This window comes from Papio anubis, chromosome 11 (assembly GCF_008728515.1).
Source record: "Papio anubis isolate 15944 chromosome 11, Panubis1.0, whole genome shotgun sequence".
Taxonomy (NCBI): domain Eukaryota; kingdom Metazoa; phylum Chordata; class Mammalia; order Primates; family Cercopithecidae; genus Papio; species Papio anubis.
Window position 1 is genome coordinate 22,142,451 of NC_044986.1, and position 121,896 is coordinate 22,264,346.

Genomic DNA, 121,896 nt, shown 5'->3' on the forward strand with positions numbered 1-121,896 from the left:
AGGGAGAGTCCATCTCAAAAAAAAAAAAAAAAGTACCAAAACAATTTGACATTCATGTCCCAAAATTAAACCTTTTCCTATCCCTTACAATTGACACAAGAATTAGCTGCATAGGTTACAAATGAAACGTATGTAGCTGTAATACTTCTAAAAGAAAATCTAGGTGGCCTTGGGTTAGGCAATGATCCTACACCCAAAGCACAATCCAAAAAAATACTGGACGTTATTAAAATTTAAAACCTTTGTTCTGTAAAAGACTGCTAGAAAGGTAAGAAGAATAGACTGAGAGAAATTATTTGCAAATAATGTTTCTGACAAAGGACTTTTATCCAGCATATAGTAAAGAACCCTCAAAACTCAACCAGAAAACAAACAACCAAATAGAAAAATGGGCCAAAGATATGAATAGACACTTCATTTAAAAAGACTGATGGATAACAAATAAGTATATGGAAGGATTTTCAGCATTATTACAGAAATATAGAAAACATAATGAGATACTACTAACTTATTAGAAGGTCTAAAATCAGAAAACACTAACAATATCATTTGCTCATGAGAATACAGAGCAACTGGAATGCTTACAAAAAACTGTTGGTTGGAATTCAAACAGCCACTTTGGGAATAGTTTGGTAGATCCTTACACAAATATAAGCACACCCCTACCATATGATCCATCAATGCTACCCCTAGTTATCTACCCAAGAAAAATGAAAACTTATGTTCACATCAACCCCCACATATGAATGTTTATTACAGTTTTATTTATAATCTCCTCAAACTAAAACAAATGTCCTTCAGCTGACGAACAGATCAACAAACTGTGGTACGTTCATACCATGGAATGTATTTTTGTTTTTTTGTTTTGTTTTGTTTTTTACTATTACCATGGAATGTTACTCAGCAATAAAGGAACGGACAACTGATGCATGGGACATGTATTAATCTTAAATGCACCTTATTATATAAAAGAACCCATGCCCCAAAAGCTACATATTAAACAATCTCATTTATATGAATCTCTGGAAAAGGCAGAACTATAGGAAAGCAAAATAAATTAATGGCTGCTGGAGAGAGGGTTGAATGTAAAAGGACAGCAGGGAATTTCAGGGATGATACACCTGTTCTGTAGGGGACTATGGTGATAAGTACATGTCTGGACATTTGTTAAAATCCATAGTACTGCACATAGTTTTAATCAACCAGCATGTGGGGGATGAAGAGTTGGAAGGCAGACTGATAAATGACTAACTACATTTCAAATTAATCTCATAGCCACCCTGAGGAAAAAGGTAACTGAACTAAGTAACTGTGGAATGCAATATATGTTTGTAGTACACTAAAGTTAAACAAGTAGGTAAATACATTATAGACAGTGAGAGCCAGTTTCTTACTATGTAGGAGAAAGAAATTACAAATAAGTAAAGGAAAAGCAGGCCAGAGTGAATCTTATGGTGCTGGATTAGAGTGGGATGTATCAACATGAACCCAGCATTTTTGTATTTTGGAGTGGGGGATGGGAGAGAGCTGTGCGTGTATATGAGTTAGTACACACATACATTTTTCCTATCTCTGTCTGCTGAGACAATGATACCCAGGTTGCAGTGAGCACACCTAGCACCCAGAACTTGGTTTCTAAATACCATTTCTCCATAAAAGAAATAAGAGCTCCTTAGAGAACAGATTAATTCCACGGTTGAGGCAGTATAAAAGAAAGATGAGTCTGGATCTTCTTCTGATGTCAGAAAGTAAAGAAGTGCTTTTCTAAAAGATGGTGCTGTGTTGAAAGAGCACAGACGCCAACCTGAAAGAATTCCTAGTAGCCAAAATTAGAATAACTTGAGCAACAAAACAAGTAAGGGTAGAACTGAATTATACCCCCAGTTAATAAAATAAATCTCCATGGGTCCATGTTAAGATAGATTTAAAAAGAGAGAAAGAGAAACAAGACAATTTCTCTTTACAGAAGAAATTTCAATTCGTAAATGTGGAAGAATGAGGGAAATACAAAATCACTATTAAAATACCACAAAAATAATCAATGCAAACAAGATCCATAAAAAGATGCTAAAATGAGTGGGGAGAAATTTAAGCAGAAACCAAATATTTATACAGTCTCAAAGTATCTCCAAAATTCTTAGTAATTAAAAAGGGGGCTATAATAGCTTTACAGTGAAGGATCCTGACAGATGCCACTTTAACCAAGGAATTGAGGTCAACATCATCAGTAGTATTTATCAATATCATGTGCTCCCTGGTGCGAGGCACTGAGAAAGGCACACCACCTCTGCAGCATCTCCTCAATAATACATAAGCTCAGTATAATCAGGAGAAAATGTTAAACCAACCTGAACTGAGGGACCATCGACAAAATAACTGACCAGTGCTCTTCGAAAGTGTTGAGGTCACCAAAGACAAGAAAAGAAAGAGAAATTGTCACAGATTGAAGGAGATTGAGGAAATAGGGAAATAAATGCCACATGGGATCTGATTGGATCTTAGAATAGAGAAAGGACATTAGTGGAGAAACGGCTGAAGTCTGAATAAATTCTGTAGTTTAATGATATTGTACCAAGGTTAATTTCTGAGATTATTCTTCTATGGTTATATAAAACATTAATATACAGGAAGGCAGGGTAAAGGGTTTACAGGCCTTCTCAGTAATATTTTTAGAACTTTCCTGTAAGCCAAAAATTTTCCAAAAAATAAAAAGTTAAAATAGATTAAGTGGAACATTTTTAACACAGTTGTTGTAAAATATTTTTCAAAAAGATAAATGTAACTATAGAAGCTCTGAGTCAAGAAAATAATTTAGAAAAAAATACGTTTTAGACATATTTAAACAGAATTTTATGAAATAAAAATATAATCACTGAAATTTAAAGAAAAAGAGAAAACATAGGTAAATGACTGGTTAAACCGTAGACATAACCAACCAAAGAGGGAATTAGTAAGTGAACATTCAATATCAAAACTTACTCAAAGTAATGCATAGAGATAGCAGATGGGGAATGTGGAAGAGAAGTAAAGAGTATGGAAGAAAGAGCAAGAAGTAAGGAAAATAGATGATGAAGGGAAGGAAAGGATACATCCAAAAACATGATAGTAGGAAATTTTCAGGGTAAAAGAGAGATTCCTCAGATTCAAAAATCATTAGTCATGATCAGGATAAACTTCAGCACCTTCAGAATTGTTAACCCAAACCCTTGTGAGAAACAAATTTACCAACTGGAGTATTATGTTTCTGTGCAATTCTTTTGTCTGTTTTACTAGATACTTTAAACATACACTGCATTCCAAGGTTCCTTCAGTTAACTCCTTTCTTCCTTTCAGTGGGATTACATGATTTGTTTTAAAATGCAGTTACATTCTTTTGCCCTAAGTCTGCATTCTAACTCTCCCGCACACACATATATACTGGTTGATTTTTCTGTATTTACATACAGTAAGATATATTTTTTGTGGTTTGTCATTTTATGCATTTTAAGAAATACACAATCACATACCCACCACCACACTTTCATACAGAAGAGATCTACGTATGATTTAGAAACTATAATTATCTCCATTTTACATATGAGTAAATGGGAGGAAGAAGAGGTAAGTAACTTTACCTGAGGTCATCCAACTAGTAAGCAGAGAGCTAGACTCACATTTGGGCAGTCTTGGCCCCAGAACGCCTGCTGAAAAACTCTATGCTACCCTTGAGTTTCCACACCCAGCCCAAGTCTACGTGAACATTTGATTGCCAGAAACCCTACCACCAAGGGATCCCAAAGGTGCAGGTGCTGAAGTCCACCACTAGGGAATGTTGAGAGCCTGACCCAACCTTCTGGGAAAAGAGTCATGAGGACAAAAACAGCACCTCTTTCAAACTATCAAATAGCTTGAGATTGGAAAACAAAGGAGACACATCTTGACTTCTAGTTTCATATTTCCTGAAGATTAATCATCTGTGACCCTTTGAAGGCACAGATGACATTGTATTCATCTCTATATTCCTATTACTTAGCACATGGCTGGAGTCTAATCTACATTTCTTGAATGAATGCATGCAGCTATCAATGAAAGATTATAAATTTAAATATCAAGAGATACCAGAGAAAAGTTATGGACCATAAGATTTTCTCCCCCTTTCAAATGACATTCTACATCCTTCTCATCACATGGGAAACCTTATACCCCAATCCGCCAGTCCTACTAACAAGGTCTCAGGCACCATGGTCCCCTCACTCTGCATAGGCTGTAGATTTACTTGACCTGTTAGCTAAATTATTGATAATGGCATGGGGCTTAGTGTTTCTCTGAAGCTCTTTCAGCCACATGGAATTATGTGGCAATGCAAGTCAATGTGAAACAAACATGAATAGATGATGGGAGATGGATCGATGTACCAAAAGATTCCACTACATTTTAAATAAAAAGCTACATTTACACAGGAGTTTTTGGTCCTCTTTTATAGCCATATCCCCAGTGCCTACCACATGCCTTAAACACAATCATTTCTCAATAAATATTTATTGAGTAAAAGAGGAATGAAAAGGAAATAGCTGACAAGTTGTCGCCTCTACCAAATACTAAAAGGTAGAGGCATTCTTAGCTTGTACATATATATATGTGAGACAGGGTCTCACTCTGTTGCCCAAGTGGCACAATCATTACTCACTGCAACCTTGACCTCCCAGGCTAAAGTGATCCACTCACTTCAGCCTCTGGAGTAGCTGAGAAATACAGGCATGGGCCACCATACTCAGCTAATTTTTTTTGTATTTTTAGAAGAGATGGGGTTTTGTCATGCTGCCCAGGCTGATCTCAAACTCCCAGGCTCAAGTTATCCACCCACCTCAACCTCCCAAAGTTCTGGGATTACAGGCATGAGCCACCATGCCCAGGCATGAGCCACCATGCCCAGCTTGTCCATATAATTATATAAGCTATGTAATTATATCAGCTTCTCTAACAATTTCTGTGAAGACCTGTAAGAAATTTCAAAAACTAGCTCCTTCTAGACTGACTTTTGCATATCCAGCCTATATAATGTGGGGATGCCTCGAAGTTAAACAGATTTTCTAAAGCCCTAGTAAAAGAATGCAAAGTAGAGAAAGAAACTTCCCAAGGGTAAGATCTACTGAGATACCATCAACTTTCTTCACTACACGCACCAGAATCTGCAGGCAATAATGTTCAGAGGCACAACACTCCTCACATTATCAGAAGATAAAGCATTGCTAATGACATCCACGGAGACCCTCACTAGAGCAAATTGGGCTGGATGGAAAGCAAATTTGCGTGGCAAGGCAAGCAGCCAACAGACTGTAGTGGCAGATGCTCTAGGCCTGACCGTGTAAAACAGAATCATAATTTTAATGTGCATCACTTCCTTTGGTCATGTTGAGTTCTGGAAATGTGAGGGCAGATTTTCTATTCCACCTTCCAGCATAGCCTTCTACTCAATAATTCCTTATGCAGGATCATGTTTATTGAATCAACAAGTGTATACACTGTCCTTGAAATCAGTGTGAATATGCTCAACTTAAAAATAACGAGTGTTGCTTGGTCCCCTGGGCATTCCCTGAAGAATTTCTGCCAAGGAGAGGGTCTGCTCCTCAGGGGAAAGAATTTATAAGGGAGACAGCATTTCATAAATCATAAAATTATTTCTGTAGAAGCAAGCTGTCTCTTTAGGACGTGCAAGACCACAATCAATAGCAAGCTTTGAATAAAGTCTTCATAGAGACAGCATGCAAATGCTGTCCCTCAGAATCTGAAAATTAGGATTCAAGGCACCCTGCCTGTCATGGTGGAGTAGGGTTTTGTTAGCGAAACCCAATTTCAATGTTTGTCCAAACTCACCAAGCACACTCCCGTGAATCATTCATGCCAACTCTGCAGAGCCCATCTACCGTGGAACCTGGTACATTTCTGGTAGAGAGTTGACCAGGGAATTCTCTGTCCTGTCACTCATTCTCTTATTCTCACAAGAGGAGCATTTTCCTCCACCATGGTCCTCAGGAAGACAAGCCCCTCTCAGAACAGTAGATGGCTCTGAGGCTGAGAGAACATGAGGCACATTCACAAATACTAAATACACTACAAAGTACACAGAGGGGTCAGGAAACCTGCCCTACAATGTGCTGGAGTCTTGCCCTGTCACTGTCCACTACCCTAGAGGAGGGAATGGCTACATCATGAAGTCATGGTGGTCATTCTGTTTGCCTCCTTGGCATCAATCTCCATCCTTCTCTGCCCTGGGGGTTTGTCTCCAGGAAATGCATCTTCAGGGCTCCTTTGCTGCTTGCCTACCAGCAGGTGAGAGGACTCGAGGGTCAGGTAGGGGTCAGAGGGCCATCTTTGGGCCACTGTGCTGGCAGGGGCTTCTCCCCTCTGCATATCAGCCCCTACTGGGCAGCCACTTCTCCCCCTCATTTCTCACTGGGTTCCAATAACACTGTTTTCTGACCTTGATGCTTCAAGCCAAGAGGTAGCAAAGACCCCTGCTCTTGCTTTTTCTGTGGGTGCCTCAATATCCCTTGTTGATCCTCATAACCCTACCCACTGCTCTGCAAGACTTCCTTTCACCAAATCATCCATCGGCCTTGTGTTTCCTGGCAGGGCTCTGGCTGGTGGAGAGGTGCCATTGAAAGGGTATTCATCTTGGATTAAGGGAAGCTGAGTTCTGGACGCTGCTCTGCTTCTGACTAGCTGTGTGATCTTGAGGAAATCACTTCACTTCTCTGGGCCTCAGCTGCCTCATCATCAAAATGTGGAGGGTGAATGGTCCAGGGAAGCCCTCACCACCCTGTGGGCTCCGTTTTTCACACACGCACACACACACACCAGCAGTCCCAGGGGCATCCCTCCAGATCCCCAGGGCTCTGAAGGCTGTGTTTGAAAGCTAGATGTAGTAGCTCTTGTTCTCTTATTGACTTTGATATTTATGATTAGATGACCTTCTCTGGAGAATTTACAGAATGACTATGACAGCAACGCACTTAAGAGACACTGTTTAGGGATTTACAGGCCACCCTGGAGGAGCCTGCCGGGGCGCCAATTTCACCACACATTGCTCCCTTCCTATGGCAAGGAGGCCAGTCTTCTTCCACATCATAAGCAATACCCAGGGGCTGTTGGAGGTAGGGAGAGTGGAGGGGACCCTCTGTGAGGAGACACCTGTTGCTCTGAGGGCAGGTCTCAGAAGGTCACAGCTATGTACCCTCAAGGCCAAGACTCTCAGCACCTGGGGTGCAGGGGGTCTCCCATAGCAGCCACTCCTGCAACCCCTCTGTTTCTAAGCACCCCATGGCTTCCCAAGTGCTTTCCTGTAAATCACCTGCCATGATGCTCGCAGCATCCTTGTGAGGGCAGCTACATTTGATAAATAATGGACAAGCATGTTTGAGGTACCTGAGAGTCAGAGAGGCCTTCCCCAAAGTCATCCAGCCCAGCCAACAGGGGACACTGGAACCAAACTCCAGGCCCTGTGCATCCTTTCCGGAACTATACATTCAATTCATGTAGATGATTAAATTACTGGTTTTGAGGGCTTCATATTTGGAATGAGTCCGACCTTTGTGTGTTTCCTTTCGTGATGAAAAGCTTGTCCCCTGGCTCTTCTCCATATCGGTCACAGGCCTATCCTGAAATGAAGGCAACTCTCTGTAACCTTGACCTCTTACCTGTACTTCCCCACGTGCTCTTGTGAAGGGAATCTCACACAGGTGGGGCTGCTTTGGCCAAGGTCACACGGTTATTTGCCCCCCACCCAAGTTTGGTCTAAAGTTCATGTCCCTTGATTCTCAGTCTGGTACTGTTTCTGTACCCCTCATGGTCCTTTAGTCATTGAACAAACATGTGTAGAGTCCTACCATGGACCAGGCCAGTGCTAGGAGCTGGGTGAAGAAACAGTGGTGAGCAGGGTCCAGTCCCCACGCTTAAAGGAGTTTAGAGGCTGGTGGGAAAAATCGATGCAAAGGAATTGCTGTGATGAAGGTGTGTGTAGAGTGTGCTGGGACACAAAGGAGGAGCACTTCAGCCTTCTTTGGGAAGACTATACAGAGGTACAGGGGAAGGGCTGAGGCTGAAAGCTTCTGAGGATGAGTAGGTGTCCTCCAGGTGGAGCACGGTGGGAGGAAGCAGCGTTCTGAGGAACAGAAGGAGCTACCTGGGCAAAAGCATGAGTCCGCATGGCCCACATGATAGCTCAGCATGGCAGAAGTATCCAGTTCAAGGGGCATGGCCGTGATGACCTGGGACAGGTCATCAGGAGCCCAGGAACACAGTATCTTCTCTCAGTTCATCAGCAATTTCCTGGGGAGGGGCCCACAATGAAATTTGGGCTTCAGAGTCATCAAAGGATTTTCAAGTGAGTCACAGCAGTATACCTGTGCAATGACTGCCTCACCTAGGCATGGTATCTGAGCCTTTGACAGAAAATGTTGGAAAACCACAACAGCAAAAATAATAACACTTACTAGAGCAGCTCACAGACATACAGCACTTAGCATGGCAAGCACCAGAATGAGCCCGCCCTAGTGTTATGAACAGAGTTTTATTGCAACATGTTTGACTTATCTCACTCTGTGCAAAGATGTGAACATGCTTTAAAAAATAGTCACACCCCCGCCCTGTCATGGCCATCAGGATCAGCTCTCTCAGGAAGCTGCTCTGAGCCTAGTAGGATGAACTGAACTCTGGGTCTCCTGCACCTTGGCTGAGAACCCAATATCCCCAAGATGAGTTGCCAAGAGTTTCCTGAGTTCTATGCTTTGCCTCCTTGGTGAGTCTGGGGCTCCTGGGGCCAGAGATCACATATGTATCTTTCATATTACCGAGAGCTATACTGCACACATTGAGGATGTTGGATAAACAAAGATGAAAGGAGGTGGCACCCTCCTCCACCCCAAACACAGCTACAAGGTACAAGCTCTGCATGTCCTTCTTGACAGCTTGTCTGTCCAATGTGTCTTCCCAGGAGGGAGAGCAATTGATTCCCTGCCATCTTACCTTCCTGTGATCAATTTCTCTTGACATTTGTCAGACTCTAACACCTCTTCTGCCACCCTTCAAGGGGTGGGTTCTTTCCATGGAAACTGTGAACACAGCCCATTTGAAGGGAGATGGCTGTTCTCTTCTGTTTTTCCTCCACTTTTTAGTGGAGAAAAATCAAGGCAAAGGAAACCAGAGAGAAGAGGGGCTAAACAACTGCAGACAAACAAAAATGCAAGGTGCAGGGGTTCAAGTACTAGATGTTCTCAAAGAGTCAGAAGGTAGCCTAGCAGGGGCTTAGAGTTAGCCACTTCCTCCATGGTGACCTTCTCCCCAACCTCTGGCAGAGCCTGGAATTCCATGTTACAGAGTCATCCCTGTGGATTCTGAGTGTTTTCCCATCTCTTTCCTCTTCCAGCAGCCGAGGAAGGTGTGTATTAAACCAGAAACACTTAGTAGCCAAGATCTCAGAAATTAATTTAGCATATGCTGCTAACTTGTCCTCATGAAAGTGGGACCACAATATGGACTACAGAGAAAGCAAGACTCCAGGAAGTTGAAAAAATCAGAAGAAGGAAGGGATATCCAACACACCCTGACCAGTCACCCATCCTATGCCAAATGCTTAACAGCCGCGATCCATTGTCACTGCAATCCTTATAAGAGCAGGTATCATTTTCCTGACTTACAAATAAGACATCTGAGGCTCTCCAAGGGGAATTTACTTGGCCAAGGTCATTGTCTTAGTCTGTTTGTGTTGTTATGAAATAATACCTGAGGCTGGGTAATTTATAAAGAAAAAAAGATTTAATATTTGGCTTGCAATTATGCTGGCTGTACAATTGGGTATCTGGTAAAGGCCTCTGGCTGCTTCCACTCATGATGGAAGGGGAAGGAGAGCCAGCATGGTGAGAGAGGAAGCAAGAGAGGAGAGGAGAGGCACCAAGCTCCTTTTACAAACCAGCTCTGGCAGGAAATCATACAGAGAGAACGTGCTGGTTACCATGAGGATGGCACCAAGACACTCATTAGACGCCCACCTTCATGACCCAAACACCTCCCATTAGGCCCCACCTCCGACATTGGGGATCGAATTTCAACATGGTATTCGAGGGGCTAAACATTCAAACCATAGCAGTCACATAGCTAGGACAGGGCAGGTCTGGATTTGCTCCCTACTAATGAGCGTAGCGTCACATGGGGCCCCCCTTCCTTAGAGATTCTGATGCAGTTGATGTGGGTAGAAAGGTCAAACAGGCTGTCTTCTTTTCTCCCTGGACTCTCTAACCATAAACTACACACATACACACACAAGTACCACTGGTCTCTCCCTGTGGCTCTTAAAACAGCTCAATGCACTTTCTCACATTCACTTTTATCCTTTCAACCGCCCTGTGAGGAGGATGGCAGGGTGGCCATACCTGTTTTTTGGATAAGAAACTGAGAAATAAAAGAATTATCACTATTGTGGTACTGATCACTTTTTACATTATCAGGCCTGGAGCTCAATGGATCTGGCTTCAAATCCTTGCTCTAGTCCTAGGAGCTAGAGCAAGCTATTCTCTTCCACCACCCTTTGCTTTCTCGTCTCTAAGATGGGAAAAATACATGCTTTGAGTATTATAAAAATTAAAGACAATCATATATGAAAACTAGTTAACACAGTCTAACAAATAGTAAGAATTCAACAAATGTCATTATTATTTCCCTTGTAATGTTGGGAACATAGCTTACCCCTCTGACCAATCTGCAAGATCCTTGCCAAGGCCACAACCCACATTCAATTTCAGATCCCTCTTCCCTGCAGCACTGAGCACAGCATCTGGGATATAGCAAATATTTTATATATGCTTGAAGAATAAGTAAAATAATTTAAAGTAAATGAGAAGGATAGAAGAAAAATTTATTCACAAAATTCACACTACCCTGATCTAAGCCATGCCCAATCAGCCAGGAAGCCAGGTGAAAGGGCAACAGCAGCAAACCCTAATTCCTACCAGGACATACTCTCATGTGTCAGCTTTGATTCAGGCTCTAGCCAGGCTGGAGAGGGACTGGGAGAAGGAGGTTTGAGAATGATCTGGGAAAACAGTTGACATTAAATGACTCATTTTCAAAAGCCAAAAAACTAAATTCAAACTGTATAGAAGATTGCATGAATAAAACTTATAATTTTTATATATGTTTTATATTTTATATATAATGCATATATATTTACATATATGTAATGCACATATTAAAAATGTACATATATATAGTTTCCTTGGACAGTTTGGCAACTCCCTTGGGGCCCACTTTATGACAGGGAAGCTATTTTCAGACAGACATTAAGAAACAGTCTCTGCTGAGGACCTTGGCGTGCGCCTCTATTGCTCAAAAGACTGGGGAGGGGGGCCTCCCATTGGCTCCTCCAAAGTGATCTGGGGACAGCCTCCCCTCTTCCTCATTCAGAGCAGGGCTGGGATTCTAAGCCAGGAAAATAGTTCCCAGAAAAGAGATGGGTCATGAAGGACCAGGGCCAGAAAACTAGAGGAAAGATCAAGTATTTAAAGGAATCCAGGGAATTGAAGTGACTTTGTTTTCACAACAAATTAATTTGGGGAGAACATACATTCATTCTCCTTTGAGCCTGCTTTAGAAAAATATCCATATTAGCCGTGGCAAATAATCAGAATGACACTCAAGTGATTCTAATGTGATCCATATTCCCAGTGCATTCTGCGGATTTGGAGCCAGCTAAGCAATGATGAGAAGGAAATTAGAACTGAAATTTTAAAAGGAGCAGGAGAGTCCTATCCAATCAGAAGGAGACTTGTCCCAAACCAACTCTCCCAAGCACCCTTCGGCGTAAGCCTGTTGGGTCACAGATGGACTCCAGGGCTCCTGAAGTGGCCCTCCCCACTCTGAACACCTGCTGCAGTCACCCACAGTCAGTCATCTGAAGCCTCTGATCATGACCCATGACTGGCGTGTAGTATCTTCCAGTAGGCTCCTGACTCTGTTGACAAGAAGTGGGGTGCACAGCCAGGCCTTCTGCCCTTGGTAGGCTGCAGGTCCCCAAATCCTGATCTAACCTTCCCCACCTAGACAATCCTGTCTGCTGGGCCCTCCCATGCCCATAGTGTTCTCCCAGCCAGCCCCATCCGTGGGCTCTGTCTGTGCTCCTCCAGCTGAGCTTTTGGATCTTTCCCAAAAAATATACCAAGATTTGGTATGGGAAATACAGAACCTGAGGGAAGGATGGAGGAAAAAGAGAGGAGGAAGGAATTCAGAAAAGAAGGGCGGTGGTTGGGGAGGGAAGAGAACATTGCTCAGGCATCCTGACCACTCCATGAAGTAGGTCATGTAATGCTTTATTTTACAGACAAGGAAATTCACCCCAGAGAGATTCAGTAACTATCAAGTTCACACAGCTGACCAGTGCAAGAGCTGACAGTTTAACCCAAGACTCCCTGGCTCCCAGTTCACATCCTACACATTTTCCCGATGAGTCAAGAGTGAATTCATTTCTGGAATTGTTAGAAGTTAGCAAGTTGCCTAGGAATAAAAAAATAAATCATGAAACTCAACAGATTCCAAACTCGCTGTGCTTACTGTCACATTTGCACCCAGCTGGACCCAAATTGAGGGTATTTGTTTGACCAGTGTCACAAGACAGGCACCTCTCCCATACTGTGAATGGCAGGGAAGTCCTGAGCTGCTTGTCACACCACTCAGAGATGTCTAGCACATCTGGAAAAGGCCAAGCTTCCCCCCAGAAAGATTTATTTTCCCCTCCTTATTCAGTAATTCTGGGGAAAAGAATGCTGCAGGTGGCCATGGTGCCCATCCCAGGGTTTACAGTAGTCAAGGAACCTGTCTCCTCAGGGACACATGAAAGCTCTGAGGCCCCAACTGCTACCCCACATCATTCCAGTATATATATGTATGTAGATATAGATGTAGATACAGGAAAAGATTTATATTCATGTGCAATTAGTCTCATTTTAAGATCTATGTATATAATATATATGGTACCTACATCTGCATCGTATATATGTGTGTATGAATATAGATATTGACATTAAAATAAAAGAAAATGAATTCCTCATTGGGATGTCTGTCTTGCTGACACCTTAAGTGTGCATGTTTTTTCCCCGTGGGCGAAGTTAGCACTATACTAACTGAAATGCTCTTCTCAGAAACATTACAAGAGGGGTTAGAGGGGTTGGAGGTGTGTAGAAGAAAGCTGCTCCCTCGCATAAAAGAGTGTGCAGCTTGGAAAAGCCCCTGTCTCTCTCCCTTTCCATTTCTGGGTGCCCAGGAGGCGCCATCGTTTTTTTTTTTTTTTTTTTTGGTTTTTTTTTTTTGGAGACGAAGTCTCACTCTGTTGCCCAAGCCAGAGTGCGATGGTACAATCTCAGCTCACTGCAACCTTGACCTCCCGTGTTCAAGTAATTCCCCTGCCTCAGCCTCTCATGTAGCTGGGATTACAAGTGTGCACTACCACATCTGGCTAATTTTTGTGTTTTTAGTAGAGATGAAGTTTCACCATGTTGGCCAGGCTGGTCTCAAACTCCTGACCTCAAGTGATCCACCCGCCTCGGCCTCCCAAAGTGTCCGTTGATATTAGATCAAGACAAAGTACTCCTGGGTCCTCTCTCAGAAACCGGTTTATCATCACTCAGGCCTCAATGGAAAAAGCCCAGGTAAAGGAGCCATCATGAACGAGGAACATGAGGGCATCAACGATGCCACTGCGGCCACCCCCAAAGGAGCTATGGAGCTCACACATTGTGCCTCTGACTTTACCATGACTTGGTTTTTACAACTGAAAAAAAAAAAATGTACTTGGAATATTTCAGGGCCCCTTAGAGAGGCATATACTGTGTTCATCTACAAATGTGGCTTTCCTAAAATAAGACTAGTACATTTTGATTTTGACACAAACTGAAGAGAATCATTAAGGCAGGTAGATCAAAGTGGCTTTCTGGACCATTCATGAGCTTGTGATTTCTTTGAATAGGATGCTTATTTTTCACTGCATGTATTGCTTGAGCATATTACTCTGTCGATAATAAGAACCCTCCCTCCCATCACTCTTTTTCCTCGGATGAATTCAAAGCCTGTAGATTCAGCCTTTTAGATAAAGGACACACCTCCTCCAAAGCTCTCCTTCCCTGATCTCTCAGTCTCTTTCTGCACCCACACCACCTGGCTCTTAAGGAAATAAACATGTGGAAGCTGCAGGGGAGAAGCCCATGAGAAAAGCCAGGTGTACGACAGGTGCACTTGGTCTAGGAGGAAAGGAACACTTTAAATTGTCCTGATAAGGAGGAATCTGAGAGAGGACAGAGGTGAAAAGCCGGCTTTCAAATCACACCAGGTGGTGGGTGGGGATAAAAGACTTGAAAAATCAATAGGATTTGAGATAAGAGAGGAACCGTGGAGGAATTGGAGGAATTGGTGATCTGAGGCCACTAAATTTCAGAGGATGTACGTCAAAGTCTTTGCTGTGGTCTCTGTGGCTCTCCAGGCACGGCAACAGGGCAGGAGAGAGTGACCATGGGGGAAACCCAAATTAATGGCTATACATTTAATAATCAGGAGTGAACTCACAGCATCTATAAATTTAAATATGGCCTACCCTCGGCCAGGCACGGTGGCTCACGCCTATAATGCTAGCACTTTGGAAGACTCAGGCGGGTGAATTACCTGAGCTCAGGAGTTTGAGACCAGCCTGGGCAACATTGTGAAACCCCACCTCTACTAAAAATACGAAAAAATTAGCTGGGCATGGGGGTGGGTGCCTGAAATCCCAGCTACTCAGGAGGCTGAGGCACGAGAACTGCTTGAACCCAGGAGGCAGAGGTTTTAGTGAGCCAAGATCATGCTACTGCTCTCCAGCCTACATGACAGAACAAGACTCTGTCTCCAAAAAATAAATATTAGGTTGGTGCAAAAGTTATTGCACTTTTTTCATTACTTTTTTTCTTTTTTGAGACAGAGTCTTGCTCTTTCACCAGGCTGGAGTGCAGTGGCTCAATCTCTGCTCACTGCAACCTCCGCCTCCTGGGTTCAAGCGATTCTCCTGCCTCAGCCTCCTGAATAGCTGGGACTATAGGCATGCACCACCACACCCAGCTAATTTTTGTATTTTTAGTAAAGACAGGGTTTCACCATGATGGCCAGGATAGTCTCGATCTCTTGACCTCATGAGCCACCCTCCTCAGCCTTGTCATTACTTTTAATGGCCACAATTATTTTTGCACCAACTTAATAAATAAGTATTGCCTACCCTAAATATTGTCAACTTAGAACCAAGTGAGTTGCACATCCAATGGATGAGCTCAATATTACTGCTATATGATCAATGCCTGTGGGCCAAGGCCATGCTCAGAGGGAACATCAGGCAAGGCCCTCAGCTTACTGTGACCTCCTGCCAAACATCTGACTCCCTTAGACTTGGCAGCTTTCCTGTCTGAATATAGCTGGCAGAATTCTCCTGCAAAACTCGATTCTTTTGCCTAACTTGAAACCATGTATTTGTGTGTACATATGCGCGTGTTTTCTCTAATCTAGACAACAGTGAAATAATACTATGGACTGCATTGTGTCCCCCAGAATTCATATCCCTAACCCATGATATGATTGTATTTGGAGATAGGACCTTTAATGAGGTAATTAAGGTTAAAGTCATAAGAGTAGGGTCTTAATTCAATATGACTGCTGTCCTTATAAGGAGAGACAGAGGTCAAGAATGGGGCACACAGAGAAAAGGTCTTGTGAGGACACAGCAAGAAGGTGGCCATCCACAAACCAGAGAGTTCTCAGAAGAAAACAGACCTGCCTACACCTTGATCTTGGACTCCTGGTCTCCAAAACTGTAAGAAGGTAAGTTTCTGTCGTTTGAGCCATGCCATCTTTGGTATTTGGTTATGGCAGCCCTAGCAAATAAATACACAGAGTGAGATGGCTAGGAGAGCAAGCACCTGAGAGGAGATGGAAGGGGAGGGAATAAACAGGTCTCGTGGTGGAAGCAGTCATTGAAGGCTGGGACTATTGAAAAAGGAAAGCCTGTCTTCCCTAAGTTTTACCCTCAGGCAATGGCATCTGCTTAAGAAACAAGATCCCTCAGGCAGCGGACACTGAGGCCTGCTTCTCTCACTAGCTGGAAAACTTCTAAACAGTTCCAAACCAATCTCTCCCAGATAACATGCACTTCCAGCTGAGCCAAATAAGGAGAGAGCTGCAGAACAGGCACCCCACGGCCCACAACAGGATGCTTTCCTTCTTGAGGGGATCCCAAGCAGAAGCAGCTGACATGAAAATTAGATTTGCAATTTTTTCAGAACCACTGAGATGGTTGATGGGTGTGAGTCATGAGCCATTAGGAGTAAGTAGGAATGGCCAGGACAGTTCACCCAAAAGAGGAACAGACAAAATGAACGTATCTCTTTCAAAGGAATAAAACAAGCAATGAATGTCTTCTGGTCCCCCATGAGAATCAGAGGTAGAGGGTGATATCTTTCTCCACTCTGCTGTGAGTCCAAGATATATGCTTGGATATGCAGCAAGACCCATGTCAAGGTTCATTCTCTTTACCCAGAATACCATTTCAAGGATTTTTTCTAAAGGAAACAGTAAACAGAAGCAAAAAGCATACTATATGAAAAACAAAACAAAACATAATAGCATTATCTTGAATGGCCCAAAACTGGAACTAGCCTGTCAAACAAAATGTAAATGAGTCATAGTGATCTGTATTTGCACTATAGACTACTGTCCAGACACAAAAAGGACAATTATAAACATTACATAGAAATGTGAAAAAACACTTATGTAATTTTAAGTGAAAAAGAGTTTCAATATATTGAGCACTTACTATGAGCTCAGCATTATGCTACTAATTTACATATATTATCTCTTTTAATCCTCACAGAACCCCATGGATGGGGAGGGTACCATTACTATCCTCATTGTATAGATGGAAAAATGGAGACAAAGTTGCTTAGTAATTTTCCCTAGTTCACACAGTTAGTAGAGCCAAGATTCAAACTAAGCAAAGTAATATCAAAGCTGTTTCTCTTTATCCGACATGCTATAAAAACTCTAGATTCCAGAGGATAATAAGCAAAGGTAAAAAATATGTGTGTGTAAAGGTTGGTGTGGTGGCTCACGCCTGTAGTCCCAGCATTTTGGGAGGCTAAGGTGGGTGTATCACTTGAGGTCAGGAGTTTGAGACCAGACTGCTCAACATGGTGAAACCCCATTGCTACTAAAAATACAAAAATTAGCTAGGCATGATGGCGTGTGCCTGTAATCCCAGCTACTCACGAGGTTGAGGTACAAGCATCACTTGAACCTGGGAGGCGGAGGTTGCAGTGAGCCAAGATAGCACCACTGCACTCCAGCCTGGGTGACAGGGCAAGGCCCTGTCTCATTCTCATTCTCTCTCTCTCTCTCTCTCTCTATATATATATATATATATAAATATGTGTATGCATATGTGCATATATATATGCATACGCACACACACACTTGTGTGTGTGTTATCAGAATAGAGGCATTCTGTGAGTGGTCGTATAATTGTTGCCTTAGTATCCTTTCAATTACAATGATAAGGCTAAATAATAAATTATATATGCTTGCTTTGACCCAATTCTTGTCTCCTGTATGCTTGAAGATTCTGCTCCCTCAATGTCCCCATTTTACAGAGAATAAACCTGAAGAATAGCAAGATTAAGAGCTTTACCACAAGGCAAACAATTAGCTGGTGAAAGACCCAAGATTAAACCCAAGTTTTCCTGTTTCCAAGCTCAAGGACACTTTCCAGTACATTCTGCTGTACTCTACTGTTTCAAGGCCTTTTCAGCCCTCTTAACAAAGTAACCAGGAATCATGGTAACAGAAAATAAGTGAACCAGGAAGAAAAAAGAAAAAAGCATCTAATATTTGAATGAATCAGCCAGCATGACCACAGTAGGCTCTTTCCTTTTTTATATTTACCAAGACCCATCTTCTTGAAATTGAATCACTTTAAGCTATATTAAAAATTGTGTCTGTATGAACAAATATCCATTTTTCTGGAGTGGATTTTCCATATCATTCTTTATATTACCAAAGTGATTGATTAAAAAAAAATTTAAGCAACTGGTATACAATTAGTTGAACCAGTGAGTAAATCTTAAGGAAGCACTCATTTTTTTTTTCCTTTTAGAATTCAAGGAAGATTTGAGACGTGTACATACACAGTTTAATATGGATAGGGCATTTCACTTCCACTTAAGATGTGTGAAGTCACAAAGGAATATCATTCCCATTCTAACAACAAAACCAGTGGGATAATCTAAAAACAAGAACTTTTTTAAGCCCAGCAGAGGGTTGCAATTGAAAGGCAATCAGGTGAACTGAGTTCCAAAGAGTAGCGATCCCCTCTGAGAGCAGAGATGGGAACACAGAAGCTATTTGCCTTCTGCAGAACATGACAGAAAAGGCAGCAACTATAAAATCTGGTAATAAAGAAACAATGGAAAGTTTAACAAATTCTTAAAGGTTAACTGTAAGTTTACATGACAGTTTAATATCCCTGGGAGTCCCAAACACAAGGAAAGCCCACATCCACTAACTACCTCTTTTGTGTAGGCCTCTAATAGGTGCCCAGGAGAAAGACTGAGTGAAGGACAAGACATCTGAGAAGCTCTCCCTCACTGGCATTCCTCTGACCTCGCAGTCTCAGACAAATGCCAGTTGCCACTGGCTGTAGGATAGAAAAGCTGTTCTTTCAAGGCTGGGCGTGGTGGCTCAAACCTGTAATACCAGCACTTTGGGAAGCCGAGGCAGGCAGATCATGAGGTCAGGAGATCGAGACCATCCTGGCTCATACAATGAAACCCCATCTCTACTAAAAATACAAAAAAATTAGCCGGGCGTGGTGGCAGGTGCCTGTAGTCCCAGCTACTCGGGAGGCTAAGACAGGAGAATGACGTGAACCTGGGAGGCGAAGCTTGCAGTGAGCAGAGATCGCGCCATCATACTTCAGCCTGGGCAACAGAGCGAGACTCCATCTCAAAAAAAAGAAAGAAAAGCAAAGCTGTTTCTTCAAGCTACACTGACAGTAGATGGAAACCACTGACTGCAGGGAAGGGCCAAGAAACACACAAGCCAAGATTCCTACATTGATAAAGCAGAGGTCTATTCCCACTGGGGGAAGGGCAGAGTTGCTAAGAAAACTCTACCCCTGAGGTTCTAAAATACAGGACCTGATAAGACTGAGGCTATCACAGGAGAACCAAGATTCCCCCTCCTCCCACCATGAAACTTGCACTGAGCTGTAAACAACAGCAATCTACCTATGGTAAGGAAAGGAGCACAGAGAGAGGAATCGTCTATGGTATAGTATGTTGAACCTGTTGAAAGCTGGGTGGAGCAGGAACAGTGATACTGCAGGTACTGTAGGCCTTACATTAAGGCCTATACTAACATTAGGTACTGTAGGCCTTACATTAAGCACAAGGTGGCAGCAATGCAGGACTGGAGTAATTTAAAGTGTGTGTTGCACTAGGGGTAACAATAACAGCAGCAAAACTCAGACCCAGTTGAACTCCTGATTACATTGACTTAACACTAATTAGCTGAAAACAGAAGCAGTATGCCCATTTCTAGGCATAAATACTGTCTGCCTCAGCTCTACTATTCTTTCATACAAAATGCCTGGAAAATTTTACAAGATTCACTTAAAAAAGCAAGAAAAAATACTGTCTGAAATGATCCATTGTCAAATCTTAAAGAAGTTAACAGAGTCAGACCAGGAGATGGCTTAGACATTAGAAGAGACTTTAGAATAGTTATTACTAAGTGATCTAGTGGAAAAGGTGTACAATATGGATAAGCATGTGGAGATTTCAAAAGAAAGATGGAAACACCAAAAGAGTCTAACTGCAATACTAGAAATGAAAAACATGATATCAAATGTGAATCCTTTAAATGGGCTGATCAGAAGGCCGGAAAAGAGTAAAAGAAAGAATTAGTTAAATTGAAGATCGGTCAATAGAAAATAACAAAAAAAAAAGAAGGAAAAACACCCACATGACAGAGCATCTAAAGGCTGTAGAACATAAAATGACATAAAAAACATAGCATTGGAATTCCAACCCCAATGCTTCTCCTTCCAAGGAGAAGAGAAAGAAAACAAGGCAAAAGAAGTATTTGAAGAGATAATCATCAAGAATCCTCAAATATTAATGAAAGACAACCAACTACAGGTACAATAAACTCTGAAAAATTCAAGCATAAAAATATGTTAAAAATGCACCTAGGTACATAATAACCATACTAATAAAATTAATAATAAAGAGAAAATCTTAAAAGCAAATAGAAAAAAAAAATTCGAAGGAACAAAAGAAGAATGATAGCTGACTTCTTGTCTAAAACTACGCAAGTCAGAAAAAAAGGATGGCATCTTTAAAGTACTGCAAGAGGGAGGAAGAAAAACAGAATTCTACACATGGTAAAAATGACCTTCAAAAATAAAGACAAAACAACTGTTTTCTCAGATAAGCAAAATCTGAAAGAATTCAATGCCAGCAGAACTCACACTTGAGAAATGTTAAGTAAAGTGACTTAAATAAATGAAAAATGATACTATACACACGTGTGGCTATACAATTTAACACAAGGGAAAAAAAGAAAAGGAGTAGGGAAGGAAAATGCCACAAAAACAGAAGCAAATGGGTAAATGTAAAAGATATTATTTTGAATGTCTCTAAGATACTGTATAATGTAATAATCAGTTTATTATATCAACATTGTATGCATATATCAAATATGCATGCAATGTTTGATAAACAGGTAAAATAGATGATAATGGTAACACAAAGAATAGGAAAAATTAAATGGAATTATATTTTAAGGTTTTTATACTATATATGAAGTGATATTATTTTAAAGTAAACTATTAAAAAGTTTAGTGTATATTGTGAATCCTAAAGTACGCAGTAAAAGGTAAAACAAAAAAAAACCTAATATCCGACAACACAGATAAAATAGAATCATAAAATGCTCAATTCAATGAAAGGCAAACAAAGATTAAAATGGGAGAAATAACAAATGGGTCAAATAGAAAACGAACAGCAAAATAGTAGGTCTAAACTCAATCGCATCAATAACATCATTAAATATAGTTTAAACAGCCTAACTGAAAGGCAGAGATTGTCAAATTGGATTTTAAATATATCTAATTTTACATAAAGACACTCATTTTAATAAAAACATATATTTAAAAAGGATTGACAAAAAGATAAACTATGCAAATACGAATCAAAATAAAACTGGAGTGGTTATACTAGTATGAGAAAAAAATTGACTTCAAAATGGGGAATATTACCAGGGATAAAGAGGATTATCACACAGTAATAAGGGGGTCATTTAATCAAAACAAAATAACAATCCTAAATTTATATCTTTAATAATAGAGCTTCAAACTATGTGAAGCAAGGACAAAGAGGGAAAACAGACTAACCTACAATTATGGTTGAAGATATCAACACTCCTCTACTGATAATTTTTAAAACAAGTAACAGAACATCAATAAGATATGTGACTTAAACAGTTTCAAGCAACTCGAGCAAATTGACATCTACAGAGCTCTAACAGCAGCAGAATACATATTCTTTAAAGTGCAATGGAACATTCACCAAGATATCCAGGATCGTAAATCTCAACAAATATGAAAGTATTTAGATTATAAAAAATATGTTTCAGAGCACAATGGAGTTACTAAAAATTAAAAACAAGATGCTTAAAAAATTCCCAAATATTTAAAAATTAAGCAACACATTTCTAAATAACCTATGGGCCAAAAACGCAATTACAAGAATAGTAATTAGAAAATATTTTGGTGCAAATTAAAATGAAAACACAGCACATAAAAATGTATGAGATGCAGTTAAATCAGTGCTTAGAAGGAAAATTATAATATTAACTGCATAAATTAAAAAAGAAAAATATCTAAGCTTGCATTTTAGGAAACTAGAACATTAACATGAAATTAAACCCAAAGCAAGTAGAAGGAAATAATGAACAAAAATCAGTGAAAGAGACATCAAGAAATACAAGTCAGAACATAAATGGAAGAGAGAAAAAAAAAAGTTGTTTCTTTGAAAAAGTCAATTAAACAGAAAAAAAAAGATACAAATTTTTGATATCAAGAATTAAAAAGGGAACATCATCACAGATAGTATAAACTTTTACAACAAGGAAACATAATTTATAACTTTATGCCAACAAATTCAATAGCTTAGATGAAATGGCAAATTTATAAAAGACATGAACTCTCAAAGCTCACTCAAGATAAAATATAACAATCATAATATAATATACATTTAAGAATTGAATTTGTAGTTTAAAACTTTCCAACAAGGAAAGTTCGAAGTCCATCCAGATGGCTTTAATGGTGAATGCTACTTTTTTTTTTTTTTTTTCCTTTTTCAGACTCTCACTCTGTCACCCAGGCTGGAGTGCTGGAGTGTAGTGGCTCAATCTCAGCTCACTGCAACCTCTACCTCCCAGGCTCAAACAACACTCCTGTCTCAGCCTCCCAAGTAGCTAGGACTACAGGTGCTCACCACCAAGCTTGGCTAATTTTTTGTGGTTTTTTTTTTTTTTTTTGTAGAGACAGGGTTTCACCATGTTGCCTAGGCTGGTTTTATACTGCTGAGCTCAAGCAATCCACCCACCTTGGCCTCCCAAAGTGCTGTAGTTACAGGCGTGACCCACTGGAACTGGCCCTACCTTTTAAGAAATAAATATAAGCAATTCTACACAAATACTTCCAGAAAATAGAATGGAAGGTAATACTTTCCAAGTCATTCCATGAACCAAAATTATCCCGATACCAAAATATGACAAAGATGGTACAAGAAAAAAATATTGCAGATCAATATCTCTGCAATATTAGCAAATTTTATCAAATAATATTGATTAGCAAAAAAATCAATATTAGCAAATCTAATACAGTAAAATATAAAAATGATAATATATCATGACCAAGTTGGTACTGTCACAGAAATACAAGATTTGGTTCAAAGTTTGGAAATAACTATGTAATAATTCACTACATTAACAGATTAAAAGAGAAAGATCAACTCAAAAGATGAAGAAAAAAAGTGTTTAACAAATTCAACACTTATTCATGATGAAAGTACTCAGTAAACTAGGGAAAAATGGGATTTACTCAACCTGACAAAAAGGATCTATGAAAAACCTACAGTTTACGTTATACTTAGTGATTTTTTTAAAAAAAAAGTTTTCCACCTAAGACTAGCAACAAGCAAGGATGCCTGCTCTCACTACTTCTGCTAGAACATTATACTAATGGTACTATCCAGTGCAGTAAGGTGGAAAGAAGGGAAAGAAGACAAGAAGGGAGAGGAGGAGGGAGTGAGGGAGGGAAACACAGGCTAATGTATTGGAAGGGAATAAACAAAAGTGTTTTATTTGTAGATGGCGTGATTGAATATGTAGGAAATCCCAATGAATCTACCAAACAAAATACCTACCAGAATTAATAAGTGAATTTAGGAGGACTGCAGGATACAAGGTCAATATACAAGTATCAATATTTCTATATACTAAGAGCAAACAATTGGAAATAGAAACTTTAAAATACCATTACAATAGCCTCAAAGAAAAAGTATTTATGAATAAATTTAATAAAAATTTTACTGTATTTGTACACCAAGAAGTACAAATTTTACTGAGAAATTAAAGACTTAAATAAATCAGAGATCCACAATGCAAGTAGAAGACTCATAACTAAGATGTCAATTCTCCACAAATTAACCTATAGATTAAAAGTTATGCCAATTAAAATCTTAGGTTTTTTTGTAGAAATTGGCAAGCTGATTCTAGAATGTATATGAAAATTCCAATGACTTAGAATAGCAAAGTAATTTTGAAAAAGAACATCAAAATTGGAGGACACATGTTAACAGACTTCAAAACTTAGTATAGAGCCACAGAAATAAAAAAAACAGTGTGGTAATGGCATAAGAATAAACATAGAAAAATAAAATGGAGAGTCCAATTGATTTTCAACAAAAATTCATGGCAACGTTGTAGAGAAAGGAGAGTCTTTTCAAAAACTGGTTCTGAAACAGTTGGATATTAATAGACAGATGGACGGATGAACAGGAGGGAGGGAGGGAGGGGAAAGGAGGGTCTCTAATATTTATCTCAGACCATATATAGAGACCTAAATGCAAGAGCTAAAACTATGTAATTTCTTAAAGAAAACAAGAGAAAATTTTATGACTTTGGATTACTCCAGATATCCTAGATAGGACACAAAAAGCATAAACCATAAAAGAAAAAGAATAAGATAAATCTGACTTCATAACAACTTTAGACTTTTGTTCTTCAAAAGTCTAAAAGACTGCTGTAAAAATTAAAAGAAAAGCAACAATATTGGGTGAAAATGTTTGAAGATCACATATCTGACTAAAAGCATGAAAATGCAGAATACATAAAGAAATCTTACAATTTAATAAGAAAAAAGCAATTAGAAATTTTATAAAAACTTTGAATAGACACTTTACCAAAAAATGTAAACAATTAGCTAATCCATGAAAAGATGTCCACATTACTTACCTTTTATGTAACTAAAATTAAAAGAACTGACAACATCAAGTATTGATGATGTGTGGAGCAGAAAAGAAAGATGGAACATCCACTTTAAACAACTTGACAATTTCTTATGAAATTAAATATATACTTACCATACAACCCAACAATCTACTAGTTTATTATCTAAGAGAAATGAAAATCTATGCCTACACAAAAATCTGTATGCAAATGTTTATAGCAGTTCATTGAGAATAGCTGAGAACTGCAAGTAACTCAAATCTCTTTCATTAAGTGAATGGATAAACAAAATTACATCAGTACAATAGGACATTACTTGGCAATTTTTTTAAAATTACTAATACATGCAACAACATGGATGAATCTCAAAGGCATTATGTTAAGTGACAGAAGCCAAACACAAAAGCCTTCACTATACTCTATGATTCCATTTATATTACGTTCCACAAAAGTTAAAACTATAGGGACAGAAAACAGATCCATGGGTTTGGGGGTAGAGTTCGCAGGGAGGAATCCGACTGCAAAGGAACACAGGGAATTTCTGGAGGGTAATGAAAATGTATGTTTATTGTAGTGGCTACATGACTATATACATTTGTCAAATCTCACCAAATTATAAACTTTAAAATGGTAAATTTTATGAAAATTATGCCTCAATAAACCTGACATTTTAAAATGTGATGGAGTTTCTCAGGTGTATTAAATATAAAGTTACTTAACAGAAATAAAGCAATGATGGGAAACCCTCCCTCCAATCTTGGAACTCTTGAACTTTGTGAATTATGAACCTCTAGGCCAACATTCACCTTTGGGGTCCCAGATTCATTTAACTGGGCAAAGCAATTTGCTGCCTGCAGAAACTTCTGTGTTCTGCCTTTCTTAAAGAGGCTCAGAAGATCCATATTTCTTTAAGTGACACTTACTAGTTCACTGAGTGATGTGTTAACTGAAAACACAAGCACATAGACTGAAATGCTCCTTGAAAGAGAGACTGACATTTATTATACAAAGGAGAAGGAAAATATTGAAAAGAAACTTATACAGCAACTGAACCTGGAATAATAGTACCAGAAGACAACTAGACTCTTCCACATACCCCATCACTCTGTCTTTCCCAATTCATTCTGGCTAAGAGACCAGAGAGAAGAATTTGCTGTTGTGGATGAGGAGGACAACAATACCAACACCAGCAGCAACACAGCACCAGGTATACAGAGCACCCTGAGCACTCAATAGATTGTAGTTACAAGTTTATTATGTATTCCCATTATGATCAAAGACAACCCTAGGAATAAGCACTTTAATCATCTCACTTTATAAAGGAGAAAAATGAGACACAAAGACGTTAGGTAACTTGTTCAAGTTCACACAGCTTATATGTAGCAGAGCCGTGCTCTGAATTCATGTGCCACCTTCCCCATGCTACCATCTTTAAGACTCAACATGGCAATGAAAAAATCAACTTGTTTTCCTAAAAGTTGAATGTCTCCTCCAAGCATTAGGATGTCTAGAGTTGAGGTCTTTTTGTTTCTGTTTTGGGAGGGGTGTATGTGAGAGAGTGAGTTTTGCTTCCATGCCTTACTCTTCACTGCTACTGAAATACGAACATAGAATGCTTTGATCCTATTTGGCTCTCCTAAATCCCATGTGGGGACACACAGTTTTGCATCTCTTGGTAATAACCTCAAAGTCCTTCCTGAATTCCAAGACAGAACGAGGGCCTCCAGTTTCATTTGAATTTTTGTCCAAAGTAAGCAAATAGAGTATCAAATACTGAGATGAGGAGACAAGGCAGCCAGGGAATAAAAGTTTAAAGAGCTAGGTGACAACATAAAATTGTAGGAGAACTAAAAATCCAATTCCCATGCTGCCCCCCTTCCAGACTCTAAGATCTCTAATCATTTCCACCAAGCTCCAACCTCAACATCAAGATTTACAAGGAGGTAGGGATAGAAGACTAAGAATTAGAAAAATTCCCAGAAAATGGACCAAGAAGAAGCCCAGTTTACCACCTGGGTCTGTGATACAATGTACTATATTAAAACATTTTCATCTCAGCCAGAGCCTCCAAAGTGGCTCCTACAGCTAAGGAGTGCTTCTCAGTTTTCACTGACAGGAATCTATTATTCATACATAGATCTAGTCCTTCTAAAAGGGCCTATTTCTGGATTTTCCCACTCCTCAGATTGTATGTTTACTGGGCAATGCTGTACCATCTTTAAGATATCTCAAAAAAAAGTCAATGAACTTGTGGAGTGCTTTACAGCTTACAAATCATTTTAGCATGATCCTGTTTCTCCTGTCTATGACCCATGTAACCAGTTCTTGCCAACGAGTTGTGAGCAGAAGTCATGCGTCATTTGTAGGCCAGAGCATTACAAGCTGTGCAGGATGCTCCAAACTTATCTCTCCCTCTGCTAGAAAAACTACGGTATTTTGGGATGGGCTGCTTCATCAACCAACAATCTCAGGAAGAGAAAAAATAGAACCAAGTTTCCAGTAGATGTGCAATGGACATGTGATGTGAGTTGTTAAAGCCACTAAAACTGGGAGGGGGGTTGTTTATTATAGACACAAAACAGTCTTGTAGTGGTAAAAGTACTACTTATTTTATGCCTCAAAATATATATTCACATATTCGATGAGCTAAGCCATGCTGACTTTTCTGAACCATTCATGAGTTTTCGGCTTTGATCCAATCCCTCAACAGGTTTGGTATTTCCAGTCTGAAGTACCCTAGCACTTAGAGTCCATCATGATATATTTCATCCACCATTATCTCTGCCTAGCCCATTCATACATAGACACACCCACACATGCACACACTCAGACATCCTGCTTCACTGGATGGTGCCAGCTTATCAAGGACCTGACAATCCAGTACCTTCCTTCTTCCATTGGTTGAAAGCTACACAGAGCTACAGACGGATTTCATATAAAAGGAGTAACCAGCCAGAGTGGTCTCTTCCATTTTATAACCTTGGGCTGAGGAGGGGAAAGCACAGCAGATGGGACGTGGACTGCTGAATCAGATAAAGCCAAGACAGAGCGGAGAAAGTGAGATGAGCACTGGACTCAGGGACAGAGAAGGAAACAAGACTATAGAGCCTCAAACAAATTCCTAATCTTGGAAAAATCACCAGGCATTCCCCAGCCAGGCTGTTCACCAGAATCCCCAGCTGTTTGTTAAAGTGTAGATTCCTGGGCTTCATCCCAGATCTTCTGAATCTGAATCTCTAGGGGTATGAACAGGAAATACAATTATTTCATAAGCCCCCATGATAGTCCGATAACCAGCCAGGTCGGTTTCCCACTGGACTGGGTAAACAATGAAGCCCCTTCTAGTTTTGAAATCTCATGGTTTATAAACAAAGCCAGGAATATCAGAAATCAGTGTCCCAAGATAACAGAACAGGTGCTAGTCTTTGCTCAGGTGAGCCTGTGCTTATTAGGTGAACTTTGATAAATCAATTGAGGGGCTATGCATATTAATATAAATAGTAAAATCTTTGAAGAAAGGATAAACTTGAGACCAGGGTTAGATATGAGGGTGAACTTCCTGGCAATGGAGACGCTCTACCAAAACTAAGGTAGGCTGCAAGTGGTGAGTAACTTGTATCCCTTCTACTTGCCATATTCTGTATCTCAAGATGGGACCGACTTCATGAGTACATGGCCTCCGCATGTGAGTCACAGCCAGAAATGTTCTCAGAAGGGGCCCTGTACTTGGTTTAATGATCTACTGGTACTGTCTTGAAATTCTTAATAATTTTATCTTTGGACAAGAGTTTTGCAAATGAAGTCTGATGAGACAACAGAGCACGTGTGTGAGCAGAGCAGGATATACCAGGCAGCAACCCATGCAAGCACAGGCCTTGGGGCGCTGCATGCAAGGGGCTGTGTGCATGCCAAGCAACTGAACTGGCATACCAGAGGCAGTCCAGCCTGCCATGGGGTCTTCAGGGGACAACTAGGGATGGGACTTGAGCCCAGATGAGTAATGACAGTGGCAGCAATAGCAGTAAAGCAGCAGCAATGATCACAGCGGTGGGAAGACAGCTTGCCCATCAGTCCTTGGAGCCCATCCCTATGATATCCCCATAAACATTAACTCTCCATCTTCAGTGTCAGGACAGAACTTGCTGGTGCTCAGGCAATGTAATTTGTTAGTAAATCATTACAAAATAAAAATGTACACATGAACATTGCAATAAAATATATCCAAGAGTTATTAGAATGTTTTAGTTCAGAATCTCCAGTTTTGATAACTCCTGCAACATTACAAATATTCACAGGCTTTGAATTAGAAATTAAATTTTGAAATTGTCACAACAGAAAAGAACGCCATTTTCATATAAAACTTCAATGAACCAATTATTAAGAAGAAATAATTTTTGGATTAAGTTTTCCTCGTACTGAAGAAACACATTAGGCTATATAAACAGGCATTTTGATCACAGTTGACCCTTGAACAATGTCGGGGATAGGAATGCCACCCCACCACATACAGTCAAAAATCTGCAGGTAACTTTAGAATCCTCCAAAACTTTACATAGCCTGCGGTTGACTGGAAGCCTTACTAATAACATGCATAGTCCATTAACACGTATTTTGTATGTTATATGTATTACACACTGTATTCTTACAATACAACTAGAGAAGAGAAAATGTTATTTTAAAAATCATAGGAAGAGGGGGGTGCCAGGCGCTGTACCTCAAGCCTGTAATCCCAGCACTTTCGGAGGCGGGCCGATCACAAATTCAGCAATTCAAGACCAGTTTGGCCAACATGGTGAAACCCCATCTCTACTAAAAATATATGGTAGAGCATGGTGGCACGTGCCTGTAATCCCAGCTACTCGGGAGGCAGAGACAGGAGAATTGCTTGAACAGGGACCCCGGAGGCAGAGGTTGCAGTGAGCCGAGATTACACCACTGCACTCCAGCCTGGGCTAGAGAGCCAGACTCCATCTCAAAAGAAGTAAATAAATAAAAATTTTAAAAAATAAAAATCATAGGGAAGAGGAAATATATTTACAATTCATTAAGTAGAAATGGATCATCATGAAGGTCTTCATCCTCATTGTCTTCTCACTGAGGAAGAGGAGGGGTTGCTTTTGCTGTCTCAGGGGTGGCAGAGGTGGAGAAGGCGGACATGAAGGCAGAAGAGGCAGGCACATTCAGTGTACTTTTATTGAAAAAAAAGTGTGTAAGTGGACTCACAGTTCAAACCTGTGTTGTTCAAGTGTTAACTGTATATGCAAATTGTAAAGCTACTTTCAGTTGCTTATAGGCTCTCTATAAGTTACACACACACACACACACACACACATATTTACATTGATAATTAAATCCAAACTTACACAAAACAGATTTGTACAAAGAGTTAAATCTTTTTAGAAAAATGGTTTGACAAGAATCATCAGTTCTAGGTATATACTGAAGAAATTTTTTTTTTTTTTTTTTTTTGAAACGTCTCACTCCATCACCCAGGCTGAAGAACAGGGCGCAATCTCCACTCACTGCCAACTTCCACCTCCTGGATTCACACAACGCTCGTGCCTCAGCTCTCCCCCACCCCCACGCCCAGTACCTAAATCACAGGTGTATGCCACCACGCCCAGCTAATTTTTGTATTTTTAGTAGAGATAGGGTTTCGCCATGTTGGCCAGGCAGGTTTCAAACTCCTGGCCTCAAGTTATCCACCTGCCTCTGCCTCCCAAAATGCTAGGATTACAGGTGTGAGCCACCATGCCCAGATCCTAAAGTCTTTTTTCAAAATAATTTCTCAAAAATGTATCCAAATCCTGCTACAGCCAATAAGATTCTCCCACACAATTCCAGTAACCATTGCGTTAGCAGAAATATGCTTCTGAAAATTAAAAATTGTCAAAAATTATTTGTAATCTTGGCAAAGAGCAACAAATGTCCTTTTCATTTTTGTATCAATTGAAGATAAAATTGATAAAAGTTTGATAAATTTTGATAACCTAGTAATTTGCAGAAAAAGAGAGGAAGAAAAACCTTATTGTCAATAAGATGCCAAATTAATAAATTACTTTTTATTGTATGACACCAAAAATATTTTTGTTACTCATGTATCACTATTACATAACTATAAATAGTATAAAAAATTATAAGTACATTATATAGTAAAATATTTTAGAAGAAAAACATATTTTAATAACTTCGTACTTTTTTCCCTGCTCTTTGAACAAGGGGCTCCAAATTTTCATTTTTCACTGGGCCATATTTATGATGTCACCACCCTGCTCAGAGGGTAACTATTCTGAGGTTTTGCAGGAAACTTCAGAATGAGTCTAAGATTCCCATCTTGCCAAAGGTTTTCAGTGATTTCATTCAGTACAAGAGAGTCTATGTATCCTGTAATCCAGAGACAAGGAGCATTATAGCAGCTCTATTCTCAGTATCAACATTCTTAGGAGTTTTGGGGTGTCCTTGACTTTGGGTTCCTCCTTTGGACCAAGGCCCTCATCTTCTGAAACATAAGAAGCTGTATTCCAAGACTTCATCTAATGATTCATGAAGCTAGTGTCTTTAAATAAAAACAGGGCAGGAAGGAGAGAGAGCGCATCAGGCTTCTTTGAATTTGGGCCAGTGTTTCCAAATGCAAAATACTCAACAGCTCAGGCTCCCCTGGCTTTGTAGATAAACAACAAGATGACCTTTTTATGTCAGAAAGGAGCAGTGAAAATTCCATTTCCTTGTGGAATGTTAAGTTTGGAACCAAGTTTCTCTGTGTTTCTTCTCAAGATCACAACCCACAAAATGTCTTAATAAATGCAAATTATAGGATTTCTGTGGCTAATCCAGATATTCCAACAAGTGATCTTGCCTTTTCTCCAAATACATCCTAGGAACCTCTCCCCATAAGAATGGAAATCCCCCTTTCCCTATAATGTTGCATCCTGGGCTCCTGGAAATGACATTCTGTCCAATGATTAGGTACTGTAAGAGCAGGGCATGTCCCCATTCTCCTTCAGCCATTTCAGAATGAACTGAGGCCATTTCATCAAATCCCTTCCAGAGGGGAATCCATTTCCCACAATGGAGAGAAATGCAGCCATTGTCCACTCTCTACAGAACTTTCAATTCACTTTCTCTTCTTTCACTATTCCCAAACTTCCTTCGGAAAAAAAAAAAATACTTTCCCAGGCCCCACCAGCCTGGGGATAAAACCAGGGTGGCCATAAGAGTCATGTTCCCATCCTCCTTAAAAAAAAATAAAATAAAATAAAATCCACTGCCCCCGCCAACCCTAATATTCAGCGGGGGGCTGGTAATTATTCCCTTTACTGGATTGCTTTAAATAACAACTCTTCAGGGTGAATTTAAAATAGAACTTGAGTTACAAAATTCAGTTAACAAGCAACCCTCCAAGAATAGGTCAAGTACATGCAATGAGGTCTACTCAATGATCATTTTACTTTTAACCTCTCACAAGATATTTAATTCAACAATAACATTCTGAAGAAAAAACCTTTTAAATATCTGTGTTGTGTTCTGTTTAATTTACTTTTTAAATAACTCTAATATAAAAACTCTTTATTAGAGTTGAAAACATGAGGAAGATCTTTGCCCAGCTATCCAATAGGAAAGGAGGAGACAGAGAGAAATCTTGACCTTTACCTCGAGGATATGAGAAGAAATGGATAAAAGTGAATTAAGTGACTGTGTCTTTCGCTGACTCCACAATGGAATCATGATCCTTGCCATTCATTCCATCTGTATCATTAACATAAACATTCTTTGCAGGCAACTGGACCAAAGAAGCAGTGGTCAGAGTCAATGCTCCCATCAGCACTAACATCTTGGCAGTGATTCAGGGCCTGTTGGAGGTGCAATGTCCACATATAAGATTGCCAGGGGTAAGTGGACTCTAGAGTGGTAACAAGCACTGCCATGGCCATGTGAGTCCTACGCAGCCAGACCCAGGAACTGTGCCTGACCCAGAGCAGCCGTAAAGTATCTATCTATAGGGAGAATGCCTGAGTGGCATCTCTAAAGAGCTTACCATCCAGCTAAAGACAGACAAACTCCACTCAAAATTTGAATGTGAAGAGCAACAAATGAGTGGGTCAAATCAGAGCCATATCAGCTCAAGGCAAAAAGAACTCAGAAGGTGTTTGAGGATGGAAAGGCTAACAACTTCAGCCATTGGTTTTCCATACATATCTTCATTTGTCCGCCATCAGACTGAGGATGGAGATGAAGATGATAGCTACAACATTATGGTGATGATGATCTCATAGGGTGATAGTAGTTTACCGATACCAAATAAATGGCCCTTGCTGATGGGAGTTACTCTCAGGGTTGTAACTCTCTGTACATCTTTACTGCCTAAATGTGGAACTGCCTGAGCCTCCCAAGTTCCAGAAGACACAACAAAATCATGATAAAACAATTACCTCTCTATACGGCTGGGAAACAAACACAGCATAGAAAATCATCTTCAGCCATCACATTCCTGTTGCCTCACCACTGGTAAAAACAAGTGGCCAAAAGAGCCTTCCTGCCCCATCAACTATTGAGCAAAGCAGACTTGCAAACAGGGTCCAGACTACGTCTGTGATTCTGTTTAGTGATGATGGCCTGAAAGGATCCATGAATGGCTGATGCCCTCTGAATTAGCTTTTTTGAGGGCTGGCTCTGTGTTCTGGCTAGAATATTACTCTATCCTTGGATATTACTTTATTGTTCTCTGCCTTTCTTCTCTTTGCTTTAGTAGCTAAAAAAAATTTTAATGAATGGTTTAAACAGCTTATGAAGTTGTCATGTTACACACTAGCTAGGCACCAAAACAAACAATCCATTCACAAGAAATATCTCAAGGAGGAGCCATGTTGTCAACACCATCCCTGTGCTGTGCTCTTAAAAGGACTCACCGTGTTTGTTAGTCTGTTCTTGTGCTGCTGTGAAGAAATACCCAAGACTGGGTAATTTATAAAGGAAAGAGGTTTAATTGACTCACAGTTCCACATGGCTGGGAAGGCCTCGGGAAACTTACAGTCATGGCAGAAATGGAAGCAAACACGTCCTTCTTCACAAGGCAGCAGGAGAGAGAAGTTCTGAGGAAAGGAGGAAAAGCCCTTTATAAAACTGTCATGTCTCATGAGAACTTACTCACTATCATGAGAACAGCATGAGGGTAACCACCCCCATGATTAAATTACCTCCCACCAGGCCCCTCTCACGACATGTGGGGATTGCAGGAACTACAATTCAAGATGATATTTGGGTGGAGACACAGCAAAACCATATCACTATGCCAAAACCAAGACTTTTCGTGAGAATACTCTCAGGTGAAATCCCACATGAAATTGGCATGATTCATTTTATGCCTTATTTGTTTATAATAACCAAGATAATAATATCAGGAAAGTGGAAGAAGGCTCAGAACTGAACCATCCTTACCTGTTCTTATCACTACACAGTAAATGTGAACTGAAATTTAAAAGGCAGGGCCAGTCAGTGGCTCACGCCTGTAATCCCAGCACTTTGGGAGGCCGAGGTAGGCAGATCATGAGGTCAAGAGATCAAGACCATCCTAGCCAACATGGTGAAACCTCATCTGTACTAAAAATACAAAAATTAGCCGGGTGTGGTGGTGCATGCCTGTAGTCCTAAGCTACTCGGGAGGCTGAGGCAGGACAATCGCTTGAACATGGGAGGCAGAGGTTGCAGTAAGCTGAGATCATGCCACTACACTCCAGCCTGGTGACAGGGCAAGATTCTGTCAAAAGAAAAGAAAAGAAAAGAGGAAGGGAAGGGAAGACAGAAAGGAAGAAAGGAAAGGAAGGGAGGGAGGAAGGGAAGGAAGGAAAGGAAAGGAAGGAAGAGAAGAAGGGAAGGAAGGAAGGAAAGGAAGAAAGGAAGGAAGGGAGGGGAGGAAAGGAGAGGAGAGGAGAGGAAAGGAGAGGAGAGGAAAGGAAAGAAAAAGGAAAGGCAGAGAGTTACTGACATTAAGAGAAGAAATGTTGCCTTATTCTTTTAAACAGAGATTTAGGAAACAGCTGCTTGGTGGTCTTGTCTTTCCTAGTCAACAGACATTTCTGTTTTCTTTATGCCAAGATTTGTCATCTTTGCATAACATTAATACAGGCTGGGAAGGAAGGTAGAAGATTGATAAGCCTTACATTTCAGGAAAGAATAGAAAAAATCTTTTCTGATGAAACTTCACCTGACTGCTGGCTGCCATTTACATGTATATAGTTCTATGTTATCTCCACCTTCATGAAAATATATGAAAGTTCAGCCTCTCTAGGGACATAAAACCATAAGGTTTTAGAAAGAGAAGACCCTGAAGCATCCTCTAAGGCTGGTTATTCTCCCCATAAAAGGATTAACCATGGGGGCTCTTAAAACGGCAATCTCCTTGTATGTCTTGAAATAAGATTCAATTACAAAAATTAAATTCATATGGACAAGTCCACAGTTCCAGGAATATGCCTACTATCTATAATCAGGTGGATTTGTAACATTATTTGGCTTATCTTACAAGAGTTATGATGCAAAAGGACAAAATACAAAATGAAAGGTCTGCAGTCATCTTGTGATTAGGGAAAATATAGTGGTTATTTTTCTCAAGCCTGCTTCTACCCCAGAGCCTTTGACCTCACTCTTCTTTCTGCCTAGAACATTTTTTTAAAACCAGGAGGATGTATGAATAGCTGGTTCCTTACTTCATTCAGGTATCTATTCAAATGCGGCTTCTCCAAGAAAGTTTCACTGATCGTTCCAGGTAATGTAGTTCCCCCTACCCCACCTGTCCCTAATGCTATCTATTTCTCTTCATAGTGCTAATCCCCATGTGGCTTATCAGATCTCTTTATTTATTGAAGAAATTATTAATTTATTATTATTTATTAGTAGTAGCTATTCCTGACTTTACTTATTATTATATTGTCTCTGACTAGAATATAAGCTCCAAGACATGGATTTTTGTTTTGTTCACTAGTCATATTTCTAGCACGTACAATATGGCACATGAGGTCAATAAATATTGAATAAATTAGGAAATAAAGGAACAACCAAGCAAACAAGTAGTTGGCCATGTCTCAAGTAGATTCTGGAAACACCTTTAGAATCTTCCCATGCTGCCACTCATCTGTGACTATCTCAAGACATTCTTGCAACATGAAACCGTGCCCTCTTTTAACAACTCTCTCCTAGCTGGCAGTGGGTGCTGAGAACATTGTGTAATCTCTCTGACCTCTATTGTTTTATTTATCAAATTAAATGATTAACTATCTTCCCTTCTCATTTCCTCAGCTATTCAATAAAATACCTGCTCTGTGTCAGGCCATGTGTAGGAACAAACAGGAAATGACTAACTGGTACAATAAGAACTAGAATCAGAGTAAGTGGCAAGAAAGAAGCTGTGACCCAACAAGGGGGTGAGTTTTACGGGATGAATCAGGGTGGGCAAACAAGATGGAGAAATAGGCTTTCAAGAAGGAAGTAGTAAAAGACACAGAGACACTAGAACAGCAGAAATGATGAACAGATCAGGAAATAACTGGCCAGATGAAGTAAAGAAGTGGGAGAACAAGAAAATGAAACTTGGGTTTCTTTTACTAGCAAGAAACAAAAGAGATGAAGTGAACATGCATTGTTTACCCTTCACCACTAACACCTGCTCGCACCTCCTGCAATGGAAATAATGGTTGCAATGGTGTACAGGAGCTGAGACTCATATGGAGGATGCCTAGAACACATGAATTCCACACACACACTCTCTCACAAGAAAGATTAAGCTTTAAAATACTCATGTGGGTCATAGATATCGGACACCTCCCTTCTTGAAGAAAACAGGAATCAGAAATTTTAACAAGAAGAATGTGGTAAATTAGATATTCTAACAAGCAGAATACAATAAAACCAAGACTGAAATCCAGATTTTCATAGTATGTGCAGTGATTTTTCTTTTTCTCACTGCTGAAGTGCTTTGAACAGGAGGCTGAACAGCTCCTCAATCTAAAGATCTCCCAGCAACCACTATGGTACCTGAAATTTCCACCATTTCAGAAATCATTGAGAATAATATATGCTCTCTGTCTAGATGAAAATGCATAGCCAGACTCAAAGGGGTAGTCTTAACCCACTAGCACCTACCCACTGTGCTTGCATCAATTAATTAACCAGGCTAGAGACTACCAAACAGTGTCCCAAAAGAATGAAACAAAGAACAAGGGGAAGAAAAGAACAATGGGACAGAAATGGCTGTCCACAGAGCTGGGCCTGAACACATCAAGTACATTTTGATGGAACTAGAATCTGTAAAATCCAGAGTGTGGAAGATCAGGAGCAATTAATATAAACAGGAGGAGGCTGAAGCTGAGCCTTGTCTAACAATCAGGAGTATGAGAGTGGCGCTGGGAGAAGGCATGGACAGGGATAGACTAGAGAAGCACAGAGCATGGTGGCTCACCCTCAACCACTCATCAACTCTCTAAACTCAAGCAGCCCCTGAACTCGCAGTCTGTAAAATGGTGAGAGAGTATCACTTACATCACAGGATGCCTGTGAGGATCAAATGAAATAATGCATACAAAGTATTTAGCACAGGGATAAGTACAAGATACACACTTTACATATTGGCTATTTAAAAAGAAAAGGAGAGGAAAATAAAAGAGAAAGGAATTGAAATGAAAGCCTGATAAAGACCAACTTCACAACTTCTCGAACATCCCAAGGGCCAGTCTTGACAAAGGAGTTCCTGCTATGCACAGTTGAACAGGTTGTGCAGTGCACAAATGTGCAGTGTGCATGGCAGCACTGACAAGATTGCCCTTCTAAACAGACAGGAGCACCATTGAGACTTCCCTTAACACTACTTCGTTCTGCCTGGATGAGGAACCTATCCAAACAAAGATGATTAGAATAAATTATTGCCATAGCGCTTTTTAACATTTTGCTCTTGAAGCCTCTCTGGGCTTTTAATTTTTGCTAATTCATAAAAAATATTAGCCCAGCCTTTCTGTTCACATTGAGTGAAAAAAAATTCTTTGGTAAAGGTCCAGCACCTAAGTGGCTAAAACTTGAATGCAGATTATTCAGTGGTGATCCTCATTAGTGTAACAGCCTGTCCTGGTAGCAGCTGCTGGCAGCCCTCCTGGGAAGGCTGGATGGCTGACCAGTCATGCTATGTGTGAGGGACTAAAACAGCTGCCCATACAGCCAGGCCTGACCACTGTCAGATAAAGGTAAGCCTTATCTGGCAGACTCACCAGACTTTCACAACCATGAATTTGATGATAACCTTGGTGGAGATCATCTGCCTGGTTTCCTTTTCTGGTCTGTAAGCAGAGAGAGACAAGGAAATGACACAGAGAGTCAACTGGGGTATCAGGTGGTACCATGCTCTGTGCCTCTCTACTCTATCCCTATCCATGCGTTCTCCCCGTGCCACTCTCACATTCCTGCATGCTACATGGGGCCAAGCTTTGTCCTCCTCCTATTTACATTAATTGCTCCTGATCTTCCACACTCCAGATTTTCCAGAGTCTAGCTCCACCAAAATGTACTTGTTTTTGTTCCATTCTTTCCGGACCCTGTTTGGTAATCTCTAGCCTAGTTAATTAATTGATCAGGTTAGGGGACTCCTGGGGGCCTGGAGGCCCCAGCATTTTACACCTGATTTTATAAATAAACCCTACAGCCAACTAGAGAGAACCTACCATGACTCAGACACTATACCCAGTGCACTTGAAGATATTATCTCAGTTCAACTTGCAGACCACCCTATGAGCAAATTATGCTCATTCCCTACCTTACACTTGAGCAAAAAGAAGCTGTGAAGGTGTAGCACAACCTTCCTAACACCATATAACTATTGAGTGAAAAAGCTCAACCTCAAGCTAAATATGTCTGACCTCCAACAGTCACACTTTTCCCACTTACATCCAGCAGCTTGGACAGCAGGATACCTATTCACAAGTATAAGTAATTATTTGACAAAATGCAAAGTCAGGACATGATTTGAGAGAATGAATGAAAGTGCTCTTATCCTAGAGGACACCTGCTTTGTCCTTATGGAGCTCCAGAGTTCATGTCCTACTTACCCCAGCTCAGTGTCTCCTTCTCCCCCTTCCATCTGCCAATGCCCCATGAGGACCCAAGCCAAGTTCCAGCACACACCTGAACCTATTCCTGGCCTTCCTTGCTCTTCAGTCAAAATATACAGGCTTATACAATAGAATAAGAGGCGACCATTTAAAATGATGTTCCTAAATAGTTTTTAATGATGAGGAAAATACTTTTGAAAGAAGGTTTATTTTTTAAAGCAGATCAAAAGTCTAGACGGTACAGGTCTTAATATGCAACAATAATGGATATGATTTCTCACTGTAAGCAACTAGAAAATGGGACATACAACCAATGGTTTCCAGATATTCAATATAGGACTATGACTTCTGAAAAAAATGGATATTAGGTGAGCCCTGTTATTGCCCTAGCAATTTGATGGAGGCACTTTATAGACCATAGACAGGGAGGAGAATGCCAAGGAGGGCTTGGAAATCTTGCTGGACTGAGGATACAGCAACCTGAATTTGAGTAGGCTAAGACAGCTGGACTTTGGCGGGAAGGCGGGGGGTGGGGGGTGGTGCGGGCAGAATTCCAGACAGGTGAGAGACTTATGCAGAGAAAGAGCTTCAGATAACTCAAGGGTCCCCTTTAGTCTGTTGCCAAGTTCTAAGCTGTATATTAGTATGGTGAAATTCCACAAAGCCAGGAAAATTAAAATCTATGAGCTGAACACTTCCCAGAACTAAAAGCACTAAGAGAAATTTAAGCTCTGACCAGCCAGAGTAGAGACTCATTATTGATCATTGCAATATTCAGTAGAGAGTCTAGAAGGGCCTTGCCACAACAATAGGGCTAAACCAGATTTAGAGTAAAGGCTACTGTAAAATTGCCCTAACGAAATTAAAAACAATCCTCAAAAGATTAAGCTGATCCCCAAGCAACAAAACTACCTTTCAGAACAAAGCCTGGCACTCATTAAATGAAACTAAAACAATAATATTATGGACTGAATTGTTTTTTCCAAAAAAATTATATGTTGAATTTCTAAACCCCAATGTGACTGTATTTGGAAACAGGGCCTTTAAAGAGGTAATTACAATTAAATGAGGTCATAAGGGCAGGACTCTAATCCATTATAACTAGTGTACTTATAAGAAAAAGATGCCAGGGAAACGAACACACAGAGAAGAGGCCATGTAAGAACTCAGTAAGAAGGAGGTGGCTGTCTGCAAGCCAAGAAGAGAAGCTTCAGGAAAAACCAAACCTGCCAACAACTTGATTTAAGACTTCCAGCCTCCAGAACTGTGAAAAAATTAATTACCACTGTTTAAGGTATCCAGTCTGTAGTACTTTTTAATGGCAATTCTAGCCAACTAATACCAATAGTAACAATAAAAATCCATCATTAAATAATGTAAAATTCAAAATGTCTAGCATGCAATCAAAAACTAATAGACAGCATGATGACAGGAACAAATTCACACATATCAATACTAATTTTGGTAAATGGGCTAAATGCCTCCAATTAAAAGGCACAGAGTGAGAAGTTGGATAAAGAAGCAAGACCCAAACGTACACTGTCTTCAAAAGACCCATCTCATGAGAAATAACCCACAAGCTGAAGGAGTGAAGAAAAATTTACCAAGCAAACAGACAACAGAAAAAAGCAGGGATTACTATTCTAATTTCAGACTTGAAACAAAGATTTTAAAGAAAAAAAAGTGGGGGACATTACATAATGGTAAATGGCTTGATTCAACAAGACCTAACTATCCTAAATACATATGCACCCAACACAGAAGCACCCAGATTCATCAAGCAAGTTCTTTGAGACCTATGAAGAGACTTAGAAAACCCCACAAAAATAGTGAGAGACTTCTACACCCCACTGACAGTATTAGACATATCATCAAGGCAGAAAATTAACGAAGATATTCAGGACCTGAACTAGACACTTGACCAAATTAACTTTATATCTACAGAATGCCTCACCTAAGAACAACAGAGTACACATTCTTCTTATTTGCACATGGTACATACTCTAAAATCAACCACACAATCAGACATAAAAAAAAAATCCTCAGCAAATTCAAAAGAACAAAACATACCAACCACCCTCATACCACAGTGCAATAAAAACAGAAATCAATACTAAGAAAGTTGCTTAACATTATATAATTACACAGATATTAAACAACCTGCTCCTAAATGACTTTTGGGTAAATAATAAAATTAAGGCAGAAATCAATAAATTATTTAAACTTATGAGAACAAAAATACAACATATCAGAATATCTGGGACAAAGCTAAGGTAGTATTAAGAGGGAATAGTACTGAACACCCACATCATAAAGAACTCAAATTAACAACCTAATATTACAACAAGAGGAACTGGAGAAACAAGAGCAAACCAACCCCAAAGCTAGCAGAAGACAAGAGAAAACCAAAATCAGAGCTGAACTGAATGAAATTGAAATGCAAACAAACAAAAAGAACATATAAAACATCAACGAATTCAGGAGTTTTAAATTCATAAGACGTATAGACCACTAGACTAATAAAGAAAAAATGAAAAGATTCAAATACGCACAATCAGAAATGGCAAAGAGGACATTAACACTGACCCTACAGAAATACAAAAACCCTCAGAAACTATTATGAACATCTCTATACACACAAGCTAGAAAACTTAGAAGAAATGAATAAATTCCTAAACACATACAACCCCCCAAGACTGAACCAGGAAGAAATTGAATCCCTAAACATACCAGTAATGTGTTCCAAAATTAAATCAGCAATAAGAAGCCTGCCAATAAAAAAAAAAACTTCATGAACAGCCTAATTCTACCAGATGTTTAAGAAGAGCTGGTATCACTCCCACTGAAACTATTCCAAGAAATTGAGGAGGAGGGACACCTCCCTAACTCATTCTGTGAGGCCAGGATCATCCTGATACCAAAACCTAGCAGAGACACAACAAAAAGAAAGGAAGCTTCAGGTCAATATCCTTAATGAACATCTGCAAAAATACTCAACAAAATACTGGCAAACTGAATCCACTAGCAAATCAAAAAGCTAATCCACCACGATCACATAGGCTTCATCCCTGGGATGCAAGGTTGGCTCAAGATACACAAATCAGTAAATGTGACTGATCACACAAACTGAACTAAAAACAAAAACCACATGATCATCTCCACAGATGCAGAAAAGGCTTTCAACGAAATTCAATATCACTTCATGTTAAAAAAAAAAAAAAAAACCCTCAACAAACGAGTCACTAAAGAAATATACTTCAAAATAATAAGAGCCATTTATGACAAACCCATAGCCAACATCATACTGGATGGGCAAAAGCTGGAAGCATTTCCCTTGAAAACCACAGAAGACAAGAATGCCTTCTCTTGTCTACTATGCTGAATCACTCTTATTCAGCATAGTACTAGAAGCCCTGGTCAGAGCAACTGGGCAAGAGTAAGAAATGAAAGCTTCCAAATAAGAAGACAGGAAGTAAATGATCCTTGTTTGCAGACAATATGATTCTATGCTTAGAAACTCCAAGTCTCTGCCCAAAAGCTCCTTGATCTGGTAAACAACTTCAGCTAAGTTTCAGGATACAATACAAAATCATTGTGCAAAAGTCAATAGCATTCCTATATACAAATAATGTTCAAGCTGAGAGCCAAATCAAAAAATACAATCTCAGCTGGCCGCAGTGGCTCACGCCTGTAATCCCAACACTCTGGGAAGCCGAGGTGGGCGGATCACGAGGTCAGGAGATTGAGACCATCCTGGCTAACACGGTGAAACCTCATCTCTACTAAAAATACAAAAAAATCAGCCGGCCGTGGTGGCAGGCGCCTGTAGTCCCAGCTACTTGGGAGGCTGAGGCAGGAGAATGGCATGAACCTGGGAGGTGCAGCTTGCAGTGAACTGAGATCAGCCACTGCACTCCAGCCTGGGCGACACAGCAAGACTCTGTCTAAAAAGAAACAAACAAAAAATACAATCTCATTAACAATAGCCACAAAAAAAATGAAATACTCAGGAATACAGTTCACCAAGGAGGTGAAAGAACACTACAACAAGAATTACTAAACACTGCTCAAAGAAATCAGAGATGACACAAATAAATGGAAGAACATTCCATGCTCATGGATAGGAAAAATCAATATTGTTAAAATGGTCATACTGCACAAAGCAATTTATAGATTCAATGCTATTCCTATCAAACTACCAATGACATTCTTCGCAGAATTAGAAAAAAAAAAAAAAAAACTATTGTAGAAGGCATATGGAACCCAAACAACCCAAATAGCCAAGGCAATCCTAAGCGAGAGAAAAAAAAAAAGCTAGAGGCATCACACTACACAACTTCAAACTATACTACAAGGTTACGGTAACCAAAACAGCATGGTACTATTACCAAAACATACACATAGACCAATGGAACAGAATAGAGAGCCCAGAAATAATGCCACACGCATACAACCATCCAACCTTTGACAAAGTCAGCAAAAACAAGCAAGAGAGAAAGGGCTGTCTATTCAATAAATGGTGCTGGGATAACTGGCTAGTCATATGCAGAAGATTGAAACTGGACCTTTTCCTTACACTATATGCAAAAATCAACTCAAGATGGATTAAAGAATTAAATGTAAAACCTAAAATTATGAAAAAAAAAAAAAAAAAAAACCCTGGTATATAATCTAGAAAATATCATTCTGGACATAGGCCCTGGCAAAGATTTCATGTGAAGATGTGAAAAACAATTTCAACAAGAATAAAAATTGACAAATGGGACCAAATAAACTAAAGAGTTTCTGCACAGTAAAAGAAACTACCAACAGAGTAAACAGAAAACCTAGGGAATGGTAAAAAATATATATATTTGCACACTATGCATCTAACAAAAGTCTAATATATAGCATCTATAAAGAAGTTGAACAAATTTATAAGCAAAAAACAAACAACTCTATTAAAAGATAAACAAAGGGCATAAACAGACACTTTTCAAAAGAAGACATACATGTGGCCAACAAGCATATGAAAAAAAATCTCGACATCACTAATCATTAGAAAAATGCAACTCAAAACTACAATGAGATACCATCTCACACCAGTCAGAATGGCTAGTAGTAAAAAGTCAAAAAATAACAGATGCTGACTAGGTTGTGGAGGAAAGGGAACTCTCACACAGTGCTGGTAAAAATGCAAATTAGTCTGGCATTGTGGAAAGCAGATTGGCAATTTCTGAAAGAACTTAAAACAGAATTACCATTTGACCCAGCAATCTCATTATTGGGTATATACTCAAAATAATATAAACCATTCTACCATATATACAATGCATGCATATGTTCATTGCAGCACTAGTCACAATAGCAACATATAGAATCAACCTAAATACCCATCAACAGTAGACTAAAGAAAGTGTGGTACATATACAACATGGAATACTATGCAGCCATAAAAATGAATGAACTCATGTTCTTTGAAGAAACATAGATGGAGCTGGAGGCCATTATCCTAAGTGAACTAACACAGGAACAGAAAACCAAATAGCACATATTCTCACTTATAAGTGGGAGCTAAACATCAAGTACATAAGAACATAAAGAAGAAATCAAAACACTGGGGCCTACTTGAAAGTGGAAGAGAGAAGGGTAAGGATCGCAAAACTACCTATCAAGTACTATGCTTATTACCTGGGTGACAAAATAATCTGTTCACCAAACCCCTGTGACACAAAATATATAATAAACTTGCATATTTACTCCAGAACTTTAAATAAAAGTTTTTAAAAACTAATAGACATACAGAGAAGCAGAACAATGTGACCCATAACTGAAGAAAGAACAGTCAAATGAAACAGATCCAGAAATGATGGAAATAGCAGACAAGGGTTTTAAAACATCTATTATAAACATGTTCAGGAATAAAACATAACATGAGCATAGAAGGTACTGATATAAAAGTCATGAAAAAAGAACCAAATGGAATTTGAGAGGTATAAAACAAGCAAAAATGAAAAATTTACTGAATATAATTATACTAGTCAGTGATCTTCAGAGAAACAGTATCAATATGATGTGAATATACATAGAGAGATTTATTTCCAGGACTTGCTTCATGCAATTGTGGAGGCTGTCAAGTTCAAAATCTACAGGGTGGGCCAGCAGACTGAAGACCCAGGGAAGAGATGATGTTTCAGTTCAAGCTCTCTGCTGGCAGAATTTCTTCCCAGGAATTCTGGGTCAAGGGAAGTCAGCCTTTTTTCTACTGAGGCCTTCAACTGATTGGATAAGGCCCACTTACATTATGGAGGTCAATCTGCTTTCCTAAATCCACCAATTTAAGCATTAATCTTATCCACAAAAACAAAATTTAAAAAAAAAAAAAAAAAACCCCTCAAAGAACATCCAGAATAATGTTTGACCAATTATGTAGGCACCATGGATGGCCCAGTCAAGTTGACACATAAAATTAACCATCCACTATTAAAAGTACATCAGGCACTATATTTAAAAGACCAAAGAACTGGAAGGTTCAGCAATACAAACTACCTAAACTGAAGCAGAGAGAGAGAAGGAAATAAAGGATTTTTTTTTTTTTTAACAAAATTACCAGAGTCCCAGTGATTTGTGGGACAACATTGAACAGTATATAGTGTTGGAGGTAGGAGGATAAGAGCAAAAAATACATATTTGAAGAATAATGGTCAAAATTTTTCTAAATTTGACAAAAACTGTAAACCTTACAGATTCCAAAAGCTCAATACATCCCAAGCAATGTAAACATAAAGAAAACCACACCAAGTTATACAATAAAATTGCTGAGAAGACACTAATAATATTAAAAGCAATGGAGGATGGGGAGGGAAATATTACATACAGACAAGATAAGAATGACTGCCAACTTCCAGTCATAAGTGATACAAGTCAGAATGACAGCTTTAAGGTGATTTCTTTTAAATCAAAAAAAAAAACCTGTAAACTTAAAATTGTATTTGAATCTATTCAAAAATGAAGGCAAAATAAGACTTTTTCAGACAAACATAAGCTGTGTTATTTTGTCTACAGTAGACCTGAAGTGCAAGAAAAATTGTAGGAAGTTCTTCAGACAGAAAATATATGAAATACGGAAATTGGAGAACTAATTTTCATATGCAAATTTTAACCTAACCCAAAGGAATGAAGAGTTCCAGAAAGGGTAAATTAAATATATGGGTAAGTATAAAGTCATTTCTCCCATTTTAAAAAAAAGTATTTAAAAATTATTTGACTTTTTAAAGCAAAAATAATATAATGCTTTGTGGGGTTTATAAGACATACAGAAGTAAAATGCACAAGCACAATAGAAAAAGGGAGGGAATTGAAGTATACAGAGCAAGTTTCTTATATCATACACAAATTTGTAAATCTAAGAGCAACCACTAAAATATAAAATAAAACAAACATTTAGCTAATAGGCCATTGGTGGTAAAATCAGAATATGAAAAATAATCCACAAGAAAGCAGGAAATAAGGAAAAAAAGAGAATAGATCAGACAACTAAAAAATAACTAGTAAAATGGCAGATTTAAACATAACCATATTGATAATCATATTACATGTAAGTAGTCTAAACATTTCAGTTAAAACTCAGACTGCCATGCAGGGGAAAGTGCAAGATCAACGATTTGCTGTCTACAAGAAATCTGATTTTAATATAGAAACACGGGTAAATTAAAAGTACAAAAAAAGATTAACTATGCAAACATTAACTAAAGGAAAGCTGAAATGATTATCTTAATCTCAGACCAAAGAAACTTTAGAAGAAGGAACATTACCAGGAATATAAAGGGGTGTTTTATAAAGATAAAGGAGGCATTCTGAGAAGATCTCTCTTAAATGCATATGTACCCAATAAGAAATCTTGAAAATACATGAAGCAAAACCTAACAGACCAAAGGAAAAACAGATAAAACTAGAACTATCATTCGTGGTATCAACACTCTTCTCTCATTAATTAAAATAGAAAAGAAGTCTAAGGATATAGAAGATTTAAACAGCACTTTGAATCAATTTGACCTAATTGATATTTATGGACACATCACCTAACAACAACAAAATACACAATGTTTCCAAGCATTCATGGATCCAGAAAGATCACCTGGACCATAAAATAAATTTCAATAAGTTTAAAGGAATTTAAAGCATGCAAAGTATGTTTTTCTGACCACAATGAAATTAGGTTAAAAAGAAATCGGAGAAAATATCTGAAAAATCCTCAAATATTTGGAAATTAAACAAATATGAGTCAAAAAAGAAATACCAAATATACAATCATGTCATCTGAAAACAGAGACAATTTGACTTCCTCTCTTCCTATTTGAATATCCTTTATTTCTTTCTCTTGCCTGATTGCCCTGGCCAGAACTTCCAATACTATGTTGAATAGGAGGGCATCCTTGTTTTGTGCTGGTTTTCAAAGGGAACGCTTTCCAGCCCATTAAGTATGATATTGGCTGTGGGTTTGTCATAAATAGCTATTATTTTAAGATACGTTCAATTGATACCTAGTTTATTGAGAGTTTTTAGCATGAAGGGGTGTTGAATTTTATTGAAGGCCTTTTCTGCATCTATTGAGATAATCATGTGGTTTTTGTCACTGGTTCTGTTTATGTGATGGATTACATTTATTGATTTGCATATGTTGAACCAGCCTTGCATCCCAGGGATAAAGCTAACTTGATTTTGGAGGATAAGCATTTGAAGTGCTGCTGGATTGGAACCCCATTGTCTCAGCCCAAAATCTCCTTAAGCTGAGAAACAACTTCAGCAAAGTCTCAGGATACAAAATCAACAATGTGCAAAGGTCATTCCTTTACACCAAAAATAGAGAGCCAAATCGTGAGTGAACTCCCATTCACAATTGCTGCAAAGAGAATAAAATACCTAGGAATACAACTTACAAGGGAGGTGAAGGACTCCTTCAAGGAAAACTACAAACCAACAAACCACTGCTCAAGGAAATAAGAGAGAACACAAACAAATGGAAAAACATTCCATGCTTATGGATTGAAAGAATCCATAGCATGAAAATAGCCATACTGCCCAAATTAATTTATAGATTCAATGATATCCCCATGAAGCTATCACTGACTCTTTTCACAAAATTAGAAAAAACTACTTTAAATTTCATATGGAACCAAAAACGAGCCTGTATATCCAAGACAATCCTAAGCAAAAAGAACAAAGCTGGAGGCATCACGCTACCTGACTTCAAACTCTACTACAAGGCTACAATAACCACAACAGCATGGTACTGGTACCAAAACAAATATACAGACCAACGGAACAGAACAGAGGCCTCAGAAATAACGCTACACATCTACAAACCTGACAAAAACAAACAATGGGGAAAGGATTCCCTATTTAATAAATTGTGTTGGGAAAACTGGCTGGCCATATGCAGAAGACAGAAACTGGACCCCGTCCTTACAACTTATACAAAAATTAACTCAAGATGGATTAAATACTTAAATGTAAGACCTAAAACCATAAAAACCCTAGAAGAAAACCTAGGCAATACCATTTAGGGCATAGGCATGGACAAAGACTTCATAACTAAAACACCAAAAGCAATAGCAACAAAAGCCAAAATTGACAAACAGGATCTAATCAAACTAAAGAACTTCTGCACAGCAAAAGAAACTATCATCAGAGTGAACAGGCAACCTACAGAATGGGAGAAAATGTTTGCAATCTATCATCTGACGAAGGGCTAATATCCAGAATCTACAAGAACTTGAACAAATTTACTAGAAAAGTGGGCGAAGGATATGAACAGAAACTTGTCAAAAGAAGCCATTTATGTGGTCAACAAACATGAAAAAAGCTAATGATCTCTGGTCATTAGAGAAGTGCAAATCAAAACCACAATGAGATACCATCATCTCACACCAGTTAGAATGGTGATCATTAAAGTCAGGAAACAACAGGGGCTGGAGAGGATGTGAAGACATAGGAACGCTTTTACACTGTTGGTGGGAGTGCAAATTAGTTCAACCATTCTAGAAGACAATGTGGCGATTCCTCAAGGATCTAGAACCAGAAATACCATTTGACCCAGCAATCCCATTACTGGGTATATACCCAAAGGATTAAAAATCATTCTACTAAAAAGACACATGCACATTTATGTTTATTGCAGCACTATTCACAATAGCAAAAACTTGGAACCAACCCAAATGTCTATCAATGATAGACTGGATAAAGAAAATGTGGCACATATACACCATGGAATACTATGCAATCACAAAAAAAAAGATGAGTTTATGTCCTTTGCAGGAACATGAATGAAGCTGCTGTCTATCTCTGCCTCAGAAAAGTTCCGCTTGAGAGGAGCATGCCCTGATGTATTCTGCAATTCATCTTCATCAATAACAGGGTTAATACTATGATCTGATTCCCACTTGGCATCATGTGCTTATTCCAAATGGTTAGAATCTTGAGAAAAGGAGAGGGGAGTTCTGACCTGGCCTAACTCCCTTTTAAGTATATTATTGGATTCATAATCTGCTCCTCTCAGATAATGGAAGATTTATCCTGATTAAAGTTTACATGAGTGACAAATGAATTAACCAAATTACAAATGTATGGCATAACTTCCCTGAAGGGGAGAGGGAAAAACGGAGCTGATCTAAGTCCCTCTGGAAAACAATGTTTTGTCTAGATACTGAAAGGCTAAAGACATAAAGAACTGTACAATAGGCCAGGCGTGGTGGCTCATGCCTGTAATCCCAGTACTTTGGGAGATCGAGATGGGCAGGTCATGAGGTCAGGAGATCAAGACCACAGTGAAACCCCATCTCTACTAAAAACACAAAAAATTAGCCTGGCATGGTGGCAGGCACCTGTAGTCCCAGCTACTCAGGAGGCTGAGGCAGGAGAATGGTGTGAACCAAGGAGGCAGAGCTTGCAGTGAGCCAAGATCGCACCACTGCACTCCAACCTGGGCAACAGAGGAGATTCCGTCTCAGGAAAAAAAAAAAAAAAGGACTGTACAATAACATAGCACTCTAGTTGATAAATTTGCTTCTCACAGTAGCACAGGTTAGCAAGCCTAAAACTACATATGTAACTAAGATTGAACAATAAATATGTGGTACATAATGAGAACCAGGTTTTTTACTATCAGAGAAAAAAGAAACAAGCAAAAGCAGAAGGGGTTAAAATGAGCCCTGTGGTGCTAGATTTGAGTCAGAGATATCAATAGAAATTCATGTTTTATCCAAGATTATATAAATGATTCAGAAATAAATTTAGATGTGGAATAGTACATATAGCTGTGTATATGTGTGTGCTTTTATATATTTTATAATTCTATATAACATTTAATTATATTTTTATAATAAATATAAACATTCACTAGCTTTGTCCACTGAGTAGAACCAGTGGACATCCCAGTAGCAATGAGCACAACTAACAGCAGATCTTGGCTTCTAAATACCATTTCCCTATAAAAGGAAACGGTTGGTTCTTAGTCTGAGGTCTGAAGCACCCAATAGTACCAGAAAATAAGGGAGTACAGAAAGAGAGACTTATCAGTCAAAAAGGCACAGGAGCCAACCTGAAAGAGTCCCCAGTGGCCACAGCTCAAAAAACTTGAGCAACAAAATAATTAGTAGTATGAGATTATAACCTAAACAGTAAATATTCATGAGTCCATATTGATTTAAATGAGTGAATAAATGAGGGAAAAGAGACAATTTTTTTTTTTTTTTTTGAGACACAGTCTCACTCTGTCACCCAGGCTAGAGTACAGTGGTGTAACCTCGGCTCACTGCAATCTCCACCTCCTGAGTTCAAGCCTCCCAAGTAGCTGGGACCACAAACACGTGCCACCATGCCCAGCTAATTTTTTTGTATTTTTAGTAGAGATGGGGTTTCACTGTGTTAGCCAGGATGGTCTCCATCTCCTGACCTCATGATCCGCCCGCCTTGGCCTCCCAAAGTGCTGGGATTACAGGCATCAGTCACCACGCCTGGATAGAAGAGACAATTTTTTAATAGAAAAAATCCAGCTTTTTTAAAAGTGGAAGGAATAAGAGAAGTAGAAAATGACTATCAGAGTACCACAGCAATAGCTGCTGCAGGCAGTCTTCACTGATCTATACTAAGATTAGTGGGTGAACTTTGAGAAACAGGATATTTGCAGAGCTTAAAGTATCTTCCACCAATATTAATTGATTACAGTGAAAGTTTTAAAATGTTCACAAAATTTTTGCTACTCCTCTGTCTCGGGAGCAGGGCTTTCTTTCCCTCACTTGAGTGAGGGCTGGACTTAGCAGCTATCTTCTGATGAACAGAATATAGAAAGGGAAAAATGGTCACTTTCTAAGGGAGAAACCTGACAGACAGCACCTTAACTAAGTGATAAAAGTTAATATCACCAGTACTACGTCATATTGATATCATATAGCCCTTGATATGAGGTAATGAGAAGGAGTCATCATCTCTGAGGCACCCTTCCCCAGTCCATAACCTCAATCTAATCATGAGAATATAACAGACAAAACCAAACTGAGGGACACTACAAAACACTGAACCAACAAAATGACAAGGCCATGAAGAAAAAAAAGAAATATTGAGAAACTATCACAGACTGGAGGAGACAAAGGACACATCACAACTAAATGTAGTGTGGTGTATTGGATTGGCTCCAGAATGAGGAGGGAAAAAAAAAAAAAACATTAGTGGAAACACTTGTGGGGATGCAAATAAAGCCTGCAATTTAGTTAATAATACTTATTGTACCAATGCTAGCTTTTTAGTTTACAGAAATGTACCACAGTTGTGTAAGATGTTAACATTAGGGGAAGCCTAGTGAAAAATATATGTGAAACTCTGCACTATCTTCACAATTCTTCTTGTAACTCTAAAATTACTTCAGAAGAAAACTTCTGAAGAAAAAAAATGTTTCCAAAAAGAAAAAGAAAACACACGGCTTCAATCAACAAAGTTTTCAAAGTTGAGACATTGAAAGATTAATAAAATGGAGAAATTCCTAGGACAACTGATCGATAAAATACAATTAATAATAAACAATAAAAAGATGTCTACACTGAAAACTACAACACATTATTGAAATAAATGAAAGAAGGTGCAAATAATGGAGGAATAGACCATGTTTATGAATTAGAAGACTCAATGCTGGAAAGATGTCAAATTCCAAATTTATCTACAGTTGTGTGTAATATTCAAAATTTCAGCAGGTTTTCCTTTGGAAGGTGACAAGTGATTCTAAAATATATAGAGATGCATGTAAAGCAAAAAGTAGTCTTGAAGAAAAAGCAACGAAGAACTTACACTACCTGATATCAAATTTTCAGTGAGGTATTGGATGAACACAAAATGACCAACAACACAGAAGATTATCCAGAAACATAGAAAGATGGCAGTCATCTGGTCTACGACAAAAGTGGACACACAGTGCAGCGGAAAACAGATGACCTTTTCAAGAATGGATGCTGATTCGCTTAGATATCTATATGGGGAAAAAATTGGCCCTGACCTCTACTACACACCATACACAAAGAAGAGTTTCAGATGAATTGTGGATCTAAATGCTAAAGGCAATACCATAAAACTTTCAGAAGAAAATGAGACTATTTTTAGTACATTAGGGTAGAGAAAGATCTCTTAAATCACAAAATACACTAGCCATAAAGGAAAAAATTGATAAATTAAAGTTAAGAACTTCTGTACATTAAAAGATATCAGGAAGAGGATTTTTTTAAAAAAAGAACTTGCCCAAAAATATATAAAGAACTATAACCAATAAGTAAAAGGCAGACAATCCAATAAAACAATGGGCAAAAGACTTGAACAGGTGCTTCACAAAAGAGGATATCCAAGTTAGTTAATAAGTAGACGAAAAGGTGCTTCACTTCATTAGTCATCGGGAAAATACAAAATTAAAACACCACAATCAGATACCACCATACCCCCCACGAAAATGGTTAAAATGAAAAAGGCAAACACTGGCAAGTGTCAGGAACAATGTGAAGCAACCAGAGCTCTCATACGCTGCCACTGGTGGGAATGTGTATTAGTACAAGCACATTGAAAACTGTTTAGCAATTTCTACTAAAATTGAGCATATGCATTCCCTATTATCCAGAAATTTTATTTCTGGCAATATAACCAGCAGATATGTGTATATATGTTAACCTACAGACATGTACAAAAACGTTTATAGCAGCATTACTCATAACATCCTAAAATTCAAATAACCAAACATCCAGCAATAGTAGGATGAGTATTCATAAAAATGCTACACAATTAAAATGTTCAAACTACAAATAAATGCAACAGAGATAAATCTCAAACAAACTTGAACCAAAGAACTAGAGATGCACAAAAGTATGAGTCTATTTGCAGTTTAAAAACAGACAATCTGTACTATGGCATTAGAAGTTAGGATATCAGGTCTCTTATGGGGTAGTAGGGGACAAGTACTGACTGGAAGAAATCTCAAGGGAAGCTTCTTGCGTACTGGCAATACTCTGTCTTCATCTGGGTATTGAATAGAAATGTGTGTTCTGTTTCTGACTATTCATCAAGCGATATATTTATGACTCATGTAGTTTTCAAAATGTATATTATGTGCAATAAGATTGCTAGGGGGTGGGGAGAAAACCATATACATTGCTCTAAAAGATCCTCAGGAGCGTTGCAAGAGAGGATGGTATTAGGAGAGAGATGTGAGCACCCCAAATCCTGCTTCACAGATTAAAGGGGAGTCCAGAGGCTATGTATGGGGCCAGGCAGTAGGGAAAATATCCATAGGAAATAGACTCCCACTCAGCATGGATTAAAATCTCTGATCATATATAGTTCCTTTCAGACAAGCAGTCCTTGCCCTAACTCTCCCATCTTTCCCACCAAATTGCCTATTTCTCTCTGTTTCCTTCTTCCTAACCCTTTAGCAGAAGAATAGGGTTGGAGAGAGACTGCTCACTTTCTCCTCCCTAAACTACCTGCCCTAACAACCTCACCAAGTCAGGATGCCAAGGTCAAGCAAGGAGCTTTCCAGGTAGTTGTGACACCAGAGTCCAATTCTAAAGGCCAGAGAAAATGGAAGCAGGTCTCTGAAGTGTCCACGAGACCCCTTCATGGGATAAAAGGATGTGAGGACACTGTGAAAAATGCAGAGTTCTTTTTGTCAGCAAGAAACCTGAAGCTCTGTTCTTCACCCTGCTATCAATCAAAGTATCTCAGTGATTTCATCTCTAGATAAATATTCACTCTGATGACATGCATGTCTTGCCTCTGGACCATCAAGTCAAGATTTAAGAACAATGTGCTACAGGAAGCTTGGGGGTTAATTAGAATTGTCTGGAATTTGTCCTTAGATCAACAACCAAGCTCTGATTTAATGCCAAGTTCCTCCAAGAGAGGGAGAAGCAGTATCATGTGGCTGGTCTGTAGAAAATTTGAGTTGACCCTCTGTTCCTCCCTTGGACCATCTGTCTCTAAATGTCCCCTGCACTGTCTGGCCTCCCATGGCATTTCATGAGTCAGAATGTCCCGGGGACTGAGCTACTTTCTGAAGTTACCAACATGCTCGTGACCGTTTTGAATCTTTACTTGGCATAGAGCTGCCTTGTCATGGTCACTCTATGTGTCCTTCCAGAACACACTCAGATAACCTTCTCTGCTACACTCTTCTAGCCTCTACCCCATGCCCTGCCCCACAGCTCCTGTGCCCCTTGTACACGGTTCTGTCATTGCAGGCTCAGATGGTGGTACAACTTATTTATGTGGCTTTCTCCCCTACTAGACTTTAACCTTTACAAGGGTGGGGTCTATAACCTACGCATTATGCTCTCCCCAGCTCCCCACACAGTATATTTATTGCTTTCTCTGATAGCAAATGTAATACTAGGCAATAGAAAATTCAAATCTTATGGAAATACAAAGTGCAGGCTCTGAAATGTCCCGAGATTCTCACTGTCACAAGATAACCACTGTCAATTGGGTGCATATTCTGCCAACAAGTAGTACATTAAAAATACATAAGTTGGCCGGGCGTGGTGGCTCATGCCTGTAATCTCAGCACTTTGGGAGGCCGAGGAGGGTGAATCATATGAGGTCAGGAGTTTGAGACCAGTCTGACAAACATGGTGAAACCCCATCTCTACTAAAAATACAAAAAGTAGCCAGGCATGGTGGCAGGTGCCTGTAATCCCAGCTACTCAGGAGGCTGAGACAGGAGAATCACTTGAACCTGGAGGCAGAGGTTGCAGTGAGCTGAGATTGCACCACTGCACTCCAGCCTGGGACAGAGAGAGACTCCATCTCAAAAAAAATAATAACAATAATAAGTTATCAATGTTGAGATTTTTTCCTAAGGATGAAATCATTGTCTACAGGCTGTTTTGCAACTTATTTTTATCACTAAGCAATGTAAAATAGGAGTACGATTCCTTGATGAAGCACATGGCTCTATCTTGTTCTTTTTAATAGCTGCATAGTATTCCATTTTAGGGAGAATTGTGGTTTATATAACTACTTCCATATTGATGAGCTTTGTGTTATATACATTACTTTTGCTATACAAACTATACCACCATGAGTCTTTTGTGCACATCTCTTTGTGCCCATGAAGGAGTGTTTTACTGAGATAAATTCTAGAAGTTGAAACATACAGCCTTCCTTCACCTCCGCACAGAACTGGTACAGTATCCATAACCAATGGTGACGCAAAAGCAATTAACTGACTAAATGGTGGGATTCAATAAAAGAAATGATCCTAAAAAGACAATTCCTGGTTTGGGGTAATAGCTTTTGGAGACAGGCCCCTTCCTGTGTACTTGTTTCCTTACACAATGGTTCACATAATAAACTCTTCCCCCACTAGGCAGAAAGCAAGGATCATGTCTCATTTATGTTTCTTCAGTTCACCAAATAGCTTCTGAGCCTACCCTAAGTTAGAAACTTGGGTGAAATTACCAACAGTAATTGCTGGTAAAACATCTATGGTTTCTGATGAAATGCTGAGCATCTTTTAGCCGCTAATTTCCCTTTATTCCCTGTCTGCCAGGAAGCTCCATACTCAGCGTTGTGTATGCACTTCCTTTGGCCTAGGGCTTCTGCTATATGAAGGTGCTCTTCTGCACTCCATTGCATTGCTTTGTTACCTTTTTTAACTCATATTTCTATAGCTCTATTGTATATGAGTTTTATTGCAAACTACCTCAAACTCCTAGTAAGGGTAATAACAATAACTAATTTCTTTTTAAGGAAATTACACGTTATTTTATTTAATCCTTATTTTTTAAGTTGTCATGAAGGTAGGAGAGGGATTATCACTGTCATCTGAAATTTGTGGTAAAATCAATGAAGAGCAGGAAGATTAAGTGGTCCACCCAACATGGTAACAGCTAGGGGAAAACATTCACAAATCTAACTGGGTCTCACAACTTTATAACTTAAAGAAAAAAAAAAACAAATGAGAATGAACTGATTGCACTGAGTCAAATGAACACCTATCTCCTCTCTTCTCCCTTACAGATAAGTAAACTCACTTCCTCTCACCTGAGGTCCCACATTCTCAAAGTAAACAAATAAGACATTCCTAGAGGAGGGATAGGGAAAACAGAACCTGTCTTAGCATCAGCCCTGTAGCAAGATTCAAGTTGCTGCTGCATCACCAGCACCAAACACCTGGCATGGTCCTCCACCCAGACTTCATAAGTTTCTCCAATGTTTCTTATGTTTCCTGCCTAATTCTTCTGGAAATGTGAAACCATAGGACAAAAGGAGTAAAGGAGAAGGGAGGTTAGGGGATGGGAATGGAGGAGGGAGAAAGGAAGAAAGAGAAGAGAGAGAATGTTAAGGAAATTGGACTGTTGGATAGAACAGCCTGCGAAAAAGTAATTCCAACGTCCAAACGAAAGCCCTTGCTTTTCTTCTTAGCTTTTCTCTGCTTCTATTTTCTATTTTGATGGGGATATAGAAGATGGTGCTTTTTATGCTGTTGCTAAACAAATAGGACTCGGAGCTACGTTTCACAATTTCTGCAGTGATTTCATGTCATTTTGGCACTCTGCTCAAGTTCCAACAGTTATGGTTTCTTTCCTCCCGTAGGAAGCTTGGGCAGCACGGGCCTCCACCCTTCCCAGCACCACACGTTTGTTTATGACTCCATGCCCTGAGCATTCCACAGGCTGGTTTCTACTGATTTTCCCACCAACCTCTCCTGACTCAAGGCTTTTCTCTGACCCCTGGCATCCTTGATCTCCTTCCTTGGAGCTTACTTACCTGACTTTCCAATGGCTTTTGAAACTCATGGGTTGTTCTCTAGCCTAGATATTCAGGTGTGCTATTTCCATCTGCTCCCTAGCTGATGAAGCAAACATGGTACCACTGTGCCCACTGCCCTAGCTCTCTGGACACTAGACTCTCAGCTAAACAACAAAAGTTTTAGAAATAGAACAGTGCTAAGAGACTTCCACTTTGAAGGAGTTTCATACACCACTTATTCAAAACGCAAGTTGGCAGAACAAATGTCTGGCACTTTCATGAATCCTGCATAGCAGTTTAATGTTCTTTAAGCAAGCAAGGGTCACTCAAAATCAAGGAAAATTTGCACTAGTGAATGGTGAAATTCCAAAAATGTATCTCTCTGGGGCAGAGTTGCTTTCTTGACGACTCACAGGCAGCTTCAACTTCACAAGCACAAAACTGAACCGGTCATCTTCTCCCATCCCAGCCCTCTCCAGCCTCCACATCTCAGAAAAAAAGCACTTCCGTATGTTCAAAACAGAAATGCTGCAATCACTCTGACACCTCCTTCTCCCTCATTCATCGGTACTTTTACCTTACAGATATTTCTCCAATATATTCATTACTCTCCAACTTCATTTCTATCATATCTTTTAAACCTCCGTGATCTTACTGCTAGGATATTTCTGTGGCCTCCTGGCTTGTCTTCTTGTCCCTTCAATCAATTTCAACACTAGAGGAGATTTAAGAACTAAGCCATCACATAAACACCAATGGCTTTCTTCTGCTTTTGAAATTAAGTACACTGACTTGGCTTTGGCTTACAGAGGGCTGCATGTCCTCCAATCTCATCTCTCACCATTCTACACCATATTTGCCTTCTTTTAGTTGCTCAAATGCACCACACCCTTCCCCATCTCTCTGGTCTCAGCTTCAATGCCACCTTCTCAGGGATGTCTTCTAGACCCTCTAAACTGAGCTCCCATGGTACCCTGTATTTTTTTCATATTTAGGAAAATAGAAATAACATTGTTATTATCTGTTGAATGCCTATCTCCCTGTTCTCCATTCCAATTCCAAAACTGTAAGCTTAGTGAGGACAAAGACTATACAAGTTGCTATCCTACATTCTGGGAATGCAAATGTGAGTAAGACAAACTCAAAATAAATGCTCAGTAAATGTCTGTGGAAGGACAGATGAAAAATGAAAGGGGAGAAAAGAAGATGGTTGGTTGGTTCTCTTTTTTTAACTGATTTCTCCTTTATGTTTGGAATAGAGGAAATAGTTTCCTAGATGACTTGAAGGAAAACTCTTTTTGAAAAAGTGTATGTGTATGTATATTTTTTCTTCATTACTTTAGTAAGGGAAGTCCAGAAAAATCCAAGCTTAGACTTACAGAAAAGCTTGGTAAAAAAAAAAAAACTTGGAATCATTTGAAGAAAAGGTGCCAATTATAAATAAAGGCCATCTATGTAGGGAAAACTCAATATAGCAAAATTCCATTTTCCTAGATTCCAAATAACTGAAATAAGTCAAGAACTGAAGGCATCCCCTAGTGGTTATTTCACTTTTTTGTATGTTAATCTTCTTTACATAACCCTTTCTCTCCTCTTTCCAAAAGCTGCACACATCCCTTGGAGATATTCCAAATCTTTGCCAGAATCAGTGTAGCTCTAGAATCCATGGCTCTGAGACACCAACAGATCTCTCAAATGAAAATGGAGAATGTCTAACCCAAAATGCTCTGCAGTGAAGCTCGGCACAAGCACCCCTCACACAAGAGGAGCTTTCCCTGGGTTCAGGGCTACTGTAGAGACCACAGAGCAGACACCTCCATTCCCACAAACATCCCTGTCCACAGCAGTCCCCTTGGGAGACTGAACATGTATTCCAAATACAAAGCTGTTACCCAAATTAATTTTGCAGCTACCTTTTCCAGACCTTTAATGGTGGCAACTTTTCCTGTTGAGGTTCAAAGAATGAGACATTTGGAGCCAAGCCTGGTACACAACTGGAGAACCAAACTGAGAAATGAGTTTGTGGTTTTCAAAATACCTGCTGCTCTTATCATGGATGTAGAAAGTCTCAAGTCTCATTCAACTTTTCTGCAGGGGCTTCCTGAAAAACTGTCTTGAACTGTAGCAGCACATCAGAAAACTGTCCTATGCATTTCCCATGACAGTGCAGGCTGCGGATCAGCTGCATCAGAAACCCAGGGTTGGGGGAGCTTGCTAAAACTGTAGATTCTGAGCCCTGCCCTAAACCTATGAGGAAATTATGCTGAATCCATGGATGGAGAATCACAAGGGAGACTGACAAGACCTAAAGAATATAAGGAATGGTCATAGGAGCAGCAGGAGGCAGAGTGCTCCAGGCAGGGGGAACAACTCAGGAAGCCTCCAGCATAGGGGTGTCCTTCAGGGACTGGAATAGAGTCCTGTGTGATGGGGTGGAAGGAGAGATTGAAAATGGGGAGTCAGTGGAGAATGCTAAATGGGACAGTGCTCTGGTGACTGGTGTTTTATAAAGACTGCTCAGATGCTATGTGGAGGAGACATTTGGAGGAACAAAAGAAATCAGAAGACAATTCAGGTTTGAACAAGGCTGGTAAAGGTGGAATAGAGAGATGTATGAGCTCAAGGTACAAGATAGAAATGGCACAAGTTTATGGGCTGAAGGCCAGGAGTTGGGAGGGGAGATAATCTGGGATGACAGTCAGGTTTGTAGCTTTTACATGGTGGAGAGCAGTGCTATTTGCTCTGATGGGCAAGCCTGGGAAGGAACAGGGTGAATCAAGAACTCCCTTTGGACATGTTCACTGTGGTGTGTCTTTTCTTTAAATTGGAAATAATTCCACTTGCCTGCCTGGGCATGGTTTTTGTGATGACTGGAGATGATACATGCAAAGCACCTCAAGAAACATGCTAACAGCTCAATGAATGATATCTATTTTTAATTAGTATTATTATAGATACAATTTAAAATATTTGTTGGCACACTGAACATGTTTAAATCAGTATTCATTTCTTATTGTTGTTATTGTTCTGAAATACCATTTGCTGAAGCAGGAATGAACGACAGCTTCCATGCCCGCTCAACCTCAGAGACATCTTGCCTAGAGATTTTCTCTGCCTCCCCTTAGCCCAGCATAGGATATCTGATACTGTACAGCTGATCCACTTTGTTCTTCTTGCTGAAGAAGAAACATCCAGAACTGGAAGAATGATGGCCTTAAGGACTTGTAGGTGAAGGCAATTTGTAAATTCTCAGTCTCACATGCCAGTGCTTCTTTCCTCTTTGATCCCACCTTTGCACCCCTCAAGCCCATGAACCTTCTCAAGGTTTCCCAGGACTGATCCAACCACAATTTCACCACTCCTGAGAGTCAAAGATGTTGCAAAGAAAATTAATCTTACCCTGAAAATCCACAAGTCAAAGGAGCCCTCACTTGATGAGGAGAGGAGGTGGGTGATGGCTGGGGAAATCAAATCCCTTAAGTACATTTTAAGTGCTTTAATGTGATCAAGAATGCAGCCCTGTTTGCACAAGAAGAATTCTGATGGGCTCCAAGGAATTAAGTGATTCTGAAAATATTTGCTGGAGGAATCTGAAAAGCCACTTGGGAGCAAACAAAATATCACTTCGAATAAACTATTCCCCAACATCAGGTGACAGCTCAGCCTCTGCAGCCATTTATCATGTCTTATTGGGGGGTGGTAGAGCCAACATCAAAAGCCTTATGTTTCCAGAGGTACAGAAAAGTGACAACTGTGGCTAAAGGGACAAGTAAGCTGGGAAATAAAAATTATTCAATAACTACAAAGCACCTAGTAAACAACATTAATGAGGACAGACTTGGAGCTCATCACACCAGCCTCAGCAACGGACAGTCAACGGACAGTCAAGCCTGTCTGTGCCAGGACCACAAGCAGAAGGTGAGGGCTCACAGTAAAAGTATCAGGAAATCTCAGGAACTGGAGAGCTCAACCCAAAGGCAGGAGCAGTCCTTACCAAGGGACCACACCATTACAACCCAGCCATTCTGTGAGTTTATGATAAAAACAATTCAATGAAAGGGAGAGGGGTGGTGAGGGGCAGAGAGCAGGCAAGCTGAGATGGTGTTGATGCAGTTGCCAGTCCCTCCTCGTTCATCCTGGTAGGACTGGGCTTCCCCCACCTCTCCAGATAGAGAGGCTGGCATGCAGGCAATCTAACAAGGGAGAAGGCAATCATCGGCTTGAAAAACTTCCAACATTACTGGGACTGATACAAATGTCTGTCTATGGCTGCATTCACTGACCAATGGAATGTGAGACTACTACATCATCCTCTCCCCAAAACTTTGTCCAAAGAGCATTTAATCCAGACCCTGCCCCAAAATATTGCATTACCAGCACCAGACTAGACACAAGCATATCAGGATCATTTACAAATTATCTTCTAGAATCAATATTGTGAAAATGGCCATACTGCCCAAAGTAATTTATAAATTCAATGCTAATCCCATCAAACTACCATTGACTTTTTTTTGCAGAATTAGGAAAAAACTACTTTAAATCTCATATGGAACCAAAAAAGAGCCTGTATAGCTGAGACAATCCTAAGCAAAAAGAACAAAGCTGAAGGCATCACGCTACCTGACTTCAAAGTATACTACGAACATATAGTAACCAAAAGAGCATGGTACTGGTACCAAAACAGATATATGGACCAATAGAACAGAACAGAGATCTCAAAAATACTACCACACATCTACAACCAGCTGATCTTTGAAAAACCTGACAAAAACAAGCAATGGGGGAAAGGACCCCCTATTTAATAAATGGTGCTAGGAAAACTAGCTAACCATATGCAGAAAACAGAAACTGGACCCCGTCCTTACACCTTAAAGAAAAATTAACTCAAGATGGTTTAAAGACTTAAATGTAAAGCCCAAAACCATAAAAACCCTAGAAGAAAACCTAGGCAATACCATTCAGGACATAGGCATGGACAAAGACTTCCTAACGAAAACACCAAAAGCAACGGCAACAAAAGCCAAAATTGACAAATGGGATCCAGTTAAACTAAAGAACTACTGCACAGTAAAATAAACTATCATCAGTGCGAACAGGTAACCTACAGAATAAGAGAAAAATTTTGCAATGTACCCATCTGACAAACGTTTCATATCCAGAATCCACAAGGAACTTTAACAAATTTACAAGAAAAAAAAACGAACAACCCTATCAAAAAGTAGGTGAAGGATACAGACACTTCTCAAAAGAAGCCATTTATGCATCCAACAAACATATGAAAAAAAGCTCATCATCACTCGTCATTAGAGAAATGCAAATCAAAACCACAATGAGATACCATCTCACACCAGTCAGAATGACGATTATTAAAAAGTCAGGAAACAACAGATGCTGACAAGGCTGTGGAGAAATAGGAACACTTTTACACTGTTGGTGGGAGTGTAAATTAGTTCAACCATTCTGGAAGGCAATGTGTCAATTCCTCAAGGATCTAGAACCACAAATACCATTTGACCCAGCAATCCCATTACTGAGTATACACCCAAAGGATTATGTATCATTCTATTATAAAGACACGTGCACATGTATGTTTATTACAGCACTATTTACAACACCGAAGACATGGAATCAACCCAAATGCCCTTCAATGACAGACTGTATAAAGAAATCGTGGCACATATACACCATGTGAGACTACTACATCATCCTCTCCCCAAAACTTTGTCCAAAGGGCATTTAATCCAGACCCTGCCCCAAAATATTACATTACCAGCCACAAAGAAGAATGAGTTCATGTCCTTTGCAGGGACACGGATGAAGCTGAAAGCCATCATCTCAGCAAACTAACATGGAAACAGAAAACCAAAAACTGCATGCTCTAACTTATAAGTGAAAGCTGAACAATGAGAACACATGGACACAGGGAGGGGAACATCACACACTGGGGCCTGTTAGGGGATGGGGGGATAAAGGGAGGGAGAGCATCAGGATGAATACCTAATGCATGCAGTGCTTAATACCTAAATGACGGGTTGATAAGTGCAGCAAACCACCATGGCACATGTATGCCTATGTAACAAACCTGTACTTTCTGCACAGGTATCCCAGAACTTAAAGTAAATTAAAAACAAATAGAAAAGACAAAAAATAAAAATAAATTATCTTCTAGCCGTAGACCATTCAAACGATCAGTAATCTTGCTTATCCCTATCAGGATTGCAAGGGAGGTAGGAGATCAGAACCTAGAAGAGTGACAGTAGACACAAGCCTTTCTACTGCACAGCTATTACCAAAGGATCAGGACTTGCATCTTCTGAAAGAGAAGTTCAAAAGAGGCAGGGTTGAGAAGTGTTTATTTTTCCTTTTATCTTTTTAGAAACAGCAGGAGGTAATCAGCTTGTGAATTAAATAGAGACATTTGTGTGGTTCTACCTGCGACCTCCCAGCTTGCTGTACACGGCTCAGATTGCTTTTAATAAAGCAATAGGATAAAGGGGTATAAACACCACACTCACACATGAAATGGAGAGTCGTACCAGCTCTTCCTGCTGCCCTCCCACACCACCCCTCTATGCTTGATTCCCTGCTACCCAAGAGTAGAAGCACTGCGCTCTCAGACAGGTGAGAATGAATGGACGGCCTGCAGCCAGACTTTACCTAAATGCCACAGCATCTAGAGGAACAGGGAAGGGCAGCTTCTAGGGAAAAAAAAAAAAAAAAAAATCCTTCAAGATTGAAGTGTTCCCTGTGAATTCACAATACTGGGGAAAATGATCACAAACAGGCACATAAAGAAATGAGCATGGGAATACAAAAAAAAACCGAAAAGGGTGATAGAGTCATGAGGCGGGGCACCTGCTCTGAGTGTCAGGGAAAGCCACTCCAAGGGTGTGACACTTGGGTCAAAGCCTAGAGGATATGCAGAAGGCAGCTTCCAGCAAAGCGGGCAAAGAAAGCGGCATCAGCAGTACACACTGCATGAAGCTATTCCCAGCCAGGTAAGGGGAAAGAAGAGAACAGACTATTCGCAAGGAACTGAGCACCAGGCAGTTCCACCTCATCTATGTACCTGAAACGGCGGGTGCACATGCACGTGTGTAGTTATATCGAAAATGTTTCATGTTCCTTCCATAGCTGGAGCCTTTTTAAAATGTATTTATCAAGTTCAAGGCAGGCCCAGAGCATGGAAATAAATGACCAGATGAACACATCAGCCTGGTTCAGCAGGCCATGTCAACAGACCATAGAAAACCATTCCTCACCAACATCAAGTCTTCCTTTCCTTTTCACTCTGAGTGTTGCATCCCCCGGCTTTTCCTCTGTGCTCTGGGGAAACCTTCTGTCAGTCACCCACGGAGTGCAAGGCACCTTTCCCTCCAAACAGTTTGGAACAGACAGAGCTCCCTCCCATTTCACAATGAGCTCGGCCAGATTTATGCTGGGTCATTGAGCTCCATTAAGGTTGCCATGGTTACTCCAGGCCTGTATTACCTGGACTTCTGATGTGCTGGATGCAGGGGCAACAACTGCTTTGCTTCTTCTGTAATTTGCCAGAAAAGTGGCAGAGAGGCTCAAAAGGTAGAAATGCCAGACAAGAAAGGTGCCACGGAGTTAAGAGAGATGGTTGGTGGGGAGAACACATCATCCACCAATGGAAAATGAGGCTCTTTCCTAAACCCACCAACCTGTGAGCTTCACCAGGGTGGGGCCTGAGATAGATAAATCTTGGTATCCCCTAGCACCTACAACAGGGCCTAGCACATAACAGATGCTCAATAAATGTGACTGATTTTGTGGCAAGAAAAAAAAAGTAGCCTAAGAATTCAAAGAATCCATCTTGGACGCTCCTGTTTTAAGAAGACAGGGGATAATGAGAAGATTACAGGTAAAACTATGCCTCTCTCATTGCAAACCGAAGATCACAAAGAAACTTTTCCAGGTAAGAGAAAGGACATGAATATGTGCGAGGGGAGGCATGTCAGTTTCAGTCCTCCAAGAAGTAAATGTCAAGAGAGCAACAGATATGCAAGAGATTTATTTGGGGAAATGTCTGTAAAGGATGAAAGGAAAGAGCAGTAGAGGAGAGGAGAACGTTTGGTTCACAATGCAAGTCTAACACCAACGAGAGGAGAAAGAGGGAAAGAGGAGGATTGGCTAGAAAGAGCCTCATAGTGTAGACCAGCTCTGGGAAAGTCTCTGCCGGGTGGATCAAGAGGCTCTGAGCAAAGGTTGCCCATTCGAGGGGTCCCACACTGAGCAGGAATGGCGATCTCTCCTGTCCTCACTGTGCCCACTGGCTGGGTAAGGCCCACAGGAAGTGTGGTCTCAGCATGAACATCACAGCGGACCCAAAAGTGGGCAGCTGAGTCTCTTCGGCAACTGTGCTCCCCACAGCGAGGAGATCTGTGAGCAGAGCCATCTCCATGGCCACCCAGGGCTTCAGGAGTAGAAGAGGGTTGGGGAGGAAGCAGAGAAGATCCTTGGGAGGCTGCAGGCTGAAAGGAATGTGGTCAGAGGTGAAGGGAATGTCTTCGGGGCACAGGAGCAGGACAAGAGGTGGCTGGGAGACTGTGCTTATCCCTGCTGTTTGTCTGCCCAATGTGTATTCTGCCCTTCTTAAGCACAAAACCTCTGTATATCCCTCTAGATCCCCTTGCATCCGGAAGCAGCCATGTGACCCAATTATGGCCAGTAAGGTATAAACATGGAAAGATAATTCTACTGGATGTTCCTAATAAAAAGAGACTGGCAAGTGCCTGATGCCCTCCCCTCTTCTCCTTCCTACCTGGACCATGGATCCGAGGCCAACAGGAAAGCAGTCATCTCACTACCACGAGATAACAAGCAGGGGAACGAAAACCACATGCTGGAGATGGTAGAGTGCAAAGATAGGTCACACCTGGAAAACTGACACCACGGCAAAGTTGCTGCCCGTGGCAATCCCACCTCCAGAATTCTTGTTATGAGAGAGAAATAAACCCACCTGGGGTTAAGCCATGAAGTCAAGCTAGCATCCCATGCAACCAAATGCAAATCCTAAATAATCCAAAGGAGACTCAGGTGGAGGGCTGCTCCGAGGTGAGCTGCAGGCCTACCTCCTCATCGTTCAGAAAAATCAGCATTACTCATCACTGCAGCTGAATATCCTCGGCAGGATCAGAGCCCAGAGAGGGGGGTGGGCATGACAAAGTCATTCTGTCTTACGAATGGACAAGTCCCTAACTCTGCCCTCAGGTAGTTTGCAATCTAATTGAGGAACTAGAGCAGAGAAATTCTACACTGGTCTTAGTATTCACCTTTACATTCTATAGTTTCACCGCTATCAGCTTGGGCTTGCATTCCTCTGCCACTGTCTTACCCACACACAAACTGTGACGGACTTTAGTAAGAGCCACATCATCCTTTCCCCTTTCCAGCCAGGGAAGGCTTGGACTCCTCCCTGCCTTCCAGGCCACCCATATCACTCAGTTAAGGTTAGCCCTTGAAATGAGACCATTTACCTGCGTTGATGTCATCTGCAAACTTGAAGATTTCAGATCACAAAAAAAGAGTTAAAATAAACCTTTTCCCATCTCAACAGACTTATGACAATTTACCCCTAGAGACCCTCAGAAAATTATTTGTCTCCCAGATTCCAGTGATAGTAAAGCAGCACCCAAACCCACCCATCCCCCATCCCCACTCACTAGCACTGGAAAGCGATCCAACCCTTCAGCTGGTCTACCAGCAGGAACTCCTGCTTCCAAAGCTCAGGAAGAGGCCTGGCACAAAGCAATTACCCTGCTAGATCCCCTTGCATCTAGAAGCAGCCATGTGACCCAGTTATGGCCAGTGAGGTGTAAATATGGCAACAGAATTCTGCTGGATGTTCCTGATAAAAAAGAGACTGGCAAGTGCCTGATGCCCTCCCCTCTTCTCCTCCTTCCTACCTGGACCATGGATCCGAGGCCAACAGGGAAAGCAGTCATCTCACTACCACGAGATAACAAGCAGGGGAATGAAAACCACATGCTAGAGATGGTGGAGTGCAAAGATAGGTCACACCTGGGAAACTGACAGCATGGCAGAGCTGCTGCCCGTGGCAATCCCACCTCCAGAATTCTTGTTATATGAGAAAAATAAACCCACCTGGGGTTAAGCCATGAAGTCAAGCTAGTATCCCATGCAGCCAAATGCAAATCCTAAATAATCCAAAGGAGACTCAGGTGGAGGGCTGCTCCGAGGTGAGCTGCAGGCCTACCTCCTCATCGTTCAGAAAAATCAGCATTACTCGTCACTGCAACTGAATATCCTCGGCAGGATCAGAGCCCAGAGAGGGGGGTGGGCATGACAAAGTCACTCTGTCTTACGAATGGACAAGTCCCTAACTCTGCTCTCAGGTAGTTTGCAATCTAATTAAGGAAACAGAGCAGAGAAATTCTACACTGGTCTTAGTATTCACCTTTACATTCTATAGTTTCACCGCTATCAGCTTGGCCTTTCATTCCTCTGCCACTGTCTTACCTACACGCACACTAACCATGGCGAACTTAGTAAGAGCTGCATCATGCTTTCCCCTTTCCACCCAGGGAAGGCTTGGACTCCTGCCTGCCTTCCAGGCCATCCCTACCACTTTGTTAAGGTTGGTCCTTGAAACGAGACCTGTTTATCTGGCTTGATGTTATTTGAAAACTTGAAAATTTCAGACCACAAAAACAGAGTTAAAATATATCTTTTCTCATATCAACGGACTTATGACAATTTACCCCTAGAGACCCTCAGAAAATTATTTGCCTCCTAAATGCCAGTGATAGTAAAGAGGCACCCAAACCCGCCCATCCCCCATCCCCACTCACTAGCACTGGAAAGCGATACAACCCTTCAACTGGTCTACCAGCAGGAACTCCTGCTTCCAAAGCTCGGGAAGAGGCCTGGCACAAAGCAATTACCCTGACAAACAGCTGTACAGTTGGCAGTCATGGAAAAGAGATTTCCAGGCCACACTTCACCTGTCAGCATGTCAATCTCAGATGTCAGCAGCAATGTTGGTTTACCACTATGACTCCAAGGTCAGGCCCTGGAAATCTGATCAGCCCTCTGTGTTTCACGAAGACACAGCTCACGGTCCAGAAAATTAATTAAGGTCTCCATAGAAAACACAAAATCCTAGTCTTTGAAAAGTAAAATCGACTCCTCTCCCCTCTTCCTCCTGTCCCCTGGAGACTTACACAAAGTCAACCTTCTCATCTTAGCACAATTTCTATATCCCTTTCTAATTGCCTTCACTGAAAAAGTTCCCTCTGGACCTTCCTAGTTGTTTCTTCAATCTGGAGGAAAAAACACTTGATTAATAATTATGTAATTACATTTTCAATTCGGTGACCAGTCTCATTGGATGAAGTGACCTCAGAGCTGCAAAAATGAAGTCCATCAATGATTCTGACATCTAAGTCTTCAGTGAAAGGGGTGCCACAGGAGATAGGGTGGGGTTGTGAGCACTGCAGTCACTGTGTGGTTAAATGACTGGCATCCGCCTTTTTCAGAGACTAAGAATAAACTTACCCCTATTAAGTAGAACAGATACCAGTGATGAAATCAGGGCAGTAGAAGCAGGCAAAAGCTGGCCCCTTGGAAAAGGTACCTGAGAAGAGGAGGCAGAAAAGGCAGGATGCTGTGTTCTGCTCCCCACCACTTCACCTCCCACCCCCTACCCCAAGATTGCTGAAATATTCATTACCCAACATAGACAGCCTCACTCCCAGGCAGACCTCAAACCCCCAGCTCCTTTACCCAGAGTCTAACATCTTAGCCAGTCACCCTACCTACTAGGCTCAGGTTTGCCAACTGCTCATCATTTACTGATCTCCACAGCCTGGACCAGACTCTGTGTCACCTGCTATTATATAATGAGATGGTTTACAGGTTGACCTAGCTATCTACAGTTCCCAGTTATTCCATCAAATACCAACCTAGGTGTTGCTGTGAAGGCATTTTGTAGATGTGATTAAGGCCCATAATGAGTTGAGTTTAAGAAAGAGATTATCCTAGGTAATCTGGGTGAGTCTGATTCAATCAGCATTAAAAGCCTTAAGAGCCAAACTGAGGCTTCCTTGATGAAGAAGAAATTCCACCTGCGGACTCAAGAGTCAGCTCATGTTTAAGAGTTCCAGACCGCCCTTCTGGAAAACCTGCAATCTGGATTTTGGAGTTGCCTAGCCAGACCACCCCTCAGCCACATAAGCCAATTCCTCACAATAAATCTCTTCCTATATATCTCCTACTGCCTCTGTTTTTTCTGGTAGAACTCTGACAGATATATATCATTAGAAAGTTTGCCTTCAATCCACTCACCTAATTTTACTAAAATAAATGTATTTTACACACAAAATTTACCTGCTTACTGTAAGTAAAAAACTAGTGCCACCTTCCATAATAGAGAAATACAATAAAATCAAATGCAACGCCATGGAATTTCAGTTCGATGCTCCTGCCTGCCACAGGCTCCAAGCATTTGGAGCTGGCTCATCCTGCTAGTGTCAGAAAGAAAATGAAAGTTGGTCTGGTGCTGGGAGGTATGTACATCAAGGACAACATCTCAGGGAGATGCTTATCAGAAGGAGTGATGGAGAATTGAGAAGAGAATATGTTTCCAACCACATGATCCCTGTTATTTAATTCTATATCCATGTATGTCCCATCTGAAATCATCCCAGGTGCAACCAGAGGTTTCCATCCGGCACTTGCAGATACAAGACTCCAGGGTTGTGGACAAGTAGCCAGGGAGCACATGAAAGGCTTTCATTCTCAGTGTCGGGAGCAATTGCCTTGATGTAACTGCAGGGGAGCTGCTAGTACCAGAACAGACTAAACCCACATGTCCATCTTTACTGTGCACCCTGAGAACACTGCCCAGCAGAAGGCTTTCTACTGACATATCAGGGTGGCAGGTTCATGCCTCTCCCTCAGTAGGGGAAGCAGCAGAAGCCACAATCATCACATCCCTTCCTGAACAGCCGTAGGAGGTATCACCTCAAAACTCTCAGGTTGTGGCTTCTGGGGCTTCCTGTACCAAAGGGGAAAGGGTCCCAGGCCCCAGGAAGTAGTATTCAAGAGGAAGTAGCCATTGGTGACTTCTCTGCCTCCTGAGAAACACTGGCTCTGTGCCTATCTGCCATGACATTGTCTTTGGGCTCCACTCCCCATGTACAGGAACCAGATTAGTAGTCCGTCCTTCAGAGCTCTTTTCTAATAACCCTGCCTGTGTTACTGGCTAACTTTTTATTTGATAATTGGCTCCAGTTGCTCACGATAGACTTACAGCAACCCAAGCCAGCAGAAAGACCCAGTAGGTGCTTCTGAGGCAGGGATTGTAATATCTTTGGAAAATCCAAAAAATAAGCCAAATAATGGAAAGGAGATGTGCTTTAGGATACAGCAGATGAGGATTCAAATCCCAGCTCTGGCATTTTCCTGTGGTGAGATCTTGGAGCAAATTACACAAATCCTCTGACCCTCGGTCTCTATGAAATGGACCCCATAATAGGACAATGCTAGATGCCTGACATTTGTCATCTTTGGATTAAATGGCCTGAATTTTCCTTGGGAGCATCATCTCCTCCCACTGTCAGTCCATGTGCTGTGGATGGAGTGGACCTTGTTCCTCTCCTGAAGCACCTGGGGCACACACATGACCTGGCTCTGGCCAAGCAGCCTTGTCCTCCTCCTGGGTCCAGGTATGAACATGAGACTCAATGTATCCACTGACAGCAAACGCTGGAGCCACTGGGCAAAAAGCACTTTCTTTCGACTTAGGTTTCTAAGCTGGTAGAATGGAAGCTGGAGCTACTGATGACCATCTTAGTCACCTCACAGGGAGTTCCTACTGAGAACAAACACAATATAAAGGAAGGCTAAGTAGTATGAAGAGAAAGAAAGAAAGGGAGTCCTGATCTTATCATTTGAGTACCTGGATCCAGCCAAGTCTAGTCATTAAGATCTAACCCAAGGACTTGTTTTTCATTGCATCAACCAATAAAATGAGTGTGGGCATCAAAGGAATTGAGTTGACTACTGTCACTTGCATCCTAAACAAGTAACTCCACCTCATAAGATAATATGAATATCAAATAAAAATGCTATGAAATCACTCAGTGTAACCTAGCCCACAGTGAGCCCTCGATTAATACTAGCTGTTTTTTAGGGAACTTAAATGAAATAATGTATGGAAGCACTTTTCCAGTTGCCCCCACAGGGTAATCAGGTATTCAATACATGACAGTTGTTACTCCTCAGTGGCAGCCACTTTGAGCCCCAATTCATTAATCCAAGAGCCCAACCAGCCAGTAGGCTCAAATGAGCATATTTCTAAAGCCTCACATTTTAGGCTCCAGGGAAGAGAAGTTAACCAACCTAAGAAACTATATTTTGTAAGCAGCAAAACTCCTTGCAGTAACCACTCAGCCCTATGTGATTTGTTGGACCTCAGCAGAGCTATTCAGATGGGAAAATCGGGGGAAATCATTTCATTACTGGTTAAGTCAGGGAAATATCTGAAAAGTAACCATTAGATTGCTATAGAAGCTGAACATTTTCAAAGGGAAAAGGTAAAATTAAAAGGCCAAGGGAAAAATTTATCTTGTTTCTAAAATCCAGATTTAGATGCTGCCAAGAGTCATGCATGACGCACAACCCCACAACATCTTGATGACAAGAAAGATTTAATAATTACTTTTCTTAAAGATTGATGTACTTAACCATTCTTCCAAAAACACCAATGTGGGGTGGGTAGGAGAGGGGATAGGGAACAGACGGAAAGTGACAAAATGCGCCAATCGCTCGCATCACATCGCACCAGCAGTCAGAAGTGGAAGTCAGCCAGCAATGATGGCACTGCCATCTATGGATTCCACTACCATTGGCAGATTTCATGCGTACCCACTGTAGACAAGCCCTGGCCTATAAAAGACAAAAACAAAAACAAATCTGACAAGAGGAAACATTATAGGGATGGACGTTCCTGGTAAACTCTTTAAAAATTATCTTTTAATGACTTACAAATTTTTCCAAGGTCTATATCGGGGCAGGCAATTGATGACACTGGTTTGATTGTGTGGGGGAAAGGGCCAGAGAGGGGTTAGAAATGAACACTTATTGAGTAGCTACCATATGAATATCCTCCTGTAAGCCTCACCCCCACACCATAAGGTAGGTAATTAGTAAGACCATTTTATAGCTCTTGAGTTCAAAATGGTGAATCAACTCAAGTTCACACTAGAAATGATGAGGCCAGGTCTGTCAGACTCCAAAACTTGTGTTTTATCCAATATTTCATGCCCTACACCACTCTCCACTCAAAGAATCATTCATTTCTCTCCCTCTCTCCCAATTATTATTTTATCTATAATAACTGGAGCTCATTAAGAATATGAGCCAGGTCTGTCTTGCTCAAAAAAATATTTGAGGAGGGACACAGGAAAGAAGGAAGGAAAACTGGTCCAGGCAGGCCATTGGTCTTCCGGGGCTTGGCACTTAGAGGCCCCTAAAGTCTAATATAGGAATTCAAACCTGCAATTATTATAATATTTATATAATACTCTCCTTTATTCTTTATCCTTTCAACTCTTTGGAGTCCATGGAGAGTGTATGCAGATTAGAACTTACCAGCCAAACAAAATCTAAATAAACAAGAGAATGAGTCTGAAGTCACCATAATCATTGCTAACATTTTTTTGACCTACGTGTCAACTCTCCGCCTGGCACTCATCTAATCATTTCATGTAAATTAACTCAGAGAATCTCCATAGCAATGATGTGAGGTGGATACTGTTATCATTTCCACATTACATATGAGTACCAAGGCTCAGAGGTGAAGCCACGTGGCCGGCTAGGATCACTCACCCGATACAAACTAAAGCAGCTGGCTCCAGAGCCTACGCTCAAATCTACCATGTTAGTCCCCAGCAGCTAAGGATATCCCATAAACTATGCCTATCCTAGACTTTTCAGCCACGTCTGGATGAGAAGGCCTTGCCTGAAGAAATAAGGAGACTAGAAAAAAACAGAAGTGGAGTTGTCCAAGTTCTGTCCAAACATGACAAGCCAGTGTCAGGAAGGGGTAGAAACTTCACATACAGCTGCCCATGAAACCATATTCCAGCCCAGCCCTCAAAGACCCACATGTACCCTGTCAATGGAGGGTAAAAAATGGCAGACTCATTTGCTACAGCAGGCAGCACCTTGATGCAGACATCATCCTCCGCCTCATGGGTGCTGGCCAACTGGGCACAGACAGCAGATGGCAGGAACAGCCACAGAAATGGAGATAGAGCTGCTGCTGTCTGCATCCCCCAAGTTGAGAAAGCCAGAGCTGGAGCAGCAGAGACAGCAGATGCCTTGGGTTACCAACAGGAGAACAGATGTGCTCACCAGTCCTTTAAGGAGGGCTGGCATTTCCATAGAATGCATGAGGTAGAGCCAGAGAAATCCTTATTTTTCCTCTATCATCAAGACCCTACTTTTAGTCCAGGCTGGTGTAATCTGGAAAGTACAGTGATCTCTATACAGAAAAAATAGAAAGAGCAGACAGGCACATATGTACATGTACACACACGGGTTTGTATGTGTATGTATGTGTATAGACACATGTATAATCACATCTTCATTTATGAATCCAATGAGTAGGCACATTTTCTTCTCCGCTGAGTCACTGAGTCATTTGAAAACGTAGAGAAAAGACTCTTAACTCTCAGTGTGATTTCTTCCATTTTCCATAATGGAGAATTTCAAAGAGTGTTTCAGGAGAGAACCACTTGGAGCAAACCTCTGGGACTCATAAAACGCATAGTGCCTATTTTTAAGAACTCACAGCAGCAGTACTCCCCACTCCCCTCACCCCATCCCCGACACACACGCCCATTGCTACAGCCCTCTGCCTTTATGTTGTTTTTTCAATTCTCAGGGATGCCTGCTTCACATCCCCAACCTGCTTGTAATTCCCTTTGGCTAGGGATGGGTTGACTTACCTATTTCCCTCCCTTCCCACTGTCTAGCAAACGGCCAAGCCCAGCAAGCCTTTACTCTACATTTGGAACTTGAGAATTGAGAAGTAGACTCTCTCCATGCCACCTCCCATCCGGCTGCCTGCTTCACCCCTAGGAACCACAACTTCCAAGTCTGGAATGATCTGTGGAGATGAAGTGAGCCAAGATTAGGGAATCAGTGTTGAAAGATCCTGGGGAGGTCGCTTGTTCCATCATTCACTCAGCAAATGTTAATTGAGCACTTACAGAATGCCATGCAATTCTTAAAACTTGATAGAAAGTCAAGCAATGGGATTAGCTGCTTCCTCGGTTGTCAGTCCCTTACTTTCTATATAGCTCTTAATTATTAGAAATTTCATTCTGTATTGAGTCAAAATCTTTTTCCTCATAACTTATCTCCTTTTATTTGGATATTACACTGCATTGTAATTAAACTGTGATGATTTAAATGTAAAAAACAAAACCTAAAATGTATGGGCAGGGGGAATATAGGGGAACATATAATCTGAGGTCAGGAGAGATGTTTTTATATGACACCAAAGAAAAATTAAGTAACATTTTGATGAGTTTGCCAATATAAAACCTGAAATACGCATACACTAAATCAAAAGCAAGAAGTGCAATGAAAATCAATATTTGCAACCTAGATGGCAGACAAAGGGCTAGTAGTCTTAACATTTAAAACTTTTAAAGCAACTAAGAAAAGGAAAAGAGCAGCTAGGCAAAAGACACAACTAGGTAATTCATAAGATTTAAAATGTCGAATATGAAATAAAAAATATTTAACCTCACTAATAATTCAAAACATACAAATTAAAGCAAGATACCACATTTCCCATATAAATCTGGCAAGATATTTCAACATCATAGTGCCCAGTACTGGGGAAAATATGGAGAGACAGAGATACTCTCACACTTGGTGGTGTGGAATGATTTGATCACACACATCAAAAACAAATAAGCAAACCAGTAAATCAAAACCTTCAAAATGCTCGTAACCCTTTAAATTCTATACCTTTCACTTCTAGGGCTTTATATTAAGGAAATACTCAAGGATGTACATAAAAATTTATTTCCAAGGCTATTCTGCCCAGGATTCATTACATTACAGAAAAATCAAGGAAAAATCAATGTATAAAATAGAATTTTAGAAATAAATTATGCAAATTTGTAAAATAGAATATTTTACAACACATAAAAATGTCGTTATGGAAAAGTAATGACTTTGAAAGTCATTTACAATATTTAGTTATATAAGAAAGTCAAGTTGTGGCCAGGTGTGGTGGCTCACACCTGTAATCTCAGCACTTTGGGAGGTTGAGGGGAGGATTCCTTGAGTCCAGGAGTTTAAGGCCAACCTGAGCAAAATAGAGAGACCCCCCCCAACTCTACAAAAAATTTAAAAATTAGCCAAGAATGGTGGCATACACCTGCGGTCCTAGCTACTCAGGAGGCTGAGGTAGGAGGCTTACTTGAACCCAGGACGCTTATTTGAACAAGGTTTCAGTGAACCGTGATCATGCCACTGCACTCCAGCCTGGGCAACAGAGCAAGACTCTGTTTAAAAAAAAAAAAAAAAAAAGGCCGGGCGCGGTGGCTCAAGCCTGTAATCCCAGCACTTTGGGAGGCCAAGACGGGCGGATCACGAGGTCAGGAGATCGAGACCATCCTGGCTAACACAGTGAAACCCCGTCTCTACTAAAAATAAAAAAACTTAGCTGGGCGAGGTGGCGGGCGCCTGTAGTCCCAGCTACTTGGGAGGCTGAGGCAGGAGAATGGCGTGAACCCGGGAGGCGGAGCTTGCAGTGAGCTGAGATCCGGCCACTGCACTCCAGCCTGGGCGACAGAGCGAGACTCCGTCTCAAAAAAAAAAAAAAAAAAAAAAAAAGCCAAGTTGCAAATAAATCTTTTCAAAAATACAATTATATTATAGATATATCTAGAATACCTGCCTAGGGAAAAGAAATAGAAGGTTATAATCAAGTGGATTAACAGATAATTGTCAGAGATGGGATTAAGTAATCTCCATATACACAGCTCTCTCTCTACCTCTACCTCTCTCTCTCATATTTGTAAATTTTCAAGTTATTTTACAATGGATATGAGTTTCTTTTCTAACAACAGCATTTCGTATTGTAAACTTCAGTGTTTGGGGTAGCTTTGCCACACAATTAGTCCATGTTAAGTCTTTAATAAAAAATACAACTCAGAGACTTTTTTTTGGTCTTGTATAGTTGGCTTTTTGAACCTAAATGCCAGCCTTTAATTTATCCCTGCAGAATGCCATCATTTTCCTTGAGTTCCAGCCTGCTGGGTGGGGTCTTTTGACTCCTGTTGCTGTCATGAGATGCCTGAGCATCCTGGCGCTCCACCTTTGGGAAATTTAATAAGCATGCTTTCCCTTTCCTCCTCCGCCAACTGGGAGTACAGAATAGAAAATGGGCCACTCTGGGGTCTTTCCTCTGTCTCAGTCCTGCGTGGGCAGTGGGCCTGGAAGGATGAGAAGCAGAGAAGTTTGACATACCAACAGGCAGGGAAAACAGGGATCAGAATGGTAGAGGAGAGGAAACGGTACCAAAACAGAGATTATAGGGAGGAGACAGAAAAACATTCTGCCTCCAATCTGATTACACTACCAAAGAAATAAGACCTCTGGGGCCAGCTCTCCTGGCTGCCTGCCTTGTCCGCAGGCCCGGGCACTGTGGCCGGCCCACACTGCATCACTCACTTAAGTGGCAACGATATCTGACAGACAGAGCACCCAGCCCCAGCCCCGTGTGTCCCTAATGTAGTTAGAGTTGGAGAAATTATTCATCAGAGAATAGACTAAAGCGGTTAGTGTCCCCCGGATGCATTAGGGGCAGGTTCTGTCGGCTTCGGCAAAGCACCTCTGTGTGCTTATCCTGAAAACCCCTGAGCTGGCTCCACGCTGGTGCCCTCGTTGCTCATCTCCAGAACCACAGCCAGTCCCATGACTCACTGCCATGCTGCCTCTTCACAGCCCCTTTCCTCTATCTTCGTTACCTTCCAGAACTCTTCCAGGCCGCTTGCCTCCCTCATCCCTGGGAGCTCAATCCTCAGCTAAGAAGCAAAGTGCTCCCAGCTGCTGTCTCCGCCCTTACCCCTCACCCAAAAAGTCCCCTGTCCCCAGGCATCTCCATTTGTCCTTCCTGTCCTTTAGGGTCCAGCTGCAGCCACCTTCTCTTGAAGTCTTCCCAGCTCTCACTAGCCAGAATTACACCTCTCTCTAGTGCTCACAGGGCATTTTCTTTCATTTTTCTCTAGCATTTCCCAGACAGTGGGGGTGAGGTGAGGATGCGGAGAGCCATGAACAAGAAGGATGTCAGCTCCTACGGGGAGGAAAGACCACCAATTCTTGCTCTTCCATGCTCTGCGTGGAGTATAAAACCATGTACATGGGGTTGGTGTGCATTGGCTTGAGTTTCCAAGGTTCTGATTTCCTGTTAAAAAGAAGGGTTTATCAACATTTCCAACAAACCTTATTACATAAACACCTACCTACCTCATATTCTGAAGTCTGAGGTGAAGAAAAGATCCCTATTTCACAAAAGAAACTCACCATAATTATTACAACGATTACTGTTATAAATCACCTTCGTTTACTATGCAGGGGCTATGAACCAGGGCCTATTCTATGTTCCCTGACTATGGTTTCTCATCTTCGCAATAATTCCACAAGGTAAATCTGAACTCTACAGAAGTTTAGTGACATGCCAGAAGTCTAATGACTGAAAATATATGAAGTCAAGATTTAAACCACAGATCTAACTACATATCCATATTCTCTCCATTATTCAGTGTTTCCTGGTAAATGTTAAGACTCTCCCTGCAGACTGTGAGTGACTGGGCTGTACTTAAGAGTTTTTGTTGGAGTAGAACAGCATCATGGTTAAGAACATGGTTCTGCAGCCAGGCCAACCAGGTTGAAATCCTGGCTCTGCCGTTTACCAGCTGTGTGTCCTTGTTCAAGACATTCACCTTCTTCATAGCTGAGCTTCCTCACCTGTAAAACAACAAGGTGGCTCGATGAAATCCCACTCTTTCAGTCTTGTGCACCTGGAACATCATGGCCATGAGCTCATTAAACCCTAAGAACAGCCCATAAAGGTAAAATCAGTTTAGCAGGGAGGCTCTTGAGGTGAAGAGCTGAAAAGTGTTTTGAAACTACTGCAACTTAGAAGATCCTTCAGAAATTAAAAAAAAAAAAAAAAAATCCAAAAGTATCCTGTAGGTAATTTGAAAGCTAGTTTATGATTTATAGAATGTTTATCACAAGCACATTTTCAGACACACAAGTTTACCAATTTTCCTAGCATCGTTGCCTCCTGAGAAAGGGTGGTCAGGGAATAAGGTGCTGAAAGGAGCCCTGTGTTCTCAGTAACTCATTCAGAACCTTTCCTTCAACAGGTACTCAATGCCAATAGATAAAAGTCCAATTGCCTCAGCCTTCCCTCTATGAATCTTATCAAGCTCAGTCTCTAACCACTTCCCACATTAATCTTCCATTTCTACATATTGCAAGCTTCTACTCATCCTCCAATACCCCACTCCAATGTCCCCTGCTCAGTAGAGCTTTCACTGATCTCTGTAGGGCGAGATCGTTGTTACTACATCCGCATTGCCACAGTACTTTGTACAATTGTCTACCATAGGCCTTCTTACATTCTATGCTAGTTAAAGGTTTTTGTATCTGCCTCCACTGTTACTCATGAATAGTGAGCTGGGCAAGGGTCAGGGTCATGTCCTGGTCAACTTTTAATTTTAAATGTCTAATACCTGGTACATATCAAGTACCAAGTCAATATTTTTTAGTGCACATATAAGTTAATAAATAAACTTCAATGTTAGTAAAAAAAAAAAAAAAAAAAATCTGGCTAAGTAAATAATAGCTCCTTCCTCAGTGTCATCATTGTCAAGAATATTAAGATCCCAGCAATACAGCCTGTGTAACTAAAAAAAAAAAAAAAAAAAAGAAAAAGAAATTGAAAAACATAGTATCTTTCCCAAGATAAGATTTTTAAATATGCAGGTCCTATTTCTAACTGAGAAAACCCTCTGCGGACGATTTTCTTGCATTGTTCTCCTAAACGTCAATGGCACTCAAGAGGCTTTCTTGGAGGTCTGAGATGGAACTACTTTCCTCACATGATCAATCTCTTCACAATGAGATTTCAAAAACACAGGTCATTTGAAGGTTGACTCCTGCTTTTGGACAACACTGGAGGTTGTGTTCACAGGGAAGGCACACAGTGGGCTCCTGGTAAATATTTGCAGCACAATGAGTGTTTATTGTGTGTGGCGCTCTCCTGGGGTGCTGTTGGAAGTCAACTATTCACACGCCTCTGATTCAACTACCTCAGTTATGAAGGAAAAGGCAATGTTGCAAGGAAGAAAAGCTTTCGGTCAGATGACCCAAGTTTAAGTGCTGGCTCTGACACTAACCAGCTGGGGGACTTTGGGCAAATCATTAGCCTCTCTGGGTAACAATTTCCTCATCTGTAAAATAAGAGTATCTCCGCCTGCCTTGTTGTAGGGGTTCTGCAAGATCAATACTTGCAGTAGACCCCCTTATCCTTACTTTCACTTTCCACAGTTTCAGTTACCTGAAGTCAACTGCAGTCTAAATATAGGTTGAATACAGTACCATAAGATATTTTATGAGATAGAAAGACTGCATTTACATTACTTTTATTCTACTGCATTGTTATAAATGTTCTATTTTATTAGTTATGTTTGCTAATCTCTTACTGTGCCTAATGTATAAATTAAACTTCATCATAGGCATGTATGTTTAAGAAAAAGCATAGTATATATAAGGTTTAGTACTATCTGAGGCCTCAAAAATCAACAGGGTGTCTTGGAACATATCCCCCTCAGATAAGGGGGAAATTGCTATATGTCACCCAGGCCAGGCATGGTGGTCAATAGATATCTGTCGTGTATACAGACCATGCTTCTGTGGCTTTGCTAGATTTCTTTTCTGACCCTCAGCTTTGGGACCCAGAATTGTATTTGTATCTATCTCACAAACATCCAAAACAAGAAGATGAAAAAAGAGCAGAGACCAGAACTGAAGGATTAACTCTATGGCAGAAAAGGTGCCTTATCTGAACTAGAGACAGGACCAAGGGAAACCATCTGGAAAAACCATCTCTCATACATGAGATGCTGAGTATGATATTGGGAAAAATTAGCAGAAAAAATCCATTATTTTGTTTATTCAAAATTTGACAAAGTTCCTTCCTTTAGGGTAAACAGTTAGTATTTGTGCCCAATTTTATGCACATGCACGTTATCAAATATCTGCTGGTTTCACCTGACTATATGTCACTATGCATTCTGAATCGTCATCATGTGTCACTTGTTTGTTGAAGTCAGACAGTTTTTATTTTAAAAAATTAAAACAATGTGTTGGCTCTTGTTCCAAGACATTTGTGATATTTGTGACCAAGAAAAGAGCAACTTTAAATATATATGTATTACATATATATAAATTGCCATTTTAATAGGTATAACCTATTATTACCTATTAATATAACCAAATATTAATTGCCATCCTAATAGGTATAGCCATATGTATATAACCATATGTGTGTGTGTATATATATATTTTATATATATAGTTATACCTATTAGGATGGCAATTAACCAAGAAAAGTGGAAACTAACTAGTGTTGGCAAGGAAATGAAGAAATCGGAAGCTTTGTGCTTTGCTGGTAGGAATGTAAAATACTGCATCCATGGTCCACAGACAATATATAGCAACTACACAATCAAGTTTACAAAACAGCCAGCTAACAACATGATGATAGGACCAAAATCTCACATATCAGTATTAACCTTGAATGTAAATGATCTCAATGCCTCACTTAAAAGGCAGGGAGTGGCAAGTTGGATAAAAATTAAGACCCAACTGTCTGCTGTCTTCAAGAGACCCATCTCACATGTAACAATACCCACAGGCTCAAAGTAAAGGGATGGAGAAAGATCAATCCAGCAAATAGAAAACATAAAAGAGCAGGGGTCACTATTCTTATATAATGTAAGGACTTTAAACCAACAACAGTGAAAAAGGACAAAGAAGAGTATTACATAATGATAAAAGGTTATATTCAACAAGAATATAACTATCCTAAATATATACACACCAAACATTAGAGCACTAGATTCATAAAGCAAGTTCTCCTGGACCTATGAAAAGACTCAGACAGCCACACAATAATAGTGAGAGGCTTCAACACCCCTCTGACGGTGTTATACAGATCATAAGGCAGAAAACCAATGAAGAAATCCTAGACCTAAACTCAACACTTGACCAATTGGACCTAATAGACATCTACAGAATACTCTACCCAACAATCACAGAATATACATTTTTCTCAACTGCACATGGGACATATTCTAATATCAACCACATGTTCAGCTATAAAGCAAGTCTCAGTACATTCAAAAAAATAAAAATCATACCAAGCACATTCTCAGACCAATGTGCTCTATTCTTCTAAAAATAGAAACCAATACCAAGAAGATGTCCTTAAATAATTTTTGGGTAAACAATGAAATTAAGGCAGGAATAAAAAAATTTTTTGAAATTAATGAAAACAGAGACACAACATATCAAAATCTTAGGATGCAGCTAAAGCAGTGTCAAGAGGAAAGTTTAGAGTGCAAAATACCTACATTAAGAAGTTAGAAAGATCTCAAACGAACAATCCGTCATTGCATCTAGAGGAATCAGAAATTTTTTTTTGCTTTTTTTTTTTCTTAAAAAAAAAAAAAAGCTAGCAGAAGAAAACAAATAACCAAAATCGGAGCCAAACTGAATGAAAGTGAGATGCAAAAAAAAATCCATACAAAAGATCAGTGAAACCAAAGGTTGGTTTTTCGAAAGGTTAAACAAAATTTACACAACTACTACCTAGATTAACAACAAAAAAAAAAAGAGAGAAGATCCAAATAAGCACAACCAGAAATGACAAAGATGACATTACAACCAACACCAGAGCAATACAAAAGATCCTCAGAGACCGTTATGAACACCTCCATTCACACAAATCAGGAACTCTCAAAGAAATGGATGAATTCCTAGAGACACACAACCTTACAAGATTGAATCAGGAAGAAACTGAAAGCCTAAACAGACCAATTACAAGTTCCAATATTGAATCAGTAATTTTAAAAAAAAACCACTACCAACCAAAAAATGACCTAGACCAAATGGATTCACAGCCAAATTCTACCAGGCATACAAAGAAGAGCTGGTACCAATTCTACTGAAACTATTCCAAACATCAAGGAGGGACTCCTCCCTAACTCATTCTACAAAGTCAGCATCATGCTGATACAAAAGGCTGACAGAGACACAAGACAAAATACTCCAGGCCCATATTCCTGATGAACATGGATGCAAAAATCCTCAAGAATAGACTAGTAAACTGAAGTCAGAAGCACATCAAAAAGATAATTCATCACACTCAAATAGCCTTTATTCCTAGGATGAAAGGTTGCTTCAATATACACAAACCAATAAATGTGATTCACCATGTAGACAAAATTTAAAACAAAATTCATATGATCATCACAATAGATACAGAAAAAGCTTTCAATACAATCCAATATTCCTTTATGATACAAACCCTCAGCAAACTAGGCAGCAAAGGAATATACTTCAAAATAATAAGAGCCATCTATGACACACCCACAGCCAACATGATACTGAATGGGCAAAAGTGGAAACCATTCCCCTTGAGAAGTGGAACAAGACAAGGTTGTCTGCTCTCATCATTCCTATTCAACATAGTACTGGAAGTCCTAGTCAGAGGGCTCAGGTAAGAGAAAGAAATAAAAGGCATTCAAATAGGAAAAGAAGTCAAGCTATGTCTCGTCACTGATAATATGATTGTATACCTTAAGAAAAACTCTGAAGACTCCACCAAGTGACTCCTAGAGCTGAGAAATGACTTCACGAAAGTGTCAAATACAAAATCATTGTACAAAAATCAGTAACATTTCTACACACCAATAATGTTCAAGCTGAGAACAAATTCAAGAATGCAATCCCCATTAACAATAGCCACACACACAAAAAAAAACTAAACTAAAATACCGAGGAATACAGCTAACCAAGGAGGTGAAAGATCTCTAAAGGAGAATTACAAAACACTGCTGAAAGAAATCATAGATGACACAAATATTTGGAAAAACATCCCACGCTTATGGATTGGAAAAACCAACATCATTAAAATGGCCACACTGCCCAAAGCAATTTACATTTCAACATTATTACTATCAAGCTACTGATGTCGTTTTTCACAGAGTTAGAAAAAAATCCATTCTAAAATTCATATAAAACCAAAAAAGAACCCAAACAACCAAAGCAATTCTAAGCAAAAAGAACAAAGGTAAGCATCATACTACCTGACTTCAAACTATACTACAAGGCTACAATAACCAAAATAGCATGGTACTGGTACAAAAACGCATAGACTAATGGAACAGAATAGAGTACCCAGAAATAAAGCTGCACACCTACAATCATCTGATCTTCAACAGAGTTGACAAAAATAAACTATGGAGAAGAGACGCTGTTCAATAAATAGTGCTAGGATAACTGGCTAGCCACATGCAGAAGAATGAAACTGGACCCATACCTATCACCATATACAAAAATTGATTTGAGATGGATTAAAGACTTCAACGTAAATCTTCAAATTACAAAAATCTAGGGGAAAAAAACTAGAAAATACCCTTCTCTGTATCAGCCTTGGCAAATAATTTATGGCTAAGTCCTCAAAAGCAAATGAAACAAAAATAAAAATTGACAAATGGGACCTCATTAAACTAAAGAGCTCCTGCACAGCAAAAGAAACTATAAAGGGAATAAACAGACAACCTGCAGAATGGGAGAAAATATTCATGAACTATGCATCCAACAAAAGTCTAATATCCAGAATCCATCAGAAACTTAAATTAACAAGCAAAAAACAACCCCATTAACAATTGGGCAAAGGACATGAACAAACACTTTTCAAAAGAAGATAGACAAGCAACTAACAAACGTATGAAAAATTCTCATCATCACTCATCGTCAGAGAAATGCAAATGAAAGCCACAATGACATAACATCTCACACCAGTCAGAATGCCTTTTGTTAAAAAGCCAGAAAGTAACAGTTGCTGGTAAGGGTGTAAAGAAAAGGGAATGCCTATACACTGTTGGTGGGAATGTAAATTAGTTCAGCCACTGTGGCAACTAGTTTTGAGATTTCTCAAAGAACTGAGAGTTGAACCACCTGATTCAACTCAGCAGTCCCATTACTGGGTATAAACCCAAAGGAAAATAAATCATTCTACCAAAAACTACATGCACCTGTATTTTCATCACTGCACTATCCACAAGAGTAGACACAGAATCAACCCAGGTGCCCATCAACAGTGGATTGGATGAAGAAAATGTGGTACATATACACCACGACATACTATACAGCCATAAAAAGGAATAAAATCATGTCCTTTGCAGCAGCATGGATGCAGTTGGAAACCATTAACCTAAGACAACTAACACAGAAAAACAGAAAACCAAATACTACATGTTCTTACTTATAAGTGAGAGCTAAACATTAAGTACACACGGGAACTTAAATATATATATATTGCATTTCAGTGACAACACAGTGATGGGGATAGTTCTCAATTTCCCTTTAATTGTTTCAATACAATAGCTGGCAAGCTGGCAATGGGGGACACTTCCCAAGTTGGCCAACTTTAGTTCCTTTCTGGAGATCTGCACTTGGAAGATTCTGAAGGGACATGATTTTCAATTCCTCCTCTGGAGTGTCCGAAACCTTGCCAACAGAGTTGGCAAAATGTGGAACTAGGCCATTCTTCTCCTGAGCGTGGGACTTCTCCGGCTGGCCCTGCACTGAAAACAACCCCACCCTGTAGTCCTGTCCTGAGCTTCCATATCCGGCCACCAAAATGACCTGTTGGGGCTCCTGAAGATGACGGCGTTAGGTAACCAGAACTAAGTCAACAAACTGGGGTTATCGGCTTAATAGTTTAACAGGCTGACACTCCCAGAAAACATATTTGTATTTTCACTGGGCTTTCTGGAAACAATAGTTTAAATCAAAGGAGCAAATCCCTTCTCTTGACAAATATTTGTTGACTATGGGACACACAGCTACAGAACACTTTTCCTTTCAAGGATACATAGTTCACGTGTTGCAGCTGGCTGTCGTGAAGCTCTGAGTTAACCTGCCCCAGTCGAAAGAACAGAAAGCTGGGTAGACACAGATAACCAAGGGCCCCTCTCTGAACACTGGTCCCTTGCTTATAAAAGAGACTCTTGGACTCTCTGAGCTTTGGTCCCCTGGCTTTTGTAAAGGAAATTCTTGGGCTGTAAAGGCCTTTTCAGTTCTAAATTGAAACTGAAATTCACCAGCTCAGCTCCAGCCACTCAAGCCTCTCAGGTTACCCACCTGAACCACATTCTCCACAAGATTGATGGGTAAATAACACTGCCTTCCCACCCAGTTAATCTCATAGGTTGCCTGAACAAAAAGCGTCTGCAGCTTTCCTCCTCTGTGTGTTGTGGTTATTCGATTACCGCCCCCTGCAAGTTCCCAGATAAATTCCCTTAACTTAAAACTTAACCTTTGAAACAAACTGAAATTCATTCTCAAGTGAGCTGCAGTAAGGCCCAAGAGGCATCTTGCTTTTCCTGGCTGAAAGCAGGCAGAATGCACATCCCAAGGTGGCTCTTGGTCTAAGTGGATGAGGGGTTCACTGCTCAGCACCATTAAAGGAGGCAGGAAAGAACAGGGGGAGGAGAAGGAAGAGCTATGGCAACCTGTCCCCACTCTGCCCAGCCCCTCAGGTAGCTCAGGCCCCGAAAAGCAATTCCAGCATAAAGGAGTCATGATTCTCTAATGGAAGCAAGGGAGAGAGGATGGAAAGGGAACCCTGGGATCAGGGCAGGACCCCTGCTACCCATGAGGCTGACTGAATTAGTCCACCCAAGAGCATGAGAGTAGCTGCCCACTCTTAAGCACTCAGGCAGGTCAAGCCTGTGCTGTATTCTTTATGGGCATTACTTCATTTAATTTTCAAGTAAGGCAGAAACTATCCTTTTCTCTTTATAAAGGGTGGAACTGAGACACAAAGAGGTAGACTGACCCTGCAAGAAAATAAAGTCATAGCTTCTGTCAGGTCCAAATAACAGGCTGAAAACATTTTTCAGAGGCTCAATTCATAGAATTCCTTTCACCCACTAGTCCGCAAAGCATTCCTCATTTTGCCAATTAAAAGTGGTTGCTTCTCTGCAGCTCCCAACCTGGAACACTTTCCCCTTCCTCTGCCTTCTTAGTACAGATGTGAACACCCTTAATACCCCTCTGGACTGGCCTTGGAGGGCCTTGTCCATTGTGGATCCCAACTGAGTTGGGCCAAGTGCTGGAGCCAGACATGCATGATGACACATGGAAGACACAGGAGGAAACCATGAGAAAACAGGATGCTTTGCAGAACATCCTTCCCAGGGATGCTAACAGTGAGCAGATGACCAAATACCCTGTTCCCATCGTCCAGGCCAGAGGGCCGGCAGGGTTGACCCTTACCTGTTGTCTATAACTAACACCAAGGCTGAACCTTGTATCACACAAACCCACATATTTTCTTAGTCTTATGGAGTCTTTTGCCTTGAAAATATCCAACAGCTGTGCATTCCACAGTCAATTGTACATTAATCATACATCATAGGGGAAAATGCCATCATTGCTTCCAAATCTGCTAATGTGCAGACAGGCACCCAGCTTCTGAGCTGCAAGGGAAGAGAGGCAGGTCTCCAAATTCCAGCTGGCTCCTTTCGGCTTGCTGCGAAGCCTCAGACATCTGGCTAGGAAGATTGGCTAATGTGCCGTCCCTTGGCTGTGGCATGCGTGATTACATAAAGGTTTGAGCACCACTTGACAAAGCCTCGCTTGCTCTCTCCAGCCCTGCGATGATCTGAGACGCCCACCTCAGCTCACCTCCTTTCCTTCTTTTTTTTCCTCTTTCTTTCTATTTGTTTCTTTCGTACTGTCTGTCACTCTTTCTGGCTCTCTCTGTCTCTCTCTCCCCCACTCCAACAATTCAGGGCAGTGTACGTCAAAAAAACAAAAGTAGACTGGAAACATTAATTTTTAACAGTTCCTATTTGCTGAAGACCTATTATGCACCAGGGACTTTGCACGCACCGGTTCTAAACCTTATCAACACTCTGCCAGCTGAGCGGTATTATCCCCATTTGCAAATGAAGAAACTGAAGCAAATGGAAATTAAGTGACTTTCCCAAGTCATGCAGCTGGGAAGTGGCAGAGCCAAGATTCAAACCCTGATCTGGTTGATTCTCTCATGACACATTCTTTTCTGTTCCACAGTCCTATAGGGTCCTCCTATTGGACCTGGGCGATTGCCTGCGTCAGCTTCCTTAAGCCCAGAAGTGAAAGATGACTCACTAGACAGACCAGGCTAACTCAGGGCAGAGCAGGGGGCAGGCGGGAGGAAGGCGGAGGAAAGAGGACTGGCAGACCAGGAGAGACCTATGAGGGAGGTTTTGCAGAAGGAAACTGTTTGTTGTGAAACGTTTAATTATTGCACTTGGGGGTAATTTATTATCAGGGAAATTAAGTGATTCCATTAGCCTCCTGTCGCTTTCCAAAATAAATCTGTCAGGGCAGGGTGAGGGGGGGAAAGGAAATGAGAGCTTCTCTGTTTTAATTTGTTTTTCTACAGATTGCCAACTGGAGGTGCGGGCTCCATTGATCCATAGGAAGGGAGCTGGCAGCCATCCTGGGTGAGTCTCTGCTACCCTCAGCCCCTCTGCAACCACATTTCCATATCGGAACAAAACCCGAGCCCAGCTTTGGAAAGTGGGGCAAGTGCCCAGTCAGCGCAGAAAGAAACTGAAGGCCTGGGAACAACAGACAGCTCTGCCACCAGCTGGATCTGGCACCTTGAGCAACTCACTCCCCAGCTAATAAATGAGGCTCTCAAATGGTACTGCCCCTTCACCCCTAACCTCCTCTAAGTACCAGCTGCACAAGCCTCCAATAATCCTGTGTCTCGGGTACCTTAACACAACATTGAGCTTATAATAAGGGCTCAACCAATGGCAGTGCTCTCCTATCCTTACCACCAGATATTCTTGCTATCTCTGTCTAATAGATGTGGCTCTCAGGAAGCAAATTCTATAGCCAGAACAGGAATCCAGGTCTGAGTCCTCAGCCAGCCCACTAAGCCACTGCCCCACACTGTCATCTACTTCTGTGCCTGCCCAGGAATTACTCTACATACACTTCAATTGTCCTCATAGCAGCAATGTGAAATCCTGCCTCCCTGGACTGTGGGCAATCGAAGACAGGGCACTATTGTTTTAGTCTTTATATCTGAACCAGCCCAGGGCCTAAACAAATGCAAAAAACACTTTATTACTTTTCCTAGCCCCAGTGCTTGGCACTCAGCAGGTACCCAATATATATTTGTCGAATTAATAATTCTGTAATATGAGATTTCTCACTTAGCTGAATGGATAACTAGATCTTAACTGAGGGAGAGGACATTGTGCCTTTTTCATGGAAAATCTAAATACATGGAAAGAAAAGAGCTAAGAACAGTCTGCTAATTTTACTAGGGAGAGGCCAAACTGTGCTCCTCTGCCTAAGAGCTTCAATTTCCTCAGCAACTCCACTGTGGCTCTGCAGAGATGAATGCCATCAACCGATAAGAGTGCCAGAGGCCTTGGGTCACTGAAATCTTCTTCCCACAGATGCTCGGCCCTGGCCATGTCTGCAGGGGGCTGCAATCTTTCTCTGGGCACAGTTTCCTGCTCATTTCCTCATCTATAACATGATAACAGAGTAGCATCACTCAGCCCCTGGACATGAAAGCAGGAACTATAGGGTACTAAGATCTGTGTTCTGGCCACTGGCAGATCTAGACAACATGCAAGGTCTTCTGAAAGATTTAGCACCCACTGGGGCACTTCAAGATCAGATGCACCAAGTTCAATGCCAAGGGGACCCAATTCTGTCATCTCAGAGGCAGACATGTGACTGCCATTATCAAGATATTACCCCAGCTCCCCATTCATGTCAGGTATAGTGCGGGTGAGACTTCTTCACTGTAGACCCAAGTCTGACTTCACCTCCAGCCCATGACTGCTGTTTGTTCAACAAATCCACAGGTGGGAGGAACACACACCCTAGACATATGGTCTGAGTGGTTTTCTAAGTCAATAAATAGCTTTGGTTACCACAAACCATTCAAACTGGCTGAAGACGTATCTGCCAGGGGAGCCAATGAACACGAGCTGGGAGGGAGATCAAATGCCTAACTCAAGTCCTGCACATCCTGATTCTCACTCTACCTGCAAGGGATGGTAGGGCAGAGTGGGGATGCCATCCCATCTCTTGAATGATCGCTGCCTGGGTTCCCTGTCTATGAGCTAGACAAAGATCATCAAGTGAACTCCCCAAATCAATGTGTCCCAAATTTTAACATGCACACAAATCACCTGAGACCTTGTCAAAATGCAGATTTTTATATAACAGGACTAGGAAAGGGTCCAAGATTCTTCATTTCTAATAAGCTCTCAGTTGATACTGATGCTGCTGGTCTGCAGACCACACTTCTAATGGCAATGCCTTAAATTCTTTAAGCCTGTTTCATCTGCAAAATAAGGCTAATACTAGTTGCCTCACAAGGTTGTTGGAGATTTGATGAGATAACATACATTAAGCACCCAGCAAAGCATCTCGCACATAATGGAACATGTACTACACACGAGTTTTACCTTCTTTGCATTTCCACACAACTCCAGCTGACCCCTGAGCCAGTGGTTCCTGATCTTGTTTGGCTAATAGACTCCTCTGAGAACCTAATAAAAACCTGGGACTCTTTATCAGTCTGGATGGGTTAGGCCGTATAAGCAAAATCCCCATGGTTTAACACAGCCAAAGTTTAATTCCTGCTCCTGCTACATTTCCAGCATGGGTCAGTATGTTCTCTGCTCACTGAAGTCATTCAGAGACTCAGACTAATAGATGCTCCATCTCAATATACAACCCACGATCATGGTGCGATCAAGGTGGAGGGAAGGAGCATGGTGAATCATACATTGCTCTTACAGTGTCTGCCCCAAAGAGACACACATCACTTCCACTCACATTTCAGAGGCCAAAACAAATCCTAGAACAATGCTTCATATCCAAGGGGCCAAGGAAGTACAATTCTATCCTTTGCCCAGAAGATGGAGAGCCAGAAGCATTTGGTACAGAACATAATGATTACCACCAATCTACTTCCCAGAGAAAAGAATGCAAATAGAGGCCGGGTGCGATGGTTCATGCCTATAATCCCAGCACTTTGGGAGGCTAAGGCAGGCGGATCATGAGGTCAAGAGATCGAGACCATCCTGACCAACATGGTGAAACCCCATCTCTACTAAAAGTACAAACAGTAGCTGGGTGTAGTGGTGCATGCCTGTAGTCCCAGCTACTCTGGAGGCTGAAGCAGGGGAATCGCCTCCTTGAACCCAGGAGGCGGAGATTGAGGAGAGCCAAGATCACACCACTGCACTCCAGCCTGGCGACGGAGCAAGACTCCATCTCAAAAAAAAAAAAAAAAATGCAAATATAGAAGCATGCCTATAACTCCATGAGGTCCACAGACCTGTTCACTTCCTGAGCCCTGTTCACCCTTAATACTGTCTGAGTGTGACCAAGGAGATATGGGGAGAAATGGTGCTCATTCGTTAATTGAGCAAATGTGATTGTCTACTATGACCAGTACATGTTGTGTGGGCAACAAGATAGACCCGGTCCACACTTTCACAAGGCTTATATTCTACAGGGAATACAAAGACAGTAATCAGGAAATTACAGCAGATAGTAAGTGCCCTCAAGGTAATATACATAGCGTGATGTAACGAAGAGTTACTGGGAGGTAGGAGGGACTGACTCTTGATATCTTGATAATGATATCAAGATATGATATCTAATATCTTGATAATGGCAGTCACATGTCTGCCTCTGAGATGACAGAATTGGGTCCCCTTGGCATTGAACTTGGTGCATCTGATCTTGAAGTGCCCCAGTGGGTGCTAAATCTTTCAGAAGACCTTGCATGTTGTCTAGATCTGCCAGTGGCCAGAACACAGATCTTAGTACCCTATAGTTCCTGCTTTCATCTCCAGGGGCTGAGTGATGCTACTCTGTTATCATGTTATAGATGAGGAAATGAGCAGGAAACTGTGCCCAGAGAAAGATTGCAGCCCCCTGCAGACATGGCCAGGGCTGAGCATCTGTGGGAAGATTTCAGTGACCCAAGGCCTCTGGCACCCTTATCGGTTGATGGCATTCATCTCTGTAGAGCCACAGTGGAGTTGCTGAGGAAACTGAAGCTCTTAGGCAGAGGAGCACGGTTTGGCCTCTCCCTAGTAAAATTAGAGGTCAGAGAAGGTCACACTGACCAGTGAAGCTCAAGGATGAGAAAGAGCCATACATGTGCTGAGCTAGAAGAAAATTATTCCAGGCTAAAGGAATAGCAAGTGCAAAGGCCCAGTGATAGAAAGAGATCACTGTGCTGGATGAATAGGCGAAGGCCAGTGTGGCAGGGGCTTTGTGAATGAAGTGGTCAGTGATAGGAGATGTGGTTGGAGGTGAGCTCAGAGAGGTGAGTGGGGGGTCGCTTGTGCAGACCCTGGGTAAGTGTTCATGGCCTGACCCAGATCCTTGGGTATCCTTCCCCCATGGCAAGGGGAATCGGAGGTGATCCTGAAGCACATGGGGAAAAGTCAGTTGTACTCGCAGGACAACACAGCCTGAAGCTGAGGCCAAGGCCCTGAGGGTAAATGACACTAGTGCTAAACCCAACAACCTAAGGTACAAGACCCTCCATAAACACCCACCGTCTCAGTCTTCTCTCTCCCCCTGCAGGACCCAGCTTGAAAGCTCCCTCTGGAACTCAATATATCTCTCTTTTCTCCTGTACAAAGACCCATACTGCCTTCCTCTCCTCCCCAGTCTATGTCAGACTGGGCTCCCTATCTCCAGTTTCCTCCTCTCTGCCCTCCAGGCCGTTATGATGGTCTTCCTCCTTAGAATACTGTTACATGTCATCCCTACATGAACATGAACTGCTCTTCCTGTAGAAAACAGCATAAATCCCACCTCCTCTGATATTCTAAGGACCATTTGCAGCTGAGGCCAACTGGCCTATTGAATTTTTTACTTCTCCCAAGCAGCCTTGATTTGGCCTAGTGGCATTGGTTACTATTACACCCAAAATTCTCATCTCTCCAAGGAAACTGCAAGCTCTTAGAGGGCAAGAATGATATAATTGAGCAGGTGTCCTCCTCACTCACCTGCCAGAGTGCCTAGCTCAGAGATGGTACTCAGGAAATGGCTTGATTCCTGAAGGCAGAGGCAGCAAACTGGGAAATGTGCTGACTCTGCCCTCTGTGCCCAGCCACCACATTTGTCCAGGCAGCTTGCTTAGCAGGGCCTGGAGCTGACAGGGGCTCAACCAATGCTGGTGGAATAAACCGCCAGATCCATCTTGGCTTGGAGATTTGGGATGGATGAGCTGACACCTTTGAGCCTCAGTTTCCTCCTGTCTAAACTAGGGATGATGTGAGTTCCTTCCTCATGAGGCCGTTGTGAAGATCAAATGAAACATGAATGGGTTTTGTGAACCATGGAGTCCTCACATATTATGAGTGGCTGAATGAGCCCCTGGTCAACAGCACAGTGGACGCCACACCCAGTGGAGAAGGATGTGAACCAGAGGGCTGAGTGGAGCACATCCTGCTTCCTACCAAAGCAGGTCAACCAAGAGCAAAGAGTAACAACAGGGTCGCATTCCAGGAAAGGGCGTCTAAGCTTTGAAGGATGAGTGTCTTCTATCCCATCATGTCTCACATCAATTCTACTTGCCCTCTAATGCCTTCCCCTGGTCTTATGGGAAGACGGGAAGGAGAGGTGGCTGGTCAGGTCGGGAGGGAGGCCTGGGTGGTGAAGTTTTATATTGCATTCTTGGTCCCCAGCCTCCTTCCACCTTCCTTGCTTTTTAGAGAGCTTATTTAAGTTGGGTTGCCCTCCAGAGGCCTGCTCTGGCTTCCTGCATATTCTGTCATTCAGAGAACCCTGGGCTCTGAGGAGCATCAGGAAAGGTCAGTGAGTCCTTCATATGCTCAGAACAAGAGGGTCCAATCCTCCCAAGCAGAGAATGATGCAGAAAATGGTTCAGGAGCCAAACTGTTTCCTGAAGTCCAACACCATTGTCAGCACCTCCACATCCAGGTAACATTCCACAGGCACACAGGCCTGAGTGGAATTCAGGCTCTGCCATGTACCAACTGTGTGACCCTGGGCAAGTCCCTTAATCCTTCATAGGTTCGGTTTGCTCCTAATACCTACTACTTAAGATTGCTGTAAGAACATATCGAGAGAATGCTTGCAGAGCAGTTAACATAGTGTCTGGCAATGTATTTTAGCGATTTTCACGATTATACCATCAAGGCACAGTTGTAGGATTTGACCTACAGAGGACTGGAAGCTCCAATCTTTAGTGTTCACTCACAGACCCCCCACCCCCAGTAGGGAAAGAGCCACCATTCTATAATGCCTGTCCCTGAGACACTTGGGAATCTCCACCATCACCCGTGCCCACTCCCCATACTCTCAGAGTAGCCACTGGATCAAGATGTCTTAGTTCAGAACAAACAGGAAAATGTCTACCCTGGCAAGTTCCCAGACCTGATTGCTCACGTCATGGCCACACTTTGCCACTCCTCTTATAATTAGAAACTGAGGGAGACGGCAGGGCAGAAGGCAGAGATTTAAAACATTTTTATCCCAAAGCCATGCCCAAGTCCAGGCACACACTCAACACCCACCACGGAAATCTCACCCTGTCAGCTGGTGAACCAAAAAGCACATCTGTCTCCCCCAACATTCATGCAGAAAAGTAACGTTGTGCTGGTCACCTACATGCCTCTCTGAATCTCTCAAAGGCAGAGGAAGATTACGCCTCTGCATCTTTAGGGACCCAACGCCTTACAAACAGTGCACATGCAATAAATGCTTGTTCAATTTAATTGCATTGAAAGAATCCTATTCTCTCCATAGGTGCAGAGAGCAGCAAGCCCTACCTAGGAGAACCGCTCCCTAAGAACCCCATCCCCTGAGGCAGATGCACATCCAGCCTGGTGAGCAATCTTGCTGCTCCACACAGGCGTTTAGTCTTGGGTTATTGGTTACCTGCTCACACCTGCCCCTCTATCTGGCCTTACAAACTTCTGAAGAGTAGAGATGATCTGTCTTCTGGAGCAGAGGGAGTAGAGGCATCAGTATGAGGTGCTGGCTACTCTCCATTTGCCCTTCCAGAGCCTCCCTCCACTTTGCTCTGCTCTGCTCTGTGTCCAGGGAAGCCAAACTCCATGAACTGCATCAACAAGGTTTCCCTGGTGTCTGACTTCCAGAGGGTTTCAGCCAATGAGAGGTGCTAAGAGGAGAACAGAAGGTGGGAGGAGAGACACGTCAGGGTATTTATTTCCCCAACTCCCTCCCTGATGGGCCAGAGCTTGTTTGGGCTGCATTCCTCTACCCAAGGGCATAGCTCCTGTCAGGTGGCCCTCTCCTTTGCTTTAGCTCTCCTGCCCCTAAACTCTACAGGCACAGGTGTAGCAATGGTTTTCTGCTGTAACTAATCCTGGCATCCTTCATCATCCCTTGTTAGTGTCCTTTAACTCTGCCCACTCTTTGTAAATAGTCCCCTCACTGAATTCTCCTCAATTACAATCCAAGTGTCATGTGCTTCCTGCCAGAATCTTAACAGATAGACTCGGAAATCTGAAGAGCTGGGTTCTAGTACTGGCACTGTGGCAGCTACGTGCCTTTCGCAAGGCCCGTCCCTTCTAGGTTCTCTTCCTCTGCAAAATGGATGACATAACTAAGAGTCTATAAGTCCCAGGGTCCCTAGGACAGTGCTGTAGCCATAGATGGTGCTGGAAACTATTTGATCAAAGGCTGCTATGGTGCGGAAAGGAGAGAGTGTCTGGTGAGTGCAGGGGTATCAAGTGCAGGAGTATACTGTGTTGTACATTGGCAGAAACAATCAGTGCCAGAGGAAACTGTTTTCCAGAAACCTATGTTAGTGCTTTAAGTGGCTGAAATGGCAGAGAAGTTTGGCTGTGTATAGGTGTATAGAAATAAGAGAACAATGGCTAAGAGCATGGCATGAGTCAGAACAGTCCTGAGTTCAGGTCTCAACTGCCATTGCCGTATTTTGTGACCATTGAAAGCCCTTTCACCCCTCTACATTCCCCTCCCTTACATGTAAAATGCGGGTGATATGAACACCTCCCTGAAGAGGCTGATATGAGAGTGAGAAATAGATGCATAGCATTTACCACAATGCCTAACACAGTGAGTGACACATAGTGGGAATAAATACTACCTATCACAACAAAAAAAGGCCTTTGTGGCCAGGTACAGTGGCTCATGTCTGAAATTCCAGTGTTTTGTTTGGGAGGTCAAGATGGGAGGATTGCTTGAGGCCAGGAGTTTGAGATGAGCCTGGGCAATATAGCGAGACCCCCATCTCTCCAAAAAATGAAAAATTTAGCTAGGCATGGTGGTGCACACCTGTAGTTCCAGCTACTCAGGAGGCTAAGGTGGGTGGGAGGATCACTTGAGCCTGAAAAGTCAAGGTTATAGTGAACCGTGACTGCACCACTGCACTTCAGCCTGGGTGGCAGAGCAAGATCCTGTCTCAAAAACAAAGGAAAAAAAAAAAAAAAAAAAAAAGGAGGAAGGGAGTCTTGTGACCAATCAGACGAACTGAAAGGCAAGATGCCATTGTGTGAGAACCAGAAAGGCCAGAGAAACTACTCAATCCCATGGCCCAACATAAGTGACAGAAGATAAAAATTCAAATTTACTAGGTGTTATGTTAGAGGAAACAAAAGCAACGCTCAATAATCACCCCTACTCTCTTTCTAGGGCAATTTCCCAACTTCAGAGCAATGAATACGAGTCCAAACAAAGCATGGCAGTACCAAAGGACTGAGGAGGCAGAAAACAGACTTCAAGGCAGCTGAAGCAACTGAGGGTTGCAGGGCAGGATATCATGGAGGGAAAAGCTGAGGACAGAGTCTAGAAGTCTTGCACCCTGGAAGTTGAAGACTGAGGAGTGGGCTGTATATGTTCAGGGTGTAACTGTCTAGGTCTTATCAGAGAATGCGTACTACAAGTTTGAAAGCATAACAGAGAGGCTGAAGAGTGCTGGTGGACACTAGCGCTGTGACCCACACCTCATTAACATGCTGAGTACCCAAATAAGATATTAGACTTAAAGGAATCAAAGGAAAATATTATCCTAATTCATAAACAAATGGCTATCTCAACAGGAAGAAAAATGAGAGCTGTACAATTGCTAATGCAAAAATTGTACTAGATGGGTTTAACATCAAATAGGAGATGGCAGAAGAAAGAGTTAATAAACTAAAAAATCCATTTAAAGTATTAATCTGAAGAACAGAAAGAGATTAAAGAAAAATAACCAGAGCCTCAATAACTAATAGGAAAATATCAAATGACTTTGTATGTCTGTAATTTGAATGCTAGAAGAAAAGAGAATGGGAATTTTTCCAGGAAAATCTTTGGAGACATTAATAGAAAAAAAATTCCAAATTTGGTGAAAACTATTGACTTACAGAACCAAGAAGCTCAGTGTTTTACCCTGTTTTTTTCAAGTAGAGTAAGAAAATTAGAAGTAAAACCACAAAACAGCAAAACCTGACACATGATATTTGAACGGCTGAAAGCCTCCCTTGCCTCACTCGGCCCCAACCCCTCCTCCTCCTAACCAGTCTGATTGGGACATTGCTATGGCCTCAGAGTTGCCCTGGACCAAGCAGCAGAGTTGAAGGAGAGGTACCCTTAAGCTTGGTCACCAGGGAGATAGGTACCAAGAGGATCCAGAGCCATGGGAGCAGTAGGCATGGGTGTAAGCATGTGAGCTGTGACTGAATAACCCAGGTCAGAGCCCAGGTGTACATCGCTGTCCATCTCTGCAGAGAAGAGCCCAATGAGAGTTATAGGATAAGGAACACTATCTATTTCTTCAGATAAATAAGGGTTGTCCCTCGGTAAAACATCAGCCAGGCTTCCCTCTGTGTTCATCCATCTCCTCTGACCCCTAGAGCCAAATCTGCTTAAAACTGTAAATTCTGACTCCAGAAAAGAGAAGGTATGGTAGGGAGAAAAAGAACAAACAGCAGAGAGAGAGAGAGAGAGAGAGAGAGAGAGAGAGAGAGATTAATAGAGAGAGAGGGGAAAAAGATGTATCGTAAATAATTGGCTTACATGAAAGTGGTAGGCGGGCAGGTTGGAGATCCAGAGAAGAGTTGTAGTTCAAGTCCAAATGCAGTTTTCTGGCAGAAATCCTTCTTCTTCAGTCTTTTTATATTAAGGGGGAGGTCAGTTTTTTTGTTTTTGTTTTTTTTTCTATTAAGGCCTTCAACTGATTGGAGGAGGCCCACCCACGTTATCTGTTTCACTCAGCTCACTGATTTAAATGTTAATATCATCTAAAAAATACCATCATAGAAATATCTATAATAGTGTTTAATCAGGTGTCTGGGTACCATGGCCTAGCCAATTTGACTCATAAAATTAACCAGCATACTATCGTTCTGACAAAATGTGCCTCCTGCAGGAAGGGCCCGTGCAGGACAAAGATGAGCCTGAGGGCAGTACCAACTAAGAGTATAGAGAAGGGGCTGTGACAGCAAAATCTAATGTGCTCCAAGGCAGCATCAATGGAAGTAAAAGGGCCCATTTCCTTCCAAGGAGACTAGACCCAGAGCTGCTCCAACTTAAGCATGTATGTGAACCACCGGCCTCCTGATCCAGGAGGTCTGGATGTGGGCGTGAGAGTCAGCAGTTCTCACAAGGCCCTGGTGGCTGCCTGTGCCACTGTTCTCTGGGCCATACTTTGAGTAGCAGGGTAGAGGACCTCAGAGCCTAGATTCCTAGGTTTCATCCCAGCTCTACTCCTCATTTGCTATGTAACTTTGAGCAAGTGAGGTACTTAACCTTCCAGAATCTCAGTGTCCTCTTTGATCAAGTGGGAGGTAACAATATTGACTTCAAAAGGTGATTGTGAGATTAAAAGAGAAAATGAACATGAAGTATGTGGATAGAGTTTGAGCTCAATAAAAGCTCTTAGCTGCTATCATTATTATGGGCACCTGATTTTTAAAGAGTACATGTTAGGTAGGATATAAATAAATCTTATATTTGGTGATCCGCATGAGGAAAGGACCTAAACATACAGCCACAGGAAGAAACGTTGATAAAATTGAAACCATTCACCCTGGAGAAGAACAGATGTAGGAAGGAGGTGGGAGGGAAGTGGAGGCCCAAAAGAGGTGATGAAAGGCTTCCTGAACATACTTGAAATGGAGTGTTCATGGAAATAAAATGAGAATTATCCTCTCCATGAAATTAACAAAGACCAAGATGTGGAGCTTCCTGGTAAGTCAAAATGAGATCAGTGACAAAGCCTGGGACTATCCAAATCTGACCAGAAATGAAGAAGGTTGTGTGGACTGATTGTCCACCTACCACCAGAGGCACAGCAGCAGATTGTGCCACCACCCCTTCACCAGAAAGCCAACAGGCTGGTGCAACAGATTCCTGTGACAACTGCCCACACCCTCCAAGCACTTCCAGAACTCCAGAGCAGCTCTGTCGATGGCTCTCCCAGAGCATGGCCTCCTTCCTGCACGCAGAGTCCCAGCACTCCAGCTCTGCTGTCCAAGGGCCACTCCTGGGGGACAGTTGGCACATTCCAAGCTTAGTCATGATGCATCAGACAATTCATTCAGATATCTTCAATTCCATTACCAGGCCCTGTGGGAGCCAAATGGGAAAAAGAATCAATGCATATGTTGGCCAGGGAAGTGGCAGTGTCCAAACAGCCTGCCCCCCATGAAAACACTGGCCTGTCCTTTCCCCAGACCCCCAGGCCAGGGCTACCATGTTGCCAGGACAGTCAGACAGTCACACTATCCCATCTGACAACCACTGCTACACAGGCCATCTGCTCCATGGCCTCAGGGTTGCCCTCAGGCCTCCTCCCCATGCTTCAGCAGTAGCAGTGGCCCCCAGGAGCAGCCCCACTCTGCTGCCCTCTCTGGAGCCTCCACATTGCTACACATTGCCCATGTACTTGTGAGGTCATTGAACCTCTTGGAACCTCAGTTTCTTCATCTGAAAAATGAGAACAAGAATAAGAATAATACCGGCCGGGCGCAGTGGCTCAAGCCTGTAATCCCAGCACTTTGGGAGGCCGAGATGGGCGGATCACGAGGTCAGGAGATCGAGACCATCCTGGCTAACACGGTGAAACCCCGTCTCTACTAAAAAAATACAAAAAACTAGCCGGGCGAGGTGGCGGGCGCCTGTAGTCCCAGCTACTCGGGAGGCTGAGGCAGGAGAATGGCGTGAACCCGGGAGGCGGAGCTTGCAGTGAGCTGAGATCCCGCCACTGCTCTCCAGCCTGGGCAACAGAGCGAGACTCCATCTCAAAAAAAAAAAAAAAAACAAAGAATAAGAATAATACCTACCTCACAGGAATGCCATGAGGTTAAAAGAGATAAAGACACATAAAACATTTAACCTGATTCTTGGCATTCGGTACTGCAGAAATGTGGGCGTTACTCCCCGTGAGCGATATCCTACCCTGCCACAGAGGAGGCGCTAAGCAAGTGTTCGCAAACTGAATCATGCTGGAGAATACTCATGGCTCCCGGGTCAAGTCCAAATGCAGTTTTCTGGCAGAAATCCTTCTTCTTCAGTCTTTTTATATTAAGGGGGAGGTCAGTTTTTTTGTTTTTGTTTTTTTTTTCTATGAAGACCACGTTATGGATGGTAATCTGTTTCACTCAGTCCACTGATTTAAATGTTAATCTCATCTAAAAAAGACCATCATAGAACTATCTATAATAGTGTTTAATCAGGTGTCTGGGCACCATGGCCTAGCCAAGTTGACTCATAAAATTAACCAGCATACTAGCATTCTGACAAAAGGTGCCTCCTGCACATTTTGCAGATACTGGCATCGGAGAGGCAGTCACCTCCCTCACTTCCTCACCCTTGTCAGCAGGAGCCAAGGCCAGGAAGCTGGGGCCTCACCCTCTAAGCCCTACCAAGGGAGACAGGAGCTCTGCAGGGTTACAGAAGCCCACAGCTTATGCCAAGGAAGCTGCTTCAAATCACATCTCCTTCCAGGCACCTCCCCAGCAAGCCTTGCTCCCAGCTCTGTCAGGCTCAAGCAGCTTTAGCCTGAACGGTCTAGCCTCTGCCTGACCCTTCCCTGCCCTCGATTAAACGGCCACCCCCGCCCACTGTCGGACCTATGGATTGGGACAGACCTGAGGGTGGCTATGGCCTTGGACCCCCTCATCCCCAGCCAGCCTGGGCTCCTGCCACTAGGCTTATTTGGGACACTCAGTTAACAGTTGGACATCTGTCATGTGCCAGGTTGTGTGCCAGGAACAGGGGAGAACCAGTACTTGGGGTGCAGAGGGAGGCAGGGAGATGGCAGCACCAACACCTGTAGCCTGGGGTGGCTAGGCAGGGCCACAGGGACCTCTCACAGATTCTGAAACAACGTGGATTCATAGGGCTCCTGGAAATGCTTCCGTGGGGATACAGGGCACGTTCCTCAGAGAGGAACTTACAGACTGGTGGAGGAGATGTGCTCCTGGCAGAGGACAGAGACAGGGAAACATGGGTCAATACTGGTGGGGTGGCAGGCGTGAGCCCCTGAAGCAGGGAAACATTTGTGGAGGGTCCTTCAGTGCCTGGAATCTGAAACTGGCAGCCCAGGATGCTCAGAGAAACACTGACTGGGAAAGGAAGACATGCGCCTGCAGGTGCTGGTGTGTCCCGGAAGCTTCCATGGAGTAGAGGGCGATCTTAGAGCTCACCACCTCCACCAAAGCCCACCCCGAGGGGAAGGGCGGGCATCATCTCAACCTCCTCCCTCCTTCAGAGCTGGAGACTCCAAATCACTCAGACACCCACCCTCCTCTCTGCACAAGCTGCCAGAGGGCCATAGGGACAGGGCTCCTTGTAGGGGGGCTGGGCCATCACACCCACATCTGAATGCTGCACCCTGGGGGTGGGCATCCCAGGGACAGAGCCGAGAGAGCCTCGGGTTGGGTGGAGCTGGAGCTCCTGAGCCTGAAGGGGGAACCTGCCTGGCCCTGGACTCCTTGAGATGAGAAACGATAAATTTCCTCACTGACTATGCCCCTTGACTCAGAGTTTTCTTACTGATAGCTGCAGGCCTTCTGAGAGATATGGGGACCCCATCTCCTCTTCTCTCCCTGTGTCATGCTTGAGAAACATCCAGAGCCTATCCAAACTAGGGTTGCCAAACAAAACTAGGTTTAGCAAATGAAAATGCCGGGTGCCCCTCCTCAGCAAATGTACAAGAACAGAAATTATAACAAACTGTCTCTCCAGACCACGGGTGCAGTAAACTAGAACTCAGGACTAAGAAACTCAAATCAAAACAGCTCAACTACATGGAAACTGAACAACTGCTCCTGAATGACTACAGGTACATAGAAATGAAGGCAGAAATAAAGATGTTCTTTGAAACCAATGAGAACAAAGATACAACATACAGAATCTCTGGGACACATTTAAAGCAGTGTGTAGAGGGGAAATTTATAGCACTAAATGCCCACAAGAGAAAGCAGGAAAGATCAAAATTGACACTCTAACATACATAATTAAAGAACTAGAAGCAAGAACAAACACATTCAAAGCTAGCCAGAAGGCAAGAGATAACTAAGATCAGGCAGAACTGAAGGAGATAGAGACACAAAACCTCAAAAATCAATGAATCAGGAGTTGGTTTTGAAAAGATCAAAATTGACAGACCACTAACCAAGACTAATAAAGAAAGAAAAGAGAAAGAGAATCAAATCGGCCTTAATTACAAAAATGATAAAGGGAATATCACCACCGACCCCACAGAAATACAAACTACCATCTTGAAATTACTATATAAACACCTCACGCCAAATAAACTAGAAACCTAGAAAATGGATAATTTCTGGACACACACTCTTCCAAGACTAAACCAGGAAGAAGTTGAATCCCTGAATAGACCAATAGTAGGCTCTGAAATTGAGGCAATAATTAATAGCCTACCAACCAAAAAAGTCCAGGACCAGATGGATTCACAGCTGAATTCTACCAGAGGTATAAGGAGGGAGTTGGTACCATTCCTTCTGAAACTATTCCAATCAATAGAAAAGAGGAATCCTCCTAACTCATTTATGAGGTAACATCATCCCGATACCAAAGCCTGGCAGAGACACAACAAAAAAGAAATTTTAGACCAGCATCCCTGATGAACATGGTGCAAAATCCTCAATAAAATACTGGCCAAACCCAGTTCGGCAGCATCAAAAAGCTTATCCACCATGATCAATTGGAGCCATCCCTGGGATACAAAGAGCTGGTTCCCAACATTCATAAATCAATAAACATAATCCAGCATATAAACAGAACCAAAGACAAGAACCCACATGATTATCTCTCAATAGATGCAGAAAAGGCTTTTGATAAAATTCAACAGCCCTTCATGTAAGCGCTCAATAAATTAAATTGATGGGCGATACCTCAAAATAATAAGAGCTATTTATGACAAACCCACAGCCAATATCGCACTGAATGGGCAAAAAGAAACTGGAAAAATTCCCTTTGGCTTAACAAGACAGGGATGCCCTCTCTCACCATATATTCAACATAGTGTTGGAAGTCCTGGCTAGGGCAATTGAGCAAGAAGAAATCCAGGGTATTCAGTTGGGAAAGAAGAAGTCAAATTGTCCCTGTTTGCAGATGACATGATTGTATATTTAGAAACCCCATTGTCTCAGCCAAAAATCTCCTTAAGCTGATAAGCAGCTTCCTTAAAAGTCTCAGGATACAAAATTAATGTGCAAAAAATCACAAGCATTCTTATGCACCAATAACAGACAAACACAGAGCCAAATCATGGATGAACTTCCATTCTGGTGCTTCCAAAGAGATAAAATACCTAGGAATCCAACTGACAAAGGGATGTAAGGACCTCTTCAGGAACTACAAACCTACTGCTCCAGTGAAATAAAGAGGACACAAACAAATGGAAGAACATACCATGCTCATGGATAGGAAAAGTCAATATCGTGAAAATGTGCATACTGCCCAAGGTAATTTATAGATTCAATGCCATCCCCATCCAAGCTACCAGGTTTCTTCTGGGGTGGAAAAACTTTGCTTTAAAGTTCATATGGAACCAAGAGCCGCATCTCCAAGACAATCCTAAGTCAAAAGGAGAACAAAGCTGGAGGCATCAAGCACCTGACTTCAAACTATACTACAAGGCTACAGTAACCAAAACAGCATGGTACTGGTACCAAAACAGAGATATAGACCAATGGAACAGAACAGAGTCCTCAGAAATAATACCACACATCTACAGCCATCTGATCTTTGACAAACCTGAGAAAAACAAGAAATGGGGAAAGGATTCCCCTATTTATTAAATGGTGCTGGGAGAATTGGCTACAGCCATAAGTAGAAAGCTGAAACTGGATAACTCCTTACGCCTTATATGAAAATTAATTCAAGATGGATTAGAGACTTAAATGTTAGACCTAATACCATAAAAATCCTAGAGAGGAAAACCTAGGTAGTACCATCCAGGACATGACATGGGCAAAGACTTCATGTCTAAAACACCAAAAGCAACGGCAGCAAAAGCTAAAATTGACAAATGGGATCTAATTAAACTAAAGAGCTTCTGCACAGCAAAAGAAACTACCATCAGAGTGAACAGACAACCTACAGAATGGGAGAAAATTTTTGCAATCTACTCATCTGACAAAGGCTAATATCCAGAACCTACAAAGAACTCAAACAAATTTACAAGAAAAACAAACAACCCATCAAAAGTGGGCAAAGGATATGAACAGACATTTCTCAAAGAGACATTCATACAGCCAACAGACATATGAAAAATGCTCATCATCACTGGCCATCAAATGCAAATCAAAACCACAATGAGATACCATCTCACACCAGTTAGAATGGCGATCATTAAAAGTCAGGAAACAACAGGTGCTGGAGAGGATGTGGAGAAATAGGAACACACACTGTTGGTGGGATTGTAAACTGGTTCAACCATTATATGGAGAAAACAGTATGGCGATTCCTCAAGGATCTAGAACTAGATGTACCATATGACCCAACCATCCCATTACTGGGGATACCCAAAGGATTATAAATTATGCTGCTATAAAGACACATACTGCGATATGTTTATTGCAGCACTATTCTAATAACAAAGAACTTGGAATCAACCCAAATGTCCATCAGTGACAGATTGGATTAAGAAAATGTGCTTTATATACACCATATAGATACTATGCAGCCATAAAAAAGGATGGTTTAAGTCCTTTGTAGGGACATGGATGCAGCTGGAAACCATCATTCAGCAAACTATCACAAGAACCAAACACGCGTATTCTCACTCCTTAGGTGGGAACTGAACAATGAATCACTTGGACTCCAGGAAGGGAACATCACACAGGGGCCTATCATGGGGAGGGGAGGATTGCATTGGGGTGGAGCCTGATGTAAATAGCGAGTTGATGGGTGCAGCAGACCAACATAGCACAAATATACATATGTAACAAACCACCATGTTATGCACATGTACCCTACAACTTAAAGTATAATAATAATAAATAAATTTAAAAAAAAAATAAAATAAAAAATAAAAAAATAAAAAAAATAAAATAAAAAAAAATAAAAAAAGAAAAAGAAAATGCCGGGTGCCCTGTTAGATTCAAATTTCAGGTAAACAATGAGTGATTTTTCTAATATATTATGTTTTGTGCTATACTTGAGGCATACTTATACTAAAAACATTACCCATTGTTTATCTGAAATTCTGTTTTAAGCAGGCACCCTGTATTTTATGTGGCAACCCTACCCCAAACCCCTCCTTTCTCTCGCCTGGCAGCAGACTACGCTCCAAAATGGTTTGTCATCCAGAGAGGCTTCTGAGATGGCACCCAGGCATCTCCTGAGGTGGCCTGGGAGGGGTCAGAGAGCCCCACTGACCCCCCAGCACCTCCTCATAGCTGTGGGTTAGGGCTGGAGGGGGACCAATAAATGGCCTTCTCTTGCCTGCTAGGTCCTAACAATGGTGAAGAGAGAGAAGTGAAGAGGAGAAGAGACTGAAATATCACTTTAGCAGCTGAAAAAGTTGATTTGGGGGAATAGGGCTGAGAGCTGCAAGCACCTGAGTCTTCTGATATCAAATCCCAGAACTAGACAAATCACCTACTCCATTCCCACAGCCCTGAACCCTCCCAGTCCTGCTCCAGGGCAGCTCAGGCAGGGAAGGGAGGCTGCCATTCTCCTGGCTCACTCCGTGACCAAGAATAGTAGCAACCCAGGCACCCTGCAGGCAGGAGAAAAAGGTGAGGGTTCCTGAGACCTGTTTGTTCTCCCAAATTCACCTATCAGCTAAATCATTTATCCTTCCTATCGCCTTGGGAAAAGAGAAGTCAGGAATATTGGGCTAATGACGGGACTCCACGTGGAGGCATCCACTGCTCTCATTGGTAGCACCAAGGGAGCCCTGTCGGTCCCACTGGTGGCAGGCCACTCACAAGGGCACCCTTTGATGAGCCAGCCTGAACCATGTAGTTACCAGTCAAAATCAGTCCTGGCCAACAAACACAACTCACTTCCCAACCTATGCATGCCTCAGTTTCCTCATCTGTGAGATGGGGAGAAGAGCACTCACCTGGGCTCATTCATGGGTAAGCCTGCAGCACGCCTGCCTGGCACGCAGAGAGGGCTCACGAGGGCTATGGCCATTACCATCCCTGGCTCTGGCATGGGGTGACGAAGCAAGCACGAGGCCCTTGAAGGGGAGAGAAGAGAGGAAGAAAGGGAGAGTTTAGCTGGGCTAGTGTAAGACCTCTGCTTGGAGCGCTGCTGGAGGTCATGCAGTTTCAAGGACGAAGAGAGATAAACAGATGAAGACACCAGGCTGGCCTCCCAGGTGAGGTCGGTGTGGAAGCAATGAATGGGGGAAGCACCCTGTCCCCAGCACACCCATAGAACTAGATGCTCTCAGGGTGCTGACAAGCTCGAGATACAGGAGCTGAGGCCACTTCCTGGGGAAGTGCGGAGACTGGTACAGCTAGCTGGGAGCTTGGAACCCCCACCAGGCAGGCTGTGACTCAGAGGGTGGCTCCAGGCCCAGCCGGAACAGGGATGTTCACCGGGACCCAAACAGAAACCACAATTAGACTAATGGGCAGAGACAAGGAGGGAGGATAAAGGGCAGCGGTTGTCACACGGATACCCCAAGTTCATGCTGGATTTCAGGCCTACTAACACTTACCCTCGGTAGTCCATTCAATGAAAGTTGATTGTCTCATCTGCTGTGGGCTATGGGGATAAAAGAGTTGCAGCAGCCATGCCCCAGCCTCTGTGGGACAGCGTTCTTACACATGAAGCAACTGCACATTGTGGAAAGTGCCTGAAGGAAACATAAGTGCTGAGATAAAGAATCATAGGGAGTGTGGCTTTCTTGGGTGGTCAGGGGCCTCACCAAGAAGTGACATGTGCACTGGGCTCTAATGGAAATGAAAGCTCCAGCGCTGGGAAGAACTTTTCAGGCAGAAGACACAGCAAGTGTGAAAGCCCTAAGGGGGAAAAGGGCAGGAGGATTTAGGCAGCAAGGCCGGTGCCCAGCCCTGCGCTGGTGTGAGGAGCAGCTCAGTCCAAGGCTGGGGTGACACCTGCTGGGCAAAGGGCCCAGAGTGGGATCAGGGGCATGGTCAGGACGATGGCTCCTAAGCGTCCACTCATTCTGAGGGAGTCAGTCACCACAGGGTAGGAAAGCATGGTGGGACAAAGTGTCGCTAAGAGACCACTTGTGAGGCTGAGGTCCTCAGAGGTGGACAGCTCCCTGAGGGCTGGAAGTCTCCGGAAGGCTTCTTGGAGAAACATCCTGGGGGACCCCATTTGGACAGGTTGGAGGTGTCAAACGGATGTGAGCAACAAAAGACAGCAGTGACCTCTGGCTGTCTGTGCAGCAGAGAAGAAACTGGTTCGCCACAGGGTAGAGATGGGGTCATAGGAGGAATCTTCCTTGTACTTTCTGAAGAAAAGGGAAAAGATAAGAAAAACCACAGTATTTGTTAGCTGCCCACTCATCTCCCAGCCCTCTTTTCCTCTTCCTAACTGAACCCTGGTTGGCCCTGGACCAGCCACCTGCTTTCCATGTACACACACACACACACTCGTGTTCTCTGGAGGAAATGAAGCCTCCAGTTCAAGGGGTAGGCCCCACTGCCTCACACCAACCAGCATATTCCATCTCCTGGCCAGAGTCATTGGTCCCAAAGACAGCCTGTGACTGAAGCCCGTCTACTCAGAGGGATCACCAGGCCGTGGCTCGGTCTATGAATTCAGCCATGAAGCATGGGGCTACTGGCAGTCATTGTAGACAAGAATAGAGGGGTGGAAAGGACTAGGTCTCTGGTGACATCATTAAGGCCCTGGACCAACCAATCCTGCAACCCACCCACCTCTGGACTTTCCAGTTGCATGAACCAAACACCACCTTTCATGTGATTAAACCTGTTTGCGTTGAGTGTTCTATTCCTTACAATGACAGCAACAGTTTGCAGACATCTAGTATGTACTGGGCACTGAATTAAATCTTGATGCACACTGTTTCATGCAGGAATCATCCTTCTCACTCTTCAGAAGGGAAACCTAAGGCTCAGGATATGCAGTAACCTGCCTCGGGTCACACAGCTGGACGTAGAAGGCCTGACTCCAGGCCTGGATCTGGGCCTGGGCTCCTACCCCCCGAGTTCCTTCAGTCCCTCAGGGACCAGCTTTCAGGGACCCATAGCTGAGGGTCTGAAGCCACCCTAAGTTAGAGACCTTATATCAGACACTACTGAGGGACTTTGAACTGAGGATTTTGAGAGCTCTAAGCCTTGTTCAGAGAAAGTTGGGCAGGGCAGAGGCCTAGGCTTTGGGCAGCAGAGACCTAGGTTTCAATTCCAGAACCCCACTTAGTGGCCATGTAACCTTGGGCAAGTTACTTGCCTTCTTCAGCCTTAGTTTCCCCATGTGTGAAGTCAGGTTGAATTAAGTCCCTATTATCTCATTACTTTAAAATACTTAAGTATAAACAATGTGAAGGAAATGTAGACGTGTGTATGAATTTACTTTCATCTTTACCCTAAGAAAATGAGTAAACAGTTGAGATTCCCTGTCAGGAACACATGCTCTAGAAGGTGCTATCAAGGACTTCAACTACCTTTATCTAAATTCACACCATAGGGTTTATAGCCTAACCTCATGTAGGTCAGACACACTTGTCCTGGGTAAATAACAGGGGTCAAGAATTGGGGCTGGTTAGAAAGACTGTCCAGCATTCTGGCCTTTGCATAAACAGGGTTCAAGCATGCAGAAACCCAGGGGCCCAGCACAGCTCTGGGACTAGAATTCCCTTTGGTTCTGTGTGCCCCAACCCGTACGTGATGGAGGGGTCTGCCACCTGGTGTTCCTAGAAGGATGGCAGGTTCTGCCACCAAAACACTGTTTCCTTCTCCTGGAGTGTTCTTACACATGGTGCTTGTCCAAATGCCAAGGACTTTCTGCACTCACAGGCATGGGGGTGAGGCTTTGGTGGACACTTACCTCTCATTGGTGGAATTTCACATGGTGGAATCTGGCCTGAGACTGACTTTCACTGCTGCACATCTCCGTAGCAAGAGGAAGATGTCAAGCTCCAGCCCAACAGGGTTTATTGGAAGCTATGCATCAAAACCAAAAATCCTGACAACTGTTGAATGGTCACCATGATTTAGATTCCTTCCCAGCTACTCCTTCCAAGTTGTTGGGAGGATAAGACGCATGAAATACCAGCAAATGTTGTTATTTTCATCATTCTTGCTATTATTCAGGCCTCTCTCTTCTTTAATCAAAGAATGTATCTATGATGAGGAGAGGTGCTGAGAAGTGGAGGGAGGAGGAAAGATGGGGGTTGTGTTTTGAGATTTAGAAGGGCACAGTGTGTCCAGCCAACACTCCCAGCCCCCAGAGGTTGCAACATATGTTAAATCTCAGGACACATGAGGCTCTTCCACTGGAGACAAGAGGCCACGAAGGCCCTCCACACCCAATCTCATGGTCATAGACAAACTAAGCTACCAGAGCCCTTCCTTCTGCCACCCTCCAGTGACACATGACATTGAGATATGGCTGTTTTGGTGTGGGGACACTTTGTCACGGAGACACTCCAATAATGATTATCAGAATCATAACATCAGCAATAAGTGTATTGTACCTGGTACCTAGTAAATGAAATGAGGGTTAGCTGGGTTCCTTCTGTGAATATTCTCATAACAGGATACTGTGTGGAATATTCAATGGGGAAATTGAAGTTTTAAAAACTAAGAAATTTGCCCACTCACAGAGAAAATGGCAATTGGGATTTGAATGCAGGCAGTCTCATTCCAGCATCTACATTCCTAACCACTGGTCTATAAAATACTAACACAATTAGGGGTGGAAGGTGACGTTACAAGAGTAGACAAGCTGATTTTAAAGTTCGTGTAGAAAAGTAAACCAACATATCCATAGAAACAGAAAAAGAGGAGCTATGAAAAAGAGCATGCTATCTATTCCCAGTAATCAGAGTGTCACTGGCATATGCTCAGACAAATATCCCAATAGAACAGAATAAAAATGTAAGAAATAGACCCCGCTATGTGTGAAACTGAGGACGTGATAAAGGTGACATCTCAGATGAGTGAGGAAAATATAGTTTAATCAATAAACTGTATGGGACCAACTGGGTGGCCATCTGGAGAAAAATAAAGTCGGATCCATACCCCACACTATATTTCAGGATAAATGTCAAAGGGATCAAAGACTTAAAACTAAAAACTATGAAACTATGAAATGCCTGGATGAAAGCAGCAGAATTCCTATATAGCCATGGGTAATATCTCTAGCCAACACTCAAATTCCAGAACTCATAAAAGACTGATCCACTTGATTAATAAAAATTAAAACTTCTGCATGGAAAAAAAAAATAACAAGCAGGCCAGGTGCAGTGTCTCATGCCTGTAATCCCAGCACTTTGGGAGACGTAGGCAGGAGGTTTGCTTGAGGCTGGCAGGTCGAGACCAACCTGGGCAACATAGCAAGACTCTGTCTCTACAAAAAAGTTAAGACTTAGCCAAGCATGGTGGCACACACCTATGGTCCCAGCTACTTGGATGAGGGGGGAAGATAGCTCGAGCCCGAGAGGTCGAGGCTTTAGCAAGCTGTGATTGTGCCACCTCACTGCAGCCTGGGTGACAGAGTAAGACCCTGTCTCTCAAAAAATAATAATAATAAGCAAGAAAAATCTAAGCGGACATATTTATAAGCCATATCACAAATTGAGGGCTAATCTTTCTAAAATGTACAAGCTCTTACAAATTGGTAAGAAAAGGATAATCACACAAATGGATGTGAGTAAAGAGTTCATAGAAAACAAATTTACAGTACCACAAACCCCCGTGACACAGGTTTACCCATGTAACAAACCTGCACATGTATCCCTGAACTTAAATGTTAAAAGAAAACAAATTTATAACTGACCCTTAACTCTATGAAAAGATGCTCAACCTTATTCATAATAAAAGTGCAAATGAAAACTACACTGAGATTGTATCATTTATCTAGCAAAGTTGGCCAAGAGCCAAAAGTTTAAGAACTCACTCTGTTGGAGAGGCTGTAGAGAAACAAGTTTCCTCATACGTTACTGGTGGGAGATCCCCTACAGAGGGCAATTTGGTAAAATCTATCAAAATTGCAATGCTTATACCCTTTAACCCCAGTAATCACACTTCTAAGAACTTATCCCACGGACAGACTTGCAAACATGTGAAGTGACGTATTTATAAGGTTATTCACTGCAGCGTAATTTATTATAGCAGAAGAAGTCGGGAAACAAACAAACGTTCATCAATAGGGACTGGTTGAATAAATTATGATCTTATAGTACATCCATCCAACAGAGTACTGTGCAGCTGTTTTAAAAAAAAGTAAGAATCAGGAAGCTCTTTATGTGCTGACATAGAAAGAGCTCCAAGAGATATATTGTTTAGGGGCAGACCAGTGTTTACATTACACTGCTTCTGGTATTAAAAACTGGGAGGTGAAAGGAGTTTTAAACTAAAATTTATAAAACAAAAAATGAAAGTGCTTCCCTGTTAAGGGTAGGGGGTGGTAATTGCACAGAAGTAAAACTGGAAGGGAGATTCTTCACTCTAAACCTTTTTCTCTAACCACATGAATATATTGCCTATTCAACAAAATAAATTTAAAAATTGTAATATTATGCTTTCAACTTTCTTCATGATTTACCAAGTACTGTGTGAAAACAAATATCCTTCCCCACTTCCTCAGCCTCCTCCTATCCCAAATCCTGGAGTGAGGCTCAGGTACCATTTAAGTTAGGAAAACAACAACAACAACAACAACAAAAACCACGGAAGGTTAAAATAACTGATGGGTGTGTTACTTGGAAATTACAAGGAGGGGCAGGTGCAGTGGCTCAGGCCTATAGTCTCAACACTTTGGGAGGCTCAGGTGGAAGGATCGCTTGAGGCTGGGAATTCAAGACCAGCCTGGGAAATACAGTGAGACCCCATCTCTATGAAAATAAAACATAAAAAAAAAAATTGCGAGGCATGGTGGCCTGCCTGTAGTCCTAGCTACTTGGGAAGCTGAGGTGGGATGATCACTTGAACCCAGGAGTGAGCTATGACCACTGCCCTCCAGCCTGGGTGACAGAGCTAGACCTTATCTCTAAAAACTAAAAGAAAAAATTTAAAAACCGCAATTTTGCATTTTGATGGGGCTGTATCAGAATGTCCCACATACAGTCACACAGATAGGAAGAGAGGGGTGGGAGGAAGTGCTTCGGATTCTGTACCTGGGCTGCAGAGAGTACCCAGGAATAGTATTCAAAGCACTTCCTCCCACCCAACCCCCACCCCACCACATGCTTTCCCTCCACACCCCCCAACCCCTGCCCCTGCCCCTACTGGCGGGCTGTAGCCCTGCTTGCTTGCACCTTAGAATCACCTGGAAAGCTTGAAAAACAATGCCAATACCCCAACCACACACCAAACCAAGCAAGCCAGCTGGCCCTCCCTCGCACCCAGGCACTGGCTGGGGTTGTAGTGTTTGATTAGTGCCTTACTCTCTTAGACAGTGAGCTTATGGATGCAGGGTTTACCATTGTATACCATGTGCCAAGCAAACAGTTGGTATTCAATAAGTATTAGTTAAATGAATGATAATGGGAGGAATTGTGGAATCCATGAAACGATGAAAGGAAGATGACAAGGCAAAGAGGCGAGGCAAGGAGCAGGCCCCTCAGGGAGACCCCATTAGGACCAGCAGCCCACAGTGGGGGGCTCAGGACCAGGGCTGACATCCACACCAAGCCCTGACCCCTTACTTGGCTGTGATAAGCAACCTCTTTTCTCCAGGGAGCTGATGGATCCCACCAAGGGCTGAGGAAACACTGATCTTCAACCCTAATCACTGAAGGCTTTCTGAATGGCAGACACTAAGCACAGCCCAGAGGCAAGAAGCAAGGCTGGGCCCCTCTCCTCTGGACAACACCACTTCCAGAGCTCCCAATGAGGACTGTCATATCTGCACATGACAGAAACTGGCCAAATGGCAAAATGCCATACAGGTTACCCTACCGGCTTTTGGGCTTTCTCCTGAGCATGCTGAAAGGAGTCATGAGCTGCCCCACGGATTTAATATACTAGATACCCATGATACAAACCAAGCTAACAAAGTGGTCCCCTAGGAGATCAGAAGTGTGGTCCTCTCCTTTGGAAAACACCTGCCCCTCCACCCACCAACATCATAGCCCGGCAGCTCGTTGCCCAGGGAGGTGTTGGGAGTCCTAGCAAGCCAGAAGGAATGGACCAGTAGACTAAAGGGCTGTAAGAGCTAATACCGAGGTGGACACAGGATCCAAGTTGAAGGAAAGTTGCTTCCCAAAGCCAAACCCAAAGTGTGAGAACTGCACACCCGCCAGTCCTGCCTTCAACACTAGCAATATAATGAATGAGCATTTACCAAAGGTTTTCCTGAGCCTGGGGCTGTGCTAAACCCTATGTATGTATTATCTCTAGGTACTCTTATCATCCCCATCCATCAGATGAGAAAACTGAGGCACAGAAAGGCTAAATAACTTGCTTAAGTCTTTGAGGCTTTGCCGCCCAATGCAATAGCGGCTAAGGACATGCCACTATGGAGCCCTTGAATGCAGCTAGTTTGAACTGGGATGCGCTGTAAGCACAAAATACACCACAGTTCAGACTTAGTATTTTTTAAAAATGTAAAATAGCCTATTAACAATTTTTATATTGCTTGCATGTTGAAATAACATTCCAAATCGATTGGATTAAATAAAATGTTTTACTAAAATTAGCTTCAACTTCTCTTCTTAGTTCTTTTAATGTGGCTACTAGAAATTTTACAATGACACAGGTGGCTCCCATTGCATTTCTATTGGGCAGCACTGCTTTGAGGTGTAAGTTAGGGAGAAGGGGGCATGGGAGACCTTTTAGTCAGGCCATATACTATTGATGGCAAACACATTTCGCACAACTTTCCGAGGATGTGCCTGTGTCCCAAATAGCTTCAGATTGTATCCAAAGTGTATTATTTGCCTGTCAGTATTAATCTTGTTTCTCTACTGAGCTATGAGCACACAGAGGACAGGTAAACTCCAGGGCGTGGTGCCAGCCACCCCACATGGCCTTGGTCAGGGTCAGCAGAGAATAACCATGGCAGAGCCCCAAGTGAAATCCTTGCTGCCCCCTGGGGGAGACTCTGCGGGACCGGATTGAATGTGCTGACCTTCCTCGGCCCTGTGAGGCAGCCTCACCAGCTCAGCCCTGTGGGAAGAGATGGGGGAAGGATCTGGGGACACTCGGAGTGGCCCGAACTCTTTCTGCTCATTACACATGCTCAGCCCCAGGGGGCCCACAGACTCCCTTCAAATCCCGGCTCTGCTTCTCACGTTCTGCCCTTCCTGGTCATGAAATGGGAGGGATGGTGGGCTGCAATGGTGGCTCTGCAAGTGTCACCCTCCCTCCCTGCCTTTCCCGTTAGCCAGAGAAGCCGAGTGTATTAGTCGATTTTCACACTGCTATAAAGACATACCTGAGACTGGGTAATTAATAAACAAAGGAGGTTTAATTGACTCACGGTTCTACATGGCTCAGGAAACTTACAATCATGGTAGAAGGTGAAGGGGAAGCAAGCCCCTTCTTCACAAGGCAGCAGGAGAGAGACAGAGTGCAGGGGAAACTGCCCCTTATGAAACTACCAGATCTCCTGAGAACTTCCTAACTATCATGTGAACAGCATGGGGGAACTGCCCCCATGATCCAGTCACCTCCCACCGGGTCCCTCCCTAGACTCATGAGGATTACAATTCAAGATGAGATTTGGGTGAGGACACAGAGCCAAACCATATCACCAAGTGAGAGAATGATGACAGGGTCACAGCCAACTCTGTAGGGAAGCCTGCACTACCAGTCACCTCCACGAGATGCCATATTCCACACAGACACACAAATTATGTCTACTAGCCATCCAAGAAAAGTAAAATCAACAGACCAGTGAACACTACATTTGGGGATGCAGCCTGGTGGAGCTGGGGATATGGATGAGAAAGAAGCAGGGAACGCTCCCCCTACTCAGCATGGCGCCCTGGGTGTGGTGGAAGTTAATGCACACAACTCATGCCCTGCACATGCTGTTCCCTGCCTGGAACAGCTGCCCCACCTGACTAACTCCCACCCTTGCATGTTGGGCTCTGGCTGCCCCTCTGTGGAACCGTCCATGCCCTGCCACCTGGGAAACGGTGTCTCCCACCTCCATCCCACTGCCACCCCTTATAATGCCCCCCACGACAGTGCCCAGCCTGGTGCCACCCTCCCCACTTGGAGGGGAAGATTAGACACTTAGACACGAGGCCCTGCTTGGAGAAGCCTGTTCAGCACTGAAACAAGCACCGTTTTATCTCAAGCTTCTCATTTTGATTCCAAACACAAAATAGAGAAGTTTTATCAAGCACATTTAATCACCACTCTTCCTCCTTTTCTCACATTCCAACAAACGCGATTTAAGCCTTGGCAGGCTCGAACAAATGGGAATCAAAATTCAAGTCACTTTACAACACATCCTGGAGTTCATTCATCCTCATGTTGATTGCTTCAGTCACCCCTCACCAAGCGTCTTCTGGGAGCCAGAGGCAGTGCTAACACCGCGGCATCCCATGGTCGTCTCTGCCCTCCAGAGGCTGCCGGTCTAATGGGAAACAGCTTGCTGCATCTTTAGTTGTCTGTCTATATGTCCCTGTACTATGACAGAGAAATGAACAGAATGCTGTGGGAATACAGATGATGGAGGGAAGGACTAATCTGTCTGGAGGGATCAGAGAGGACTTCACGAAGGAAGTGACATGTTAGCTGGATTTTTTTTTTTTTAAATGATAAACTCAGGTTTGTTGCGCTGGGTTGAACCTATGAAGGTAGGACCTGGGAAGGGGGACAGGGGCAGATGAAGTTGGTGACTGTATCTTCCCAGCCATTGCTGGGTTCTCAGCACCCTAGGATCTGCTGCCCAAAGGCCAGGCTCCCAGTGAAGTTCTAGGTGAGACCCAGTGCTGGGGGGCAGGGTCCTCTTCCTGACAGTGCAGCCTGTGGGATCACCTGCAAGGTCCTATCGTGGAGGCAAGGGCTGCGATGTTGGCCTGCGCTGGGGCCAGCCTCCTCAGGAAGCTGCCTTGTTGGAGGAGGTGGCAGCAGCCTCCCCTTTCTTCTTGATCGGGGCCTTCAGCAGTGTCAGCTTCTTGGGCAGGCTGTTGCTGGCTTTCATCACCACGTCATGTTCGATCTTCTTCCAGATCCTGACTTCTAGGTTCTTCTTAAGCTTTTGTTGCTGACCGACGCGCGCCTTCTTGGGAGCTGTAACACGACCGTCTTTCCTCAGGCCCCGGTTCCTTTCAGAGGCCGCCGCTGCCTCTTCGCTGGCTTGTGCGCCTGGAACTCGCGCTGCCCGTGCGCTAGGATCCGGCACGCGGATCAGCTGGAAGAGGTCAGCTGGATCTTAAAGGATAAGAAGAAAGGAAGAGATGTTCCGGACAAAGGGAACACACATGACAATGCAAGAACGTAGGAAAGGGCACTGTGAATTCCGAACACAATGAGAAAAATTCCACACACCTGGACTCTAAGGTGCAGGTGCAGGAGGAGTATTGCTGATGAGGCCGGGGAGGAAAGCTGGGTCCACGTGTTGAAGGGCTACGTGTGTTGCTGTAGGTGGCAGGGAGCTGATGGTATCTATTTTGTAGAGAAGTCACTCTGGGCAGGGCGCAGTGGCTCATGCCTGTAATCCCAGCACTTTGGGAGGCCAAGGAGGACGGATCACGAGGTCAAGAGATCAAGACCATCTTGGTTAACATGGTGAAACCTCGTCTCTACTTAAAATACAAAAATTAGCTGGACGTGGTGGTGTGCGCCTGTAGTCCCAGCCACTCAGGAGGCTGAGGCAGGAGAATCGTTTGAACCCGGGAGGAGGAGGTTGCAGTGAGCCGAGATTGTGCCACTGCACTCCAGCCTGGCGACAGAGTGAGACTCTGTCACACCAAAAAAAAAAAAAAAAAATCACTCTGAAAGCTGGGTGAAAAGCAAGACCATTCTGGAGAGCATAACGTGCCCTACTGGGCACAGCATATTGGACCCTTGTAGAAGAGGATTGACTTTTTATGTTAAGGGTCTTCTTGCTACAGACTAGACAGACAGGAGTGGGGAAATTAAATTTAATCTCCTAAATAGGGGATGGCGCAGATGTCCCCACTCCTGCCTCCCATGGCCATGACAGGCATTGCTAATCAATCACAGCACTACTTTCTGCTGAGTCTGGTCTCAGCCCCAGATTCTTCCCAATACAGAGCTCCATGTTGCCACCACAATTTAGCCGAGGCGGCACATGAAATGAAGCATAGTTTCCATTATTACACCAGGGAAATAAGCCTATTATTGACGTTAGTCCAAACCAAGCAACATCAGCTAGGAAAGCTTAATGTAAAAGTTCCTGAGAAGTACTATTCAAAATAAACACAATGAGTTGGAGGGGAAGAATCAAGTTCACAGCCTTGAGAAAGTAGCATTTAAAAGTGGCTGGGGGCGGGGAGGTCTTGGGCCTCGAGATTAATTTTTTTCCAGTGCAGCAGACTCACAGGTTAATCACCATAAAGCTGTCACTCTCTCCACCCTGCTCTTGGAGGTGATAAGCAACATTCAAGGCCTTGCCGCCGCAGGTTTTACCTTCCAATTTGCCCTTTCACCTGCAGGAGAAGGGAGTTGCAAAGTGCAATGTCAAAAAGAAATCAATTAGGATTCCTAAAGTGGGTGAGGGGGTAGCCATATTCCTGGTCCAGCCCAACAAGTCGGCTGTTCCCCTGGCTAGAACGAGGCAAGAATCCATCTGGTCATGGCCCCCTGCCCTATCTCAGTCCAGAATTCCAGAACAACAGCAGGGCTCAAGTTCTGAAGATCCGGGCTTTGTGCTCCAGGGGTGGCCTTTGGCAAGGAAATGGGACAAGTAAATACCACATGGGTCTTTTGATCCTCTGTACTTGACCTCTGCCCAGGGCCTGCATTTCCTTTTCACACCTCCCAGCCCCACCCCAAAAAGCAGAAGGAAAGCAATACTGTCCCCTGGGGTTCCCACCACCAAGTGCCCAGAAAAACTGGAAAGGTGCAGGGAGAAGGAGTCCCACCCCATTCCCCTGAGCATGCCTCCACCTTCTGTGCAGGGTCCCACAAAAAACTGCCTTTTTGCTTCCTCCTCACCTGAGTAGGAGGACCCAGCAGCTATGGCTGGTGCCTAATAGGGTGGGAGCCCAGCACCCCAGACCCTAAGTCAGCCGGCATCTGTGAATCCTGAAGTTCCCTGACCCACAGCAAAAACCCACAAGGACCCAGCAAGTGGGGCGGGACACTGGAAATCTCAGCCAGTGTGGACATTAGAACTGGAAGACATGCATGGGAGGGAGGGTCCTTCTAGACCAGGACTGAGTCCCCAAGCCACTAGAGGCAGAATCCTTAACCCCAGCCTCAGCTTCCTCCTCTATAAAATGGGAATTCTAACACTGACTTTGCAAGTGTATTGGAAGGATTAAAAACTGGGTACAGGAGGAGCCACCTAACAGGGTAGCTGGCACACAGCAGGGGCTCAGCACATGCCCAGCTGGCTGTCTAGCTGGACCATCCACCTAGACCATGTGAACGGCAGGAGGCCAGGAGCCGTGGCTCATCCGTACGGGGTGGTGGGGAGGTGGCTGTTTTCACTACCAAGCAGAGAGCGAAGCTTCGGCCATGGAGCATTCAACCCCTCAGCCAATGGTGACCCCTGAGGCCCATGAAATTTCAAGGAGATTCTGTAGGATTAGGAACGGAAGGAACTGGGCCAGCCTCCATCCAGCCTTTGTCTCTAGGACAGTGGCCTTTGTGAGACACACTCACTGCCAGCACCCCCACCTCCCGGGCCACCTGAAATCCTGGCAGGGTTTGTTCTCCTTTAAGCATGGCCAGGTCTACCCCAGAGCTGGGCAACCATTCAGGGAGTTCCCACAGCATCTGCCTAATGTATGCACCCCTATCACGTCAACCTCAGGCTGGGGTGGGACAGTCTGGGTAAATGGTTTAATAGCAGGACAGTCACATGCCTGATATTCACTGCACCTTCCTCCCTTTCCAGCTTTCCAGCCTCAGCCCAGACTCATGATAGAGAGACCCATGCATCCCCTGGCAAGGGGGTTCCCCAAGCCATTCAGCTTTGGCCCCAAATATACCCACCAAACTGAAAGCCATCAGAAGGTTGTCTCCACCCTATTTAGGGACCATCTTGTGCTCTTGGCACTCACTCTGGGAGACTATGCTGTATCCCACACAGCTTATCCAAAAACGATCTTCCCATTTCATCAAACTTTCCCTGAAAGCACTTGGGTAAACATTGCCTGTGACATTAAATTTCCAGTGGTTTTTGTGTGTGTGTGTCCCCTACAGATGGGACTCTAGACAGCTGCCCGTTGCTTTGCTGAGGTGCCAAGATAATTTCCTTCTTAGAAACTCACAGCTCCACAAATGCCAGCCATTGTCCAGGTGATGCCAGGTCAGACTCCAGCCCATGGCGGCAGCTTCTCTTAATCCCCTTTCACTGCTGAAAGGACATGCACATCTCCAAGTCACTGCAGCTTCCAAAATGCTTTCCCACCTTGATCTCTTTTGGTCAAAGTTCTGGGATTTGGGGTGGGCAGAAGGCATCATCTTCCTCCTATAACTGAGGAAACAAATGGGCAGAAAAGTAGCCCAGGGGCTCATGGAGCTAGAAGTGGCAGAGAAATGGCAACGATGTCTCCTGGCAGATCCAGAACACAACAGACACGTCTGTGCCTTGAATTTTTAAACTATTTACATATTCTTTAAGCTTATTTGGCTGCAAGTTGAAAGAGATAACAGATGGGACCCTCTGGGAAGGAGAGAGGGGAAGACTGGGCAAGATACACAGAGAGATGGGACATCTGCAGCAAAAAGTAGTATTGATAGTATGAATAGGGACCATATATTGAGCACTTACTACGTACTTCACATCTATTATCACATTCTACTCAACTTGTGACAGGATGTCATCCCTATTTTACAGCTGAGAAAACTGAGGCTCAGAGAAGAGAAGTGACTGTGCAGATACTCACCCAACAGATGGAAAAGCCTGATATACATCCATGTTTGTCTGAACCCCTGACCCATCACATCAGCCACTACGCCGCTCCAGTTGCAGTCTGGTTCTGCCATTTCTAGCTCCATGGGGCACTGGGCTGTTTTTCTGGCCCTTTCTGTTTCCTCAATTGTAGGAGGCAGATCATGTCTTCTGCCCACTCCAACTCCCAGAATTTTGACCAAAAGAGATCAAGGTGGAAAAGCATTTTGTAAACCTGCAATGAACTGGAACTGCCAAGCAACTCCCAGCCTTCCTACTGAATCAGAGCAGATTCCTTCAATGGAGGACGTTGCCCCTCTTTTCTCCCACCACTCTACAGGGCACTGGTTCCTCCTCTTCTATTTGGAAATGGTTCTAAAAATCAATAAGATTGTCAGCATCAAGCCCCAGTCATGCCAACATCAGGTGCCTGGAACCCTGAGCCCTGCTGGTCCGTCAGCTCATCAGCCCCCTTGCATGATCCAGAGCAATTACATGCTTAAAATTCAAAGCCAGGTTGCACAGGGCCCCAACGTGGGAAAATGTCATGATTTTTCCCATGTGAACAAGTGACACAAAATATGAAAATAGCAGAGGGACTCCACCCCACCGCTGATTGGTCTCGCACAGCTAAAAAGGAGAACAGGGTTTTATGACGGGACAAGATCAACAATGAATTGGCTTGTAGGGAGGAAAAGAGATGATATAATATTTTCTTGAGCTAAAGGGACTAAAAATAGTGTGAGGTTTTCCAAGTGATGGTACTTGGTGGTGGTGGTGGCGGTGGTACTTCAGGATGTGACTGCTAATCGTATATTGCAATAGCTATTGGCATGTTCAGAGCCGTTCACAGGGACTGGCTGCTCACCCAGCTCCAGGAACAAGGAACAAGGAGAGGGCCACCTGTCCCCATTATTGCACCTTTGCTCCTGCAGTGCGCCTCCCTGAAATACCCTTCCTTCAGCCCACACTGAGTCCAGACATCCCATGTCCTGAGCTCCAGCCAGCTCCTCCGGGTGGCATTTCTCAAACTTTTCCCCAAATCACTCCAACAGCAGAGGAGAATTTGCAGGGGGCTGGGTGAAGGGTGAAATTTGAGACGTGCCTGTCGACACCAACACAAGCATGAAATTTCCTCCAAATCTCAGTTTCATCCCAAGAATTCATGAAAAGATGTCATTTACTGTAAAAAGTTTAAACTTGTTTTAGTATTTAAAAATCAGTTTGTTTCCCGATGTCATAGTTATGTGGTTACTCAGAAGGGCTGTTTGCCTTGTGCCGTCAAGAGCTCCTCGGCCCAATGCTGCCAGTGTGGAGTGCCCCTCAGTGACAAAACAAAGGCTTTTGCTGAGGACCTCAGAGCTCCTATGGCCACTGAGGCAACTCATTCACTCATCCATCAATTCGTTCATTTACTCATCCAATATGTATTTACCAAACTCCTCCTAAATGCCTACTCTCAGGGACACAGCAGGAAGGAGTCCAACCCTCCAGGAACCCCATCTCATGGAGGAGACAGACAAGGAGACTGTGTGTCACAGCTTGGTGACAAGTGCTCCAGCGAAGACTAATCAAAGGGACTTTGGAAACTGGGCACTAGGGCTCAGGAAAGTCTTCCTTGCAGGGAAAGTGCAAGCCGGGGTGCAACCCAGCCTAACAGTGAAGAGCCATGTGTCATAATGGGGCAAGCCAGTTAACCACTCAGTTTCTTCATCTGTAAAATGGATATAATAGAATCATATGGTTTTCATGAGGATTAAATGTATTTAATTAAAGCAGTGCAAAGTGCTTACTATGGCACCTGATCCGTACTAAGTGTTCAATAAATATTACCTATTGAGCTGGGACCTGAGGAATGGGTGGAATTGGGACGTTGGGGTGAAGGACA

General features: G+C 42.3%; 1 long non-coding RNA gene and 1 pseudogene across 3 annotated transcripts; both read right to left on the reverse strand.

The window, feature by feature from the left end:
- Nucleotides 1–75,863: 75,863 nt before the first annotated feature.
- Nucleotides 75,864–110,284, reverse strand: LOC110744170. Of its 3 annotated transcripts, XR_002524440.2 has the most exons (5): nt 107,207–110,284; nt 106,528–106,665; nt 105,922–106,041; nt 97,398–98,948; nt 75,864–78,078 (listed from the first exon to the last, which is right to left on the reverse strand). It is a non-coding gene; the product is annotated as an uncharacterized LOC110744170 (long non-coding RNA). The 3 variants fall into 3 exon arrangements; XR_004176891.1 differs by having other exon boundaries at nt 106,528–110,284; XR_004176892.1 differs by lacking the exon at nt 75,864–78,078 and adding an exon at nt 90,614–94,533 and having other exon boundaries at nt 106,528–110,284.
- A 5,023-nt stretch (nt 110,285–115,307) lies between these two features.
- LOC103887726 lies at nt 115,308–116,354 on the reverse strand (annotated as a pseudogene).
- Nucleotides 116,355–121,896: the final 5,542 nt, after the last annotated feature.